We start from the raw sequence: 144,179 nt of genomic DNA on the forward strand, positions 1-144,179 counted from the left end.
GGAACCACGAATGATGGTGCCAATGATTGAAGAGGATAGTGAGGGCAAACCGCTATGGATGCATAAGTTGCAAGAGAACAAAGGAAAGGGCACCAAGTGGCAAGAGGATTAGAACCTTATTCATAAGCATAGTAAATCATTCTATTGGCTAGGATGATCTGTAGTGGATACAAAAATAAACCCTTAAAAATTAAAAAAAATAAATCTCTAGGATTTCAATAAAGCAAAAAATGGGATTAGGAGTAACTTGGATCTAAAGAGAGTATTAATGGCACTCCGATACTATGTTGAGAACATGGAGGGGGGGGGGGGGGGGGGGGGGGGGAGAGAGAGAGAGAGAGAGAGAGAGAGAGAGAGAGAACTATGGAACAAGATTCAATGACTAGAACTCAATAATTGGAACACAAAGAGTGTACAATTGAGGGGTTATCAAGCCACTATGCAATGGAGAATACATCATTAACTATGCCACGTGTTGGGGATCTCATTGATTAGGTTCAGGCTTAGGATGTTGGTTTCCATATGTCTAACAATGTGGTACATTCTGAAGGGGGAGGGGGGGGGACATGTCTTAAGGAATTCAATACATATTTTATGAGTCTTGGGATGAAACACCAACCATATACCTCATCAACATAGCATTGTTGAAGAAAAAACAAGTCACTTACAACAAAAGCTACACGATGTATGGTCCAAAGGCAAGCTTTGCCTTATGCATTTTGAATTGAGGCCATCATGTGTTTTGTGTATATATTAAACGGGTGTCCCACTAAATTATTGCAATCTATCACTCTATATATGTTAGAAATACAAGTCCAATGTGTTTTGAACATTGCCTAGATCATTCTATGGTCATAGAATATGAACCTTAGGGAAAATCTATGAGATAAATACTCATTATAGCCAAATCTATAAGGTCTGAAAGTAGCCTAAAAGGTCATGAAGCTGGCTAGAATTGTGGGGATGAGACAAGACTCAAATAGAAGGTATCTTGTCCTTACCTCATTGCTGATGTCATTCAAAGGCTCTCCCTCTTGCCTATATAATCACCGACTGTACTCACTTCTTTGAGTTCTAAGAATGTAACTCTCTTTTTGGATCATATATTGCATTTGACGTCTCTTTTCCTCTCTTAATCTCCACAATTAAAGCTACTAATCATGAATGGTAGCTTAGTGAGTACCATAGCCTAATTCTAATCTTGGTTTTACTAACCCTAATCTCCTAACATGGTATCTCAACCTATGGTTCATAGTTAGAGCCGTACTAATTAGCACATTTTAGGTTAGGGTTTTACCTCTATTTTTGTTGAGGTTTTTGGTGCTAATCTAGCTTTAGACTTTATTAAGACTATATTGCTACCTTAGAAGGAATGGAGAAGCAAAGTCTTGTTTCCATATGGATGCTCGATTAGTGGTTTGTTCTTGAATGGGATTCCTAATGGCTTCATATTTTTTTTTCACTATCTTCATAGTGTAAGGGCACTCTAAAGAAAATAAAGCATTGAAGGAAAATAAAAGAGAAGAGAAACACAACTGTACCAATGTGCACTCGATCACCTCTTCATGTGAACACAAAAAATCTTGACTTTCCACCTTCGTGTGTCTTAGCATTTCCTAAACTTACCCTTCACTTATGCACTCAAAATGTTTTGAAAGGATATTTATTTTCCCAAGATTAGGAGGCCCTAATTTCAACAGAACCAAGTTTGGAATGATTATTGGATGCATATTCTAGCGTTTGTGTCCAAAGCTTTGATAAAGGAATAACTATGGTGGAATTTTAAATTGCAAGTCGGTTGCAAAATCCATTCATCGTGTTAGACATGAATGCTAGTTAAGGTAGTGTTGTGAACATAATACACAGTGGGCATTGATGCTCCATCGGCAATATCAGACCCTTTTTGGCATTTTTTATTGCACAAACAAAATACACCGTGTGTGATGGCGATGTCTTGTACAGGTGCATGCACTCAACGCTCTAGACTCCTAGAGGGATCGCCATGCACCATCTCAGCCAATTCTGTGACAACGTGGCAGTTCAAAAATGGTGTACAGTTTAGAAAAACAAAGATTAGGTTGTATCATCCACTAACTAAATGCATCATGTTTGGTCGAGATATTTTGGTAGAAGATGCAATTCAACCCATGTTAGCATGAACCAAGCAGATAGGCACCAACTCACAAAATATATATGATATAATGGTGGAGTGGGAATGTAAGTCCTAATGAAGCACATGTGCAGCCTATGCAAGTTTTAAATGACGTTATAGATCAGCCATATTTATGCAGATTTACAAGGTGTGATTGATGAGGAAAGGGCTAAAAAGGAGTGGGCTCAAGCTACATTACTGAAAAATGTACATATCTTCGATGCGAACACTTCCTTATGGAGGCTGGCTCATTGTTCCTCCTCCATCAGGTCTTTTCTCCGCAAATGGTTAAGGACATATTTTATTACACCATAATTAAAGCCCCGATATTGCAGCCAACAGACCATTCTTCGGGCTTTGGTGTCCACAGTCACAGTCTTCCCCCGGTTCCATTGCTTACTAGCCTGCTCCAACAAGTGATCCATTGCAACTTTGGACATATTAGTGACATTGGATCTTGAGTCATCATCCTCTTCTGTCCCATCTTGCTCCATGTCCCCTTCCTCCTCACAGAAGACTTTGTCAATTGCTGCTTTGATGATTTCATCCTTAATGCCTCTCTGCTTAAGCCCCTGTTACATTGTAGAAGTGCGATCAGATGAAGCTTCCTTCTCTTCACAAATACAGAACAAAAACAAGCTTTGGTTTTACCATTGACCCAGACTAGCGTACAGAGCTGAAAGAAACGAGAAACTGTAATAATGCCAGATGAACAGAGAAGAGCCCCAAGTTTATCTATAAAGAGGAGTCCAAGTCCTAAATATCATAGACTCCTCATCTTATGTAATGATCCAAAAGACCACATAAGCATCAGCTTCATCATGCAATAATATAGTGACTAGATCCTTGTACAACCCCACTACAGTCATTTGTACCAACACATGCTCCCACACGGTTAATAATCTGTTTTATCAAGAATTAACGGTGAAAGGAGACAAAACCATAGGTTCATGGTGATCACACTTCCATACATTTACAGAGATCCAACCTTAGAATTTTATCACTTAACCATTTTTAGAAAAATGAGAAAAAACAAAACCTGCCATAATTCAGTGTGAAAGGTTTCTACATTTTTGGAACAAGGAGTTTTTACTACTAGCCGTAATTACCACATTGGTGGTACAAAAGTGGGATCTGCAACTCCACATGAGCTCCCTTTTTCTCTGACTGTATTTCTTGATGTATTTGAATAGTAAGCACTTGGCTACTAGATATAATGCGTTCATGCTTTTGTAGGGTTATGAGCCGAAAGTTGAAACCACCAATTGCTACTGGAATCAACGGGGTTAAGATGAAATATGTGGCTGATTTCTTGCATGACATGCAAAAAATGCTTGTGATCGCTCAGGAAGGAATAAAGACCGTCCAAGATTGGGCCACCTTTTATGCTAACCATTATCGACAACCTCGTACTCTCTAGGAGGGTGTACCTTAAGGTACTGTAGGATTCTGAAATAATCTGTATTGGTTAGTGCTCGAAACTATTTTTGCGATATTTTGGGCCATTCCAAATTATCAAGAAGATTAGTGACGTCTCCTACAGATTGGATCTACCCTCCAACATTGTTGTCCACTCTGTGTTACACATTAGCCGCTTGAAGGAGAGGTTGGGACAGGATGAACAAGTTGCCCCTCTGGAGGTAGTCCCGAGTTTGGAGGATACTACTCATTGCTGTCCACCCCGTGTTACATGTTAGCTGCTTGAAGGAGCGGTTGGGACAGAATGAACAAGTTGTGCCTCTAGAGCCAGTCCCGAGTTTGGAGGACACCACTCGTTACATTCCACTGGAACCCGAGTTGGTTCTTGATAAGGGTCAAAAGATCCCGAAAGGCTTCTTACCTCGAGTATTGACTTGAGTCGACTGCTACTTGGGAATCAGTAAGATCGTTGAAGAGTCATTTCCCCGGTTTTATAACCGGGGATATTACTGAGGATAGTAATTAAAAAATAAGGGGGGAAGTGTTACGTCCCAAGACATCAGGGTGGGCGCATGAGCCATGTCTGGCCAAGTGTGAACATGGCCCTATGGATAGGGCGGCTAAGGAATCCTATAAATAGGATCCTGGGCTCATTTGTGAGTCATCTGCTGTCCTCACCACACTTGGACTCTAGGCCCTTGTCAGCTCTACCCACACACCCGTATTGGTGTGGCTTGGTGGTATGGGACATCGGCCCTTGTGGTAGAGGCTAGCCCGCTGGCTGCAGGCTTCGAGGCTTAGGGGTGAGCCCGTATTGGCTCTATTGCTTGCAGGTGAGTTTGATGTCCGCTCTCTACACTCATTTATTCGTGAGTATGGCTTTGTGCCATGTTGTGTGTGCAAGATAGATCGGGCGAGGGACTAACAACTGTCATGCTTCATATGTCCTTCCTCTCCATAGTAGAAACATCTTCCTTCTTTCTTGAAGGTCAAAAGCTGTGTGGGTGAGAGATGCTTGATTCTCTTGTTGGGTGCGCTTTGACTTCCTTTGAAGGGTATCATGAGGATACACCTTCATGCTCTTCCGAAGTTGCGGTTGAAGGCTTGCTTCGACTTTCTCATCTTTTCCTCGTCGGAAATCTTCATGAAGGGTGTAACCTTTAAGAGAACCGACCAAAACTTGTCAACATAATTGGTAACCTTCTCATGTTCCTTTTGCTGGCCGTGAGAGATGCGAGAGAGGAGAAGAAAGAGAGAGAGAATGGTATATATATAGACAAATAACTGCTAATCGCATAATATAGTGATAATTTAATACCGATTAGAGAGATATAGAGATCACGAGAAGCCAACAACCAATTCCAATTGACGTTTTTCCCAAACCCAAGCAATACAAAATGGCCATAAACTCAATTTGTCGGTCATCACCCAAAGTGGAATGGATACTTCGCATACAGGTGATGAGCATGAGAGAGGCGACGGAGAATTTTTCCCACCAAGAGGTTTTTTCAACCCTCCCCCTTCTCCATCTATGCCACGAGTTGTATCAAATCCTCTGGAGGCGATGGTCAAGTCGATGTTGGACATGATGGCACGACAACAAGAAGCGAATCGCGTTGCGCTAGCACAACAAGAAGCGACTCGCATTGCTTTGGAACGCGAGCACGATGCACGAAAAGAAAGCAAAGCACAAAGAAAGGAGGAAGCCGAAGCAAGACGAGCGGCCTTGGAGGCCGATCGGGAGGTCCAAAGAGACCTCCGTACTCAAGAATTGGTTCGACAAGTTCTTGCCTCGAAGTCCGAACCAACAAAATGTCGGCATAAGTGGTACGAAGAAGGCAAAGAATAAAAAAGCCTTTGGCAAAGAGTCGGATTATGCTCTCACAACATATGCGGTCGATATACGGAGTGACAAAGTAAATTTTGCTTTTCTACAAAATTAAGCGGTGCACCACGTATTAGGGACCATTATTTGGGTAGCATTAAAAAGAATTGTAAGAAATATGACTTATCGTCAAGCACCTGTAATTGCAAAGCGTTTGAGAGAAGAGCTCGCCAAAAAGGGTGGCAAAAGACAGCGGATATATAGCTCTGTTATGGATACAAGTCAAGAGCAATCAAAGCCAAATATTAACTTTGTTGATCTTGTGGTAACACCAAGTAACCTTCCATAACAACCTACACAGGGAGAGGAAATATCAAGCAATGTTCCTTTTAAGCATCACAATGAAGGCGAACTTGGGCAAATCCGTCAAAATCCATTGCATCAAAGTTTTCGAATGCAGTCTCTAGAAGAAGCACAAACCGCACTCGCCATAGCGATTTTCTTCACTGGAAGTGCTCTAGTTCTGGTAGACAACAATCATTGGAAGTCCGCCTGGAAGAAAATAGGTGAGTTTGGCCCAAGATTTTCAGCTCCTTCATATCACAATGTTCTCTTGGATAAATGTTACATCGAGATCAAAGAGCATGTTTGGAAATATTTCCCTTTCAAGATGCACGATTGTGAGTGATGGTTGGTCTAATGTTCAAAGAAGACCACTGATCAATGTCTTGCTGATTTGTCCAAGGGAAGAAATGTTCATAAAGGCGATTGACAATTTCGGTGCAATTAAAAGTGACAAATACATTTATGAGGTCTTGATTAATGTAATTACAAAAATCAGAGATGAACATGCCATTCAAGTAGTCATGGACAATGCAAAGAACTATATAAACGCTAGCAAATTAATAAAGAAGTGTTTTCCACACATTTTCACCAATGGTTGTAATACGCACATCTTACACTTGGTGCTGAAGGATTGGTACACTAGTAAAGAAACCACATGGGTTGTGATGCCACCAATACGCTCGCTCGCTGCTGCTGCTCCCTCGCGCGCCTCGCCTGCTTCGCCCGTCACCGTAGCCCAAGCCCCAGCCCTCTCCCCCCTCACAGCGCTCACCCTGCTGCCCCACACTACCCTCCTCATTTAGCTTCGTCTCGCTGCATCCTCCCCCGCCGTGCTGCCCCCTCCCACTATCTCCCGCTACCCCTCCCACCTATCCCTCGCTGCCCTCTCTCGCCCTGTTCACGCTACCCCTCTCCCTCCCAATCCCGCTGCCCCTGCCCGTCATCTCGCTCCCTTGCCCCGCTCCTCTTGCTTATGCCATCCCCCGACTCGAGTCTCTCTCGCTATCAGAACCGGTTTCATAGCGGCTTCAACTTCCCTTCGTTCGCCCCTGCACCAACAGACACAACTGGAGGATTCTGCTCTGCCACAGAAGGACTCCATTGCAGCCCCCTCGCCCGATGTTGCTAAATTGGCTTTATCTGACAGGAAAATAATTCTAAATGGATTATTGGATTTATAAGTAAAGAGGGTTTTCTCGATTGGAACACCAAGAAAAATAATTCTAAATGAATTATTGGAATTGTAAGTTAGAGGGTTTTTCTCACTGGAGACATCCGAGTACAAACTATTCTTAGTGCGTCATTCAAAGTAATGACGGGAGCACTGAGAACAGAAATATCTGTAAGGCCACCAGGAACAAGTACTTTTGATGCGTCACATCGAATGGGTGACAGGGAGCATCGAGAAGAAGTATCCGACCATCCGGAATGGATATCTCTGATGCGTCATAGGATGGGTGACATAGAGCATCGTGAAGGAGATTGTACCGTAAGTTCGGTAGGAAAGGACTAAGTGATGGGTGCATCAGAAAGGGGATATCCATAGTCAAGAGGAAATTCCGAACTGTGTTAGAACTGTGCACAAGGAAAAGCAAGGACTTGAATGAAGATGGGTTCACAGGAAACTTAAGAAAAAACAGATGCTTTCTAAGAAGCGGATACTTTCCCGCAAGGAAGTCTATGTCTGCATTGCAATTGTGCGTGTGATTGCATCCAGGGACGCCTGGGAAGTGCTGTGAAAGCATTGTTTTTAACTTATAAGGTTTTATTGAGTTTTTGGGCAGATTTAGACCATGTTTAAAGGTGACCGGCCGCCCACTTAAGAAGTGGGCAACCTATGATTAAATAAAGCAGTAAAAACCAGCCAACGATTTTTCTCTCTTTTTCTAGCAGAACAACGCCCAAAAAAAAAAAAGGCCGCGATCTCTATGGGAGCAACCTGCTATTCGTGCCGTGGCCAGGAGCTATAAAAGCATCACATGCTCTCACTCAGAGGAGGAGATCAGTTCTTGCAAGAAGAAGATGCTGCTGCAGATTTCATCCGCAAAGAAGATGTTGCCGGTGATGCCCATGGCTGCCCCAAGTGTATCAGATGTTGCCAAGACCTAGTGCACGAGTTCCCTCGCAAAGAAGTGCCTACGGAACGTGTTTCCATCGACACAAGCTGTTGTTTTCCTCTGTTTTCAACCCATAAAAGTTGTAGACGGGGCTGATTTACGAGAAGGAACCCAAGAACACACCTCTTTTATGTGTAGGATTGGAAGAGAGGAATTTCTATGTAGAAATCTCTTCTGGGGAATTGCTTTTTGAGAACCGAGTGGCGTTTCGAGCGTGGAGACTTTGAAGGTAACGATTTGCATGTTATGAACTACGAGTATTTGTTTGCAGGTGTACTTCCTCTTAGCGAGGGAGTAGGAGCAGAGGAAGGCATGAGCCTCTACAGGAGAAAAGCGCTCTGAGGAACTAGAGCCAGATCAGCCAAGGGTTTCGTACCCGAGCTTGGGAAGTAGATCCACGGATCGAAGAGAGGCAGTCTCTCAAGTTGTGATCCGGAAGTTGGGATTCCCAAGGAAAGGACTTCACGTCCAAGAAAGCACAGTTGTTCTGCAAGAAGAGGACTCTGGAAAGAGAGTAGGAAAAGAGTTGCAAGGATGCCATGCCCTGAGTTTGGTGAGATCCAGAGACGAGAACCTTGATTCTCGAGGATTTGGAATAAGGAACAGAAGTTCCTTGGAATAGGGTTTTGCCCTAGGAATTGGAAGCTTGAGGCTTCCAGGAACCATCAAGTCTTATTCTAGAACGAACGTGGTAATACGTTCGGTTCAAGTGCTTGTATAGACTTCTCCTCAGTAAAAAGATACTATTACGAGGGGGGACCATCCCATCTTTTGGTCCCCAGTACTGTGTCGATCTTCTCACTCTATTTCTCTCTATATACTATGGCTTCAGTATCAAGTGATAAATTCTATTTATCCGAGTACATTTTATATTGTTATGCACTCCCGTTTGTGACAGTGGTATCAGAGCATGGTCTCCTCTCTTCCTTTGTAAAGGAGGACAACTCAAGGAAGATATAGGAAGAAGCCATGACAAGCGAAGAGAGAAGTAAGCATGCGGAAACCTAGGTCCTGCAGGAAAAGCTCGCAGAGTTGGAATTTTTCTTTTCTCTCTGCAAGAAGTCGACACAAGACTTGGGATTTTCTAAGAAGGCGCCAAGAGCATGATGCTCAAGAACCCAGAGAATCCAAGAAGCGGAATGCTCAAGATCCTTCAGAATCCAGAACCATAGCCAAGAAATCCCGTCATTCCGAGAAGGATATGAAGGTCTTTAGACCTCAGAACACTCTGGTCAAGTTTCATACTTTTGAGGGAACGGAAGACGTTCCGAAAGCTACCGCTTTCATTGGACATTTTGAAGTTGCCTTTGCAAACGGCAATTTCTGAGAAGCGTCGAAGGTGAGGCATGTGACCAAACACCTCAAGGGGATTGCAAATACTTGGTGGTATACCAAAGCTCTGCAAGGAACTTACAACAAGACTTGGATTCAATTCAAAGGCTGAATTTTCCGTCAAATTTTTTTTCCTCTACGCTTTGAGGAAGACATCCAAGAAGATTGGGATCGGTTTGCCCAATAGGAACACGATCGAGTCAAAGCAAGTAGTGGTTCACTCTTGCCAAGGTAGCTCCACTCTTGATCCTCTTTGAGGAAAGAAAGATGAAGAAATTCAATGAAGGACTTTTACCCGAATTTTGTAGACGCATCTGCAAAATACTTTGCAGCAGATGGTGGAGTCGGCAATAAAAGCTGAAAGTGTACACCTTAGTGTACATAGAATCTAATCCCTGCAGTGGGACGAGAACCATTGAACACAGAAGCAACAAATTTTTGTTATTTCTCCTCGAAGGATACGTTGCTATCCGGAGAAAGTTCAGAGTAAGGGAATTCAATCTAACTCCTCAGTTTTTCAATAGAAGACCCTCAATCTTCAAGTGACAGGGCAGGTCTGATCAAAGTTAAGTCTTTGAGGAACTCATAAACTACGTATTGCTTTTATGCACGAGATATGCATGTGTCTAACCAGGACAATCACTCTCGAGTATTTATGAGAGTAGGATCAAGTTGAAACATTGTTCTATTAGATGAACTGGTTTGCTAACCATCCAGAAGGTCAATACTTGATCTAGTATCCGGTAGTTCTCCAACAAATTATTTGCTATTGGGGTAGGACATTATGAAGGAACCATCCGAGTTTTCAAGAAAATAAAAGCTTTTATCAAGCTGGAGTACCCTATGAGCTTACACCCCTTACCCGGTAAGGGAAGATATGGTAGTGCTTTTCGCGCAAGTGAATGAACACTCTCTTTACGAGGGAAGGAACAAGCGATTGCTACGGCTTGTGCTCGAGGAATCCAATGATTGAAATCCTAGTTTATTTGATGAGCGGATTTTGCTCTAAGATCGAGCCAAGGGATCGTCAAGTTGAGCGTCTTCGCTCTAAGGATCTTACGAAGGGAAGGTAATTTCCCAAGTTCACCAAAACTCTAGCACAGCTTAAGAATTATGTACACCTTTGGGTACATGGATAACACACGAAGATGCAGACCTATGCCAAGGTGGGTTATCTATCAATCGAATTTTTTTTCTGCTGACCGGAATGAGATGAACCAACTTCCTTTTCAAGAACTGGATGGGAGTTTGTTATACTCTCTTGAGCGCCTTTTTGCACGCAAGAATATTCCGACACGAGAATCTCTATTTGAGATGCGTTCAGTAGAATGCGCGCAAGAATATTCCGACACGAGAATCTCTATTTGAGATGCGTTCGGTAGAAGAAATTTGAGTTTCTCTACGAAGAAGAGGTTTTTTGATGGTCGTTGATCATTGACTACGCTATGTGCTTTTACCATTACAATAGCAACTTTTGGTTGCGGTATATATTTCTCCATGAGCAGGTCAAGTAGCATTTACACGCTGCTGGAATAAATTCGAACTATTATGTTTGTAAGAGTAAAATCTGCCAACCATTTTAAAATGGTAAGAATTACCTTAACCACATATGGAAGAACATCATTGAGATCTACGGCGGTTTTGCCCTTAAGTGGGCCGAGTTTGAACTTATGTTCACAGAATGGTATGGCTAGATTTTTTATCTGCCTAAGATTTTGCGAGCACGCCCTAGATGCTTGCTAATTGAAAATTTCTTGATGATTTCCGCAAGAAATAGACGGCAGCAGGCGTAAAGAAAACACTGTAGGTGATAACAACCCAATGGAGGAAAAACGCGGAAAGATGTGCGGCAATGCACAAGGGATCTTCGGATCAGAACAATTGGCCTACCCAAAGCAAAGGCCCAGAATAAGAACTTACTTTGGTAAGATGGCACACTTTGTCTACCACAGGAAGATTCACATGAGCTTAATGCTCTCAACATGCCCTATGTGGGAGGATACAAGAGGTTTAATATCCTCAGGACTAATAGCGCAAGGTTATGCGCAAGCACAGACACCTAGCTTGACTTCTAGGAGGATAACTCTTCTCGGGAATAAGAAGGCAGAATTGACTTAACATATTTTCAGAGAAGGAAAATTCCGATTTGTTGGAAAGACGCGAATGACGAGTTCTTACATGGCTTGTAAATTTGATGATTGGTGAAGGATATCCTCGAGGTACTAGAGGAAGGACATGAACCGGTAAGGTAAGTATTGAATTATTGAATTTTTAAGTAATTTAATTTTTGAGTTCTTTTGTGAGAAAGGACTAGCTCAACTCACCATTAAGCAAAATTTGAAATCTTTCCAGTTTCTCCCCGGCAATTCAGTTGGATCTCTACAATTGAGGACAACTGTTTATAAGTGAGAGGGATGCTGCTAAATTGGCTTAATCTGACAGGAAAATAATACTAAATGAATTATTGGATTTATAAGTGAGAGGGTTTTCTCGCTTGGAACACCAAGAAAAATAATTCTAAATGAATTACTGGAATTTTAAGTGAGAGGGTTTTTCTCACTAGAGACATCCAAGTACAGAGTATTCTTAGTGCGTCACTCAAAGTAATGACGAGAGCATTGAGAACGGGAATATCTGTAAGGCCACCAGGAACAGGTACTTCTGATGCGTCACATTGGATGGGTGATAGGGAGCATCGGGAAGAAATATCCGACCATCCGGGAACGGACATCTCTGATGCGTCATAGGATGGGTGACATAAAGCATCGTGAAGGCGCCGTAAGTTCGGTAGGAAAGGACTAAGTGATGGGTATTCCTGATGCGTCACAAGGTGGGTGACGGGTGCATCGGAAAGGGGATATCCATAGTTGAGAGGAAATTTTGAGCACTTGAATGAAGATGGGTTCACAGGAAACTTTAAGGAAAAACAGATGCTTTCTAAGAAAGCGGGATTGCTTTTCGGGAAAGCAAATGCTTTCCCGCGAGGAAGTCTATGTCTGCATTGCAATTGTGCGTGTGATTGCATCCAGGGATGCTTGGGAAGTGCTGTGAAAGCATTGTTTTTAACTTATAAGGTTTTATTGAGTTTGACCGGCCGCCCACTGAAGAAGTGGGCAGCCTATGATTAAATAAAGCAGTAAAAACCAGCCAACGATTTTTCTCTCTTTTTTTGGCAGAACAACGCCCCAAAAAAAAAAAAACGGCCACGACCTCTACGTGAGCAGCTTGCTATTCGTGCCGAGGCCAAGAGCTATAAAAGCATCACACGCCCTCAGTCAGAGGAGGAGATCAGTTCTTGCAAGAGGATGCTGCTGCAGATTTCCTCCGCAAAGAAGACGTTGCCGGTGATGCCCATGGCTGCCCCAAGTGTATCGAATGTCGCCAAGACCCAGTGCGCAAGTTCCCTCGCGAAGAAGTGCCTACGGAGCGTGTTTCCATCGAGACAAGCTGTTGTTTTTCTCTGTTTTCAGTCCATAAACGTCGTAGACGGGGCTGATTTACGAGAAGGAACCCGAGAACACACCTCTTTTGTGTGTAGGATTGGAAGAGAGGATTTTCTATGTAGAAATCTCGTCCGGGGAATTGCGTTTTGAGAACCGAGTTGAGTTTCGAGTGTGGAGACTTTGAAGGTAACGATTTTCATGTTATGAACTCTGAGTGTTTGTTTGCAGGTGTACTTCGTCTCAGCGAGGGAGTAGGAGAACAGGAAGGCATGAGCCTCCGCAGGAGAAAAGCGCTCTGAGGAACTAGAGCCAGATCAGCCCAAGGGTTTCGTACACGAGTTTGGGAAGTAGATCCAAAGATAAGAGAGAGGTAGTCTCTCAAGTTGTGATCCGGAACTTGGGATTCCAAGGGAAAGGACTTCACGTCCAAGAAAGCACAGCTGTTCTGCAAGAAGAGGACTCTGGAAACAGAGTCGGAAAAGAGTTGCAAGGATGCCATGCCCTAAGTCTGGAAGGGGAGATCCAAAGGTGAGAACCTTGTTTCTCGAGGATTTGGAATAAGGAACGGAAGTTCCTTGGAATAGGGTTTTGCCCTAGGAATCGCAAGCTTGAGGCTTCTAGGAACCATCAAGTCTTATTCTAGAACGAACGTGGTTATACGTTCGGTTCAAGTGCTTGTATAGACTTCTCCTCAGTAATAAAGATACTATTACGGAGGGGGACCAGTCGATCTTCTGGTCCCCAGTACTGTGTCGATCTTCTCACTCTCTATCTCTCTCTCTCTATCTATTTCTCTCTATATACTCTGGCTTCAGTATTAAGTGATAAATTCTATTTATCCGAGTACATTTTATATTGTTATGCGCTCTCGTTTGTGACACCCGACCCCGTAGAACCCACCATCCGACTTGCTCTCGCTGACAAAGCAAGCGAGCTTAGAGGCAGAGGTGGCGCGCCTTCAGGCCACCTCTATTATTTGCAAGATTCTCGCACCAGACCCGGAAGAGGGGAAGTGCGCGATCTCCTTCAGGCACGCCTTCTCACAGAGGTGGGCAAGATTTTCAATGTATAAATTCTCAGATGTGGTTACTACCATATAGAGTTTGAGACTCCCGAGATGGCGTCCACGGTTTCGATAGTGGCGCCACAGTTTCGACCCAGCTACCGACGTTCTTCTCGAGGAGGCAGACCTGTCCATCTTAGTCTGCTTCCCTGGCCTCTGGAGGGAGTAAATTCCACTCCTTTCCAGGATAGGCTCAGCAATTGGGACTGTCCTGGAGACACCTCGCACAACAGCCTTTGTAGCTACCAAGGCGGCTGGCATCCTCACAATACGTGTTCTGGTTCGGGACACCCACACTCTCTCGAAGGTCATCCTACTACCTCGGGTGAGCAATGGTTGGTTCCAACAAAGCATGGAGTATTCGAGCCTCCCGAATCAGTGTTTCATTTGTCGACAGATGGGCCATCTTGCGAAGGCCTGTCCACGAAGGAGATCCAGACCTACACCACAGGCTCAACCCTAGCCTTCAAGGGCTGGCCAGCAGCAGCAGACAGAGTCATAGGGTATGTAGGCAGAGCCACCCTCCGAGCCTGGGGCTCAAGCGGAGGGGGGTTGGTAGCAGGTTCGTGGTCAACATGGGCCACATCGCCAACCTGGCACCCAGAGTGGTCCCCGAGCTCCTGTCCAATAGCAGTAGGTTCCCACAAGGAACCGTTTCGACCCTCTTTAGCAGGACATGTCCTTGCTCCAGCCTCCACCTCAGCCTCACCCTTGACAACCCCTCCTCCCCTTGAGTTCCCCCCTTCCACCCCTGCCCCTCCACCTCCTCCCTCTGCCGCTCCCCCGCAGCCGTCCCAGGGGGCAGGACCTTCCTTGGCTGCTAGGAGATCTCTAGGCAACGCTTTTGCAAAGAGTCGCTTGGCGAGAGAGGGAGATCCTTTCTTGCGACCCCCTCTTCTGGTGCAGACGTCCCCCTTTGCAGCAGTTCCTTGTGGTCTAATGAGCTTCGACATTCGTCGTCGTTGGGATTTCTTTGCCTACGACTTTACACAGTTTCTCGGCGACCCCTCACCAGACCTTGAGGCAGCTTGCTTCAGAGTTCATGTACTAATCCTTGCAGCTAGGGGGATAGAGGCCTTGGACTCAACGGCTGGCTTCTCTTTTCCCCTATGCGGTAGGGACAAGTCTGAGTGGACTCTAGACTCAGTGTTCAAGTGGTTGCGGGCACAAGCCCTAGAGTTCTCTCATCACATGGGAGACCTGGGGGTTATGAGACTCTGTGGCCATTGGCTTAAAGATCTGTGCCAGGAAGACCCTAGCCATATGATCTGCTTTGATCGTTTTCTTGACTGGTATAAAGTGTGCTTGCTTGCTAAACCTGTCCACAATGGTCCAGATCGCGTCATTTCCAGTCTGAGTTCTAGGGAGGTCCATGATGAAGTCCATGGCAATACTTTCCCAAGGTTCATTAGGCACAGGCAAAGGTTGTAGCAACCCAGGCGTCTTATGCCGATCATACTTCACTTTTTGGCAAACCAAACATTCCCTGACATACTTATCAATGTCTGCTTTAAGGCTAGGCCAAAAGAAATACTTTCCATTGCTAAGGTTGTAGGGAGAATACCCCGATGACCTGCATAAGGCGAAGCGTGTGCTTCATCCATGATCTTCTTTCTTAATGGTTCCGCCACACATATGGCCTGATGGTGGTAGAGATAACCGTCCCGAATGGAATAGGGAAACTCATTCTCTCCACGATGTAGCTTTCCCCAGATGGTGGCGAAGTCTAGATCATTCGGATATAAATCCGGCAGTGCTTCTAATTCTTGGTGATACACCGAAGTGATAGCGTTCACCCTTGGCCGCCTAGACAGTGCGTCTGCGACTACATTCTTACTCCCAGCCGTGTGAAGGATCTGGAAGTGAAACATAGACAAAAAGTTTGCCCACCTCATCTGCTTCTCAGATAGTTTCCTTTGCGTAAGAAAATACCGCAAACTCTGGTGATCAGTCTTGATCACAAAATCCGCTCCGAGAAGATAGTGCTTCCAATTGGATAAGGCGTGAATCACAGCCGTGAGTTCCTTTTCGTAGATTGATGCATGCAACTCTACATCCTTAAGCCGTCTGCTTTCATAAGCCACTGCATGGCCTTCTTGGTTTAACACTGCTCCGATGCAATCACTTGAAGCATCGCAGTGAACCTCAAATGGTTTCCTTAAGTCAGGCACTATCAAAATAGGTCCATGGCTTAGCAAGTACTTGAGCCGATCAAAAGCTCCTTGTTGTCTTGATCCCCATCTGAAAGGAATCTTCTTCTTTGTCAAATCGTGAAGTGGTCCTGCTACATGAGCAAATCCTCGGACAAACCTTCGATAATATGAACATAATCCCAGGAAGCTACGTACATCATGTACCGTAGTGGGAATAGGCCAATCTTCTACCACTCGGATCTTGGCAGGATCCATACTCACTTTATTGTGGGAGACTATATGGCCGAGATAGTGTATCTCAGAGAGAAAGAACTTGCTCTTCTTTGCATTCACATGCAACTCATGCTTCCGCAATTCTTGAAACAGTAAGTCCAAGTGCTTCCGATGTTCCTCTTCTGACTTAGAGAAGATGAGTATGTCGTCAAAGAATACTCCCGTAAAAGCTCGATACGGGCTGAAAATGCAGTCCATCATGCGATTGAACGTCGCAGGAGCATTGGTCAAGCCGAAAGGCATTACCAAGAATTCATATAGTCCAAAGGTTGTGCGGAAAGCAGTCTTATGGACATCCTCAAGGGCAATCCATATCTGATGATACCCACTCTTTAAGTCTATGCGACTAAAGACACTTGCACCCTGCAACTTATCAAGTATATCATCAATCCGAGGGATCGGAAAGCGATTCTTGATTGTGATCTTGTTTAAAGACCGATAGTCTATGCACATTCGAAATGTGCCATCTTTTTTCTGCACCAGTAGAACTGGAGAGCAGTAGGGTGAAGCACTTGGCCGTACTAACCCTTTCTCTAGAAGCTCGTTGACTTGCTTCAAAATTTCCTCTTGCTGAGCAAGACTTACCCAATAAGGGGGTTGATTGGGAGGCGAGCTACCCGGTATGAGATCTATGCGGTGATCTTCCGGGCGTACCGCACGGAGTTCATCAAGAAGTGTTTCCGTGAAACAATCCTTGTACTTTTCAATAAATTGAAGACGCTTAATTTCCAGACTAGAGAGAGAGTCCCTACTAGTTTTATCCTTTGCAAAAATCAAGTAAGCAGAAACACACTTCTTCATTTCTTTCTTAATGGAGATATGGCTTACAATTGGGAACTGCCAATCTCCTGCATCAACTTGAATCTTTATTTTCCTACCCCCATGATCAAAAGTGAGGGTCTTTTCCACATAATCGGGAATAGGTGTCATGTGGAAGTGCCATGGCATACCCAAGATGATATCACATCCCTCGATGGGTGCCATCAAAAATGATTCGCGGTCCTTGTACTCACCAATCCGAAGATTGAGCTGTCCTTGCACGGGAGTTGCATTGGTTGTCAACCCCTCGAATGCCGATCCGGATGTAACCGGTGTGCCAAGCTCAGCCGGTGTAAGGCACAAACGTTCTGCAGTATCAAGGGAGATGAAGTTATCCGTGGATCCTGGATCATAAAGAATCAGTACTCGCTGGTTGTTCAAAGACCCCTAGCCCTTCAGAAGTTGACGCTTCCCTTTCTCTGTTTCTGTGTTTCCTTGAACATCTGGAATTGAGTTCGAGCTTGGTGGTGCGGGTTCCTTCCTTGCTTTCTCTTGCCTCGTAGAGGCTTGTTCTTGCCGTTGCTGCTTTAGCGGGCAGTCCGGTTTCATATGTCCTTTCTCGCCACAGTAGAAGCATCTTCCTTCCTCTCTGAAAGTTTGAAGTTGAGTAGGAGAAAGATACTTAGTTCGCTTGCCAGTGCCCTCTTGCTTCTTAGAATGATCATCGTCCCTCGATGGAGGACGTTTTCTTCCTTGGCCCCCTTGGTCATCGTAGACCCCTCTTTGTCTTGCACAGTAAGTGCTATGCTCCGTCTTTCTGGGCGTCCCAGTTGAGTGCAAATCCTCAGCAATGATTGCTGACTCCATCATCCTTTGAAGAGTATCATGCGGATACACCTTCATACTCTTTCGAAGCTGTGGTTGGAGACCCGCTTCGAACTTTCTTTTCTTTCCTCGTCGGCAATCTTCATGAAGGGAGTGACCTTCAGAAGAACCGACCAATACTTGTCCACATAAGTCGTTACTCTTTCATGTTCCTTCTGGGCAAGCCAGTCCCATTCCTTCCGTATGTCCTGCTCGAGGTCAGGCGGAAGAAATTGTTCATAAAATTCAGATTTGAAGCTCTCCCAAGTTCTGGCCTGAGAACCTTCCAGAATCTTGGCTAACCACCAATTACTTGCCGTTTCCTTGAGGTGCATCCCCACATGGCGTAATTTGGATTTTTCTGTGAAGTGCCCATTGGTAAAGGCGACTTCAAACTGTCTAATGAAGGACAGTGCTTTGGAGATGTCTCTCCGTCCGTTGTAGGTTTCGAACTTGATGTCCTTGTCGCCTGATTTGAAGACTCTCATGCGATGTTGAGACTTGCGACCTTGCTTCTTGAATCGAGGCTTATCTTTAGGTTGATGTATGGTAGTGGCGGTAGTAGCTGCTTCCTTCTTCTGACGAGATGATCGAGAAGTAGAAGTATAATCAGGAGAGTAAGATGGAGATGAGACAGAGATGTCCTTGCTCTCGTCTAGCAGAGAGAGCGTTTTTTCCTGGCCTTTCCTTGAAGTAGGCCGTTCATTTCGATCCGAAGATCCTTTGTGCACCTCGGCACGTGCTTCTCTTGCCTCCTGTGGTCTCACGCCAACAGTGTTGTCTGGATGCTTTGCTCCATCAGTTCCATTCGTTTTCTTCATTCCGCCCAAAAGCTTTTGGACGTCCGGCAACAGTAAAATTTGTTGCAACTCCGCAAGCTGAGCTTGCACTTGTTGAAGTTCCTCTTCAACGCTTCTCCCTTGGCTCGACATGGTTCTTCTCGTTCTTCCCGGAATCGTCCTTCTTTGCAGAGAAAGAGAGGAGTCCGAGCTCTGATACCACTGTCACAAAACGGGAGCGTACACGAGCACTTAGAAAATCTGAAAATTATAATTCTTTGAAAACATGAGAGAAGGGAGAAGATCGACACATTATTGGGGACCAGAAGATGGGCTGGTCCCCCCCCCCCCGTTAAGAGTATTCTTTTATTCAAGGAGAATTCTTATACAAGCACGAGAACCCGAGGAAACCCCTCTGTTCTGTAGTCTTAGACCCGAAGGTCGTGCTTTCCCGTAAAGGGCTTGGGCACAAGGCCGTTCCTTCCCGTGAGGGACTTAGGCGCGAAGCCGTACTTTCCCGTAAGGGACGTAGGCGTGAAGCCGTACTTCCCGTGAAGGGCCTTCCCGTGAGACGGGAAATTTCTGCAAAACAAACCACACAAAGCAGGAATTCTCAATGCGTATCAACACCTTATACCTGTCGCTCCTTGCTCGGAAAATCAACCTCCGTACTCAGTCGTCACGCGACACATTCCAGGCGTCCCCGGATGCAAGACACGACACACATGCAATGCAGACACAGACTCCTCGCAGGAAAACATCTGTCCTCCGGCGACTGTTCCTGCTTTTCGTAAAAAGCTTCATTGAACCCATCTTTATTCTTGTGCTTGCGTTCTTACGCGTATTTTCTTATTCAGTTCGGATTTCCTCCTTAGCCTACGGGATGCTCCCTTACTGATGCTCCCGTCACCCATCATGTGACGCATCAGAGGCACTCGTAACCCGGCCCTTTCCACCGAACTTACAAAAACTCCTTCGCGATGTTTACCGTCACCCATCAAATGACACATCAGAGTTGTCCGTTCCTGATGGCAGTTCCTGTAGCTACAATCTTTTTAACAGTTCTTAGTGCACATAATAAAATATCCTAAAAAAGAGATTTAATCATTAAAAATAAGAAAATAGTCCAATTAGCAACATAGTGTACAACTTTGTTTCTCTATCATTGTGTCAATTTTGTCTCTTAATCATGAATGAAAGTGCAATTAAGCCTCTATAGGCTCTATCAAACACTTGCAAACCTTACTTTTTATGAACACTATTTTTGACAAATGGTGAACTTCATTCCCTGGCAATGGTGAAATGACTATTCACGAAGAAAAGCTCCGTATTTGCCGCTTCTTAACTCCTATGCCTTTTTCAAGGCTTGAGCAGCATCCACTTCTCTTCCTCTACCTACCTCGGCCTCATTCACCATTCCATTTCCAACCTCAAATAAGCTTTTCTATTTCCAAACATTGTAAGCTTATGCATTTTTGTAAATTATACTACTTCAAACAAAACCCTTAAGCTCAATGAATGGAAAAAGAAAAGGGCAGTAAACCCTGAAAGCAAAACAAAAAGAAAAACAGGAATTCAAGATAACATCTACCAGCTTGATTCGTTGTGGCCCCCAACCTTTATAGTTGAACCTTGCAAATGAAAAAGTCTCTGCATATGCCAGATCGCTCTGCAAACCACTATCACAATCATTTAAAAGACAGTTAATTCCATGGCACCAAATATCAATCCCACCCAACAAATCAAGTCAAGATGTTCCTAACATCAGACTTAGTGCATATAAGCATGCAATATTGCTACTACAAAGTGAACAGGTTAGGTTAGCATTCAGAGAGAGGGTTAGCATTGAGAGAGAGACAGCTTTAACATCCATGACCAATCAAACCATGGATTTGTTCAAGCTCACTCACACCTGACCAAGTGGTACTGACTATTACAAATTCATTAGCTATATGAACACTTACGAGAACAGATACTCAAAATAGTATGAGAACAGATCGATATTCAGGCAAGAATCAATTTCTGAGCAAGTTGGGACAGATTTGTGTACTTTTAATATTTAATGCTCTGGATTGAAGAGATGGAACGTCGACAACTGGTTGACGAGGCAACAAAGCAGATAATTAAAATTGCGAAGATCCGAAATTTGTAAAATTTTTGTCTCAGCAATCCATCGCCGAAGTACACACCCAGTGGCAGAAGGCCACAAAACCACCCAGCAAACCGGCAATCAAGAAACCTCCTTCTCCGAGGATGTTTACAGAGCAAGAATTACAAGAGGTGGTTTTGACACAGATCAGCCGGCTTTTGGTCACAAACACCAAATCCAAAAAGCATGAGAGACATAAGAAAGGGACTGACTTTTCGGGTCATTTGGGTAGTCAATGTTCTTTTGCATCAGCAAGCAAGCAGAACAAGCGTATACGATTTGAAAGACTACCGAGTTCTTCTTCTTCTTCTGACAATTCTTCTAGCTCTTCTGACTCGAGCGAAGAAGACAGAAAAGGCAAAAAGTGAAGCAAAAAGCAAAGCTTCGGAAAGCGTAAGAAAAAGGCAAAGAAGCCTAGATTTCTCCCAGTTTCTGACAATACTACAAAGGAGTCATCCTCAGACAGTTCGGACTCCGACAATCACATGTTTTATGCAAAGAAGAAGCATTTTTACAAAGCCAACCAATATGACTTCCTCGAAGATAAAAGCAAGAAAGTAAAAGAATTCAAAGAAGGTGGACAGTCGATTAAGTTTGACTCTTTTTCTGGATTACGAGATGCTCCGAGGGCTTTGGCCTTCATTCAACAGTTTAACATAGCTTTCTCTGGAGGGCATTACTTAGAGCACTCCTAGATTCAAAGGGCTACATCTTTCTTCAAGGGAAATGCTCGAACATGGTGGTCCACTCTTCTTCTGAGGCAGGAAGCTCCAGTTAAATGGTTGAAATTCAAAAGGCTCTTTATTTCTTCTTGACTGACTCGAGAGTACAAACGAGATATGCGAACCACTTGGAATCATCTTTCGATGACCAAGGGAGCTACTCTGGACGCTTATTGCGAGAGATTTTGGAACTCTTTTCTGCCAACCTCTTCATTTAAGAGGTCTCGTTTAAGGCAAAAATTGAGCAATTGCTGCAGACTTCCTACAGAGATCCTAGACTACTGCTTGGAACAAAAGTCTAATTCTTTTCAAGAATTGATGGGTCATGCGAAACGGGGATTTGCTATACATTCGCGAAATTTGACTTACCCCACTGATGAGATCTCGACTCAAAAAACCCAGCAGACTTCTAATAATGAAAGTAGAAAGAGAAAGAGTTCCCAAGAAAAGAAAGACAAGGATACACCAACCCGGCTCACTCGTCGAGAGAGAGCCAGTAACATCAAAGAAGGGAAGTGTTTTGGATACGGGGAACATGGGCACGTCTCCGCGAAGTGCCGAGAAAAGGCACAGCAAGACAAAATGAATACAGGTTAGAGAGTTCAAGAGCCGCACAGGAACGTGGCAGAAAAGGCAAGATGAAAGCGGGACTAGTTCCAGATTGCATGGGTACTGACCCAAGCATGATTGATGAAATTACAGAACTTTACCGAGCTTGGGGCAAAGTGAAAGATCAAGAAGCCCTGATTTTCTTTGGAGGAGGAGCCAAGGCTAACATCAAAGAAGGGAAGTGTTTTGGATGCGGGGAACATGGGCACGTCTCCGCGAAGTGCCGAGAAAAGGCACAGCAAGAACAAAATGAATATAGGCCAGAGAGTTTGAGAGCCGCAGAGGAACGTGGCAGAAAAGGCAAGATGAAAGCGGGACTAGTTCCAGATTGCATGGGTACTGACCCAAGCATGATTGATGAAATTACAGAACTTTACCGAGCTTGGGGCAAAGTGAAAGATCAAGAAGCCCTGATTTTCTTTGGAGGAGCAGCCAAGGCCAACTTCATTTCACCTGAATTGGCAGCACAGCTCGAGATTACACCGATCAAATGGGACCACCAGCAGAGGCAGTTCTAGCGGCACCCGAGCGGGACATAGCCATTACACCTGTCATTGGCAAACTTCGGTTGCATTGTCAGGGATACTTGGGGTACGAGGACTTTTACATAATGCCCTTGGAAGGTTGTGACATCCTCCTTGGAGTCCTTGGTACCATAAGAACAACGCCGTGGTCCATTATCAAGCAAAGAAAGCGACATTGACAACTGAAAAGGGCCGAAAAATTGTACTTGATGTGAAACTGAAGGGCGAGTCTGTCTCTATTGTATCGGCTTCGGCAGGGATCCTCTTGTTTCAGTAGGATCAATTTGAAACGTGGATATCATCAGATCCGAATCGCGTCACAAGATGTCTACAAGACAGCTTTTCGGATGAGCTTCGGTTTATATGAATTTTTGGTGATGCCTTTTGGCCTAACCAATGCTCCAGCGACTTTCAACCGAATGCTGGATAGAATTTTGAGAGAGTACAGATCTTTTGTTGGCACTTTCTTTGATGACATTTTAGTCTTTTTTTTTTTTCCGAGAAAAAGATCCTTCTATTACTTAATGAAAATTGCCCATAGGGCTACAACCACCTCTGCAGGAGAGGGCTACAACAAACATGATGGGGAGACTCTCCCAATGAAAAAACAACATATATACAATGAGGCTAAATCAAGAGATGGGAGGAGGGAAGAGCCACATAGGTGGACGGTAGTGCCATCTGAGCACACCCTGGACAATGGTGTAGAAAGGCCCAGGGCGCCAGAGTCGAAGGAAAGCCTCGCGGCGCTCCCGCATGCAGTCAGAGCTGCCCTATATTCCCTCAAGTTGTCCTCTGAGAGTATGGATCAGCTCTAGCCAAAAGTCACGGACAGTCTCTGCTGGTGGCACAGGGCGAGACTCAAAGATGCGGAAACAGCGGGCCCGCAAGATGAACCAAAGTGTCAGGCCACTGATGAGCTCCCAACACTCCTCTCTCTCACTGCACCACTCCTGTGGAGTAAGCTCTGTAGCAGGCTGGAGTGTAGGTCGCCCCCCCCTGCATCACTATCGTCCTGCTGGTGGAAGATAGCTCAAACTGAAGTGCCGGGCCCGTGAGAGTGGACCAAGCCGCTGCCCCCCAAGTGTATTGTCGAGCCGTGGAGAGAGTAGGCATCAGCCGAAGAACTCGTAGCCACATCTGATGGGCCGAGGGACAGTCCCAAAGACAATGACGTTGACTCTCCACCAAATGGTCACAGGTTGCACATGCGGCCGAGAGACCAATATGCACTAGCCAGCTCCCTACTGCTGTAGCTCTGTGTGCGACCAGCCACCACTCAAACAAGGTGACGCGCCTCGGCTGTCTGGAGTCCCACAACCTCTCCCAAAAGGCTGCCAAGAACTCGATTGTGAGACCCTCCTCCTGCCAATGACGTGCTGCAACTGGGCGGGCCTCTCTCTATGTTGCTAGTATATGACGTCCCAACCGAACAGTGTACTGAAAGAAAGGGACTCCTAGGTGGTCTGCATAAGAGAAGGGGTCCCTCCATAGCCACTCACCAGGATCCCACTGTACTCGTGCTAGTGGACAACACTCCCAAGCCCATAGCCTCCAGTGTGCAGTCTCAAGAGCTGCTGGGTCAGGGTCTATGACGCAAGTCCTCCCACAGATGCCCACTACTCGGATCCTCTGAAAACAGCACTCTGCTACCTACCGGGCCTCTACTGCAACTCGCTGTAGTCGTCCTCCACCCTGAAGCTCGAAGAATAGGGCTGGGATAGTCTCTGAGCAGGCCCTGACTGAGATGAGAACCTCCAGTCGTGTGAAGGCTCCCATCCACTAGGGTGCTACTGGCTCGAGAGGCGTGAACCACTCAATTGGAACTGACTCTGAGATGTCCTAACACATGCTCTGCACCCCTCTCATGCCCTGTAACTGGAACCCCTACACCCTCTGACAAACCTGTGAACTCTAGCCAGTCACCTAGAGAGCGCGTTGGACCTGCTGCCATGGGACCCCAGGAAACATGAGGCCGACTACCAACCAAGTGGCCTCTCTGAGTGCTAACCATGGGGTTCCAGACGAGGGGTTGCCATAGGCGCTCCTCCGTGCACGTCGGCTCTATGCTCCAGGCCACGCCGTAAGAGCTCCCAAGATCGAAGCAAACTCACAACGAAGCGGTCCTCCGGTCTCCTGCTCAAACCAACTCTGCGCATCTCTGTAAAGATCCATCTGGTCGAAGGTTGCCAAGGGCCTCCTGACTGAGGCACCCTGGCACGAAGCCTCTGCAGCAAGAACTCCTTCCAGGGCTCCTCACCTGGAAGAAGTCCTCTAACTATGAACTTCCCAAGAAGGGCTCTGCTCTGCTGTGCTGGATCAATGATCCCAAGCCCTCCTTGAGAACAAGGAAGCGTGATGACCTGCCAAGCCACCTTGGCTCGGGCTATCTGAGTGTCACATCCTGACCAAAGGAAGTTCCTGATCAGCCTCTCTACCTCGCTGATACAAGAACTCGAGAAGATCCAGCAGGAAGTGATGTACCACATAGTCGCCAACAACACCTGGTTGGCAACTACTACTCTGCTAGCCAGAGAAAGTCGTGCTGAGCTCCAATGTAACAACTTTCTCCTGATAGACAGGAGAAGGGGAGCAATCTGCTGCTCGGGAGACAAGTCCAAACCAACCTGACTACCCAAGTACCGAACTGCAGTCCCTGGGAGAATCCACTTGAAACCCTCTCCTGGCATCCAATCTGGCACAGGAGCACTACCAACCGAGAAAGCCACTGTCTTTCTCTGGTTGATCAGTGCGCCTGATGCACAACAGAAGGTCTCCAAAGCCTGCTCACATCTGTGAAGATTGGCCTCCTGGCCATCTAAGTACAAGGCTGAGTCATCGGCAAACTCAGCGTCCAGTAGCTCACTCATGCTGTCAGGCATCACTCCTGTGTGCAAAATGTACTGAAAAGCACTACAGAGATCTGGGCCAAGCAAGTCCCAGTACTCCAAGAAAAAGCTGGGAGTCAATCCATCCTCACCTGGACAGCTACCACGCGGGAGGACCCTAAGAGCCGTGCGCAGCTCCTCAAGCTGAAGTGGTATCTCTAGCCTCTGATGCATCTCCTCGGTCACAAGACATGGCATCTGTGCCCAAACCTACTCCCTGCATGCATCCTGCCGCTCTGACTGGGGCTCGGCAGAGACAATAACTCACGGTAGAAGTCAATAGCAATTGCACGCATATCCTCGGGCTCACAAGCAACTGACCCATCGGGCCTCCTCAACTGACTGACCTTGGTATGCGAGTGTCGAGGTCCCACTGTCTCAAAGAAAGCAGAGCGAGCCGTGCGTAAAGCAACCTTCTCTGTCCAGAAGTTCTCATGAATGTATACATAGCATGGCAAAACACTCCGTATCAGCAAAGAAGTACACCACAATGTGCCTACATCCTGCTGAGTCCGAGGGTGTCACCGCAAACTTGGCCAATGGACACAAAGTCTACAGCATGTCTATAACTCCAAATTCTCCCATGTGGTGAGAGAACTCTAGGACCTATGTATGCAACCATCCCAACACTGAGTCGAGGGTCCACTCTGTCTCGGCCCTGCCGCAGAGGGGGAAGGAGAAACCAACTGCCGAGTCCAAGGCCTCTGTCCCCCTAGCGGCAAGGAACAGAGCATGGACCCTGAAGCAGGCTGCCTCATGGTCTGCAGAGGGATCGCCGAGAAAACGAGTGAAGCCGTAGTCGAAGAAGTCCCAGCGACGCCGGATGTCAATGCTCATCAGACCACGAGGAATAGCTGCAAGGGAAGATGTCTGTATTTGCAAAGGGGGCCTTAAGAAAGGCTGATCCTCTCTCGCTAGGCGACTCGTGGCAAAGGCGCTGCCAAGAGATCTCCTAGCCGCCGGAGAAGGCCCTGCCCCCTGGGTCGACTGTGGAACTGGAGGGGGAGGGGGGGGAGAAGGAGCTGCGGGAAGCGGTGGAGAAGAGGGGCGGGAGGGGGCGACAGAGGTAGAGGGGCGAGGTGGAGAGGCGATGGGAGCAGAAGGCGGCGGGGAGGATGAGGAAGAGGGGGGGAACTCTGGGGTGGGAGAGGCTGTCGAGGTGAAGCTGGGGTGGGGGTTGGAGAAGGGACCTCCTCCTGCTCAAGAGGACCAAAGCGGTTCCCTGTGGGAACCCACTGCTGCTGAGTAGGCGCATGAGGACCACTCTGAGTGCCAGGCTGACCCTGTGGCCCCTCTTGTCGTCTACCACGAGCCTGCTGCCACCCCTCCTCCGCTGGAGCCCCAACCTCAGAGGGTGGCTCTGCATGTGTGCGATGCGGTGCTGTCTGTGGCTGCGGGCCAGCCTTGGTAGGCTGGGGCTGAGGCTGTGGTGCAGGTCGAGGCCTCCTCCGTGGACAGGCCTTCGCTAGATGGCCCATCTTTCGACAAATGAAGCACTGGTTCGGGAGGCCCGAGTACTCCACACTCTGTCTAAACCAACCCCCACTCCCCCGAGGCAAAAGGATAACCTTCGGGAGCGCGTGGTTGTCTCTGACCAAAACGTGAACTGAGGGAATGTCAGCCGCCTTGGCAGCTACTGATGCTACCGTACGAGATGTCTCCAGGACAGTCCCAATGGCTGAGCCGATCCTGGATAGAAGAGGTAAGTACTCCCTCCGTAAACCCGGAAAGCAGACCGAGATGGGGATGTCTGCCTCCTCTACTAGAACATCAGAAGCCGTATCAAAACCATGTCTGCACTGTCGAAAGTGGGCACGTGCTGCTCGGATGGTCAGTGGACTCATGGCTATGACCTTGGACGCCATTTCGAAGGTCTCAAACTCGATCTGATAGTAACTGTCACGATTGTGACTTGTTACACTCTTCTTGATTCATTACAGATGCAGATACGAAGTGTGACTAACCCAGGAGGACTCCTGTTCTCGAATGGTCACACCCCTTCGCCCAAAAGACATACCTCTTCGCCAAAAGCCACACTCCTTCGACAACTGGTCACACCCCTTCACCATACGGATGCGACTCTTCACCCAATGGTTGCAGCTCTTCGCCGAAAGGATGTGTCTTTTCGCCTAAAGTCATGTCTCTTCACAAAGAGACATGCCTCTTCACTGATGACTATTCAATTCCTGTAAAAGGAACCCTTGTATCACACTTTCACTCAATCAAACACAGAGTCTTCTAAGTCTTGTTCTAAGTTCAATTTCAGTTTCTTAAGTCTTACTCATGAGTTTAAGTACGTAATTAAGGATTAGCGACTAGAATCCTTTACAGTGGTATCAGAGCAAATTTTTCCCGGGACCCGAAGGTTGTGAGCCTCTCACCCTCACCGCTACTCTCCCCCTTCCCGGAGTTGTATGGAAGCAACAGAAAGATGGTCAGGACCCATGTTAGCATGAGGTAATTTTTTTTCTCAAACACATACACAAAGATAAGCAGAAGATGGCAGAAAGCGTGGGTGTTGCAGCATACCAGTTGCACTCCTGGAGTAAGTTTCTCCAGCAGTAGGTGCCTCTTCGCGTGGACCTTCCTTGCGCATCAGCCGCGAGCCCATGCATCCAGGCCACCCCTTCACCCGGCACTTCACTCACGGCAGCCCTGGCAGAGCTGGCTGTTTTTCGAAGAGGCAGCAGCATGCGAATTAAAAAGCCAGCAACGCAACGTTTCACTTAAAAAGAACCAGCGCTGGAGTTTTTTTTAACCAAGGCCACTCTTTTACATTAAAAGATTTTGGCCGGCCGCCCAACTTACTTTTAAGTGGGCACCCTTGGGCACCCCTTTGTGGAAAAATTAAACAAAAAAAAATACCAAGAGGCCAGCGGCAGCCAGCGCAATGGCAAAACAGCGCCATTATGAGCAAAATTCAGCGCACCCTCTTCTGCTAACTTCCAGCGTGTAACTAAGTCAGACTTTGTAAATAATTAATTTATTTACGAGAAAAGAATTATCTAATTAGTTGTGTGCACATCAGAATAGATTTAGCAGTTCTGGGGCCTCAGGTGCGCCCAAGTTTGGGCCAGTGCACCTCAGGGAGACCCTAGCAGAAAATACCCTGAAGCCCTAGCGATTGGGAAATCGGGTCTTCAATGAAGGGGTAGATAGTAGCCTCAGATTTCAGGCTCAGAAAATTATGCGCGCTAGTGCAAGCACAGGAATGAGATGGGGTCCTTAGAATAACAACCCTAAGGCCTGAATCATTTTACGGCCTTAGGATAAGTCAGTTAAGGTATTTTTAAATTGTCTATGCCGGACCAAATGACCGGACAAGTGCGAACAGGTAATGCCAGAGCAGTGTCGGTACGGCATTGCGCTGGGGAGCAGCTAACAATTTCATTAGTAGCATCTGTGTGCAGTTGTGAGTTAATTTGCACATTTCATTAATAGCCTACGGATTTTTAAAAGTGAAAGTTATTAAAGTAAGTGTGCCAAGTGGCACACTTACCAATGCAAACTAACTCTCTCTCACTCACTCTCACCCTCTCTCTTCCTAGCGCCCCCTCTCCCTGATGGCTATTTAGGAGGCCCTACTCCCCCATTTTCAGTGTTGGCAGTGCTCCTACCCCCCCTATTGTGAGTATGCCCTACGCATTGGAGCCCTCCATGGAAGCTTGAGAGCAGCCCCTTGTGACATATGTGGTGGCCTCGTGCTCCCATTGTCTAGAACAAGGGCTCTCATAGCCATAGCCAGCTTTTGGTGAGGTTTCATCGCGAGAAGTTGCAGCAGGCACTCTCTTCGTAGAGTGTGGTGGCTGTAAATTCTCTGTTTTCAGCCCTTAATCACCTCCTTTAGGTTGAATTTCAGTAAAATACATATAGAATCTAGTTCTTCTCTACCTACACTACGCGTACACCAAGGGGGGACCATCCCATCTTCTGGTCCCCTATGAAGTGTCAAGCTTTTCCTCTCTCTCTCCAATTCTCTTGAGTATTTGAAGTACAATTAAAAGTCAGTTTATGCTTCCGTATTTTTGTGACACAGCGCCACCAATTCTGGCCATCAACAGACGCGCACGCGGGCTTGTTCAGAGTCATGGACGACGATGCCTTCGACGTTCCTGTCAATTTTCTCTCGTACATAGAGGAGGTACCCGAAGAAATATTGCCAGAAAATCCTCCTCCGGCTCCCGAAGTGATAATTATACCAGATACCCCCGAAGCAAAACCCGTACCCGAACCGGAACCCGCATTCGAACCGGAAGTCATTCTCATTTCGGATTCCCCGTCTCCAGTTCCAGTTCCAGAGGAAAGACAGGTTCCCGACTTCATTCCGGCACCCGAGCCTGCTCCAATACCTGCATTACAGCCAACAGTGTTGCCCCAAAATTACCTGGTTTATGTCACTCATCGGCATGCCTCGCGCTCACAGGGCTGGGTGGTGTGGCATATCATCGTTACATGCGAGCCTCTTCATTTGCCACACTACGAGCACATACTGAGCCGGTACCCCCACTTGGCCTATTCTCTGACGGAGTGTCGCGTGGATTCAGTAAACGACATCATTTCCCAGCAGCCTTTAGTTCGGGTTCACAGCGAGTTACAGCTTCCAGACTACACGCCTTTGACGCTAGACGACACACCTCTTATCGACGAGGTGGAAGATATCGAGGATTCGGATCTTGGACCAGATTTCTTAGAGGAGTGGGACGCAGCATCAGCAGCAGCCTCACCCTTTAACGGCAACCACACCTCTCCAACTTCGCTGAGATATTCGCTCTGAGCCGCCAAAATGTCAGAGACAGGCAGTGCTGCACCAGACGATCCGATAGCCATCCTCAGAGAACAGATGTCCGTCCTCTAGGAGGCCCTCTCCACCGGTCTTGCATCGATGACCGCACGTTTGGATGTTCTGCAGGCCTTTTCTTCTTCGAGAACGCAGCCAGCTACCCATTCAGTTTCTTCGGTAGCAGAGTCCGTTCCTGAGCAAGTCGACGCTCCGGAACCAGAGGTAGACAATCCTGAATTGAAATATCTTTTTAAGATAATAAACACAACACAAAAAAAGAAGATAGATGCAAAGTTGCCCGAGCCATACAACAGTCGCCGCGATAAGCCCGTGCTGGACCATTGGCTTTTCAAAATGGAGGTTTACTTTTCAAATACTGATCTCATTGAAAGCAAGAAAGTTGCTTTGGCTAGCTCTCTACTAAAGGATATTGCATTCCTTTGTGGCGTCGCCGCATCAAAGATGGAAAAATCACCGCTACTTGGGACAAATTCCGGCGCGTTCTTTGCAAGGCTTTTGAGCCTGCAAATGCCGATTTCCACGCCCGGTCTTCTCTCCGCCGCCTGAGCCAAACTGGCTCCTTGGCCGCGTACATCTCAGAGTTTCAGAAATTAACTCTTGAGATAGAGACACTCAGTCCTTCCGACAAACTCCACAGTTTTGTTGACGGACTTGAGCCTTCCCTGCGAGATGATGTCCATAAATTTAACCCTGCCACATTGGATGCTGCAATCGCTTATGTTGAGCGTCTTGGTGACAATCGGCGCCCACTCAGAAGTTTCCTTCCTAGTGATCGAGTTTCAGATTCTGCAAGCTCTTCACAACGTAATTACCAAGGACAAGGTGGTCAGAATCAGTGTTCTTTCTCAGGAGCTCACTGTAACCGGCCTGTTCAATCCAAAAAGGGCGGTAGACTTTACTTTAAACCTTGATCTAGCTTTCACCCATTATTAGTCGTCTATTTTACCTGTACTTTCAAGACACAACAAAGGGGAGAGGGATACAGGCTGCTAGATTGCACCTGTATGAGTAGACGGACACCAGATTGGCCCCTAACTTAGGCGCCCCTTTCGGTATTTCTTTATTGTTCAAAAGAGGGAATAAACGCTGTGGTTCCCTACAAGCTGCCCTGCACAAACTCGGCTGAATTTCCACTGTTCCAACCCGATTTCGGCAACATAACTATACTAGAACCCTTCACGGTCAGTATTCCCACGCATTAAATGACTTTCCCGACGCATACGGGCACTTTGCAAAACCTGGCGAGAATCTGCAGCACGCTGAATTCTCTGTTTTCAGCCCTGAAAATGCGCCAGATCACCTGTACAGCGGTCCCCTTGCGTCCCCGAACCTCCTGGGGGTATTAGGGTCCGTTTAGGGCCAAAACCCTAAACCTGCAAAAATACACAGCAGGCTGTAATTTACTGTTTCGGGCTCCGTTTCACGTGCCGGTCGCATCCGTAGCAAGTCCTCGAGCTCCCGCACCTGTAGGGCTACTTGCCCTTCGAATCGGACGAGATTTCTGGCGTGAAACCTCTCCGAATTCACCTATACCTACAGGGGATTAGCCGCTAGCTAATCCAGTACCTGTGCAAGAGGCTCTTGCCTCGGCAATCGCGCATGAACCCACACAACTGTACATTGGTCAAATGAAGAGCCCACTAGAGGGGCATAACATACTGCCAAAGGGGAGAGAGAGGGCAGTGCGTAGCGTGCAGGGCATCACTCCTGGCACCGCACTGTGCATAAGAGGGAAAGCAAGCACTCCATAGCTCTTAACCTGTGACAAAAACTTGCAAAATGAGCCTCCCAGCTATAAATCACGTTTTTGCCTTCTCTATAAGTAGTAAACTGGCCTCAGAGTGCCAAGTGTCACTCATTTGTGCATTTTCCCGCTTTAGACCCTCGGGTCTAAAAATATCTCACCTGCAGCCTCTATTGACTTGGCCACACAGTAACAAAATGATCCCCATGTCAAACTGCACGTAATGACGCGAAGACATTTTCAGGTCCCAAAATAGCAGTTCCCTAAATTTTAGGAGATGCTGCCATTGTATCTTTCTAGGTCATCCGACCCTCTTTGTACACTGCAGCCACATCCAGAACTAAAATGTAGCCTCTGTAGCAAAGGATTCCACTTTGGCTAGTCAATGACCCCACTTGGCTAACCATAGTCCTTGTCCAACCTTAGTGCTCTCTTGCCCTCAGACCTGGACTCCCTCTGGACAGTTCCACACTAGCTATGCAATGCAGGGCAGTTAGATTTCCCGAGGGGTGTTTCCAAAAAGTGAAAGTAAATAGATAATAAGAAAGAAATCAACAAAAAGGATAGATAGTAGTCACACGCTGGTGACATACCCCCCTCTTGAAATCTCAAACGTCCTCGTTTGCATCTATGTCGTACATGCTTACTGTCAACACTGATGTATTCAACACCTGTCGACACATATACGACACATACATGCTCATTGTCAACCCTGGTGTATTCAACACCTCGTCGACACATGTATTGCCTGCGTGTGAACCCTGTCCCAATGACATAGTGGTAGCTGCGCACTTTGCCATTGCTTTGAGTCACTAACTTTCCAATGACAAAATGGTAGCTGCACATTTTGCCACTGTCTTATAGTACACGTTGGATCCCGTAACACTTTCAAGCATACCCAAACCGACAGTTTAAGAATGCAGTTACACATGTACTGTTCAATAGAAGCAATCACTGTATCCTTGACAAACTGACAAGAAATACTCACTTCTATAGCACTAACCAAACTTTTGGACATTCCATAAGAGCAATTGCCAAACTGACAATCTGTACAGCTCTAACATTCATGTAACAGGTATTTGATTTGAGCTCACTTTAAATACCATGTACATCATTTGTTTCAGAAGCCATTGTCACAATGACAATCCATGTAGCTTTGAAACTCAAGGGGTCAAGGTAGGTTGCAAATCGAAGGCTTCCAGGTAAAGTGATAACACAATTGGTGACTCTGCAAGTTCACCTTCTTCCATCCACTTAGCATCCATTGGTGGATAGTTTTTGAACTTTACCAAGTAACGCCTAGCAACCTTGCCTTTCACTTTCCTTTCTTTGTGTGCCAAAATCTGTTCAGGGACCAAGATCTCGTCAAGTTCCTCGACTTCCGGCTGATCTTCAGCTGGCATATCTTCTGGCACATCACCCACATAGGGTCTGAGAAGACTCACATGAAACGCATTGTGAATCTTCCAACTGTCAGGCAATTTCAGCCTATATGCAACATCACTGATTATGTCGCATACTTGAAAAGGCCCATAGTAACGCATGCTGAGCTTTGGAAACAGTCTTTCCTTGCCCTTCATCTTCTTTAACCTTGCCTTTTCAAAGCGTAAAAGCACCCAATCACCAAGTGAATATACCACTTCACGACGGTGACGATCAGCTGCTTTCTTTTGCTTTGCCTGAGTCTTTTCTAAGGCCACTTTGACCTTCTTGTACATTTCATCCATGTCCTGAACATACTTATCTGCTTCAAATATCTTGTCCTTTGTATGCAGTATGGGAGGAACTTTCTTGCCACCTTCAACTATCTCAAAGGGTGCCTTGCCAATTGATGAATGCACTGTATTATTGTATGCATACTCCACCAATGGCAAATACTGCTCCCACTTTCCTTTATGCTCTGACACATAGCACTTCAGCAGATCTAGGACAGTAGAATTTGCCTCTTCTGACTGCCCATCTGTTTGAGGATGAAATGACGAAGAGAATTTGAGCGTGGTGCCCATATTCTCAAACAAGCCTCTCCAGAACAAACTTGTCATGCGTGGATCACGGTCGCTAACAATCGACTGTGGCATGCCATGATACTTGAAAATATTGCTCATAAACAAGCGTGCCATCTGATTTGGCTTTATCTTCTTCCTGACAGGAATAAAATGAGCCTGTTTGCTGAATCTGCAAATAATGGTCCAAATACCATCGTTTCCTGTCTGCGTTCTCGGAAGATCAAAGATAAAATCCATAGCAATACTTTCCCATGGTTTATCTGGAATAGGTAGTGCTTGCAATAACCCTGGTGCCTTTTGCCTGTCAAACTTGACCTTTTGGCATATTAGGCATTCTCGCACAAAGGCATCCACATCCCTTCTCAATGTAGGCCAATAGAAGAATGTCTCAACCGCTTTAACTGTAGCATCAATACCACGATGCCCTGCATACGGTGGGACATGACTCTCTTCCATAACTTTGCGTCACAATGGCTTTGTGACACACAATCTGCCATGCATCATCATGAACCCGTCTTTAAGAAGATAGTGTTCATGACGACGTCCATCCATTAGTTGCTCGAAGACCCTTGCAAAATCTTCATCATTTGCATACTGTTCTCTCATATCATCAAGTTCATGATGATAAGGAATCGACACAGCTGAAATTTGTGGCTTCTTTGACAAGGCATCAGCCACAACGTTCTTCTTGCCTTCCACATGCACAATCTGAAAATGGAACATGGACAAGATATTTGCCCATCACATATGCTTCTCAGATAACTTTGTCTGTGTCAAGAAGTATCGCAAGGTCTGATGGTCCGTTTGGACAACAAAGTCTGCACCTAGGAGGTAGTGTTTCCAACTTAAGAGCGCATGAATCACAGCCAGTAACTCTTTCTCATAGACCTGCATGGTCATCTCTGGCCCTTGCAAAATTCTGCTCTCATAGGCTACTACCCTGCCATCTTGCATTAGCACTGCACCAATGCTACTACCGCAGGCATCACACTGGACCACAAATGACTTCCTAAGATCTGGCAACACAATGACTGGATCCGAAGTCATCTTTTCCAAAATTGATCTAAAATCAGGGTATCACCAAATTCGAATTCCCATTGGTGATGAGTACAAGACAGCTTTTCGCACAAAGTATGGTCACTATGAATTTCTGGTATTACCATTCGGGTTAACCAATGCCCCGGCCTCTTTCATGACGCTGATGAACGAAATATTCGGGCCATACTTGGACAAGTTCGTGATCATGTATTTGGATGACATTTTAGTTTTCAGTCGAATGATGGCTGATCACAAGGAACATTTGAAGCTTGTCTTCCAAGTTTTGCGAACCAATGTGCTATACATCAATAAGAAGAAAAGTGATTTCTTCAAGAATCATGCGGAATACCTTGGTCACATTATTTCTGCCAGTGGCGTTGCAGTCGATCCCAAGAAAATACAGGTCATAGTGGATTGGCCTTTACCGCTCACCATCTCAGATGTGCGCTCCTTTTTGGGACTTGCAAACTTTTATCATACCAAGGTCCACAAATTCTCCGACATTGCAGCTCCGTTGACTGAGCTTACCAAGCAGGATAAACTTCAATGGACTGAAGAAGCAGAACAATCGTTCAAAGCCCTTAAACATGCCTTGACGACAACTCCAGTTTTGGCTATTGCAGATCCTACTCAACCTTTTCAAGTCATGACCGATGCGTCAGATCGTGCTTCTGGAGGTGTTCTTATGCAGAATGAGCGTGTCATTGCTTTTGACAGCCGCAAATTTTCAGCCATACAAATGAGATGCCCAATTTATGACAAGGAATTTTTAGCCATTGTTCATGCTTACCGCACTTGGAAACATTATCTTCTTGGCGTAGATTCCGTGGTGCAGACAGATCATCAACATTGACATACATTTTTACTCAAACAGTGATGAATCCTTGTTAAGGACGATGGGTTGAGTTCTTGGCAAATTTTCATATGATTATTCAATACGTGCCAGGCCTTGCAAATGCAGTTGCAGATGCCTTAAGCCATCTTCCTCGAGCCATCAACTTTGCCATTTCCGGTGTGCAGATGGAAATACCTGCTTGTTTCAAGCATGAGTATTTGACAGATCGAGATTTTGGGGATGCATTTCAAGCCCTTAAATCATCTACTCCGACTCTTGCAGAAATGAATATGTTCGCAGCTTACACCATTGTCAATGACTTGCTGTATTACATTGATCGCATTTGTGTTCCATACAATACACCATTGCGGAAAATTTTGATCCAAGAACATCATGAAGTCCCTTTTGCTGCTCATCCAGACATCAACAAGACATACAGATTGTTATCTGCAACATATTTTTGGCCACAAATGCAGCAAGATGTTATCAAGTTTGTCAAAGCTTGTCATTCATGTCAAACAATGAAGGCCTCTCGACAACTTCCTCAAGGGTTACTTCATCCTTTGCCTGTACCTCAAGAAAGATGGGAAAGTGTCAGCATGGATTTTATCACTACATTGCCTCGTTCTCAAAAAGGCAATGCACAGATTCTCGTAGTGGTGGATCGGTTTTCAAAGATGGCACAGTTTATTCCTTGCAAGAAAGCTGCCTCGGCACCAGACATTGCGCAATTGTTTGTGCAACACATTTTCAGATTACATGGATTACCAAAGTCTATTGTTTCAGACAGAGATCCAAAATTCACAGGGCATTTTTGGACATCCCTTTTCAAATCCCTTAGTACAAATTTGTTATTCAGCTCAGCATACCATCCTCAAACTGATGGGCAGACAGAAAGAGTGAATCAAATTTTGGAAGAAATGCTTCGACATTACATACAAATTCGATTGGGATCATGGGAAGAGTATTTGCCACTTGTAGAGTTCGCATACAATAACTCTATCCATTCAGTAACTGGCATGACTCCATTCCAAGCAGCTTATGGGCATACTCTTATACCGACAAACTTTGTTCTTCAACACAAAGTAGCTCTAGCAGATCAGTTGGTTCAAGAAATGCAAGATCAAGTACGTGACAAGTTGGTTCATGTCCAACAAAAGTACCAGAAACAAGCCAATAAGCATAGACGACATGCAGATTTCCAAGAGGGAGATTTGGTTTTATTATATGTAGCACCTCATCGCTACAAAACTGTGAAATCGGTCTTTCCAAAGTTGCGCCCTCGCTTCTATGGACCTTTCAAAATAATCAAGAAGTACTAAGTTGTCAGTTACAAGTTGGAACTTCCACTCTCATGGGGAAAACTTCATCCAACTTTCCACATTTCTTGGCTCAAACAATACATACAAGGAGATTCGCCAATTCCAGACTTATCTTCTTATGTGTCAGAAATTGAAGATGAACACATAATTCTTGTTCCAGAAAAGATTCTTGATGTAAGACAAAAAGAAACAAGACAAAAGATCACAACATAATTTCTTGTCAAGTGGATGGATCTTGATGAGTCAGACTCAACTTGGCAGACGGATGAAGATATGCAGTAGTACCCAAACCTCCTTCAAGAATTCTTTGAAAAGCGGAAGACTTTCATCTAAACACGGGGTTTTAATGTAAATGGGAGGGAATGTCACGATTGTGACTTGTTACACTCTTCTTGATTCATTACAGATGCAAATGCGAAGTGTGACTAACCCAGGAGGACTCCTGTTCTCGAATGGTCACACCCCTTCGCCCAAAAGACATACCTCTTCGCCAAAAGCCACTCCTTCGACGACTGGTCACACCCCTTCACCATACGGATGCGACTCTTCACCCAATGGTTGCAGCTCTTCGCCGAAAGGATGTGTCTTTTCGCCTAAAGTCATGTCTCTTCACAAAGAGACATGCCTCTTCACTGATGACTATTCAATTCCTATAAAAGGAACCCTTGTATCACACTTTCAATCAATCAAACACAGAGTCTTCTAAGTCTTGTTCTAAGTTCAGTTTCACTTTCTTAAGTCTTAATCATGAGTTTAAGTACTTAATTAAGGATTAGCAACTAGAATCCTTTACAGTAACCCCGTCCAAGAATCTGTACATCCAAGATCTTGCCCACCTCTGCGAGAAGGCGGGCCTTGAGAAGGTCACGCAGCTCTCCTCTGCTTGGTTGGGTGCCGAGAATCTTGTAGATGACCGAAGTCGCCTGCAATCGCTCTACCTCTGTGGCAAGGCTTGCTTGCTCTGTCGGCGAAAGAACAGGTCGAATGGTGGGCTCAGCGGGGTCCGGCGAGGGGGCTTCGAGCGAGTCCCTCTGTGGCGAAGCTATAGCCTCCATCTGTGTCTACTGCTGCGGCGTAAGAAGAGGGCGGCGGGAGGACTCTGCAAATAGGCGCGTAGAGCACTGCCCCAGAGGAGACTCAGTGCTGAAGGAGCCGACTTGCAAGGAACTATCGAGATGAAAGAAATCTGGCGGGCGGGGGGGGGGGGGGCAACAGGCGGGGGCGGCTAAGGCGGGAGCGTTGGCAGCAGCGGGTGGGGACGGTTGGGGCGGCAGTGGTGGGCGCGGGCGGCAGCAACGGGCGGGGGCAGCGAGGGCAAGCAGGCAGGCAGGGCAACGGGGGTAGGCAGCGCGGGCAGGCAGGGCAACGGGGGGGGGGGGAGCGATGGCGCAGCGAGGGGGGAACAGCAGCAGCGAGCGCAAGATTTGTAAGCATCTCTGATGACATTATAGTCTTCTCCAAGGATGAGGCTAAACATAGACACCCTCTGCTACAGGTCTTTCAGGCATTGCGAGATCACAAGTTAGTAATCAATGCCAAGAAGAGTGAATTTTTCTTACCGGAGATACGGGTTTTGGGACACATCGTCTCAGCAGCAGGAGTACAGATGGACCCGACCAAGATTGAGACTATGCGTGATTGGCCCAATTTGAAGAATGTTCATGAAGTAAGAAGCTTTTTCGGCTTATGTTCTTACTATTGACGGTTCATTTAAAACTTTGCAGAGATTCCTTCCCCTTTGCATATCTTGACACATAAAGGAGTCCCTTTCTCGTGGGGACCCACACAAGAGACTGCCTTTCAAACTTTGAAAGAGAAATTGACTACGGGACCAATTTTGACTTTGCCGCATTTGCAAAAGTCATTCGAAGTATATTGTGATGCTTGTGGTCGTAGTCTGGGTGCGGTCTTAATGCAAGAAGGCCATGTCATTGCCTATGAGAGCCGATTGTTTTCAAGGCCGGAATTGACATCATAGATATATGAGAAAGAGCTTTTGGTGGTTATTCATGCTCTTACTCAGTGGCGACATTACCTACTAGGAGCCTATTTCACGGTCTTCACTGATCATGAGAGTTTACGCTACTTCTTGTCATAGAAGCAGCTTTTAGAAAAGCAGATGCGGTGGGCTAACTTGTCACAGTTTCACTTCCACATTGTCCATGTACAGGGACAGAAGAACTTGGTGGCCGATGCATTGTCTCGAAAGCCGTTAGTCTTGGCTAATTCCGCGATTCATCATAGAAGCTTCGAAAACATGGACGATCAATACACCACAGATCCATATTTTTCGGATGTATTCACACGAATACAGAATGGAGAGGTAGTAGCGGGATATTCCATACGGGATGGCTACTTGATGTTACACAGCCGTTGAGGAAAAAGGTTCTAACTGAATGCCATTGTCAACCGTTTACGCGTCACCGCGGCATTGACACCACCTTGAAAGGTGTGGAGCGTTACTTCTCTTGGCCGAGACTCAAGAAGGATGTGGACGACTTTGTATGCAGTTGCTTGGTATGCCAAAAGGTCATAAAGCATAGGGATTGTTACAGCCTTTACCCATTCCAATTTGCCCCTGGGAAAGTATTGCTATGGATTTCATTTTTGATGTCCCGAAGACACAGAGTAGGCGTGATGGCATTTGGACTGTCATCGACACATTTAGCAAGCAAGCTCACTTCGTTCCAGTGAAGAAGACAGTCAAGCCGGATCATTTAGCAAGACTGTTCATTTCACAAATACTCAGATTACATGGCATGCCCGAGAAAATAGTCTCTCACAGAGATCCCTGATTCACGAGTTTGTCTTGGAAGGCTATTTGGGAGAACATTGGCACACGGTTGCAGTTCTTGTCATCTTTCCACCTGCAGACAGATCGGCAATTTGAGATTGCAAATTCAATCGTATTGGATTTATTGAAGTCTTACGTTTCTGATTAGAAGATTCAATGGGAGATTTTTTTGCCCTTGGTGGAATTTGCCTACAATAACACGATCCACTCTTCGACGCGGAAGGCACCATTTGAGATTATTGAAGGTGCTACGAAGGTTCCACTTTTCCTTAGCACAAAAGATAAGATTTTTGAAGCCGACCAATACACGAGGAACTTGGACACTGCTTTTGCCAAGGTCTGGGAGGCTTTAACAAAATCTCAGGAAAGACATAAGAAGACAGCAGATCGACACCGTCGCGATTTGAAATTGAAGGAAGACGATTGGGTGCTCTTATGTTTTGAGAAGGCAGGCCTAAGAAAGAAAAAGGGAAAGGAGCGGCTTTTGCGAAAGCTTAAGCATGAGATACTATGGACCTTTCCAGATAAAAGAAAAGATATAATGATGTCTCCTTTAGACTGAAGCTGCCCGATACTTGGAGAATTCACAATACTTTTCATGTGAGTCTCTTGAAGCCTTTTAAAGACGCGAAAACGGGGAACCAGATCAGCAACCCAAAGTGGAGGAAAGCGAGGAGATACTCGTTCCAGAACAGATATTGGCACATAAAGATAGAAAGATTAAAGGTAAAGTGATTAGTCAGTTCTTGGTTAAATTAAAGAACTATCCGACATTGGATGCGAAGTGGATGGAGGAGGAAATCAGGCATCTATGAGGTGCCTGGACATCCCTTTTGGTCCACATGACACTTGCCCCCACCCTCTCCCTTGGTCAAAGGGTCACCGATGCCTCATTTTCCACCCAAAAAAGGCAAAAAATGATCCAATTAAAAGGTGCCTACAAATGAAGCGAGAAGAGAGAAGAGAAGCTTTGTTGGTTGAGAAGAGAGAGAAGATTTTTTGGGGGAATAAAAGATAAGAGAGCCCCATTTTAATAGCTGCAACACTTGCACAACTTCCAGAGAGCTCATTTTTGAGCAAGAGAGACGACACCTCCATGTTCGAGTGGCCATAACTTCTTCATTTCTCATTTGTTTTTTGCCTATGGATACTCTACGTACATCTCTACGAGACGAGCTTCGTCATGATGTTCTCGGTTTCTCCTAATTTTGAGTGTGTTCCATGCTTGAAGGGTTTTTCATAAATCTTTACAAATGTTATCACAAGTGTTTTCGGTTGTGCAATAGTTCTTCCTTCCGACGGTGTGACTGGTGCAAGGCTAGAGGCACTCGTTTTTCTTGTCGTTTGCACGCTAACATCGTTTTGGTGCCTCCACAGAGGAGCAAGTGCTCCTATGATCCAATTCCTTTCAAATATGTCTATTCTGTAGGCAGAGAATGTAAAAGGGATGTGGGTCCTTATGGACAACCGCCTATGTATGTGCAAATTGTGGACAACACTTGAGGTGGTCGTATAATTGGATTGCAGTCTTTGGAGGGTCGTGAGGTTTTGTGAAGCCAAGTATTGGGGGCCGGGTTACCGAGTGTGAGGTGGATTAGGTACTGGAGCGATCCATCGACATCCCTTGAGCTTTCGACGTCACATGTAAGTGTTTTTGTGGCAATTAAACATGGCGGACGAGTTTCCACAGTTTCATGTGTCACAAACTGCTGACGTGTCAAAGTCCTGAAGAAGGGAGCCAACCTGCAAATGCCGGCCGAGAGGCCTAAACCCTAAGAAGAACAGTTAACAGAAGGCCCCAAGTGACATACAAGATTAAAACAAAGCAAGACCCACACACAAGAAAAAGCTGGTAGCTTTCGAAAATTGCGTTGACATGGTGACGTTGCAGGCTATACGGATTTTCGCGTTTTGCATTGTCTGATGACGTGGCAGGTTGTTCGGATTTCCGTAAATTGCGCAGCAGCTTTTTGGCATTGCTTTTGGACCATAAGCTTTTGAGTTTGAAAGCTTTTCACTGTAACTGCTTTTTAGGCCAAAGGCCTTTAAATATGAGGTTAGGGCTCATTCTCTGGCATGCTTCTTGGCGAAGGTGCAGAGTCCGGAGTACCGGCTTGTACTGTGTTGATGCAATATAAAGAAATACCAAAAGGGGCACCAAGGTTTGGGGCCAATACTCTTTGGGGTGGAATTCCGCCACTCCGTGTCGCGTGTCGTCTTTCTCTTTCAGTTCAGTTGTTATTGAAGTGCTAAATGTCTATTTAGTCTGTTCTTTTCTATTGGCACGTGGTGCCCGTCTTGTGACAGTGGTATCAGAGCATCAGGCGTGTGCTTTTCTTAAAGCATATCGGTCCTACAAAAGAGCAGACAAAGCTATTGGATTTTTATTCGAGGTATCTTCGCCCTCCAACGCGGACTTATTAGCCACTCCCACCCTTACTTTATCGCGCATCGGGCGCGCTCCCGTCTTCATCGCTCATGTCTTACAGGGCATAAGCCATTAAGATCACTTGCAAGAGAAGGATCCAAGATTTATTTCGAGCTGCTGTTTTTCTCAGAGACAGTACCATGCAGATGCCTATAGCTACCAAGCCGCACACTTCCAAGTACTTGGCAAGCTTTCAAGAAAATTTTTGCCCGAAGTTGTATGGTTTCTGACATCTTCCTTCGGAGTGCAACTTCTGGTAGAGTGGGGTATCCTGGAATGCTTGCCAAGGAAACCTTAGCAGATTATAACTTGAAATTTCTCGACATCTCTCAGTAGATGTCTCTTCACGAGTAGATGACCTTGGAGATCCAGTGCGATTGCTATCTTGGGACTACCATCGCCGCCAACAAAAACACTGTTTGTCCAAGAGCTGATAGACCATGCTGTGCTCGGCTACGACCTTATGGAATGAACCTAACCCTAATTTTTGGTGTAGGTTTCAGGATGGAAAGTCAGTCGACTTTTCGAGCTCGATCGATTGTCGAGATTGCTTTTTAAGTTTGAAATCTGTTTGAGAACTTGTTTGGTGATCCTGTTTGAAATGTAATTGAAATGGATGGTATCTGTTTTGAACCTGTTTTGGTGCCGATTTGAATTGTTTTACTCTGGTCTTAATACTGGTTTCTATGATTGGTGATTTTACTCCCGGGGTGGAGTAGTGAGAAATGATGTTTGAGAATGCTTGTTCATACTCATGGCCCGGACCCTTGTGGTTATTTGGGGGGGGGGGAGTATTGAATGATTGAAAAGTGTTGTTTTTACTCTTGGCCCGGACCCTTATGGTTATTTTACGGGGGGAGTATTGTTGTTGTGACTTGCGGCCTGGACCTGGATGGTTATGCGGAAGGAGTATTGAGAAGTCTGAGTAGTGGTCTTCTCAGCACCTCCAAACGACACAGGCTGCGGTCTGGGGGGGTTTGGTTGTAAAAGGCCTCTATATCTCATGGCCCGGACCTTTTTAGGTTATTTGCGGGAGGAGTGATGAGGGAGTCGTTGAACAGCTCATGGCCCGGACCTGGATGGTTATTTGCGAGGAGAGTGTTCATCGACGGCTTTATGTTTCTATGTCTTGTAACATGCATATGTGAGCATTTGTGTTGCATTGTGATGTGCCAACCACTGAATATTCCTAATTGGATGAGATTGCCTGGGTATGTAATTTTAGTGCATCAAGACACCCGTGGAAGATCAATACGGTCTGGGTGTGATGGCTAATTTTACTACGCCGGAATATCGAGAGTTTCGATTAGGACGAAAGGAGAAGCTAACTCCTTGATCAAAAGAGCAGAAAGGAGAAGCTAACTCTTTAATAAAAAGAGCAAACTGATTGTCCGTCGGAATGATCCTCGGAAATTTTTGAGCTAACTTGAGTTGTTTTGCAGATATGCTGTAATCGCGGATGATTACTCTCTTTCAAGAAGGGGAGATGTCACAAAACTGCTAACGTGTCAAAGCCCTGAAGAAGGGAGCCAACCTGTAGATGCCGACCGAGGGGTTTAAACCCTAAGAAGAACAAGTAACAGAAGAAGAAGTCCTACCAACTTATGGGGACCCCATCCGATGGGACCCCAAGTGACATAAAGGATTAAAATAAAGCAAGACCCACATATAGGAAAAAGCTGGCAGTTTCCGAAAAATGCGCTGACATGGTGACGTGGCAGGCTATACGGATTTCCGTAAATTGTGATGGCAGCTTTTTGGCATTGCTTTTGGACTAGAAGCTTTTGAGTTTTAAAGGCTTTTCACTGTAATTGCTTTTCAAGCCAAGGGCTTTAAATATGAGGTTAGGGCTCATTCTCTTGCATGCTTCTTGGTGAAGGTGCAGAGTCTGGAGTACCGGCTTGGACTGTGTTGATGCAATATAAAGAAATACCGAAAGTGTGCCAAGGTTTGGGGCCAATACTCTTTGGGGTGGAATTCCGCCACTCCGTGTAACGTGTCGTCTCTCTCTTTCAGTTCAGTTGTTATTGAAGTGCTAAAAGTTTGTCCAGTCTGTTCTTTTCTATTGGCACGTGGTGCCCGTCTTGTGACATCATGGATTGTCTAATGAGAATGCACAGACTTTTATTGAAAAGTTGGAAGTCAATTGCTTACTGCGAAATATACTAGACCAAGCTATATTGTTGCGGCTGCTGCAATATTGATTACAGGATGATGCAAAAATTTGGTTACACAATCATGAAGAGTTGGTGCAGGCACAAACTCGAGGGGTGGTTTTGGACTACAATTGTGTGAAGCAAGCTTTCTGGCACAGTACAGATCCATTGAAGTACTTGATGAAGTTTGGCATGAAATTTTGGGGTACACTCAAAAGAGTAATGAGAGTGTTGATGATTTTGACATGCAGTTCACCCGTTTATGGGATAAATGGGCCCGAGCTTTGGGAAATGAAATCCCTCCATCCATGTTAAAGAAGGACTGTTTTGTGGCAGACTTAAAAGAAAGCATGAAGTTCAAAGTTGAGCTGAAAAGGCCCGCCACTTTCGATATCGCCAGGGAGAAAGAATGGAAGGCTCAAAGACTTGATGAGTATGGGAAAGCAGTCCTTGTGTAAAGTAATGGTGGTCAAAGGGAGGAAAATCAGGCAGAGGCTGGAGCCCAACTTGTTCAAAGGGTTGCTAATATTGAACGGTTACAGCGAAATATGCAAGACATGATGACCATGATGCAGGAATTGCAACTTAATGTTCTTGGAGGTGGAGGCGGTCGTGGTCGTGTACGTGGTAGAGGAATGGCCTAGGCATGTGAAGCTCAGCCTAATGCTAATGCGGATCGTGGACAAGGCGTTTTTGAGCCACAGAGGAGGTTCATTCCTACTGTTATAATTGTGGTGAACTTGGTCACATCAGCATTTTTCAAAGCCAACAAGGATGGGAGGTGATATGTATCCACTCCCCCAGTAGATTCCTAACAGGACTAATGATTATGCATTGGATATACGGGGAGATCAAGGTACTGAATAGGAAAATCAAGCCTCAATCTCCGGTGGTCATGTGGGTATTGTGCGGGTTGAAAAGAAAGAAGCAGATATGTTGTCCGTAGGCAAAAGTGAGAGGGAAGGCTATGCTGCTCTAGGTCCTAGCAAAAAGAAAGGGAAAGAGAAAGAGGGTGAAGATGCAAAAGCCAAGTGGAAGAGAAGACCTCGTAGACGGTTTGAAGTGGCAGATTTACCTTTGGGAGTGCAATCTCGTCTATCGATATCTTTCAAACCGAAATGTTGCAATCTTTTCCTCTATCAGTTCCTGCACTTAAACAAGTCAAGAACAAATCAGTATCATATTATCGGGAATTCTAGTTCATAAAGTCATACAACAGAATACTGTCAACCCACAGTATCCCCGAAACTCAAAGAGACATCGATGACTTTAATATCAAAAACCGAGGCAATCTTGACAAAGGAGTGGAGCAACTCCCCTCTTGTGCATACCCGTTGCACCAGATTCCGCCCAAGCTGAGTTCGGGGTTCCATTTAGAATAGACTATGCTAATCCAAATGCTTCAAGGTAAAGATTCACAATCTGAGGAGTATCTGCTAGGTCCTCCTCCTCCATCCACTTCGCATCCAATGCAAGATAGTTCTTGAATTTAACCAAGAACCGCCTTATCACTTACCCTTAATCTTTCTGTCTTTATGTGCCAATATCTGTTCTCGAACAAGGATCTCCTCGTTTTCTTCCACTTCGAGTTGCTCATCAAGCTCCCCATCTTCAGGCACATCACCTTTAAAAGGCTTCAAGAGAATCGCATGAAAAGCATTGTGAATTCTCCAAGTATCGGGCAGCTTCAATCTAAAGGAGACATCATTTATCTTTTGGAAATCTGGAAAGGTCCATAGTATCGCATACTAAGCTTTGGAAAAAGCATCTTCTTTCCCTTTTTCTTTCTTAGGCGTGCACCCAATCGTTCTCCTTCAATTTCAAATCGCGACGATGGCGATTTGCTGCCTTTTTCTGTCTTTCTTGAGATTTTTGCAAAGCCTCGCGGACCTTGGCAAAAGTCGTGTCCAAGTCACCCGTGTACTCGTAGGCTTCAAAAATCTTATCTTTCGTGCTTAGGAAGGGTGGAACCTTCGTAGCACCTTCAATAATCTCAAATGGCGCCTTCCCCGTCGAAGAGTATATCGTGTAATTGTAGGAAAATTCCACCAAAGGTAAATACTTTTCCCATTGAGTCTTCTAATCCGAGATGTAAGACTTCAATAAATCTAGTACCACTGAATTAGCAATCTCTGATTGCCCGCCAGTTTGTGGGTGGAACGATGATGAGAGCTGCAACCGCGTGCCAATGTTCTCCCAAATAGCCTTCCAAAACAAATTTGTGAATCTGGGGTCTCTGTCGGAGACAATCGTCTCACGCATGCCATGTAATCTGAAGATCTGGGCCACAAACAGTCTCAGTAAGTGATCCGGCTTGACTGTTTTCTTCACTGAAATGAAATGAGCTTGCTTGCTAAATCTAAATCTGACAATAAAAGTCCAGATACCATCGTGACCACTCTGTGTTCTCGGGAGATCAAAAATGAAATCCATTGCAATACTTTTCCAGGGACGGGTGGGTATGGGTAAAGGCTGTAACAATCCTTGCACTTTATGCCTATCAAACTTGACCTTCTGGCATACCAAGCAACTACATACAAAATCGCCCACGTCCTTCTTGAGTCCCGGCCAAAAGAAGTATCTCTCCACACCTTTCAAGGTGGTAGCTATGCCGCGGTGACTCGTAAAAGGTGGACAATGGCATTCAGTTAAAACCTTTTCCCTCAATGGCTGTGTAACTCACAACATCGTTTTCTCATCAAGTAGCCATCCCGAATGGAATATCCCGCTACTATCTTCCCATTCCGTATCTGAGTGAAAATATCTGCAAAATCTATATCTGTGACATACTGATCGACCATATCCTCGAAGCTCCTATGATGTATCGCCAAAATAGCCAGAACCAACGGCTTCCGAGACACAGCATCTGCCACCAAGTTCTTCTGTCCCTGCACATGGACAATCTGGAAGTGAAACTGTGACAAGATGTTCATCCACCTCATCTGCTTTTCCGATAGCTACTTCTATGACAAGAAGTAGCGTAAACTCTGATGATCTGTGAAGACCGTAAAATCCGCTCCGAGTAGGTAATGTCGCCACTGAGTAAGAGCATGGATGACTGCCAAAAGCTCTTTCTCATAAATCTGTGCTGTCAATTCCGGTCTTGAAAACAATCGGCTTTCGTAGGCAATGACATGGCCTTCTTGCATTAAGACCGCACCCAGACTACGACCGCAAGCATCACAATATACTTTGAATGACTTCTGCAAATCCGGCAAAGTCAAAATTGGTCCTGTAGTCAATTTCTCTTTCAATGTTTGAAAGGCAGTCACCTCCATGGGTCCCCACGAGAAAGGGACTCCTTTCTGCTTCAACATATGCAAAGGGGAAGCAGCCTCTGCAAACTTTATAATTAACCGCCTGTAGTACGAACACAAGCCTAAGAAGCTTCTAACTTCATGGACATTCTTCCAATCGGGCCAATCACGGATAGTCTCTATCTTGGCCGGGTCCATCTGCACTCCTGCTGCTGTCCCAAAAAGTGTATCTTGGGTAGGAAAAATTTACTTTTCTTCACATTAATTACCAACTTGTGATCTCGTAATATCTGAAAGACCTGTAGCAGATGTTCTCTATGTTCTGCCTCATCCTTGGAGAAAACAATGATGTCGTCAAAGAAAGTGCCAACAATAGTCTGTACTCTCGAAAAATCATGTCCATCATCCGGTTAAATGTCGAAGGAGCATTGGTTAGGCCAAAAGGCATCACCAAAAAGTCAAATAATCCAAACATCGTCCGAAAAGCTGTCTTGTAGACATCTCCCGGCCTGATTCGGATCAACCGATTCGGATCTGATGATATCCGCTCTTCAAGTCGATCCTGCTAAAACACGAGGATTCCTGTAGTCGGTCAAGAATATCATCGATCCTAGGAATCAGAAATCTGTTCTTGTTGAGAGCTCTATAATCCATAGTTACCCGAAACGGGAAATCGGAACGGGGAACGGGGAACGGCAACATGCATGAAATGCCATTCCCTGTTTCGGAGACTCACGTTTGAAACACAGAACGGGGACTCGGAACGGGAAATCGGGATGGGAACGGGGAACGGGGACCTGAAAATGGCCATTCCCTGTTACTATGCTATAATCGATGCACGTTCTCCAAGATCCGTCTTTCTTCAAAACCAACAACACTGGAGAGCAATACGGTGAAGTACTAGGCTGGACAAGACCCTCTTCCAAGAGGTCTTTCACTTGATTCATGATCTCTTCATTCTGGGCTCGGCTCACACGGTAAGGTGGCCGGTTCGATGATGTGCTTTCAGGTATCAGATCAATGGTATGATCCTCAGGACGAGCTGGTGGTAACTCGTCAGGCAGGCCCTCTGAAAAGCAATCGGCATGATTGTTTAATCTATTCTCATCATTCAACACTTTCAAAAAGATCAAGTAAACAAACAGACTAAATTTCATTAATTTGGAAACGGCCAAAGCCGATACAATAGGGATAGACTCGCCCTTAAGTTTCACATCAAGTACAATAGTTCGCCCTTCTCTGTAGTCAAAGTCGCTTTTCTCGCCCGATAGTCAACCATGGCGTTGTTCTTGTGGTACCAGGGAATTCCCAGGAGGACATCACAACCTTCCAAGGGCATTATGTAGAAGTCCTCGTGCCCCAAATACCCCTGACAATGCAACCGAAGTTTGCCAATGACAGGTGAATGGTTACGTCCCTGCCGGGTGCCGCTAGAACTGCCTCTGCTAGTGGTCCCATCCGATCGAGTGTGATCTCGAGCCGCGCCACCAATTCAGGTGAAATGAAGTTGGCCTTGGCTCCTCTGTCAAAGAAGATCAGGGCTTCTTGGTCTTTCACTTTGCCCCAAGCTTGGCAAAGTTCTGTACTCTTGTCAATCGCGCTTGGGTCAATGCCCATGCAATCTGGAACCAGTCTTGCTTTCATCTTGCCTTTTCGTCCACGTTTCTCAGCTGCTTTCGAACCCTCGGCCTGTCTTCATCCTTGTCGTTCTGTTCTTTCGGTGCCTTTTTAGGACACTTTGCGAAGATGTGCCCAGTTTCCCCGCATCCAACGCACTTCCCCTCTTTGATGTAGTTTGCCCTCTCTCGAAGAGTGAGCTTGGGTCGTGCATCCTTTTCTTTCTTTTCTGGGTTGCTCTTCTTCTTTCTACTTTCATTGTTCGAAGTCTGTTCGGTCCTTTGCGTCATGATTTCATATGTGGGGTAGGTCAAACTGCTTGAATGAATGGAAAAACCCCGTTTCGCATGACTCATCAGTTCCTGAATGGAATCTGACTTTTGCTCTAAGCAGTGATCTCGAATCTCTGTAGGAAGTCCCAAGGTAAACCGCTCAATCTGTTCTTTGAACGAGATCTTCTTAAATGAAGAGGCTAGTAGAAAAGAGCTCCAAAATCTCTAGCAATATGCATCCAATGAATCTTTCTTGGTCATCCGAAGATGGTTCCAAGCAGTTCGTATATCACGTTCGTACTCCCGAGTCAACCAAGAAGAAATAAAAAAGCCTTTTAAATTTCAGCCATTTAACTGGCGCTTTCTTGTTCAACAGAAGAGTGGACCACCAAGTTCGAGCATTTCCCTTGAAGTAAGAGGTAGCCCTCCGAATCTTGGAGTGCTCTGAGTAATGTCCTCCAGAGAAAGCTATGTCAAACTGCTGTATGAAGGCCAAAGCCTTCGAAGCATCACGAAATCTAGAAAACGTATCAAGTTTAATTGACTACCCACCTTCTTTAAACTCTCGGACTTTCTTGCTTTTATCCTCTAGAAAGTCAGACTGGTTGGCTTTATAGAAATTCGTCTTCTTTGCATAGACTCTGTGATCACCGGAGTCCGAACTGTCTGAAAACGAGTCCTCTGTAGAACTGTCAAAAACTGGGCGAAATCTAGGCTTCTTTGCCTTTTTCCTGCCCTTTCCAAAGCTTTGCTTTTTGCTTCGCTTTTTCCCTTTTCTGTCTTCTTCGCTGGAGTCAGAAGAGCTAGAAGAACTGTCAGAAGAAGAAGAAGAAGAAGAATTGGATACTCTTTCAAATCTGACATGCTTTTTCTACTTTCTTGCCAAGGCAAAAGCAGATTGACGACCCAAATAACCCGGGAAGTCAGTTCCTTTCTTCTGATTTTTGTCGTGCTTTTCAGCTTTGTTTTGCGAGTCAAAAAGCTGAGAAATCCGTGTATCAACCACCTCTTTTAATTCTTGCTCTGTAAACATCTTTGGAGTAGGAGGTTTCTTGAGTGCCGGTTTGAGGGGTGGTTCTGTGGTTTGCCGCCACTGTGAGTGCACCTCGTCGAAGGAGGTCTGGCACAAATTTTGCAAATTTCAGGTCCTTCGCAAAATTTATCATCATCTTTGTTGCATCGTCAATCAATCGTCGACGCTCCATTACTACTAGTCTATGTGGACGACGATGATGTCGACGACAACGACGATGGTGACTGTGACGATGACGACCATGGTGTCTTCGTCAAGTCCGGGATTGCGATGACGATGACGATGACGAAGGTGTCATCGTCAAGATAGGGATCTGCGATGACGATGGCGATGGTGTCGTCGTCAAGATAGGGACTTCGACGACGATGACGATGGCGACAACAACGATGGTGTCGACGACGACAGCCTCAAGGCTGAAAACTGAAAACGCTGGGCTATCTGCTGAAATCTGAAAACGCCAGGCTAATCTGGGTCTTCTTCTTCTTGAGAAAACGCTAGGGCTCCTGCTGAGGTGCTGCCTGCCTATTGGGTGCCTGCCTCCTTGTGTCCCTGCTTCTTTTGCTTCTACTAAGTGCCCAATGGGTTTCTTTTATAGATCTTTAGCAATTTGTCCTACCTACTTTTCCAGCAAACTTACAAAAAGAATTCCAAAAGTCACTTTCAATAAAATGACTTATAAGAGGTGGTTCACACGGTAAAATGCCTGCATGATGAAATGAATGTTCTTGTGCAAGAGAGGGTATGCAAGTGTGGCTGGCCTGGACATGCACGTCCTGCTAGAGGCTCACAAAGGTGTCAGGCTCAGTCCTAAGCTAAAACTCATGCTAGACTATGGCAGAAGCATGTCCACATGGCGCAAGTGAAGTGCACACGCGACAGCTGCTCTCGAACTCGCTGGCATGTCTTCATTTTGTTCTTGCTGTGCCTTTTTAGGGCACTTCGCGGAGACGTGCCCTTGTTCCCCGCATCCAAAACACTTCCCCTCTTTGATGTAGTTGGCCCTCTCTCAAAGAGTGAGCTGGGGTCGTGAATCCTTGTCTTCACATGGCGCAAGTGAAGTGCACACGCGACAGCTGCTTTCGAACTCGCTGGCATGTCTTCATTTTGTTCTTGCTGTGCCTTTTTAGGGCACTTCGCGGAGACGTGCCCTTGTTCCCCGCATCCAAAACACTTCCCCTCTTTGATGTAGTTGGCCCTCTCTCAAAGAGTGAGCTGGGGTCGTGAATCCTTGTCTTTCTTTTCTTGGGAACTCTTTCTCTTTCTACTTTCATTATTAGAAGTATGTTGGGTTCTCTGAGTCAAGATCGCATCTATGGGGTAAGTCAGATTGCTCGAGTGAGTGTATGGAAAAACCCCGTTTCACATGACCCATCTCTTGAATAGAATTTGACTTTTGTTCCAAGCAGTAGTCTCGGATCTCTATAGGAAGTCCGCAGCAAAACGGCTCAATCTGTTCTTTAAACGAGACCTTCTTAAATGAAGAAGCTGGTAGAAAAGAGCTCCAAAATCTCTCGCAATACTCGTCCAGAGAATCTCCCTTGGTCATCTGAAGATGATTCCAAGCAGTTCGTATATCTCGTTCGTACTCCCAAGTCAGCCAAGAAGAAATAAAAACCCTTTTGAATTTCAACCATTTAACTGAAGCTTCCTTTCTCAGTAGAAGGGTGGACCACCATGTTCGAGCATTTCCCTTGAAGAAAGATGTAGCCCTCCGAATCTTGGAGTGCTCTGAGTAATGCCCTCCAGAGAAAGCTATGTCAAGCTGCTGTGAGTCCTCTGTAGAACTGTCACAAACTGGACAAAATTTATGCTTCTTTGCCTTTTTCTTGCCCTTTCCGAAGCTTTGCTTTTTGCTTCGCTTTCTCCCTTTCTTGTCTTCTTCGCTCGAGGCAAAAGAGCTAGAAGAACTGTCACAAGAAGAAGAAGAAGAAGAACTTGGTAGTCCTTCAAATCGTACACGCTTCTTCTGCTTTCTTGCCGATGCAAAAGTAGATTGACAACCCAAATAACCCGGGATGTCAGTTTCTTTCTTATGCTTTTTATCGTGCTTTTTGGCTTTATCGTTTGCGTCCAAGAGCCGACTGAACCACCTCTTGTAATTTTTGCTCTGTAAACATCCTCGGAGAAGGAGGTTTCTTGAGTGTCGGTTTGATGGGTGGCTCTGTGGCCTTCTGCTACTGGGTGTGCACTTCTGTGAGGGATTCCTGAGTCAAAAATTTTGCAAGTTTTGGAATGTTAATCATCATCTTTGTTGCTTCGTCAACCAATTGTCAACGTTCCATCTCTTCAATCTCAGCCTGAGTTTGCCAAGGTGGGCCGTACTCTTCTGACTGCTCATGCGAATCTTCTCCGCGATCTACTCCCGCATTCGCGAAAGCAAAAGAAGTCGACTGATTTCTGTTGGAATCAATAAGTGTCGCGAGAAAATTATCGGATTTCCCGATAGAAGAGAAATCGGCTGCGCTCTGATACCACTGTAACTAACTTGGACACCCCAAGTCAAGATTCTACCGCGACACAGCAGAGATTCACTTCAAAACAGTTCACAATTCACACTTGAGTCGACACGGCCTGGCGTAGTTCCATGCCTAGAGATATTGGCCCCAAAGACTGGCGCCCCTTTCGGTATTTCTTTTTGTATTAATCTGTGTTCAAAGTACAAGAGAGTGAGTAGGTATTCACTCTCAGACTCTGCGTCCAGATGCTCTGAGAAGTGAGGCCCTGCCCACTTATTTATTGATACAAGGGATGCCCAAAAGCAGAGCCCCAAAAGCATAGCCCCAAAAGCAATAAGTGAAAAGCTTTTAATATTCAAAAGCAACTGGCCCAAAAGCTGTCAGTGTAATTTTCGGCAGGCTGTACGGATAGTCAGCGCGACTTGCAGAGATCCGTACAGTCAATGTGAATTGCGGAAATCCGTACGCCAGCCACGTCAGCAGAATTCAGCGCTTGCTTTCTTTTTATTCTTGTGTCCCCCAAGGTCCCCTCGTCACTTAGCCCATAAGTTAGGACAACTTAGGGAGTTGCCGCGTCACCAGTTTGTGACATTTGCAGTCCAGATGCTCAGATTGATCGCAGGAAGATAGGTTCGGTGCTATGGTGGGAGGACTATGGCTATGATGGCCCTGAGCTTCAAAGATTGGCAATCCGTATTCTCAGCCAGTCAGTTAGTACCTCATGCTTGGAGCAATTTTTGGGAGTACCTTTAGCCACATTGCTTCCAAGAAGAGAAATTGGCTTGGAGTGGAGAAGGCAAATGATCTTGTCTTCGTCAACGCAAATTTGAAAATGCTTTGTAAGAGTGCAAGTAAACAGACAGATCCTTTTACACAGAGGAAGATGGAGCAAGAGACTCCTCAGGCAGATGGAGATACAAAAACACCAACACCAGGTACTATACTCATGGCTGAGGTCGAGCAGGGCCTAGAGCTCGATGATGAGGAATGGGAGGATGTGCCTGACGTACAGCCGGCTACTACTAATTGGGAGGCTTCTCAGGCTAGTGGCTCGAGTCTTGAGTCTTGAGACTCGAGAGTTGAGACTTTAGGACTTCCATTATCCATACCTTTTTGTATTGTGGCTTTGCCCTCTTTGTAGCATCTTTATGGTATTTGTCACCTTGGATCTTTCGGTATTGTTGTTTGCCCCCCTTGTAGTCTCATTATGGTATATGTCACCTTTAATTTTTTGTAGCACCTTGGCGGGCCTTGTTAGCCAAAATTAAGCAAAAAGTATATTTTGCTCAATGTTATGGCTCAACTTTCAAGTCTTATCTCTAACTTCTACTCTTGCAATTATTTGAGAGCTAATTGCATGTGTTAGTGTATGGGTATTATGTCTATTGTGTATGTACTATGACCGTGGCGCCGCACATCACAATCAAGTCATAATAAGGTTGAATCGTGTTTTTTGTGGATATCAGAGTCAAAGGACTCTAGTACTACTTGTATTCAAACACATAATGCTAAAAATTACATTATTTGGGTGTTTTTTACATAGTTGCAGGGGACGGGGGGACGGGCCCTAGGGCCGGGGGACGCCCGAAACTAGGCCAGGGACGGACGGAAATTTGTCCGATCGACGGGGTCGCACGCAGCCGGACCGAGGACATTAGGGGACAGACCGGGAACGGACAAAATCAGGCAGCCCAAAATTTCAAATTTTTAAAAAAATGACCGTTGAAAACAATCATTTGCAGCCAACGACCTTATCTTTTGGGGGGGTTTGGCCCTTGGGAGGCTATAAAAACCGCCTTGGGCCTCATCTTCCCTCAAGCTTTTCTCTCTACTCGGAGTCTACGTCGCTCTACGACTACGCAGTACGGTCTACCTTCTAGAGGCTTCTAAGCCTTCTACACTCTACACTCTACCCTTGAGTCTCCACTCTCTCCCTCTTCTACCCTCTCAACTTTGAAGCTCTCCTCTACTCTCTCTCCACACAAGCTCTCCTCTAACTTTTAAGCTATTAGCTCTACTCTCTCCACCATCATGTCATCTCAAGCCAACTCCACTTCTCAAGCCGGCTCTTCTCGAAGGAGGCCCGCCGTGCAAACATGTTCGTAGTGGGATGAAGTTGACTCTAGCACACGTGGCAAAGGTGGCAATGCAAGACCATGGACATGCAAGCTATGCCCGTACAAGAGAACGGGTGGTGCAAACAAAGTGCGAGCCCATCTTCTTCATGAATCCGGTCACGAGGTGAAGTTTTACCCTCGAGTAACTCCCGAGAAGAGGTTGGATCGTCTTGAGAAGCTCACGGTGTATGAGGTCTCGGAAGCGGCCAAGAGGGTCCGTTTTGTTGTCGTTGATCCCTCCGCCACGGCGACAACGTGAGAGCAAAGGGAAGCCAACCTTGACGACATCTCTCAAGCGTTCAAGACAAACGCATCTACACCGTCCTCTTCCGTTGCGCATCGCCAAAGCACCCTCAATGAAAATTGGAATCCTAAATTGAAGGAAGAGGTGGATAGGTCGGTTGCCCGATTCTTCTTCCACGACCACATTGCCTTCCATGCTTCGCGGTGAGTTTCCCTTTGCATATGCACATTGCAATCTCCCATTTTGTATTCATTATGGGGTCTCGACTCTCGACTCTCCATACTAACACAACATGCTCTATTTTGTGTGGAAAGGTCTCCATACTTTCGAACCATGGTTACGAAAATAGGGGAATATGGCTCCTCTTATGTGCCACCTTCATTGGAGAGGCTTCGCACCACCCTCCTTGACAAAGAGAAGCTTGCCGTGGAGCAAGCGGCCCAAGCAACAAAGGATTTGTGGGAGACCAATGGCGTCTCTCTCCTTGTAGATGGATGGAGCGACACCCGCAAGTGGTCCATCCACGGAGTGGTGGCCTACTCTCGGGGGGAGATGTACTTTGTGGAGTCACATGATGCATCCGATAGTGACAAGGCCGTGGAGATGCTTGCTGCGGAGTGGACAAGCACCATAGAGATCACCGGCCCAGAGAAAGTCCTTTGTATGGTTGCAAATGCAGAGGCGTCAAATAGGGCAGCCGGGGCTATCATTGAGGGCATGTATCCCAACATCCATGTCACATTTTGCATGGCGCATTGCCTCAATAACCTCCTCAAGGACATAGGGAACTTGTCATGGATTTCACCCACCATTAGTGACGCCTCTCGAATTGTCTCCTTTGTGCTCAACCATCAAAAAGTGCGCCACGAATTCTCAAAGAGGAGCCACTTGTCCTTGCTCAAATATTTAGAGACAAGATTTGCATTCAATTGGCTTATGCTAAGCCGCTTGTCTACATGTGGCCGAGCCTTAAGGGGCCTCTTTCTCAGTGATGAGTACCAAGCCATGTCGAAGTCTACATCAACAACAGGATTGAAATGCCGAGAATGGGCCGACGACGCCGCTTGGTGGGAGGAGGTGAAGACTCTTGACGCCATGGTCAAGCCTATTCTACACCTACTTCGAGTTGTGGATGGCTTGCAGCCATGCATTGGCAAAGTCTACGAAGCCATGGATCGAATGATAGAGGCACTTGAGAAGCTTGTGCCTGACCCTGTTCAATATGCGGAGATTCATGGCTTGTGTGAGTCGAGGTGGAATGGATACTATGCTTGACCCCGAGTTTCAGGGAAGGCGTCAAGAGACCGACAATAAGGTGAGCAAAGGATGGCGGCTTGCATTGGAGCGCCTTGAGCCTAGCAATGACACTGGGCGCAAGATTAGAGACGAGCTACTCAACTACTACAGGCAAAAGAAGGGCTCCTATGGATGTGTAGATGCACAGGTTGATTGCAACAAGATTGGCTCGGTTTTGTGGTGGGAGGACTATGGAGGAGATGGCCCACATTTGCAGCGCTTGGCTGTTCGTGTCCTTAGCCAAGCATGTACCACTAGTTGCTTGGAGCAACTATGGAGGTGTACAGCCACATTGCCTCTAGGAAGAGGAATCGCCTTGGGGTCGAGAGGGCCAATGATTTGGTGTTTGTGAGCGCTAACTAGCGCATGCTGGCCAAGAGCATCACACACAAGGCAAATCCCTTCACTGAGTGGGAGATGGCACAAGAGAATCCATCTATGGCCGATACACTTTTGAAGGAGCTAGAGGAGGACTTCGAGCCTCAATGCGAGCCTCCCGAGACCTCATACGCCGCTGACGACCTCGACTACGACGACGATATGGAGATTCAGCAAGCGAGCACTTCTTGAGTTTGATGATCATTGATCACTCTCGAGTCTAGACTCTTGAGTCTACGACTCTACCTACTACATAGCCCTTTGTACTTTTTGTTATCCTTGAGGCTTGTCCTAAGTCCTTTAGGCTTTTTGACTCTTGAGCCCTTGTGGCATGCACTTTTCATTTGTATCCATCGACGTTTTATTAGCACATTTCCGCCTGTATGACTCGTGTTCTTTGGTCTATTTAGTGTAAATTTGTGGTCAAAGTGATGCTCTATGTGTGTGGCATGTGTGTAGGTCAAAAAATGCCAAAAAAACTCTTCTTTTTTTTTGCCGTTCCGACCGCCGTCCCTGTTTCTTGACTTTTGCCGTCCCGTCCCCGTCCCCGTTCCCGACCCAGACCTGCCGTCCATAGTTACAGGGGAACGCCCCCTAGCCCCCGTTCCGACGTTCCGGGGGGCAATTCCCTTCCCGAACGTTCCGAAACGTCCCGGAATGTCTGACTTTCCGGGTGGCCAATGCAAACCGGAACGGCCGTTCCGGAACGTTCCAAAACGCCCCCGGACCGTTCCGGAATGCCCCTGGAACGGCCAACGGCTACAAACAAATTTGGCAAAATTTGAAAAAATTGAAGTAAATGTTTGGGCTTCTTTTGAAAGTGTGCGAGGCCTCAAGGACTCATAAAATGCACCCCCCTCCCCCTTTCTCTTCACAAGCTAATCCTCAAGGCTCAAGCTCTCTCCCTCTCACTCTCAAGATCTCTCCCTCTCAAGACTCACTCTCTCAAGGCTCAAGGCTTCAAGCCTTCAAGCTCTCTTCCTCTCCCTCCCACTCTCTTAAATCTCTCCCTCTCTCTCTCTCTCTCTCTCTCTCTCTCTCATCATCTAGTCATTAGAGTCAAAGCACTCTAATACTCCTTGTATTTAAACACAAGAAGCTAAAAATTGCACTATTTGGGTGTTTTTTATACCTCCCGTTCCGCAACGTTCCTGTTCCGGACCCCTAGCCGTTCCCCCATTCCGCGGGGATCCCGTTGCCGTTCCCGTTCCGCGTTCCGGGTAACTATGCTGCCGTCCCATGTAACTATGGTTTTTTAAGCCTCCCATTTCGTGTCGTACCCCTCCGGACCCGGACCCGGACCCATTCCGCAAGGAGGCCCATCGTCAGTCACAAATTGATGACGTGGCAATACTATCTAGACACACACAGCGGCAGACTGATGATGTGGCAAACTATACGGACTGCCCGAAAATTGCACTGCTTGGCTGATAACATGGTAGCTGTACGGATGCCCGCAATTCGCGTGACATGCTGATGTGGCAATTGTACGGAATTCCGTTATTTGCGCTGGCTGCTTTTTGCAAGTTTTTGAGGACTAGTTGCTTTTGGAACTTATTTGCTCTTAAGTTTGAAGCTTTTGAAACTTTTGCTTTTGAGTTTAACTGATTTTGGGGCTCTGCTTTAGGCATCCCTTGTAAGAATAAAAGAGCCCTAAGGGCCTCACTCTTCAGAGCATCTAGAAGCAGAGTCTGAGAGCAGAGGTTCTTGTAGGAGTTGTACTTTGCTCAAAGATAAATATAAAAGAAATAACGAAAGGCGCGCCAATCTTTGGGGCCAATCTCTCTTGGCATGGAACTACGTCGGGCCGTGTCAACCAAATTGAACTGTGATTTTAAAGTTGTGAAGTATTTTAAGTGATTCTCTCTCATGTCGCGGTAGAATCTTGACTTGGAGTGTCTAAGTCTGTTACAGCCGTTCCCGTTCCGCGTTCCAAGTAACTATGATCAATAGCAACACGAATAGAAACTTAAAAATCACTTAGCTTTAATAGAGAGAGAGAAATAGAGAGAGAGAGAGAGAGTCGACATGGCACGGCGGAGTTCCGGCCCAGAAGCATTGGCCCCAAAGACCGGCACCCCTTTCAGCATTTCTATATTATTGATCACTGCAAAGTAGAACTCCCAAGGGACTCTGCTCTTAGACTCTGCGTCGCTCTGCAGAGTGAGGCCCCAGGGGCTCTTATAAACTTACAAGGGATGCCCAAAAGCAATCAGTTTAAAAGCACTTCTTCTGCTCTCAAAGGCTAACAGTAGGGTCTCCTGAAAGCAGCCAACGTAATTTGCAGGAATCTGTACAGCCTGCCACGTGGCATTAGCAACACAAAACGCGGATATCTGTAACAAGACGGGCACCACGTGCCAATAGAAAAGAACAGACTGAACAGACTTTTAGCACTTCAATAACAACTGAACTGAAAGAGAGAGACGACACGTGACACGGAGTGGTGGAATTCCACCCCAGAGAGTATTGGCCCCAAACCTTGGCGCCCCTTTCGGTATTTCTTTATATTGCATCAACACAGTACAAGCCGGTACTCCAAACTCTACACCTTCTCCAGGAAGCATGCCAGAGAATGAGCCCTAACCTCATATTTAAAAGGCCCTTGGCCTAAAAAGCAATTACAGTGAAAAGCCTTCAAAGTGAAAAGCCTTCAAACTCAAAAGCATCTGGTCCAAAAGCAAAGCCAAAAAGCTGCCAGCGTAAATCACGGAAATCCGTACAGCTGCCATGTCATCAGCTAGCGCAAAACGAGGAAATCCGTACAGTCTGCCACGTCATCATGTCAGTGCAATTTTTAGAAATCTGCCACGTCATCAATTTTTGCATGTGTGCGGATCCTGCTTTATTTTAATCCTTTATGTCACTTGGGGCCCCATCGGACGGGGTCCCCATAGGTTGGTAGGACTTCTTCTTCTCGTACTTGTTCTTCTTACGGTTTAGGCCCCTCGGCCAGCATTTGCAAGTTGGCTCCATTCTTTAGGCTTTGACACGTCAGCAGTTTGTGACAATATCCGTATGGCCTGCCATGTCACCATGTCAGCTCGAATTGCACAGGTTCCGTACAGCACTGCCACGTCAACAATTCGACTCCTCTTTTAGCTTCTAGTGTCCCATGGGCCCCATCCGACAGGACCCCATAAGTTGGAACAACTTATAATATTGAATCTCTCAGTTTCACTAGGGTTTGTCCGGTCGAACATGCCACGTCATCACTTTGCGACACTTTGTGTGTGCTAGTGTGAGTTTGTGTTGGTGTACTAGGGGTGTGTGTGTGTGAGAGACTTCAGATGGATTTGTAAGGGTGTGAAAAGAATGACTGTTGTAAATGTACCTGGTGATTTGTCAACCTTTGTGTTTAATTCCTTGTTTTGCAAGACTGATGTCCAATAACACCAGCTGGGGCCTGGCAGACTCTTGGAGCCGCTGTCAAGGGTCTATTATCCACCTGTGGTGGTCACACAAAATAGCTCAAGGATGACTATTAACAAGATTTCTTAACCACCCTAACATGCACTCACTATGATGTCTACAGACATAAGAATAACCCTTGTTGCATAAATGGTCACATGAGACATAGCTAGATGTTGTTAAACTTAAGTGGCCATCTTGCAGCCGTAGCATGTAGCCTATGATTAATGGTGCATCGGATGATAAACGTGACAAATCAGATATCCTACTTCGCAAAATGAAATTCTTTGAGGAAAAGCTAGGGTGGGCAGCCTTCAGCTAACATGGCCCTGTGAGTCTGCCCTAGCGGAAAACCTTAACCCTAATACACAATGTAGATGAGAATTTGAACTCTATCTCATATTATCACACATCTCATGCCAGAATTATCTGAGTGGCATGAGATTGAAGGCATGGGTTTACAATGTAGATGAGAATTTGAGCTCTATCTAACATTATCACATGTCATGCCACAAGTATCTGTGTGGTGCAAGATTGAAGGCACGGCTCCTGGTCACCTAGGAAGCTTGATACAAAATTAACCACCATTATTGTTTAGTACACCTCTCTCTACTGTGCTTCTTCCTGTGTTTTTTTTCTCTTTTCTCTTTCTATTGCCTCTAATATTAGGTCTTCATTTTTTGTTCATAAAGTCTCATTGACATCAACATGGTCACAAAGAAATGGCTTGAGGCCATCTTTAAAGTTTGAAAAGGGCTGCAGAAAAAGGGCACATACCAATTTTGAACAGTGGCAACTGCATGGTCAGCTAAGCCTGGCTCAATGTTTCGACCAATAAGTTTTTTCCTCAATTGTGCAGCTGTGTATGGCCTACAAAAGTCCCAAAATCATGTGGTTTCTTCCAATGCCAATAAATTCATGCAGAAAATCTACAGTTTACCAGGGATTGACGCCAACACACCTCATGGAAAGATATCGGACAGCAAGATTCTTGGCATGCTCATGTGCAGCTAAGCTGTGTGATTCTAGATGTTTGGGAGCTCCATAAACATTACTATTACTTTGTTCAAAAGTATCTTGCTCAAGTAGCATAAACCCATCATCATCACTTAAGCCTTTGTCAGCATTGTCATTAACATCAACATCGCTACCTTCTGTAACTGCAGTATGCCGCATCCTGAAAGACTCCGAATTCCTCTGTTTCGCTCTCTGAACCTTCAGAAGAAAACTCTCAGCATCTTGCCAAGGTGGCAGCTTCCTTCCTTGTATGTTAGCTTCCTTCTTTTCGAGGTGCTTACCTTGGAGAGTGGGATGTGGGCTGTCTTTAGCCACTTGTTGGAAAGCCTTCCTTTCTTCCTTCACGGAAAAGTTGTCTTCAAGACCAGCATCCCTTTCTCCAGTTTGCACTGCACTTGTAGGTAATGCAGGTGTCGTCAAGTAAGCTGGGCTACTTGAAGATAGTCTTATGGTTTTGGCTTTAGGGTTTTGACCATCCTGTATTCTCAAATAAGCTGGCTGTACAGTTCTCTCCTCTTTTGAAAAGAACTCACTTCTCTCCGCGTTGTTGTTCAGATGGTAAGAAGAGTCCAACAGGTGTGATGAATATGCTGGCACATGTTTTGAGCTCATTTGTACACCCACAACTTCAGAATTGCAGGCTTCCCTAAACTTATGTCTGGATGCAGTATACATGTCATTTTCCTCAATGAGACAAGACCCACTAATTGTATGGGCCTCGGCCTTATGTCTGCCCCATTCAACAAGTCTGGGTCCGGTGATCGCTTTCTGTGCTTCAGACTGGAGCTTGCGAACCTGCGCACTTGTTCCCACATCATCAATCGAATGACTGATGCAGGAGTTTGCATGTTCATCTTGCCCCTGAGGAGAAGACTGTTTACGAGCCTTTGGAATATAGCGCACTGGACCACTCGAATTTGAAAACGTGCAAGCAGCCGACCTGTATACATAGCTAATCCTGCAGCAGAACAGTTTAACCAGCTCAGAGAAATGTAATGAACGTGAGCTCTGTGTGTGTGTGTGTGTGTGTGTGTGTGTGTGTGTGTGTGTGTGTGTGTGACCGGGGAGAGAGAGAGAGAGAGTAGGACAGTACCATCGCTGCTTGTGCGAAAGATACAGAGAAGGCCGATAATACTGCATCATGCTGACAGAATCCATGCAGAAAAGATACAAACAGAGTTCGGGAAAATTGTGTCTCAGCTTAATATCATGCGGTCTTCAATTTCAAAAATGCCTGTTGAGGGCACGGGAAAAAGGAGAAATGCTGCCCCAGAATAGACAAAAAATAGTGTAAAAATCTTTAAAAATAGCCTAATTTTTTCAAATTTCCTCTTGAAATAAACAAGGAAAGGATTTTGGTATGTTTGAAAAAATGATTTTTCCCGAACACTGGATACAAACGCATGTGAGTGTGTAAGACAAGATTTGAACTCGGGACCTTCCGGCGTAACACCTTCCAGCCCTCAGCACTAAAGACCACGGGGTCTTGAATGAAGGTCAAGCCGTTAAGATCGATGACACACAACACGGGGCACAAATTTCATGGCGACAGGCGTCCATTGGATGGCGATCGAGTTTACTTTTTTAAGTCCGAGTTTACTTTCGCCTGCACATGTTCCCTTTATCATGCTACGAAGTGGATGGTTGGACAACCAGACCCACGCAGAGGCGTGGTTAGCACATTCGCCTACCAACGAGGAGGTCGCCGATTCAAGCTCCAACCAAGAGATGAGAAATTCAACACTGCCCACTTTTTGTGGACCGTCCACACCCCTCAAGATCTATGAGAATCTCTACCCGATGTCGATCCCATGGCTTGGACTTCAGTAAATACCCGGTGCCACTTAGTGTTGTGGCCTTCCAGCCCGCTTCTCAGAATTTTGGCCCAAGGCTGAAGATTGCCATCCACCAATCCAGAGGCCTAAAGTCTTGACTCAAAAAATATTTTGTCCAAGGCCTAGTGGCCATGCCCTATTGCTGAAAAATATAAAGCAAATCGGAGAGCGAAACTTTAACAAGAAGCATGTATATGTTATCAGTTCTTTGCAATGAGTGAAAACGTAGCATGCACCACGTCACAAGACTCAAAAAAATATTTTGTCCAAGGCCCAGTGGCCATGCCCTATTGCTGAAAAATATGAAGCAAGTCGGAGAGCGAAACTTTAACAAGAAGCATGTATATGTTATGAGTTCTTTGCAATGAGTGAAAACATAGCATGCACCATGTCGCAAGAAGCTTGCACCTCTCGATGGTGTTGTAGGCACCTTATTACCAAGGTCAGAAGCAGCATTGGCGTGAGGTCGTGGGCCTTGGCACTTGCATTGGGATTGTGCGATGTGTGTCAACCCTATCCAAGGCGAGATTGTAAACAGCAATAGATAACAAGGGTTTGTCTTTTTTCAAGTATTCAACACAAGAGAGGGTTCTAAACTCAAGTAAGCTTGACTCCAAAGTTGAGCATCAAGTAAAGATGTGTGTGTATAGGATATTGGTCTCAACCTTACATAATTCTATTGTAGTTTATAGGTAGCAAATACAAGAGGGACGATCGATTTTGGTGGTCAAGTCAAAAATGAAGAAAGGATTCAGAATGGATGTTTTCCATGTGATGATGGTTCTTTTTGGTTTATCGCATAATTAACAGCAAGGGAAAAGAGGGGCAATGTAAGTGGTGTACTTTCACTTATAAGCCTGGCAGGGTCATAAGAATTGTAATAAGCATCGCGAGGCAAAAGCTATGTGGAAGGAACATGAGAAGAGAAGCATGGTTTTAGTACTTAAAGACATAGAAAAAATGCATGATGCCGAAAAGAAAAGGATTGAGAAACGCATGCAGATCTCTTGGTATATAATGAAAGGGTATCTATATCTATATTCTATATTAAAAAGAGAGATGTGAACCTACACGTGGATGCATTTCCATGTAATCATTGTTTGAAGCCTCCACCTACTAGCGTGCCTCCAATTGCCAACTATGTATCTTGCTTGCCACTTTGCAAGATCTGGCCTGCCATGTTTGCAAGAGCTAGCGTTCAATTGCAAGGCTACCTTCCCATTGGCCTTGAGTTGAGTGCGCATTGAGGAGCCACCTTCGCATAAGAGCCAAGCGGCGTGCCTTGAGATCTTGAGATAGCCCCGCAACTCAAGGTGCCACGTACCCCAACGTCTCTATTCTCTCGAAACTGAAAGGGAGAACCTCTCTAGATATAAGCAAACTAACGCTTCAATTGTTTCTTTCCTCAGCCAATCCTACAGACTATAAGCTGCCTTTGCCTTCTCCTACAGGGATGATATGATGCAGTTCCCCCCCCCCCCCCAACACACACATACACACACACACACACAAACTAATGTATTACGTTGTTTTGTGGTGTGTGCAGGGCTTGGTGGGGGTCATGGGTGGCTCTCTCTCTCTCTCTCTCTATGTGGAAGAATGTCTAGCCTACATTTTCAAGGTAGTCGAGGTTTTAGTAGTGAAGCTACTGAAGGTAGAGCCACAATAGATATGTTTAGAGCATGCGAAAGGCTCAAGCGAGTTCTATCAAATCAAACAAATGCAAGTTTGTATTAGTGTGAGGAAGGTGCATCTGCCTTTCCATCTTTGATATTTGCGAGCCCTCATATATTATTGTTGGCTATGGCTTGTTGCATGGTAACGTGATTATAGATGACAGGATCGATATTATAAGCCAGGGTTGCGACTTACAGGAGAGGTTCATGCCGGGCCATTTGAATGGTAATTCATAGCTGTTCCTACGACATCAATTGGTAATAAATTTTTAGACAAAGCCATGCCATTGCTAAGTATCTACGGCATAAAGGATAGTCTCCATTTTCTAAAGCAGTTAGAGCATGCGTTATAGGTTGGTTGTGCAAGATGCTCTTTAACCTGTTTGCATGCTCACTAGCCCAATACCCTTCGTTCATAAGGTATATGTCAGAATACCGGCAAGGCCGGACTAGACAAGGGCAAGGCCGGGCTAGGCAGTGTGGAAAGGGAGTCCAACTAGGGCAAAGGGCCAGGGGCTATGCTATATAGTGGGTGGTTGGGTGGTGGACTCCTAGGTTCTAGTTCCCCTTGTCTAACATAGGTATCAAGAGCTTGGTTCTTTTTTGGGAAAGGCATAGCCGTGGAGGAGGGGAGCCACACAAACTTGCATGAGCAAGCTGCATGTCGGGGTCAAAAAACCGTGGAGCACCTCTCCTGTGAGGAGGACGATAAGCAGGAAATCCATGGGCAACCCCCCTTGCAAGGAGGAGCCGCCGAGGCAGGACTTGCACCAAACCCAACCCTTGCGGGCTCTATGGCATGGCACCGCGGGCGGGGGAGTGTTTCTCGACCCAGGGCCGAAGCCCCTTGCGCAACACAGTGGCTGCCATAGCCTCGTTTCCTTGCTCGTATGCTACTGTAAGCGGCCATAGCCGCTGAGCTTTAGTTTTTTCACATTGCAAGGGCGCCCAACCCCTTGGGGGTTAGTGGCCAAACCTTTTTTTCAAGTACAACGGGCGGTACCCACAGTGGGGTACCCCCCCCCCCCCCCCTCGTGTGCGGATTCGGCAAGGCACGGCATCTCGACACGGCTGGCACAAACTTCAAGTACCCAATTCTCTGCGTATTATCGGCAGAAACTTGGAAATTTAAGCAAAGCATTCCGATGGGAGTTCAAAGTACCATTATCTTTCAAAATCAATTAACGGTTGCAAGCATAATTGATTTGGCTACCAAGGAATTGAGGAATTCCCTATACGGCGAACAATTCGGATCGATTTCCACCGGGATACTATCGATTTTGACGGAATTAGCAAGGCTAATTACACTTTGCAAGTGCTCTCAATCTCATGTATTTTTCTGACTATTCCTTGCACCGCACTGTGTCGCCATGGATTCAGATATCAATATGATATTTGATTTTGAGCAAAGTACGCTTGATCCTGCCCATGATGGCCCGTGGTCGGATCCTCTCAAGGAGAGTACCCGCAACGCTACGACAGGTGATGACACTTACGGATTGCTCGATATTCAATAATTTTGTGCACTTCAGACACGCATGTCAGTCATGGATAAAAATTTTAAAGCTTTAAATGCAAATGTTACTAAACTATCCACATTAGTGATTCAATTAATGCAACAGCAGTCCAAGGGTCCTGCTAACACGCACATACATGAGCACGTTGCTACATAAGGGCAAGGCCCTTCTAATCTAGGGCAGGCCCAAATGCTGATACATTGCACACTCTCACTGCAAAAGAGGTGGATGAATTGTTGAAAAACACCAAACCACCGATTTTTAAGGGAGAAGACCGAGACCGGACCGAGATCGCAATAAGGATGCAGTGAATATCTTTCTCAGCAAGTGGGATGGAATTCATGCCTTACGGCGTACTCCGGACGCAGTCAGAGCTCTGCAAACGAGCTTAACTCTGGAAGGCAAGGCCTACAAATGGTGGATGTCTCTCAAGGAGAAGAATATCATACCACAGAGTTGGGCATCTTTTGAAGCTATGTTTAGCAAATAATTTTTGCCTACAAATGAGGCAGATCGGAATTGGACGGCTTGGGACACATGTTCCATGCGCCAATACCCATCATTGTTTGAATATATCTCTCACTATCGGGATGTTATCCTCGAGTTGGAAGGTTTAGATAACTTTCAACAAGTATGGGGGTTTATACGAGGTCTGACACCAGAGCTTAAGAAGTACGTCAAGACCCAAGACCCTAAAACACTTGAGGAAGCCATAGTGAAAGCACATATTCATGATGATCCAGATGAAAAGAAAGCACATAATATTCACATGCATGCTAATACACATGGTAATACACACACTCAGTATGGGCACAATAAAAGGAAATTTATAGTTGCCAATTCAGATGCATCTAGAAAACCCAAGGGGTCCAGGGGTCCTCTCTCCCTTGAGGACTTTGATAAAGCTAAGAAAGAAAAATTATGTTTTCAATGTTTAGGAAGCGGTCATGGCAAAAAGGATTGTCCCAAGGGGAAATCTGCTGCTCATGGCAAGGAGAAAGCAGTGCACACGGTGCAACTGCTACCTCTTGAGTCTTCCTCACGCTTCTCTACAGCGGAAGTAACACACACAGAAGTGGTACATGAATGCTGTCTCACAGCTTACATGTGGCAACAAACCTTTGGACCACATGAGTTAGTACGTATGCACGGATCTCTGCAAGGCCACAAGGTGCTTATCTTGGTAGATGATGGTGCTACTCACAATTTCATCAATTATGGATTGGTGAAAAAACTCAAATTGCCTTAAACTCCAAGTACCCACCGCTACAAGGTAGCAATGATGAATGGACATGATACCAAAATATGGGATACTCAATGCCGAGCTATTTCGTTGGAAGTACAAGGTTACTCCACATGCTTGGATTTTTAGGTTATGAACATGGAAAGGGCAGACGTGGTTCTTGGTAGGGAGTGGTTGCATAGCCTAGGGCCATCACTGAAGCGTAGCTATGAGCACAACAGCTTGATGTTTGAATCCCATGCCGCATATGTGTTGTTGTTAGGAGAGAAGGATGTACCTTCATCACCATTGATTTGTACCGCTGAGCTTATGCAGCTTGTTTCTGATAATGAAATAGATCAAGTTTTCTTGTGTTACTCACTGTCTCATTTTCTTTCTAACATTGAATATGTTGAACATTCCTCAACGCCGCATGCTTCTCTCTCATCTCCTCCACCAATGGCTAATTCTAAACAAGCAAACGTTGCTAGGGAGTTACATAAATTATTAAAGGAATTTCAAGATGTTTTTCCTAATGATTTGCCACCAGGATTATCGCCGACACGATCGGTGCAACATAGCATCGAGGTGGCTGCAGACTGTAAACCTGTCAGTAAACCGCCCTACCGTATGAGTTATTCTGAATCTGTTGAGATGGAACGTCAGCTTGCTGACTACCTTAGCAGAGGGTATATACAACCCAGTTCTTCACCATGGGTCTCTCCTATCCTATTAGTGAAGAAAAAAGGCGGCAGTATGTGCATGTGTGTAGACTACCGTGGCCCCGAGTAGATGAGTTGTTCGACAAACTCACTCATGCTCGCATTTTTATGAAAATAGACTTGCGGTCAGGATATCACGAAGTCCATATTCGACTTGCTGATATACCCAAAACTACATTCCGAACATGGTTTGGACACCATGAGTTCTTGGTGATGCCCTTTGGGTTAACCAATGTGCCCGCAACATTCATGACACTTATGGATAGTGTCTTGAAGCCGTACTTGGGCAAATTTGTCATTGTTTCCTCGATGACAGTCTAGTCTACAGTGCTTCTGAAGAAGAACACTTACAACATCTCAGGCAAGTGTTCGAGTTGTTACGAACGAACAAATTATATGCCAAGGAATCTTTGTGTGATTTTCTGAAAAAAGAAATTCATTATTTAGGGTATGTTATTTCAGCTAATGGGTTATATATGGATCAATCCAAAGTGGATACCATTCGAAAATGGCCTTCTCCTAAAAATCTGGAAGAGTTACAGATTTTTTTTGGGATTTGCAGGTTTTTACCGAAGGTTCGTTAAAAACTATGCTAATATTGTTGTTCCCATGACGGATCAACTAAAAGGCAAAGGCAAAGCTTTTCAGTGGGGATCCGCTCAACATCACAGTTTCGATACACTCAAGGATGCATTAGCTACAGCTCCTATATTAGCTATTGTAGATCCTTTGAAACCATTTGTTTTGGAAACGGATGCCAGTGATCGTGCTATTGGAGCAGTCCTGTTACAAGACGGACGGCCAATTGCATTCGAAAGCAAGAAGCTTGATGCAGCTCAGCAGAACTACTCTGCTTATGAGTGCGAACTCTATGCAATAGTGTCTGCCTTAAAAACATGGTGGCATTATCTGTATGGTGCTCATTTTGAAATTGTGTTTGACCATGAAAGCATCAAATGGTCTACACAACTAACTGATTTGAAGGGTCAAAAAACCAAGTGGACCGAGATTCTTCAAGAATATGACGCCAAGCTCAGGTATCGTAAAGGTCGATACAATGTGGTGGCTGACGCTCTAAGCCGTATGCCGGAGATCAATTCTCTCTTGTTCACGGAACTTAGTAGTGAATTTTTGGATTCTCTCAAAGGCAAATATGAGCATGATGAAGCATATTCCAAAGTGTGGAGCCATGTTCAAATGAGGGATCCTTCTCACTCCAATGATGGTAGTGTAATGTTAACCTCCACACCTGGTTCTCCTCTATCGAGTAATGAACTACAACAATGGAAGCATTTCACCATCGACAATGGGTACCTACTCCATAAGGGGAGAGTTTGTGTACCGATGGACACAGACATTTGGCGCCAAATTCTTTATGAATGTCATGATAGTCCAAGTGCAGGGCACCCGAGTATTAAAAAAACTTATGCTCTCGTACGACGACAGTTTTACTGGCCAGGTATACATGGCTTTGTTCAAGCTTATGTCTTGCATTGCCAAAAATGTCAAGTTAACAAAGCAGAGCGCCTGAAAGCAGGAGGACTCCTACATCCTTTGGAGATTCCCAATGGAAAATGGGAAAGCATCTCTATGGACTTTATTGTGGGCTTATCAACCACTGTATGAGGTCATGACTCGGTATAGGTGGTCGTAGACCGGCTGACTAAACTATGTAAGTTTATTCCAACCAAATCAATGGTTAAGACACCAAAACTAGCCAAGTTATTTATGGACAATCTATACAAATTGTATGGTTTGCCAAGTAACATTGTCAGTGACCGTGATCCCAAGTTTAATAGTCACTTTTGGAGGGCTGTGTTTAAACGATTGGGTACACAACTGAACCTCAGTACAACCGATCATCCAGAAATAGATGGTCAGACTGAACGAGTTAACCAGGTGCTAGAGGATATGCTAAGAGCATACGTCAGCAAAAAACAGTCAGACTAGGAAGAATACTTACCTATTCTTGAGTTTTCCTACAACAGTGCTAAGCATGTCACAACTGGATTTAGTCCTTTCATGCTCGTGTATGGGTTTCAACCTAAGTCAACTGTGACGGTGGGGTTGGCAATCAAAAATCTCCAACAGGTTAAGGATTTTCTCCAAGACCACATGGATATGCTGAAACTCGCTCGTCAGAATGTCTGACAAGCACAGGATCGGTATAAGAAGTATGCTGATGAGAAACGTCGGCAAGTTACCTTGGAGGAAGGGAAGGAAGTATTTTTACGTGTGCCAAAACATTCAAAAAGTTTGAAAACTGGGCCAACACCTAAATTATCTCCCCAAACTGCTTAACTCAAGATACAACTTTGTATGGTAAATTGACAAATTACAAGGTTCAATTTTTGTTGCACTTCTTTGTTGATGCCCAAAATGACCTAAATGTATTGAATTGTAATTTTCAAGTGGAAAATCCAAATATTGCAAGCATTGGAGATCACATTAATTCACGAGCATTAACTCAATAACGGAGACTCTTCATCTTACATTATTTCGAGCTAATTTTATTGTTGATTCATGATACACACGTGATTTTATGGAAAAAGATACGTGCTCTAATGGAGGATAATGCTAATGTGGTTCATGGTCGTTACTTGCATCTAATGTCTACGTATGAAGATGATGTGGCAGATCTGTTAGAGTTTTGGCATCTCAAGTGAATTGCCCAATGTGATCCCATTATTTAGTTTGGCTTTCAGATATTTATTTTAATTATTGGTCAAAGTCTAGGTAGGGCAATTCCAGAGGTTTTTGGCATCTCAAGTGAATTGCCCAATGTGATCCCATTATTTAGTTTGGCTTTTAGATATTTATTTTAATTATTGGTCAAAGTCTAGGTAGGGCAATTTCCAGAGTTTGCTAAATAAGCAACCCTCAACCCCCATTGTATTATCATCAATTCATTGGCAAGGTTGGTTGGTTCAACTCTCTCTCTCTCTCTCTCTCTCTCTCTCTTTCTCTCTCTCTCTCTCTCTCTCTCTCTCTCTCTCTCTCTCTCTCTCTCTCTCTCTCTCTCTCTCTCTCTCTTGCGTTCTTTCTTCCCTTGGTCTCTACGCTTCTGAATTGTCGAATTTGACATGGTATCATAGCTTAGTGCTCTGTGACCTTGCATGAGCAAGGTGTCCCATGGAGAAGAGGAGAAACCTTGGGGAGTAGTTGGTGGTGGTACCATTTTCCCTCTATAGCGGTGTTGTGAAACGCTGCCAAGTTGGAGCCTCCTTCAACAATTCCCACTATGCAAAGGCGTCAATCTTCCCACCCTCCAAGCGTTTTGAAACGGAGTGCGTTTTGAGACGGCGTCCAAGACCTTGGCGGACGGCAAGCTTCCTACCTGCGTTTTAAAACGCAGCAGCAAGTACCATCTAGGTAATCCCTTGATGGCGACGACAAGAGGAAACAAAGCCCCTCGGTGTTTTAAAATGTAGCACTCCAGAAGCTCTTGACGACAGCTCTTCCCTACCCCTACTGCTTGCATTTTGACACGATGATGACAACAATTCCTTGCTAGCAATAGCACTCTCTCCCCTTGGCATATAGGCAGCATTTTAAAATGCTACTGCGTTATTCCCTCCACTGTCGAGAGTCCCCCACCCCGCCCCTATGTTCCTGCCTTGACACAACTACAAAGAGGCACCCAAAAATTTGCTTCCACAGAAAAGTTAAGAGAGGGAATTGGAGGCCCCTTGGGTTTTCCCTTGTGATTGGCTTTAGGACAAGTACTTGGGGTTTGTAAAGGGAAATTTCTTGTGGAGTGGCTTGGAAGAGGATGCGATTCGAGCTCAAGAGAGGGACATCAAAGTGCTTTTTGCAGAGTGGCTTGGGAGAACCACGTTGTGCGTAGCCCTATATTTGGAGACATTATGGAGCGGCTTGGGAATTGTACGGCCCTTGGAGTGCGAGAAGGAGCACAAGTATCCAAATCTCGTAACTTCAACATGGCCCCCTTTGCTCAAATGCAAGCAACAACGACCAAAACCAACAAGTGGCTATGGATAGCAGATCAACCATCCAATTAGCGGCCTATGCATTGACATAATTCTCAAGGAAACTGGAAAATTGTTTGGCTCGATATTGTGAAGCCAAAAGCAAATGGATGAGTTTGCTAGAGGATAACGGCAAAGGCAAGCTTGACAAGGATGACATTACCAATACTTAGTTTGCTACCTAAGTACCCACAAGGTCTGACCATAGTTGTTCTAATTGTGACATGACGCTTTGTTTGGTTTGAAAGGTTGAAGCCAAAGGCAAGCTGGACAGAGATTACGCTAATAAAGATTTGACAGAGGAGATCAGCATGGCATGCGTGGTGATGGCCAAAGTGGCTTTGACATCAGATTTCTAGTCAAAGGGAGAGTGTCGCCACTAGCTTCAGTCAGAGAGAGGCTTGTGAGTGGTAGAGAGGGGAAAACAATGCTTCATATAATTAATTTGGACCCTTGTGTTGGAGTTCAAGTTATCGGTGTTTGAACCCGTGGGTTGGAGTTTCAGGCACATGCATCTGGCAGGGAACCAATCATATGTATCTAAAACACTATGGATGAGTGCACCAATCCATTGTTATTGGTCGGATTATGGACATGATGTGTTTCAAAGTTCATTGTCTGGGATGCTCAAGATGGCATTATTATTAGGTATAAAATTAAGGGTAGAAAAACCAAGGTGTATCTAGTGGAAAGAATCGTCTACTGGGGTATCCATGGTAGCTTCTTCATCGACTTGGTCTCACTATTTATGTCCATTGTAATAGAAGTGGCCTATGAACTTTGAGAGTAGCGGAAATTAAAGATAGCACTTTTGTGGGATTACTTTGTGAGCATAGAGGGTGAACTTAATTGATGGTAGCAACATAAACATAGCATTTAGTTAACTTGGCATGAACATTACTTTTGCAAGAGATAGAGTTTAGAGAACATGACAACAATTGGGGACCGGATTTATGTGGAGGCGGTCCCCCCTCTAATAGGCATTTGTATTATAGTTTCTCCCATCAAGAGAGACTTGGTACAATACAATCTTTGTGTTCCTTGTGACCTAGATGATGCTATGAAGATGGAAACCTTCATGCATCACGAGCATAACATGAACTTTGTAAAAAGCATTAACTATCCCAAGCCTCAGTCCCAAGGCCTCAAACACCTTCGAAGGTGGAGAGAGCTAGCAGGGAATGAGGGTAGGGCAGAGGAAGAAGAAACATTTCATAGGAGAAAGAATTAGTTCCTCACTTATCATCACTCTTCTTGCTAGCATACATAATAGCATAGTAATGAAGATGAAGAAGATGGCAAGCTTAAGCATTGAAGCATGGCTCTTGGTTGGATCTGCATTCTATAGACAAGAGTGTTGGTGTAGGCCCTCAACTTCTCTACTAGCTTTGAGAAGGAGATGGAGCTCTTGCACTTTGCACTTCACACAATGAGAATGTGTGTGGGAGAGTATCCCCTCAAGCAATCCCCTAGCTTGCTTTGGTCAACCCCCCCTTGTAGCTCATGCTTGAATATCATTGGACCTCTCCAGGCCTAGCCAATCACATGCAAGGGCATATCAAGCAACAAGGGTAGCCTTGGGACAAGTGTCCCTCTTTCCCCTTTGAGAGAGAGGACTTAATAAATGCTAAAATTATTACTTAAATCTACTTAATTATCATTGGACCCCTTGAAAGGCCAACCAATAGGCTTTGGACACTCCTTGAGGGTAACCTAGCTAGGGGCTTGACATGTGTCCCACTTTCCTCTTGACCAAAGGGTGCCCTTTGGGGAGAGAGTGGTCAAGCAACCACCCCCCCTACTTGCATGGATCTCCCCCTCTTTGTAGGGATATGATTTGACTTTTGAGGCTCTCCCCCTCAAACTTGGGCCCAGTTCTCACCACAAGCTCGGCCCTTAAGCCCCTCAAACTTGGGCTAGGTTCCCACCTCAAGTACAACCCTAGCATCCCAAGCATGACAAGCACCTCAAGCATCTGAATCATCAAGCACTTCAAGAATCTCAAGCATCTCAATCATTAGGCACAACAAGCACCTCAACCTTGGTCTGGGTTCTCACCTCAAGCACGGCCCTAGCTTACCTAAGGTCAAAGGACTTTTAACACTAACTATTGGAGGTCTTCAATGAAGCTAACCCTGAGGTCTTTAAGCTCCATTGGTTAGCCTTGCTCTTTGACATACCATCTCTCATTTGGACCCCTTTACCATTGGCCCTGTGTTGAGATAGATATGTAAGCACATGCTTGTGTCCTAACCCTTGTTCCCGTTTATTCTCCCACATTAAATGATCAATTTAATATGAGAAAATCATTTGGATTGGTTAGATATTAGATTTTATGACATTACCTCTCTCTCTTGAAATCATAGTCATCCTTGACTATGAGGTAGAAGAGATAAAGCCTTAGTCATTAGTCATTTTTTCTTAGCGGGTAGAGGATCCCTTTTTACCCTACAACATCTTTCCAAGATGGATGACTAATCCATTTGGTGCCTGGGAGACATAGCTATCGTAAGCATGTCTGCTCGTTAGTCCATTTCATTCTCCCAAGTAGAGTGACAAATTCTACTTGGTGTTTGAGAGAGGTCGTCGTCACAAACATGATTCTAAGCACGCATACTATTTAAATTTGTGCACAATAAAAAGAGAAATAGTCTTATAAGACAAAAACATCGGTCATGTAAAAGAAATTTGTACATTTGCTTACTCTAATGTGTCATTGTAAGCATTGACAAGATTCATACTATCCTTAAGATGTATTCCTTGTATCCATCTAGCATCTTTAAAAGGATAATTTTTGAACTTAATAAGATACCGTCGGATAATCTTACCATGTCGTAGTACCTTGTCTTCATGCCAAAGGATAGCTTCGGTTGTAGCACCTCTTCTTGGTCTTCGATTTTGGGAGGGTTTTCCATAATTGGTTCCCTTGGTGGCTCTCCTTTGTAGGGCTTAAGTAGGCTCACATGAAAAGCATTGTGTATGAGCCAATGGTTGGGCAACTTGAGTTGATAATCCATCTCCTTGATTGGCTTCAAGATTTGGAAAGGACCATAGTATCTTTTTGCTAGCTTAGCATAATACTTTTAATGGCCCGCAGGATTTTTGCCCGTCGTTTGCCTCAGTCGAGCCTTAGAAAACTTATGTAAGACCCAATCATTTTCTTTGAACATTAAGGCCCTTCTGTGCTTGTCAACAACAGCTTTTTGCCGTTGTTGAGAGATGGATATAGCCTCCTTAATCTTTTGAAAAGATTCTTGTAGGTCACGGCTATACTCATCGGCAACGAAGATCTTCCCATGTACTTTAAGTAGCAAGGGACTTTAAGGTCTTTCCTCCATTATTTCAAAAGGTACTTTTCCTGTTGAAGTATGTACAATATTATTGTATGCATACTCTACAAGAGGTAAGTAATTTTTTCATTGTGAACGTTGATCAACTTTTGTAACATAAGTCTTTAACAGATCGAGTATCGTAAGATTGGCTATCTCACTTTGCCATCCGTTTGTGGGTGATAGGCCGAAGATAAATTCAATCTTGTTCCTAGATTTTCAAAGAGACCTTTTCAAAAATTTGGTCATTCTAGGATCTCTATCTGACATGACGGATGTTGGCAATCCATGGTGTTTGAAAATCTGTGCTATGAAGAGAGTTGCCATTTGGTGTGCTTTAATAGTCTTTTTGACAGGAATAAAGTGTGCTTGCTTGCTAAACATGTCAACTATTGTCCATATTTCCGTATTCCCATGGATAGACGTGGGCAATCCAAGGATGAAATCCATGGATATACTCTCCCATGGTGAATTTGGGATAGGCATGGCTGGAGTAATCCAGGTTGCTTCCCTCTATCATACTTGGTCTTTTGGCATACTACACATTTTGAAAGATACTCTTGTATGTCCACTTTCATTGTAGGCCAATATAAGTACGTTTCTACTCCTCAGAGAGTAGGTTGAATGCCTCTATGCCTCGCATAGGGAGGAGCATGGGATTCATACATTGACTTTGTCACGAAGGGAGTGGGTAACACATAGCCTATTGTTGTGGAGAAGATAACAATCCTGCAAGGTGAATGGTTCCTCTTTCTTTCCCAAAGCAAGGGCTGACATTATGTCTCTAAAGTTAGGATCAATAGCATACTCATCTATCATAGAAGATAGATCATTGTGAGTTGCTATAGACACCACATTAACTTTTGGTCGTCTTGTAAAAGTGCATCGTCCACTTGATTGTGCTTACCAGCAATGTAAGCAATATGAAAATTAAATTGTGAAAGAAAATGTGCCCACCTCATTTGTTTGTTGGAAAGCTTTGTTTGTGTCATGAAGTACTTGAGTCTTTGGTGGTCGGTTCGTAGAATAGATGGAGTCCCCAATAAATAGTGCTTCCATGTGTCTACGGCAAGTAGAACAACTAATAGCTCTTTCTCATAAATGCCTAAGACCCGTTCATCCGTATTGAGCTTTTGGCTCTCATATGCTATGGCATGCCCTTCTTGAAGCAAGATTGCTCCAAGGCAATCACCACAAGCATCACATTGGACCTCAAATGGCTTTGAGAGATCCGGAAGCATGAGGATTGGTTGGGAAGTAAGATTCTCTTTGAGCTTGTCAAAAGCATTTTTCTCCTTAGCTGTCCATAAATACTTAATGTTCTTCTTAGTTACGTCATGTAATGGTCCTGCTATTTGAGAAAATTTTTCTATGAAGTTTTTGTAGTATGCACACATACCAATAAAGCTTCTTAGCTCATGTAGATTCCTTGGATTAGGCCATGCTTTTATTACCTCTAACTTTGATGGATCCATATGGATACCATCTTGAGAGATAATATGACCTAAGTATTGAATCTCTCGAAGGAAAAAATTCATATTCTTTTGGTTGAGAAAAAGCTTGCTCTCTCTCAATGCTTGAAAAATCACTTGGAGATGTTGCTTATGTTCCTCCAAAGACTTGGAGTAGATGATGATATCATCGAAGAACACTCCAGTGAATTTGGGGGTAGGGTCTAAAGATTTTCTCCATTAGACGATTGAACGTGGTTGGTGCATTAGTCAAGCCAAAAGGCATGCCTAGATATTTATAAAGGCCAAACATTGTACAAAACGCGGTCTTTAGGATATCTTCATCTACTATCATTATTTGATGATAGCCACTTTTAAGGTTCAATCCCACTGAAGTAGGTAGAGCCTTGTAGCTTATCAAACAAATCTTCTACGCAAGGCACGGGAAATCTATTTTTGATAGTGATATGGTTTAGTGCTCGATAGTCCACACACATACGATATGTACCATCTTTATTTTGCACTAAAAGGACTGGAGAACAAAAGGGAGAGGAGCTAGGCATCACCATCCCTTTGTCTACCAATTCTTGTACTTGCCTCATGATCTCCTCTTGTTGAGCTGTGAGAAACTTGATAAGGAGGCTTGTTGGGTGGTGACCTTCCTGGTAGGAGCTTAATTCGATGGTCATCGTCCCCTCGTTTTGGAGGTAAGTCCATAGGGATATCATCGATGAACACATCTTGGAATCCTTTTAGAAAATTAGACAAGTCTAACTCTTCTTGATTCCTACCATTTACAGTTGATGAAACATTAGGACCTTTTAGGGACTCTTTGACAAAAATCATGTACGCAAAAATTGAGCTCTTCATTGATTTATCAAAAGCAAGTGAATTTACAAGTGGTATAGTACGACCAAACTCCCTAGCATCTATATACATGTTCTTTCCCTTGTAGGTGAAGTAGATTCTCCTTTCAGGAAACTTCATGTTGGCAGCCATGCGGTTGAACCATGGTGACCCTAGGATAGCATCCTCATGTTGAAGAGGAGAGATGAAAAGTCTTCTTTGTCGACATAGCTTTGGACATGGAGCCTCAACTTTCCAATCAAGGGAGTAACGGAGTCTCATTGTCCCTTGAAAGCAATGTTGGCCGTTATAGCGTCTCCCATCTCAAAAGTTTGAATGCCCAACTTGGTGGTCAACTCCATTGATATGAAGTTGTGAGTAGAGCCAGGGTCAAACAAGATTAAGGCATCATGCTCCCTTACCTTTCCCCAAACATAGGAGAAAGGTGCACCTTTACAATGAGGGTCCTCTTTTGGAGCTTCGATGGTGGAAGCTCTAGGAGTCTCATTGCGAGCATTTTTCTTGGGGCAAGAAAGATAGCCATGTCCTTTCTCCCCACACTTAAAACACTTATGGTCCTTGCGAAAAGCTTCAAGCTCTTCAAGAGAGAGTTTGTTTTGACCTTTGTAAATTCCCTTCTCCTTGGACTAATAGTTGTTGTTGTTGTTGTTGGAATTGCCTTGGGAAGAATTTTGGGCATTGGTTTTTCCCTTGGCATCACTTTTGTCTTTATTTTCCATGGTCTTGACATTCCGTCTAGCCCCTTGTTGAAAATTGATGCGCGAAGCAACCACGGTGTGGTGGATTACTTTGGTGATAGAACCAAGCCATTGAGAGTGTATTCGGCCATAGGTAATCTTGCACAAAACTGTTGTTTTTGCTCAGCAAAGTCTATCTTTTGGAAGATAGTATCCTTGAGATGTAAGTCCCAAAACTTGTATACGTATTTGTGGATAGTATCATGGGAGAGAAGCTTCAAACTGTGCCATTTGGTAAGCACTTTTTCATTTGCATCGCTTGTAAGGAATTGCTTCATGATGGAAACTCGTAGAGTTTTCCATGTCTTTGGGGATTCACCATTGCCACTAAGGCTAGCCCACCATTGACGAGCCAATTTTTGGAAGTGCATAGCTACATGGTGTAGCTTGGAGGACTCTGTGAAGCCCTCATCTCCAAAGGCCGCATCAAATTGCTGGATGAAGGCCAATACTGTTATGGAATTCATATTTTACTATTTATTACAGCTGAAAGGTGGAAAGGCTTGACCGAGCTAGGCTATTGCAAAAAGGATATTATATTTTATGTATTCAAGTTCTCTTTAGGAGCTTTGGCTATGGCTAGCTGGCCAGTTTGTACTCATTTTTTACCATTCAAGAAATCTATAAATGAAATACGTGCAAGAGGGAAATGGTCACTCTTGCACGAGGGGAGATTGCACCTAGTGTTTGTGTTGCTCTTCTCTTCTCACCTCTCCTCTCTTCTCTCTCGTTGTGCCGGCGTAGCACTCCATTCTAGGAGGTGCATCTGCACGCGCCCTATTACTCTCTCTTGCACTTTGTCTTTCTTTGTTCGTGTATCTCACGATTATGCGTCTATGTGGTTGCCAGGTATGTCAATTAGTCTGTTTTATGGTTTGTAGTATGCTATTTCGGGTATTTTGTAGGGAACTCCACGCCTCTGGCTATAGCAGTGGTATTAGAGCTAGGTGAAAAGATGCTCCTGATGAAATTCATGACGAACATATCTCAAAGCTAAGTTTGGTTCTCTCTCAAATTCCATTGATTTTATGTTGTTAGGAAAGTTGAATGTATTTTATACATTAATTGATCATTATGTGATTTATTTAAACAAAATTATCATGGTTAAAGACTGTGAAAAACACCTTATCTAGGACCTAGATCATGATGACTTAGAGAGTAGCGATTAATCAAAGGAGTCATATATGACCGTTCTCGAGCATGAGAAGAAGAAGATAGAAATTGATTAGTAATCATAACATCATCTTGGTTTCAATACTTCAAACCATTACATTAGAATAGCATGCATGCTTAGGGGATATATAAGGTGAACTAGATTTTGTAATAGAGATATCGAATTATGGAAATCCAAAAAAGAAAAAGAGAAAAGAGAGAAAATTCCATGATGTAAGAATGTTTCGAGTCTGTAAGAATAATAATAATAATGATTTTTAAAGTCGGACAAAAGAAGTCCTAAGACTTCTCTATCGAGAATGAGGCGAATCCGGGTAAGACAAGCAAGCTTTGAGTAGTGGGAACGGTTGGACAATGAGAGGCATAGACAAAGATTTTTTCACTCTCGTCATAGGAATCCCAATGCTAATTACAATCTACGTAGGGAAAATCCAAGGTGCGTTGCATCCAGATTTTGTTGAAACCTTGAACATAACTGTAATCCCAGCCGCCCAAAATCTCGACATACCAAACCTTAACAGGGTAGAAGAGTGCATTTTGACGGACAAGAAAACCATCCAGTAAGAAGACGCAGTAGCAACATCGGGTACGACACTCAACGACTGCCGGTTACAAGAATGAAGGATGTATTTTGCAACAAGGAAAGAGGTTGCGGGTCAAGCAAGCAGAGGAATCTGGTGGTGATCTATTGTGGAACCCATTGTTATAGGGTAGCCGAGGCACTCCCTGATACTGTAACAGTCCTCCACTAACTTGCCACGAACAACAAACAACTGACGGCATGCATTGTTAGCGTGCTACTCTCTTGCGTATTTCTATGGCTATCGTGCACGTGCGACTAGGTAGCCGCCACTGCCATCCCGAGGCTCATAACGGGTGCCGCAAAGACCATGCACACTCTCAAAGCAGAGGCCCTTGGCATTTTGCGAGTTTGTCTCGAATTTGTTGGATTCCACGTGCAGCAGCAAGTGCCTCACTTTGCATTTTGACCACCCACCTGCCCCTTTCACATGCAAAGGCGCCCAGAATTGCTAACCCAAATTCACTCTTGACCGGCATCAAATATTCTCTCTTCTCTCTCTCCTCAACTGAAGACCGCCCACTACCCATCTCCACGAGCACTCGACTCGTGCGAGTGCATACAAGCACCTAGCTCTTGGCCCACATGCACAGTAGCATCAATGAGTCCGGCAACATCTTCTTTTTCAGACTGCACAAATTGCTACCTCAAGTTTTGTGGGCGCAGGTGCATGCAAGATAGTGGCAAATTTTTTTATTTTTATTTTTTTCTTCTGCCAATCTCGCTGGCGCAGCTGACCAACCTCAACTCTCACTCTCTCTCTGTCTCTCAGTTGCCTGCATGGCATCACCCACCCAGCAACCAGTGGCGTCGCACTTAACCAGAGCCGCCAACCTCTTACTCAGAACGGTGGGCTACTCACCACCTCTCCACGTGTTAAGTATGCAGCCTGATTTACCCCTTGTAATTTTCTGTGGTAAAAATGCACATTTGTAAGGCCCTCATTATGAGGAGAAGCCATCGTGCGTGAAGGAAAATCACTCGCTGGAAACCAAAATATTAACGGCCAAAATTCAGGGAAACTTTTTTTTCCTTCGCCGAAATATTCCTTTTCGTCGGAATATTATAGCCGGACGGTGACCGAAAAGTGGTCGAAAAACGACCAGTTGGTTGGCCGGTGGCCGGTGGTTGGAAATCAATGGCCGGTGGTCGAATACAAAAACGGACTTGTCTTCTCAAGGGCGGCCACACATGGGCGGATTGGAGGGTCCGATTTGGGCTTATCTACACAAGGGTGGCTACACATGGTTGCCTCTCATGAGAGAGGGCAGCCCTTTTGGCCTATAAAAGGAGGCCATTTCTACACACATTTCATAGTGTGAAGTTGATGCAACAAGGTGAGTGTCAGGTGGTGAGAGTGAAGCAAGGCGGGAGCTCCATTAAGGGTATAATCCCTTTGTAAACTACTTCTTGTTTTGAAGTACTAAAGCCATTGAGTGGTTGCTTTCCCGTGGACATAGCCCACATTGGGTGAACCACGTATATCGTGTGTACTCTCTCTCTCTCTCTCTCTACTCTATAATCTCTTGTGTGTGAAATCTATCTCTCTCCATTAAGTAATCTACTCAAATATCTATTTAGCTACGTCATATTTCCTAACAACTGGTATCAAAGCAAGGTTTGCTCGTAGCTAAGTTATCTCAAGGAAAGGATTCCTTGAATTGAGTGGGAGTTATGACGGAGGAAGGGAAGCTCAAGATTGAGAAGTTCAACAACAAAAACTACCAACATTGGAAGATGCAGATTGAAGACTATCTCTACCAGAAGGACCTCTATTTGCCACTAGGCGGTCTTGCTAAGAAGCCCGCAACAATGGGAGATGAAGCATGGATTGTTCTTGATCGAAAGGCACTGGGAACAATCCAGTTAAGCTTGGCGTCAACCGTGGCTTCAATGTTTCGAAGATGAAGACCACGGAGGACTTGATGAAGTCACTTGACGACTTCTACGAGAAACCATGGGCATCCAATAAGGTATTTCTTATGAAGCGCTTGTTCAATCTAAAGATGGCAAAGAATGGTTCAGTTGCAGAACACCTAAATGACTTTAACACAAACATAAGTCAACTTCGACCGGTGAAAATCAATTTCGATGACGAAGTGCGGGCTCTCCTTATACTATCATCTCTACCGGATAGTTGGGACAGCCTTGTCATGGCTGTAAGTAATTCTATTTCTGGCACAAATACTCTTAAGTTTGATGATGTTGTGGATGTTCTCCTAAGCGAGGAAATACGAAGGAGAAGCACAAGAGAATCATCAAGTGCTGCATTGTCAGTGGAAACAAGAGGAAGGCCTAAGGAGAGGTTCAAAAACCAAAAGGGTCGTGATCGCTCAAGACGGAGCAAGTCACGCACAAAGTCAGTTCTTGAATGTTGGAATTGCGGCAAGAAGGGCCACGTCAAGAAGGATTGCTGGTCCAAGAAGAAGAAGAAGACTGAGTCTCAAGACAACAAGCCAACATCAGAGGCCAATGTGGCAGGTAAAGTAGAGCAAGATGCTCTAATTCTCTCATTAGACAATGTGTCTAATTCCTAGATAGTAGATTTCGGGGCTTCATTCCATGCGACACCACATAAGAAACATTTCCAAGATTACACCAAAGGTAATTTTGGGTATGTATACTTGAAAGATGATGAAGCGTGTGAGATTGTTGGCAAAGGTACAATTTCTGTCAAAACTGCTATATAACGGAAATGAATGGAAGCTTAAAGATGTTAGGCATGTTCCTTCTCTTTGGAAAAAATTGATCTCTACAGGACAATTGGACGATGAAGGTCACAACATTGCATTCGGAAACAAACGGTGGAAGATCTGAAAGGGATCTTTGGTGGTTGCCAAGGGAGAAAAGGTCGGTACACTTTACTTGTGTACTATGAGCATGCAACCTTTAGCTTGTGTAGCAACTACATAAGTTGATAGTGTGGTGTGGCACTATCGGCTTGGGCATATGAGTGCCAAAGGAATGCAAATCCTTCAAACAAAGAAGCTTCTGCCAGGTTTGAAAGAAGTGGACTTAGAGTTATGTGAAGATTGTGTGTATGGTCAACAAAAGAGGGTAAAATTTCAAAAATCAGGAAATGAAAGAAAAAATAAAAAACTTGAGTTGGTTCATTCTGATCTTTGGGGTCCTGCAAGTACACCATCACTTGGTGGCTCATTGTACTATGTAACATTCATAGACGATGCAACTAGAAAAACATGGGTTTATGTCATGAAGAATAAGTCCGATGTATTTTCCATATTTCAAAGGTGGAAATCCTTTGTGGAGAATGAAACAGGTGCCAAGGTTAAATGCCTCAGATCCGGCAATGGAGGCGAATATTGCAGCCAAGCTTTTGAAAGCTTTTGTGCTAGCAATGGCATTCAAAGGCAAAGGACAACCCCAAGGACACCTCAACAAAATGGGATTTCGGAAAGGATGAACAGGACAATCATGGAGCGAGCACGTAGCATGCGGCTACATGCAGGCCTACCGCTTGAGCTTTGGGCAGAAGATGTAAGTACGTCTATGTACTTAATCAATCGGTCACCTGCAACGGCATTGGATGAGGGAGTTCCAGAAGAGGCATGGACAGGTAAACCGGTGAACTATGCATTTCTCAAAGTGTTTGGGTGTGAGGCTTTCATGCACATAGATAGAAGCCTAAGATCAAAGCTAGATGCAAAGTTCCAAAAGTGTTTCTTCATTGGCTATCGAGAAAGCGACTTCGGGTATCGCCTATGGAATCCTAAAGATGGTAAAATCTTAAGGAGTAGGGATGTAATTTTTAACGAACAAAATATGAACAAAGATTACTTGAAAGAAAACAAACAAAAGAAACGGTGATGAGTACATGGAGCTTGAGGACGGTGAAGACTCAAGGATTGCAAACAGTGACAATGTGCAACAACGTCAACCAATCGAGGAGCGTCAACCTATTCCCCAAAGATCTACAAGAGCAAGTAGACCTCCAGAAAGGTTTGTTACTTCCTTCAACCATCTCTTCATCTCAGATTCTGGAGACCTGGAATCATACGAAGAAGCTATGCAACATGAATCCAAAGAAGAATGCACGAAGAGCATGCAAGTGGAGATGGACTCACTACATCGCAACCAAACATGGGAGTTGGTTGAGTTGCCTAAAGGTAAGCGGGCACTTCAAAACAAATGGGTGTACAAGGTGAAGGAAGAAGAAAGTGGGAAGAAAAGGTACAAGTCTAGGCTTGTGGTAAAAGGGTTTTCTAAAAAGAAAGGTATTGACTTCAATGAAATATTTTCTTTTGTTGTAAAAATGAACTCAATTAGGCTTGTCTTAAGCCTTGTGGCTGCTCATGATCTAAATCTTGAGCAAATGGATGAAATACGGCATTCCCTCACGGTGACTTAGAGGAGGAAATCTACATGCTTGAACCAAAGGGGTATGAAGTAAAAGGTAAGGAGAAAATGGTTTGCAGATTAAAGAAGCGCTTGTATGGTTTAAAACAAGCATCAAGACGATGGTACTTGAAGTTTGATCGATGGATGTTGGATCATGGATTCACAAGATGCAATTCGGATCACTTCGTCTACACGAAGAATTTGGGAGATGGGAAATTCATCATCCTAATGTTGTATGTTGATGACATGTTGATTGCAAGTGCTAACATGCAAGACATCAAAGACCTAAAAGAGGAGCTGTCTAAATATTTTTCAATGAAAGATTTAGGCGCTGCAAAGAGGATACTTGGTATGAAAATATCAAGGGACAAGATGAAGAAGACAATAAAGCTATCTCAAGAGGATTACATCAAGAAGGTACTAGAAGGGTTTGCAATGCAAAATGCAAAACCAGTTTCTACACCTTTGGCTGGTCACTTTAAACTAACGAAGGATATGTGTCCAAAGACACAAGAGGAGATAGCCTATATATCTAAAGTTCCATATGCTGCAGCGGTAGGTTCTCTAATGTATGCTATGGTCTGGACAAGACTAGACAGTGCACATGCATTGGGAGTTGTGAGGAGGTTCATGGACAACCTAGGTAAAGAGCATTGGCAAGCTGTGAAGTGGATACTTAGGTATCTAAAAGGAACAACAACAAATGCTTTATATTTTGGAGGAACTAATATTTTTTTAGAAGGGTATGCTGATGCAGATATGGCAGGTGACAAAGATACGCGAAGAAGCACTACTGGCTATGTGTTCACAGTTGGAGGCATAGCAGTAAGCTGGGCTTCAAAGATGCAGAAAGTGGTCTACCACGGAAGCAGAGTATGTAGCAATGACGGAGGCAAGCATAGAAATTCTGTGGCTTCACAGATTCTTAGAAGAGCTTGGATTCAAACAAGACAATTGTGTCTTGTACAGTGATAGCCAAAGTGCTATCCATCTTGCGAAGAACTCAGCATTTCATTCAAGGACAAAGCATATTGAGGTGAGATATCACTTCATACGCGCTCTTTTGGAAGGGGGACATCTAAAGCTAGGAAAGGTGTATACAAGTGAAAATCCTGCAGACATGTTTACAAAGGTGGTCAACAAGGAGAAGTTGAGCTTTTGCTCATCTTCAATCAGCATTCAAGGATAAGAAGACATGATAGAAATCAATCACAAGTTTGGTTTGGAGATCAGTCTCCAAGTGGGAGATTGTTAAGTATGGAGCCTGATTTACCCCTTGTAATTTTTTGTGGTAAAAACGCACATTTGTAAGGCCCCCATTATGAGGAGAAGCCATCGTGCGTGAAGGAAAATCACTCGCTGAAAAGAAAAGAAAAATCACTCGCTGGAAACCAAAATTTTCACGGCCAAAATCACTCACCGGAATATTCCTTTTCACCGGAATATCATGGTCGGATGGCGATCAGAAAGTGGTCGAAAAATGACCGGTCAGTTGGCCGGTGGCCAGTAGTCAATGGTCGGTGGCTGGTGGTCGAAAATCAATGGCCGGTGGCCGAATTCAAAAGCGGACTTGTCTTCTGTAGGGCGGCCACACATGGGCGACTTGGAGGGTTCGATTTGGACTTATGTACACAAGGGTGGCTACACATGGCTGCCTCTCATGAGAGAGGACAGCCCTTTTGGCCTATAAAAGGAGGCCATTTCTACACACATTTCATAGTGTGAAGTTGATGCAACAAGGTGAGTGTGAGGTGGTGAGAGTGAAACAAGGCGGGAGCTCCATTAAGGGTATAATCCCTTTGTAAACTACTTCTTGTTTTGAAGTACTAAAGCCATTGAGTGGCTGCTTTCCCGTGGACGTAGCCCACATTGGGTGAACCACGTATATCGTGTGTTCTCTCTCTCTCTCTCTCTACTCTATAATCTCGTGTGTGAAATCTATCTCTCTCCATTAAGTAATCTACTCAAATATCTATTTAGCTACGTCATATTTCCTAACAGCATGCACAATATCTTGCACCCAACCAACGGCCATCCAGTTGATCACCCATCAAACTCTCTTTCGTCTGCTATTGGCACGCTCATCCTCATCCTGAGTTTCCAATAGGACGATGACCTCCAAGATGACCGGCTCTTGCCAAATGGATACAGGGAAACCCTTGTGCGTGCCTCGGACATGCTCCAACACCTTAAGGTAGGCGGCGGCTTCCGCTCATTCTACGGAGTGAGGCAGTTGATCCTGGCATGCATGTGGTGGCGATAAGAGATTGCTATAGATGGTGGTGCTGTCAAGAGGTGAATGAAAAGCCAACAGACACCTCCAACCAGTAGCACCCCTTGCAGAATCTCTCTCTCTCTCTCTCTCTCTCTCTCTCTCTCTCTCTCTCTCTCTCTCTCTCTCCCCCCCAGTCCGATGACTTATCGAGGTGAACCACACCGTCAAAGCTTTGCACGAAGTACAGCAAACAACTCTCCCCCCCCCCCAACCTCGTTGTATCTCCTTCTCTTCCAGTACTCCAAGGATCTCTCTCTCTCTCTCTCTCTCTCTCTCTCTCTCTCTCTCTCTCTCTCTCTCTCTCTCTCTCTCTCTCTCTCTCTCTCTCTCTCTCTCTGATCCGTCGTCGACATCTGAGGACGTCTCCATGATGAGCCAACTCTTTGTCGCGAACAGCCTCAGTAGACGCATCAAAATCTCGCTCTATCTCCCTCTCCCCGACTCCTTGAGTACGATGGCGTACAGAAGCGGACATTGACCAAGCTCTGCAGAGCCGTTGCTTCAACAAACACCCGACACCGACGATGCTGGAGCCTGATTTACCCTTATAATTTTTGTGGTAAAAGCCCACATTTGTAAGGCCCCCATTATGAGGAGAAGCCATCGTGCGTGAAGGAAAATAGCTCGTCGAAAACAAAAATTTTCAAGGCCAAAAATCAGGGGCAACTTTAGGGGCCTCGGGGACGGAAGCCCCTGAGACTTTTTTTCCCTCGCCGGAATATTATGGCCGGACGGCGGCCGGAAAGTGGTCGGAAAACAACCGTCGGTTGGCCGGTGGTTGGAAGTCAATGGCCGGTGGCCGGTGTCCGAATTCAATGGCCGGTGGCCGAATTCAAAAGCGGACTTGTCTTCTCAAGGGCGGCCACACATGGGCGGATTGAAGGGTCCGATTTGGACTTATCTACACAAGGGTGGCTACACATGGCTGCCTCTCATGAGAGAGGGCAGCCCTTTTGGCCTATAAAAGGAGGCCATTTCTACACACATTTCATATAGTGTAAAGTTGATGCAACAAGGTGAGTGTGAGGTGGTGAGAGTGAAGCAAGGTGGGAGCTCCATTAAGGGTATAATCCCTTTGTAAACTACTTCTTGTTTTGAAGTACTAAAGCCATTCAGTGGCTGCTTTCCCGTGAACGTAGCCCACATTGGGTGAACCACATATATCGTGTGTACTCTCTCTCTCTCTCTCTCTCTCTACTCTATAATCTCGTGTATGTAAATATATCTCTCTCCATTAAGTAATCTACTCAATTATCTATTTAGCTACGTCTTATTTCCTAACAACTGGTATCAGAGCAAGGTTTGCTCGTAGCTAAATTATCTCAAGGAAAGGATTCCTTGAATTGAGTGGGAGTTATGGCGGAGGAAGGGAAGCTCAAGATTGAGAAGTTCAACGGCAAAAACTACCAACATTGGAAGATGCAGATTGAAGACTATCTCTACCAGAAGGACCTCTATTTGCCACTAGGCGATCTTGCAAAGAAGCCCGCAACGATGGCAGATGAAGCATGGATTGTCCTTGATCGAAAGGCCCTGTGAACAATCCGGTTAAGCTTGGCGTCAACTGTGGCCTTCGATGTTTCGGAGATGAAGACCACGGAGGACTTGATGAAGTCACTTGACGACTTCTACGAGAAACCATCGGCATCCAATAAGGTATTTCTTATGAAGCGCTTGTTCAATCTAAAGATGACAGAGAATGGTTCAGTTGCAGAACACCTAAATGACTTTAACACAAACATAAGTCAACTTCGATCGGTGAAAATCAATTTCGATGACGAAGTGCGAGCTCTCCTTATACTATCATCTCTACCGGATAGTTGGGACAGCCTTGTGATGGCTGTAAGTAATTCTATTTCTAGCACAAATACTCTTAAGTTTGATGATGTTGTGGGTGTTCTCCTAAGCGAGGAAATACGAAGGAGAAGCACAGGAGAATCATCAAGTGCTGCACTGTCAGTGAAAACAAGAGGAAGGCCTAAGGAGAGGTTCAAAAATCAGAAGGGTTGTGTTCGCACAAGGCGGAGCAAGTCACGCACAAAGTCAGTTCTTGAATGTTGGAAATGTGGTGGCAAGAAGGGCCACGTCAAGAAGGATTGCTGGTCCAAGAAGAAGAAGGAGACTGAGTCTCAAGACAACAAGCCAACATCGGAGGCCAATGTGGCAGGTAAAGTAGAGCAAGATGCTCTAATTCTCTCATTAGACAATGTGTCTAATTCCTGGATAGTAGATTCCGGGGCTTCATTCCATGCGACACCACACAAGCAACATTTCCAAGACTACACCACAGGTAATTTTGGGTATGTATACTTGGGAGATGATGAATCTTGTGAGATTGTCGGCAAAGGTACAGTTTCTGTCAAACCTGCTAACAGAAATGAATGGAAGCTTAAAGATATTAGGCATGTTCCTTCTCTTCGCAAAAATTTGATCTCTACAGGACAATTGGATGATGAAGGTCACAACATTGCATACGGAAACAAACGGTGGAAGATCTCAAAGGGATCTTTGGTGGTTGCCAAGGGAGAAAAAGTTGGTACACTTTACTTGTGTACTATTAGCATGCAACGTTCAGCTTATGCAACAACTACAGAAGTTGACAGTGCGCTGTAGCACTACCGGCTTGGGCATATGAGTGCCAAAGGAATGCAAATCCTTCAAACAAAGAAGCTTCTACCAGGTTTGAAAGTAGTGGACTTAGAGTTCTGTGAAGATTGTGTTTATGGTAAACAAAACAGGGTAAAATTTCAAAAATCAGGAAATGAAAGAAAAAATAAAAAACTTGAGTTGGTTCATTCTGATGTTTGGGGTCATGCAAGTACACCATCACTTGGTGGCTCATTGTACTATGTAACATTCATAGACAATGCAACTAGAAAAACATGGGTTTATGTCATGAAGAATAAATTCGATGTATTTTCCATATTTAAAAGGAGGAAAGCCTTTGTGGAGAATGAAACAGGTACCAAGGTTAAATGCCTTAGATCCGACAATGGAGGCGAATATTGCAGCCAAGCTTTTGAAAGATTTTGTGCTAGCAATGGCATTCGGAGGCAAAGGACAACCCCAAGGACACCTCAACAAAATGGGATTTCGGAAAGGATGAACAAAACAATCATGGAGCGAGCACGAAGCATGCGGCTACATGCAGGCTTACCGCTTGAGCTTTGGGCGGAAGATGTAAGTACGACTGTGTACTTCATCAATCGGTCACCCTCAACGGCATTGGATGGGGGAGCTCCAGAAGAGGCATGGACAGGTAAACCGGTGAACTATGCATTTCTCAAAGTGTTTGGGTGTGAGGCTTTCATGCACGTAGATAGAAGCCTAAGATCAAAGCTAGATGCAAAGTCCAAAAAGTGTTTCTTCATTGGCTATGGAGAAAGTGACTTTGGGTATCGCCTATGGAATCCTGAAGATGGTAAAATCTTAAGGAGGAGGGATGTAATTTTTAACGAACAAAATATGTACAAAGATTGCTTGGAAAGAAAACAAGCAAAAGAAACAGGTGATGAGTACATGGAGCTTGAGGACGGTGAAGACTCAAGGACTGCAAACGGTGACAATGTGCAACAACGTCAACCAAATGAGGAGCCTCAACCTATTTACAAGAGCAAGTAGACTTCCAGAAAGGTTTGTGCCTTCCTTCAATCATCCTTGATCTCAGATTCTGGAGAGTCAGAATCATACGAAGAAGCTATGCAACATGAATCCAAAGAAGAATGGACGAAGAGCATGCAACTAGAGATGGACTCACTACATCGCAACCAAGCATGGGATTTGGTTGAGTTGCCTCAAGGTAAGCGGGCACTTCAAAACAAATGGGTATACAAGGTGAAGGAAGAAGAAGGTGGGAAGAAAAGGTACAAGTCTAGGCTTGTGGTAAAAGGTTTTTCTCAAAAGAAAGGTATTGACTTCAATGAAATATTTTCTCCTGGTGTAAAAATGAACTCAATTAAGCTTGTCTTAAGCCTTGTGGATGCTCATGATTTAAATTTCGAGAAAATGGATGTAAATACGGCATTCCCTCACGGTGACTTAGAGGAGGAAATCTACATGCTTCAACCAAAGGGGTATGAAGTAAAAGGTAAGGAGAAAATGGTTTGCAGATTAAAGAAGAGCTTGTATGGTTTAAAGCAAGTATCAAGAAAATGGTACTTGAAGTTTGATCGATGGATGTTGGATCATGGATTCACAAGATGCAACTCGGATCACTGCGTCTACACGAAGAATTTGGGAGATGGGAAATTCATCATCCTAATGTTGTATGTTGATGACATGTTGATTGCAAGTGCTAACATGCAGGACATCAAAGGCCTAAAAGAGGAGCTGTCTAAATCTTTTTCAATGAAAGATTTAGTTGTTGCAAAGAGGATACTTGGTATGAAAATATCAAGGGACAAGACGAAGAAGACAATAAAGCTATCTCAAGAAGATTACATCAAGAAGGTACTAGAAAGGTTTGCAATGCAAAATGCAAAACCAGTTTCTACACCTTTGGCTGGTCACTTTAAACTAACGAAGGATATGTGTCCAAAGACACAAGAGGAGATAGCCTATATGTCTAAAGTTCCATATGCTGCAGCGGTAGGTTCTCTAATGTATGCTATGGTCTGGACAAGGCTAGACATTGCACATGCAGTGGGAGTTGTGAGTAGGTTCATGGACAACCCAGGTAAAGAGCATTGGCAAGCTGTGAAGTGGATACTTAGGTATCTAAAAGGGACAACAACAAATGCTTTGTATTTTGGAGGAACTAATATTTTTCTAGAAGGGTATGTTGATGCAGATATGGCAGGTGACAAAGATACTCAAAGGAGCACTACTGGCTATGTGTTCACGGTTGGAGGCATAGCAGTAAGCGGGTCTTCAAAGTTGCAGAAAGTGGTCTACCACGGAAGCAGAGTATGTAACAATGACGGAGGCAAGCAAAGAAATTCTGTGGCTTCACAGATTCTTAGAAGAGCTTGGATTCAAACAAGACAATTGTGTCTTGTACAGTGATAGCCAAAGCTCTATCCATCTTGCGAAGAACTCAACCTTTCATTCAAGGACAAAGCACATTGAGGTGAGATATCACTTCATACGCACTCTTTTGGAAGAGGAACAACTAAAGCTAGGAAAGGTGCATACAAGTGAAAATCCTGTAGACATGTTTACAAAGGTGGTCAACTAGGAGAAGTTGAGCTTTTGCTCATCTTTAATCGGCATTCAAGGATAAGAAGCTAGGATGGAAAGCAGTCATAGGTTTGGTTTGGAGATCAGTCTCCAAGTGGGAGATTGTTAAGTATGGAGCCTGATTTACCCTTGTAATTTTTTGTGGTAAAAGCGTACATTTGTAAGGCCCCCATTATGAGGAGAAGCCATCGTGCATGAAGGAAAATCACTCGCCGGAAAGCAAAATTTTTACGGCAAAAAATCAGGGGCAACTTTAGGAGCTTTTTTTCCCCTCACCGGAATATCCCTTTTCGTCAGAATATTATGGCCGGACGGTGGCCTGAAAGTGTTCGAAAAACAACCGTCGATTGGCTGGTGGCCGGTAGCCAATGGTCGGTGGCCGGTGGTTGGAAGTCAATGGCCGGTGTGACCGGTGGCCGAATTCAAAAGCGGACTTGTCTTCTCAAGGGCGGCCACACATGGGCGGATTGAAGGGTCCGATTTGGACTTATACAAGGGCGGCTACACATGGCTGCTTGTCATGTGAGAGGGCAGCCCTTTTGGCCTATAAAAGGAGGCCATTTTTACACACATTTCATATAGTGTAAAGTTGATGCAACAAGGTGAGTGTGAGGTGGTGAGAGTGAAGCAAGGTGGGAGCTTCATTAAGGGTATAATCCCTTTGTAAACTACTTCTTGTTTTGAAGTACTAAAGCCATTGAGTGGCTGCTTTCCCGTGGATGTAGCCCACATTGGGTGAACCATGTATATCGTGTGTACTCTCTCTCTCTCTCTCTCTCTCTACTCTATAATCTCGTGTATCTAAATATATCTCTCCATTAAGTAATCTACTCAATTATCTATTTAGCTACGTCTTATTTCCTAACACGATGAACAATTTTTTAATTTTAATTTTTATTCTCACTTCACTTCATTTTTTTTGTACCTAGGCATTGGATCAAATTCACACGGATGGTATCCGTTTGCCTCATGTGTAATTTTGGCCTTTTCAAAATTATTAATATAAGTTCATTCCTCTCTCTCTCTCTCTCTCTCTCTCTCTCTCTCTCTCTCTCTCTCTTTTTGCTGTAACAAACTCCTGGACACTCTCCCTTTCTCTCTTCCCTCTTCCCAAGTATGACTGCTTACAAAATCCGACAATAACAAAGCTCTGCAGCACCCACTACAATTTTTTTCTCAAAGAACGCCCGATGCAGCGGCCAGGATACACTTTTATGTTACTCCATTTTAATTTTGTATCGAGACATTGTATTAGATCCATAAATATTGTATTAGTTTGGTCCCCTTGGCCATTGGACGAAGTCTAATCTAACAATTCATTCTCCCTCTCTCTTCACCTCCCCATTGCGTTTTGGTAATTACAATTAATAGTGTTACATTTTTTACAATTATAAACTATATTAGTATCATAATCAAACAGTTGAATTTATTATTTTATATAAAAAAAACCATTAAAATACAGTATCTAGAGAAAGAGAATGATTGTGTACAGTTTTATATATGTGATGTTATTGGTTAGAACTTGGATAAGTATTATGTTTATATAGTTTATTAGTCATTATGTAGTTGTTTATCATATATCTAGTAAAATATGCTTATTAATCCCCACTATGCTATTTTGAGCAAGCTGACAGTGCAGCGACCCATCTATCTTGATTTCATTTTTGGCACACTATCTATGGCCATTATTTGTGACCACACAAACACACCTATTGTATGAGTGTCTCGTTAGTGTGCAGACTGACATACCTACTTGTGCGATTCTTATTCTTCTATTCCAACTAACTACACATTTACTTCCCTTCGTTTTGACTAACGAGGCTCTACCTCGTGTGGTTTGCATTATCTGAATTTCAAGGCATTATTTAGCCTAGTTTACGTAATTTGTACACGATGCAGACTCTCATACTACATACCTAGTACACGTTTAAAAGAGAAGCTTAAGTTTTTGGTCTTGCCAAGCATTTTCTTGATGCATATTCTTTTACATACTTTGACGTCTAACTGAAAATGTCTGATAGAGCAGCTAAGGTCAAATTAATTTCGCGTTGTTTTCTTTATTTGTTGGACCAATTTAATGTTTATAGTATGGCCTTTACATGATGTATGCTCGTGATATCATGACTAAACACTAGTATGCTCATGATATCATGACTAAACACTATCCAATGCCCTTTAAACAATTATAAATAATAATTTTTCCAATATAAAGCACTTTAGAGACAACAATTTGCGATATCAAGGGGACTACTCCATTTATTCAAACAAAAACAATCGACTATATATTAATTCCATCTCACTTTCCGGTTCATCCAAGGCTCATCATCGTAAATGACTTTTGCTAATTACAGTTCTTTCCTACTTGTATCTCTCTCCCCACGCACCAACTGGTATAAATTTTAGATGCAGTATATCATCCAGAGTCTAATGATTTACAGCGAGCAAACATGTAAGTTCTCTTTGAATTTTTTCATTTTTGATTTTGAAAAAAAAACTTCTCGAAAACACAAGTAATCATACACTGATAGCACTCTTTCAAATTTTATATATGATACCCATAGTCCTACACATATCTACTAATTACATTCCACAGCGAACAACACGGTTACATAAATTGAACACATCTGGCTTACTCATCGGCTTGATTCTAATCTATTTTTTAAAGAAGACATGGCTCTTTTACTTACCTGCATTCTCTAACATGGTGCCAATACTTGTATTACATGAAATTGTTATTGCGACCATTTCACATTGAGCTATGCAGCTATTTACATGAGCCAAGGTGCCTTCATTTAATGAATAACAATTTGTCAGTGCTTTGTTACTCAACCTTACTCCAGTGTGGTATGAACCAGGTAGTACATTTTTTTATGTTGTGTTTTTATGTCATGTCTAGTCCATTGGTCACATGCACCTAGATTCGTCGATTTAGGCAATGTGTCAATGCTCATCCTAGTGCAGATTCACCGATTTAGGCAGCGCACCAACAAACTGCAGACTCACAATTTTTTTCTACCAAATGCAGATTCGCCGGTTTAGGTAGCATTAGTACAGATTTGCCAATTTAGGCAGCACGCCTTATTGGTGTAGACTCGCCAGTTGAGGCAACACCAATCACAAAATCATGCTGCAGTGGCTGGCCACCACTGTAACTGGTATGATTTTGTTACCCAGGTATAGAAAATGAAAGATATTTTGGATTTGGATTTGGAATTGTATTTGGAATTGGTATATAATGATTTTTTGTCGCTAGAGTATTTATGAAAATGAACTTGAGATTGATGAGAATTGATTTATAAAATGATGAGTGTGACCAATGATATCATGATTCATCAGGGTATGACATATACTGCTTATTCTAGTGGTATGGGACACTAGAATAGGTAGTATGTGGATGACGGCAGGCATACCCAATGTGTCTAATTTTATGGATTTTTCTTTTATTATTTTATACAGTTTTCTAATCATTGTTTTTGACAAGTATTGTTTGCAGATTTTTATCTTCGCAACTGAGGACAGTTGCTTTCCAACAGAGAGATATGTTATGGAATTCATATTTTACTATTTATTGCAGCTGATAGGTGGAAAAGGCTTGACCGAGCTAGGCTATTGCAAAAAGGATATTATATTTTATGTATTCAAGTGCTCTTTAGGAGCTTTGGCCATTTATGTCTGGCCGGCCAGTTTGTACTCATTATTTACCATTCAAGAAATCTATAAATGAAATATGTGCAAGAGGGAAATGGTCACTCTTGCACGGGGGGAGATTGCACCCAGTGTTTGTGTTGCTACTCTCTTCTCACCTCTCCTCTCTTCTCTCTCACCGTGCCGACGTAGCACTCCATTCTAGGAGGTGCATCTGCACGCGCCCTATTACCCTCTCTTGCACTCTGTCTTTCTTTGTTTGTGTATCTCACAATTATGCATCTATGTGGTTGCCAGGTATGTCGATTAGTCTGTTTTATGGTTTGTAGTATGCTATTTCGAGTATTTTGCATGGAATTCCACGCCTCTGGCTATAGCAAATACTTTATCGGTGGCACCAAGGTGCCATGATAGGTGAGAAAAGAGATACTCTTTCCTCCCTCTTTGAACTTTTTGAGCTTTTGTGACCTTCGACCTCCTGCAGGGTATGATTTGCAATGTCCACCCCTCTTGTATTCTCTAGGAGAATAGCCATAGCTTTTGTCGAAGAGGAGGAAGGTGAAGAAGAAGGAGAGGGTGACCTCTTTCTTGTCCTTTTCTTCCTTTGTTTCCTCTCTTCCCTTTCGGAGTGATGAGGAGAAGGACTGTGTTGATCTTTTCCTCTCAGGAGGAGTTGGCAATCGACTAGACCACCGTCTTTGTGGAGCCACATCTTCAGAAGAACTTAAAGTTTCATTACTTTCTTGCTCTTTGGATTCCTCCTCTCGTATGGGTGAGAGTCTTCTTTTGGGGGTCTCTTCAAGAGGCCTCCTAAGCTCTCTCTCCTCTTGGAGAGAAAGGGAAATCCCGTAATCGCGAAGTTGTTGAGTAACTTTGAATTGCAAAGCAGGGTTGCCCATAGCTTGCTGCAACATAGTAACAAGATAATTGACAAATATGGGGGCATCATCATTAGCACCTTCATGTACAAAATCAAAGTTATCAATGTTCATTAGACTCTCTTGGTTATTGTCAATCATATTAACAAAATTTTTTGTACTTAGTGTATGCTTTAGAAATTCAAAACATTAGTTGCTACTCCTCTTAGCCTTTGAAAATCGGCACTTAAGTATCTACACCCATGGCTCAAAGTGGTTAATTATAGAGAGTAGTGGAGTGGGTCTAATATTGCAGAATTGCCGAGGGCTAGCTCCTTTCGGACTTCTTATGGCTCAATAATGGTAAAGCCGTAGGAAAGTCTAAAAAGACCCCATTATTAAGTCTAAAGCTCCCGAGGTGTACACCATATCCCTGTGGGTTCAACAAAACCAATAATAGATCCCAGTCCCACTTACCCTAATATAATTAGCAAAATCAACCATTTATAGGCTACTTAAGGACCTCTCTTCTTAAGCAAGAAAAGAGAAACCAAATGCATTGATACCAATGTAATGGAAATGGCCTATGAACTTTGCGAGTAGTGGAAATTAAAGATAGCACTTTTGTGGAATGACTTTGTGAGCATAGAGGGTGAACTTAATTGATGGTACCAACATAAACATAGCATTTAATTAACTTGGCATGAACAATACTTTTGCAAGAGAGAGAGTTTAGAGAACATGAAAATAGTTGAGGACTGGATTTATGTGGAGGCGGTCCCCCCCTCCAATAGGCATTCGTATTATAGTTTCTCCCATCAAAAGAGACTTGGTACAATACAATATTTGTGTTCCTTGTGACCTAGGTGATGCTATGAAGATGGGAAGCTTCATGCATCACGAGCATAACATGAACTTTGTAAAAAGCATTAACTATCCCAAGCCTCAGCCCCAAGGCCTCAAACACCTTCGAAGGTGGAGAGAGCTAGCAGGGTAGGGAAGAGGAAGAAGAAACATTTCATAGGAGAAAGAATAAGTTCCTCACTTATCATCACTGTTCTTGCTAGCATACATAATAGCATAGTAATGAAGATGGAGAAGATGGCAAGCTTAAGCATTGAAGCATGGATCTTGGTTGGATTTGCATTCCATAGCCAAGAGTGTTGGTGTAGGCCCTCAACTTCTCTACTAGCTTTGAGAAGGAGATGGAGCTCTTGCACTTTGCACTTCACACAATGAGAGTGTGTGTGAGTGTGTGTGGGAGAGTATATCCCTCAAGAAACCCCCTAGCTTGCTTTGGTTAACCCCCCCTTGTAGCTCATGCTTGAATATCATTGGACCCCTTGGAAGGCCAACCGATAGGCTTTGGACACTCCTTGAGGGTAACCTAGCTAGGGACGTGACATATGTCTCACTTGCCTCTTGACCAAGGGGTGCTCTTTGGGAGAGAGAGTGGTCAAGCAACCACCCCCCTACTTGCATGGCTCTCCCCCTCTTGTAGGGATATGATTTGACTTTTGTGACACCTCAAGCCCCTCAACCTTGGGCCCAATTCTCACCACAAGCTCGGCCCTTAAGCCCCTCAAGCTTGGGCTGGGTTCCCACCTCAAGTACAATCCTAGCATCTCAAGCATAACAAGCACCTCAAGCATCTGAATCATCAAGCACTTCAAGAATCTCAAGCATCTCAGTCATCAGGCACGACAAGCACCTCAAGCTAGGGCCGGGTTCCCACCTCAAGCACAACCCTAACTACCTAAGGTCAAAGGACTTTTAACACTAACGATTGGAGGTCTTCAATGAAGCTAACCCTAAGGTCTTTAAGCTCCATTGGTTAGCCTTGCTCTTTGACATACCGTCTGTCATTTGGGCCCCTTTACCATTGGCCCCGTGTTGAGATAGATATGTAAGCACATGTCTATATACTAACCCTTGTTCCCGTTTATACTCCCATATTAAATGATCAGTTTAATATGAGAAAATCATTTGGATTGGTTAGATATTAGATTTTATGACATCCACTATGAGCTGTAGAGAGGGTGTTAGAGTTTTGGCATCTCAAGTGAGCTGCCCAATGTGATCCCATTATTTAGTTTGGCTTTTAAGTATTTATTTTACTTATTTGTCAAAGTCTGTGTAGGGAAACAAGGTTTGGACACTACAAATTTTATGTTATGCCCTTTGGGTTGACCAATGCACTAGCTACTTTCATGATGCTTATGGACAACGTCTTGAAACCATATTTGGGAAACTTTGTTATCGTTTTTTTGATGACATCCTAGTGTATAGTGCCTTTGAGGAAGAGCACTTACAACATCGAGAAGAGGTCTTTTTATGTGTGCCAGAAGATTCAAAAAGTCTTAAAATTAGGCCAACACCTAAATTATCTCTGAGAAAAACTCAAGCGAGTTGGAGATATGGCTTACAAACTATTTATACCAACACACTCTCGTATTCATCCGGTTTTTCATGTAATTCATTTACGTAAACACTTGCATAGGGACGACAATGTCATTGACCAATAGATTTTGGTTAATTTCATTGAACCTCCAACCCAGCCGCATGAACGCGAGAGCATTTTAGACTATCATGATTTATGTGCTCATCGTCATGTGTGTTGTCAAGTGGAAAGACCGACCTGAAGAAGGTGCCACTTGGGAAAACATTAGTGTTCTTAAGAAGAAATTTTCCACTTTATTTTTTAGGACAAAAACACTTCTCCATGGGGAGAGTAACATAAGGGCATGAGCGAGTCATTTGGCATCATTGTCGGGGACAAGGTGACCTAAACTAGAGAAACCTCAGCGCTTGGATATTATTTTCCAACACATCCTCTAGGTTTACCCATATTAAAACACCATTGCTTAGAAATCACATAGTTGAGGAGTGTCGTCTTCAACTATGTGAGGGTGTCTTGGGAGTAGTTGTACTTGCCAAGGACCTTTTAGGCTTATATTAGGTTGTCTCTGAGTGATTGACGAGTTAGCCTATGTCAGAGTCTGAAAGTTGACACTCATTTCATAAGAAAAACAAGAAAAACACCAATGTTTGTGGATACTTTCCACTACTTTCTTGCCGATTTAACTAAGAGTAGGTTAAGTAGATACCAAGGTGGATTTCCTATCTATCTCACTCGCTGAATTGTCATCAGTGAGTTGCTTCACAAAGTTTCAGAGTTGTGAGGTTTTGGACTCCTAATTTAAGCTTGAGAGACCACAAAAAAACATTTTTGGTCAAGGACAAGTCTTGGAAAAGCTATGGAAACTCATCGGTATGTCAAAATTAGCTTTTGAGAGAAAATTCAAAGTTTGGGAAAAAAAATTGTTATCTCTTTTGTGACAAATACAAGCAAATTTGACTTTTTTTGCCCAAAGTAATTGGCATGTAATATATTGTATAAGACCCGAATGGCCTTTAGAATTCCAAAAAAGTGTAGTTCTAGGACTATAGATAATAATTGCTTCTTTTTCCAGGCTTGAAATTGGGCTTTAGCACAAGTACAAGAAAGTGTAAGCACTTTTGTAGAGGCTCTAAAAGTTTTGGTTTCATTCGTGTGCAAAATTTGAGCCGGATCTGCTTCCACCTTTGACCAAGAAGTAATCGAAGGTAACCCAAAACTATTCAGAATTGGATGAAACCTCTTGACATGTTTTAAAATACCTTGTACTAACTGTGTAAGTTGAAAAAAGTTAAAAAAAATCACAAACTTGACCTGAAAATGCAAAAAATTCATCATTTGGCAATACCACAAGCAGCTAGAACATAGTGTATTGAGACATTGATTCAAGTTTGAAGTCATTTAGAGTTCTAAAGTGTTAGTTAGGCCTAGATTTTAGTGAAGTTCAATAGCATATACAAAATTGAACTTAATAACTTGAAAACTAAACCAAATTTAGTAAACCTTAACAGATGACTTGTTTATAGTGTGAATATCCCCACCAATGCAAGTCAGAAAAAAAGGGAAAAACCCTTCATTTTAGCATGAGAGATAATAAGCGCCTTTATTATCTCATGCCTTTAAAATTCAACGTTTTGAAAATTTCTTAAAGGGAATTTGACCTACGGTAGTAACAGAGTGCTCGTGTCAAACTTCAAATTATTTGGAAAGGTTTGACTTGGATAGCCGCTCAAATTGCATCAGAACTACCAAACACTAAAACTACTGAGAAATTGAGCTACACTTGCCCAAAAATTGTAAAACATAATTCATAGCTTATTGAATATACCCTTAACCAGTGGGAATCAGTAAAAGTAAAAAATGATGCTTTTTTGAGCAGTAGATAATAAGCACACTTATTATCTCTGGATAGCCAGAGAGCACATTTTTGAAATTTTTTTATTGCCAAGGTTAGAAGACCTATCATGTAGATACCTTGAAAAATCTGGAGTCATTTGGATATTGTTTGCTTCTAGAAGATGAGTTTTTAGGAATTAAAGCTTGCAAATTAGTCCTTTGGCTACTTTTGTAGCTTTAACACTGCAAATTTTTGACGAGGAGTCATTGTACATTCTTGCAGCAAATAGACTGACTTATTGTGGATTTTATAGGATTGATTGAGATCAAGCTTAAGCGTAGAGCCAATTTGAAACTGTGACAACTTGAACGGGTTGGCATTGGTTTTAAAAGCTAAGTATTCTATTTCATTGACTATTATTGGTCTTTATGTACCTGAGATTAGGCCGCATACTAGCAAAACAGGGACTTAATAGATAAATTGAGAGCAAAGTGTTAACCAAGGGGGTCTGTTAGAGACCATAGTTGAAGAAGTGCTAGACACTTACTCCGACTCTAGTTCAAAAATGTCTTCCTTTTTCACTCATTTAGGTATTGGAAGCTTGCTCAAGTTCGAGCACATATTGACCTTCTACAAGATCAACAAGCATGAGGCTTAGATTAATCTAGATCCTAATGAAGAGTATGTGGTTAGAGTCGATGACCACATTGTTTAATTCAAAGAGGAGGTTAGAGCCAACAAAGAAGAAGCCTTCTACATGGACCATAATGGAGTGCAATACTCAAAGATTGTAAATTTTGACATTGTGAACAAATGGGGAATGGAAGTTGATACATTCATTTTAGACATGACTACCAGCATTAGATCTAGAAGGGTATGATCAAGTAGATGTCAAACCTCTAAAGCATATGCTGAATGATAACCCAAGACTAAGAGTCTATTGTTGGGAGGGCAATAAAGTTGACAAACAACTTTTGGCATGTGTATAGTAGTGTATATATATGCATGGATATATGTACATACAAATTTATATACATGCATTTGAAAGCTTTTCCAATGTGCAACACTACAGTCTCTTAAAGGCGGATGGAAAGTGCTTTCACATCACTTTAGAGTATGTTGCTTAGAGTTTAATTTTTTCCACTAATAGTGTACAAAAAATGAGAGGTGGCCTAGATAATACCAACAATAGGAGATGAGTCTTTGCATATCATCACTCAAGGACGTATTAGTACAAACTCACTATCTCAATAAATTATAATTTAAAGCATCCTTTTTGTACAGTATTATCAAGTGTCATATTCAAGTGTTAACTTAGCTTAGGATAGTTTGTTTATTATTATGAATGCGAGTAATATTTATCCACCGTAATTAGCAAGCCTTACAAGTGGTATCAGAGCAATTTGTAGGACTTGTTTAGATATTATTAGATGCATATTAATTAATAAAGCATACAATTTGCTTTGCAAATATCTTTTCCCCTTATAGGTGTCTCGCTACACTCACGATAAGTGGCTTAGGAAATTAAAAGAAAATCCAAGCCAAGTGTTAAACTCTTTGTCTTCACTCATTTTATGAGTAAGCCTTAAAGTTGAAAGCGTGAGGAAACTCATCACCATTTTCTCAGATTAAGAGATAGCACTTTGTGTTTCCTTTGAAATCTCACTGCATCATCGATTACTACTCTCTTGCCTTAGCTTAGCCCACAACCCGATGAACTTCCACTTATTCTATTACATCTTAAGCCTATGCTTTTGCATACGATCTGCACTCAAATTTCAACCACATAGTGCTCACCAGGTTTGCCTCAATTTTTTCCCTCGATCACTTGCACATTCGTGGCCAACTTGTCGAGATTGCGCTTCTTGATATTCAAAGCAAGCTGAGCAAGAGCTAATTCAAACTGAAGCCTTACAAGATTTCTTGAATTAGCTCCTACTGCACTTAGTTGGTCTCCAACTCTTGTAAGCACCTCCATCTGCAATAACATCCAGCCCTGCCACACTGCCTCGCATCTCCATACCTAAGCTACGACGCCAACCAACTACCTCGTGCCTGCACTCAGCACTCGATGACTATGGCGCCCCTCGCCTGTTCGCGTTCACCTCTTGGTGGCATCCACCCGTCACCTTGTAGGAGACCAGTCGCTGCGAGCCTCTACTTTATTTTCTTTTTTCTTTTAAATGCAATCGATCCTTCTCACAGCATCACAACAATAGCTTGGCCTTATTTTCTATGGATACTCATTAGCCTTGGCCCCATGCATATTGGGTTATGGGCCAACATTTGAATCTAAGCAGGATGTCACCTTTGGCTCCTTTGTTCTTCAAGCTAGCTTCACGATCGGATGTGAACAAGAATGCATGGAAAGTGGTGATTGTGCTTCAATGAATCAACCTAACACTTTGAAGATACACAAAACAAGGCTTTCAAGGCGGCAATATCAAGATTTTTGGCAAATAAAAGAGAGCCCTCGATGATCCACTACAAATTTACCATCAATCGAAGTTGTGGAAAACGACATCAACGAAGCGCATCGACTTTATGCTCAAAAGCTGGTAAATAAAGTCATAAACTTTTAAATCCTTGTAATTAAGAAGATTAGACACTGCTTGAGAGAGTCTCTCAAGTAAGACCGCTCCGCACAATGAGCACCAAGAATTTGGACAAATTTAATGGCCAAGGGGAGAGCATTATGACAAGAGGTGCACATGCCCAATTTGTGTCAAAAGACAAGGAGGCGCACATGCCCAATTTGTGTCAAAAGACGAGCAAGCCCTAGGCATTATAATCACTACATTTGATGATAATTACGTTCATTATATCGATGAATGTAGCACTTCACTCCAAGCACGGGAAACTTTGGCACAAATGTTTGGTGCAAAGCCTAAACACTCCAAAATTAGCCCAAAAATGTAGCTTTACGGACTCATGATGGATGCTAATGAAGATTTAGCTAGCCTCATCAATATGCTTCAATCCATTTGCACTCAGTTAGCGTCTTTAGATGCTAAAGTGGATGATGAGGACAAAATTGCAGTCTTGCTCAAAGCACTTCCACTTGAATATAATCACATAGTCACAATAATTAAAGAAAAGGAACCTGTACCTAGGTTTGAAGATGTGGTCAATTCACGTCAGCATGAAGAGAAGAAGCACTCTAACGACAACTCTACGTCAAACAGAGCTTATGTTATGCAGAAAGCTAAGTGCAAGCATTATTGCAAGTGCAATCACAAATCAAGTGATTGCTTCAAGATCAAAGCATGCACCCTATGTGGAAAGCTTGGACATACACCTTCAAGATGTTTCAAGAAGACCCAAAACAGGGAGAAAGGCAACGTCAACCTCACCAATGATAGTTAAGAAGAAGAGGTGGAGGAGCCACCACAAGCCTTCTTCATCATTGATGTATTGTAAAGGTTTACTACCTACCCTCTAGCCTAGCATGGATGTATCCAAATGTGAACCCAAGCATGATGCATCTTCTAGAACCATGTTTGATGAATCCAAATGTGTACTCATATACTTTCCTAAGTATGTCAGTTGAACCATGAGCTAATGCATCCATTGAGAACTAGCCATGATGTATCATGCCATAACTAGGATGAATCTAGGTTTAAGGGGGCGCTTGTTAGGTTCAACCCTATCTTCATCCTATGTACTAGCTTCTCTCTCTCAAACTCACATCATTGTGGGAAACATGACTACACCTAGCACTTCATTTACATGCCACATGGAGCATACACTTGTCCTAAGTATCCTCATGCACCCAACACCTAGCCATATATGTCATTGCACTAGCATCTGCCACCTCTACCACTCGCATGTATCACTCCATCTATAAATGGAGTTCCACTGTACAAAATCACTATCTTGATAAATTATAATTCAAAGCATCCTTTTTGTATAGTATTATCAAGTGTCATCTTCAAGTGTTAACTTAGCTTAGGATAGTTTGTTTATTATTATGAATGCGAGTAATATTTATCCATCGTAATTAGCAAGCCTTGCACTATCTATTTTCCTGCACATATCTCTCTCTTTAAACCTTGCTTTCTTTTTCCTACTCTTTTTCTCTCTCTCTCTCTCTCTCTCTATCCATCTTTATCTCTCTTCCTCTTATGTATGTCTCTCTAGTTGTATGCAACTATACACATATCACACTATCTTTCTAACTCTATGCATGTGCATAAACATCTCTATCTCGCTCTCTCTATCTCTACAAGATTATACTAGCTTCATAAAAACTTTATTCTTTAGTGAAATTCTCTCTCTCTCTCTCACGTGCGCACATGTGCACACACATCTCATGAAGTTGAGTTTATACATCTCTATCTGACTCCCCCCCCCCTTCCCCTCTCTCTCTCTCTCTCTCACACACACACACACACACACACACACACTCTCTCTCTCTCTCTCTCTCTCTCTCTCTCTCTCTCTCTTGTAAACACTACAAGAGGCTATTCATATTAGCGACGCTCACACAGCGACGCTCAAAGAAAAAATTCCCGGCGTCGCTATGAGCGTCGCAAATTTACAAAGAAATTTGCGACGCTCATAGCGACGCCGGCTGGGCTAAAAAAATAACCGAGCACGCCCAAAAACTCAGATCTCAGATCTGAGTTTTTCGGCGCCCTCAAGCAAGGAGCAGGTAACGCTCTCCCTCACTCTCTCTCTCTCTCTATCTCTCTCTTTTTCTTCTCCACACACACACACACACACACAAGGAGAGGAAGGAGAGCCAGGTATGCTCCTTCCCTCTCCTCATTCTCATGTTCCCTTTCCCTCTTTCTCTCTCCCTCTCTCTCTCTCTCTCACACACACACATACACACACACACATAGTGTTTTTGAGAGAGAGAGAGAGAGAGAGAGAGAGAGAGAGAGTACAAACAAAAACAAAAACTCACACACACATACATAAACAAAGAATGCACACACACATTGAGAGAGAAAAAGAGAGAGAGAGCATGCATAAACAAAAAACGCACGCATTGAGAGAGGAAAAGAGAGAGAGAATATGCATAAACAAAAAACGCACACATTGAGAGAGGAAAAGAGAGAGAAAACATGCATACGATCCAAAAAAACGCACACACATTGAGAGAGAAAGAGAGAAACTAATTTAACGTCGTAGGAAACTAATTAAAATTAAAAGACCTAAAGATCTAGCCGACGAGGAGTTGAACTCAAGACCTATTATTCAAGAGGGAAATGGCATAATCAATCTATCATACTTGGCATGGGTGATAGAAAGGTTATACCATTTATCTCTTTTTATTGGCACACACATCCACACACGCGCACACACACAAGAAGAAGAGAGTTATAACGTCGTAGGAAACTATCTTAAAAGACGTTAAAAATTAGGTTATATGTAGACTTACATTAAATTAGATTTAGGTTTATTTTTAACTAGATTTACGTTTATTTACGCTAGATTTAGATTTACGTTATATTAGATTAGATTTAGGTCTCCATAGACTGCGATGCCTGCATGAAGCGGGTGAAGAAAGCCCTCAATGGAATATAGGGTATTGCTGCCTTCACTCATGGTGGGCTCCGTCGATCCAAAAGTACTGGTGAAATGTCTTCAGAAGATAGGGAAGAAGGTGGATCTTCAGGGTGGCAAGAGTCACTACATCCCCGACACAATGACCATCTAGACAACCTCTAGTCATTCAACAACAACTTCAAAGTTAGTAACAAGAGCAAGAACGGTCTAAAGGGCCAATTGCTGTCGTCAGATGTGGATGGAGATGAGGCAGCGTCACCGCCGGAAGTTAACTCTCACATCTTTAGTGATGAGAATGCCAACTCTTGCCGAGTTATGTGAAAAATTATGTGTTAAATCAGTTTTAAGGTTCTTATAATCCCTGTTAGTTTAGTTCTTTGTTTTTAATATAACATAATTTACGTTATATTTAGATTTATGTTATATTAGATTAGACTTAGGTTTATTTAGGTTTACCCACACACACACACACACACACACAAGAAGAAGAGAGTTTTAACGTCGTAGGAAACTATCCCAAAAGACGTTAAAGATTAGGTTAGATGTAGACTTACGTTAAATTAGATTTAGGTTTATTTTTAGTTAGATTTAGATTTACGCTTATTTACGTTAGATCGAGTCCACGCAAGAATTACTTACGGTTTAGGGTTTAGAGTTAGACGAACAATGAAAAGATCTACTGTGAAAAGATGTTAAGATGCTGTGAAGTGCTACAGCTAGAGAAGAGGCAAAGGTGTTTTGTCCACTACATGCAGTATCATGTAGACGTGGGTGTGTAGATTTCTTGTACCCACAAATATAGGTATTGACCAATAAAGACGAGATTATAACCCGGTGGTTCTGATCTCCGTGCACCTCTAGACCGAGGTGTGCGGGGATTGGACATGACTAGAGAATGTGAGGTAAAGAGAGAGAGAGAGAGAGAGAGAGAGAGAGAGAGAGAGAGAGAGAGAGAGAGAGAGATAAGACGAAGAATGCCAATAGAATATTAAATTTGTTGTCCAGGTTATAAGTTTTTTATCGTCATTATGAGTAGCGACGAGGATGTGGGACCGTCCAACCGAAACACCTATCTCTCAACGAGGGTCTTATGTCCTTGTAATCAATGCAAGCATGCTGTGCGACGGACAAGACGTGTTTCTTTGTAGCACGTTCGCGAATTTGGCGAGTTCGATCCATCTATTATAGATCGAGTTGTTGCCAATTATAACTCGTCGGACTCTGACGCTGGCCAACAAGCAGCAATCTTGCAACCCAATAGACGTGTTCGCAGGCGCTTTGGTCAAGCAGCATATGTGAGGCCACAAGATGTAGCCTCTGACAGCTCGGGGGATGATCATGCAGAGCACATTCCCAACGAGGCAATGTTTGAGCCCGAGATTGATGAAATGATCGAGACGATCATGGATTCAGAAAGGCTTATCTATGATGATATGAAAAGTGAAGCCGATACGCCATTGTATAATGGAGCACGTATGTCTAGATTGAAAGCACTCCTGGTTCTTCTCAACATGCAGACAAAGTTTGGATGGAGTGACACTAGCGTCACAGCGCTTTTCAGGTGATCTATTACAATTAGTTTACTTTAATAAAACTCTAAATGTATAATGATCTGATAGATTAATTTTACATGTCTGTATCATATTTTTATGTTGTGTAGATTGCTGAAAGAGCACATACTACCAGCTGACAATGTGATGCCAGATTCCCGAGATGAAGCAAGAAAGATTTTGCGAAACTTGGGGATGGATTACAATTCTATCCACGCTTGTCCTAATGACTGCATTCTTTTCAGAGGGGAATACATAGACATGGAGAAGTGTCCGAAATGTGATTCCGAAAGATATCGAGTAGATCTCCACGGGGCAGAAATTCCACAAAAGGTTTTGCGACATTTCCCTCTGCTTCCTCGCATCAAACATTTCTTCGAATGTAAGTCCATGGCCGCCCTAGCATCATGGCATGAGGAGAATAAATCTTCGGATGGTGTGCTACGAATTCCTGTAGATTGCGTAGCGTGGAAACATATAGATGGAACATGGTCGGATTTTGCCAGGGAAGCTCAAAATTTGCGCTTAGGCCTGGCTATGGATGGCGTAAATCCATTTGGTCAAAGATCAACATCTTACAGTGTATGGCCCGTTGTCATCGTCAACTACAACATTCCCCCGTGGTTGACTACGAAGAAGGGGCACCTATGGCTAAGCTTGATTGTGCCAGGGCGATATAAAGTGGGGAATATGGATGTGTATCTTTGTCCACTATTGGAAGAGCTACAACAATTGTGGATTGGCATAGAGGTGGTGGATATGAGCCGACACACAGGACGACCGAATGCTTTGATCAGAGGCATTCTAATGTGGACCATGCATGACTATCCCGGGCTAACAGAATGCTCAGGTGATCTATTGACACTCCTCACTCAGACACTGTAAATCTTGTTTTTTCCCTTAGTTGATCTATTATCATGTGTATACATGCAGGGCTTGAAACAAGCGGATACAGAGCATGTGTCACATGTGGACCTAGACTGAATGCACGTAGGGCACCCTCACTGAAGAAGCAAATCTACGAAGGTCATCAAGCGTATCTTCCAGAGAATCATGTGTTACGCGACGGATTTTTGGGAAGAGAGCCACCAAGGATGTCTGCACAAGCATGGTTAGAGCAGAAGGAGATGTGCGATGACGGATTGCCTCCAGGGATGAAGAGACTATCTCTATGGTATGAGTTACCATACTGGCCCCGACTCATGATCAATCACTTGCTCGATCCAATGCACATATTCAAGAATGTGGGTAATCTACTATGGGACCATCTGACCGGCAAGAAAGATACTTTGGGAGCCAGAGTTGACCTTAGAAATGTGGATTGTATGGAGCAATATTGGCCGCAAACAGCGTCTGATGGATCGATAAAACTCCCTAAAGCACCATGGATTTTCACAGGAGCCCAAGAACGCAAAGTAAAAGAGACCATTCGATCTTTGCGGACCCCCACCAGTTGTCATTGAGGGATGTTTGTCTCTCGACATCCGTAACACAATCTACAAACTTGCAAAGCTGGTGCAATGGATCTCACAAAAGGAGATCAACGTAGACTCCATACCATTCGCCAAACTAAATGCTGCGGAGCTTGTGTGCATGTTTGAGAAACATTTTCCTACTACAATGCTAACCATTCAGGTGCATCTTCTTGTTCACATAGTTGATGAGGTGGAAATAGCTGGCACAGTTCATTCCAGATGGATGTTCTTCTTAGAGCGTTTCATGAAAACGCTTAAGGGATATGTGCATCAAAAGGCACGTCCGGAGGGTAGCATGGCAGAAGGTTGGTTGGTATCAGAGTCCCTAGTGTACATTGGAGAGTGGCTAGACGGATTTGATAAATCCCGGGACACGCTATGGCGAACCATAGATGATGAGCGCATATCTGGGATTGTCATGTGCAATCTCGGTGTTGAGAAGAAGATGACGGAAGATCTAGAGGCTAAAATCAACCGATTTTGCATGCTTCACAATCCAGTGATGCAAAAGTGGATTTCACAATATGAGGATGCAAAGCAAGAGAGCAAAGGGCACGAATCGAGTGGAGACGGGGAAGACGACCACTGATGCACTATCCAGCGGTTCTGGAGAGCCTACCAACCTTCATGAGCTTAAGATGGTTGCACAACCAATTGAAAAGCGCACAACAATGCGGTGACGAAGTTATTGAAGAAGAGTGGGAGTACTCTCGGGGTTGCGCGACCAAGGTAAGTTTGCAATGTACGACTAGCAAGTGACTTTATTTATAAACGTTTGAACGGCCACTCATAATCTTTGTTCGTTGTAGTATAAGTCATACACAGCAGCATGGTGTAAAGGTCGACATTTTAGGGTGGAACGAATCGACAAAAAGCGTTTTACTCAAGATTTTGGAATCATGGCAAAATTTGAACAGTCTAGTAGACGACGTTCCTCTGATGCAGATCCTGTGGTGGCGGAACTCACTTACTTCGGCACGCTGCAAGAGATTTTGAGGATCGATTACAGAGGATTTTTTGTCGACTTGTTCGACGTGCAATGGTTCAAGATAATCATGGAGGGTCGCAACGCTACTGTGCGTAGAGGAGAGTCTGGTTTTCTTGAGGTGGATTCTACTAAGAAATGGACTGACCTAAGAGACATTTTCGTACTACCCGAGCATTGTGAACAAGTAAGTATATAAATAGTTAACATCCCCCTTTTGCAAGTTATGTGCTTGAAAGCTCTCATGTAAGTTATGTGGCTCTGGCAGGTAATATTTCATCCTACAAAGTCTACATCAAACTGGTGGTACGTCAAAGAGGTAGCCCCTCGTAGTGCAAGGACGTATGAAGGCTACCATGTGCCAATCACAACGACATCAATGGAGGAGATCAGAGAAGATGCTCAATCAGAAGCCGCTGCGGTGGTGCCAGACGAGCATCAAGATGCTACTACTCTATATGGGGTACATGCAGAGGAGCTACAAAATGAAACAGAGGATATGTGTTTAAACGAAGAGCTCTATATAGATATAGGAAGTTATGCTGAGTTATGCGAGGATGAGAGAGAGATCTCTTAAAGCCACAAATATTGTATTTGAACAATTTTGCTCCGTGTTGTAAAAGCTCTGGCTCTCTAAGTACCTTCCATGGTGTATAATGCTCTTTTCTACTCGCGCTCACATCTTTTGATTGAAAATTCCGGTGTTTCGACTTGCCTCTTCTATCACTCAATTCATTGCGTCATTGTATTTATATGCGTCATTACGTCATTGTATTTAATGGTCTTTGCGTCATTGTCTACTCTATTCATTCAATATTAAGTTTAAATATTCGTGTGTTTAATGCAGGTATGGATGATGAGGAGTTTCTTTCTTCTTTGTCACCGCAGTAGAGACAGTGGTACGTGGAGCGTCATCGCTCTGGCGCATCATCGCGCGTTTCTACTACATCCGCATCTCCCTCTCTTTCGGAGCATTCGGCGCACTCCGAAGCTTCGGCGTCGACGAGACGAGCTTCACACTCGTCTAGACACCGGCGCTCTAGTGGTGGCGGTGGCGGTTGTTGTGGGGATTCGGCCACCGATGCCTCCACACCGCCTCGTGTTCGACGAGGCTCTTTACCCTCCCCTTCTTTGCCCGCCCCCACACCAGCCACAGCATCGCCATCTACAACAGGTTTTGCACGGCTGACTGTTCCTAGAAGCTACACACCTCTACCTACTCCACCAGGAGCCACCCCACTCGACACTCCTCGCTTCGGGGCCCATACGCCGGTGGAGACACCTGACGTCCGTACCCCCATCGACACGCCGCTAGAGACCCCTGCCGGGACACCCGGGTTCACGCGTCACCGGCCAGAGGGCTTGCCTTACTCCGTCGACATCAGCGGCGGCATCATCATGGATGATGACGGCAAGAAGGTGATCTCGCACATGCGTGGTCTTTGCTCTCAGCTGTTTAGACACTACATACTAAACAAATGGAGTGAAGTACCAAGTGATTTAAAAAACAGAGTTATCAGCATACTTCATGATGAGTTTCCCGTTCCAACACGGGATCAGCGCTTCAATGAAGACCTGATGAAGATTCGAATGCGCGAATACTGCAAACACAAGCGTTTCGAAGTGCAAAAAGCAATCAAGAATGGGTGGAACAGGCCAGATTGGCTGGCCAAAGAAGATTGGAAGAATGCGAAGAAAGCAGCGCGCGAGAATCCCGACAAGTGGAAGCAACAAAAGGATGCAGCCAGAGCGCGAGTAGAGGTAGGGAGCTCGCACCACTTGGGGAGTGGTGGATGGGCATCATTTGAGGCCGATTTTGTAAGTGTTTTCACATTGCTCTTTATGTTTGATAGTTTAGGGTTTATGAGTTTTTTAATTCTAACATAATGAAATCTTTGTATGTTTTGACAGTGGTCGATGACAGAACGTGATCCCACACCGTACGAGCGCGAGTACGCAGGCAGGAAGGGCTTAAACGCCCTGATGGACATTCTCAGTTCTCGCGGCGGCATGGTTAGTATTAGGGTTTACTCTTTTTTATTTTTTGTATTGTTTTATAAATGTTGTTATATGTTTATACTTACTGAAAGTTGTCTTATTGTCTTTTTTTGCAGAATCCGACAGATACGCCGCTTGGACGCGATGAGACGTCTGACTAGACGACGTCAGTTTAGCCGTAGCTAGATAGCATTAGTTTAGGGTTTCTGATAGCTTATGTATCATGAGACGGATTTTATACGTCTTTTTGAACCATGTATATTATTACATTTGTCACCGCAGTTCCTTTTGCCAATCAATTCTTTATGCTTATGATGTTGTACAATTGTCATTATTACATTTGCCAATCAATTTATTTTGCCTATGATGTGTACAATTGTCAATTTTGCAAACAATGCGTCTTGTGGGTGACTATTTTGGGTCTATTATCTACCCTTGCACTTTTTTAAAAAAGTGAATCAAGTACAATATGGTTGATGGGTGGCAGGGCATTCAATGCCCTGCCACCAAAAAAAAAATTCTTTCGGACGTCGCTATAAGCGTCGCTATTTATGGCTCTGTAGCGTCGCTATAGTCTTCTGTGTAAACGTCGCTATAATCGTCGCTATGAGCATCGCTATATAGCGACGCATATAGCGACGCTCTCGTAGCGACGGTTTTAGCGACGCCGGGGGTTATAAAAACCCAGTGTATTTCCGTCGCTAACAGCGTCACAAGAGCACACAACCTCTTGTAGTGAAACAATTCATCTAAAGACGATAAATCCAAACAATTGTAAGCTCTTAGACTCTTGCAAGAATATTTCCATTCAATTACAACAAAGATGCAATTGCGCACATCGACTTACAAAGAGTTCATCGGTTCAATCTGGGTGGGCTTAATTAGACATTCCTACTCTACGCATGGGTTGGAAATTCTAACTCCACGATACTTGGCTTCGGTCCTGCCAATGATTCTTCCCATATTGCATAATCCAACTCAATCACGTGCCTCTTTCCACGCTCGTGCATCTCTTTGAAACGAATAGCTTGCTGATCCAAGATGGGATGAAGCTCGTGAGCATACTCTTCATTATCTTCAAAAATTGTAACCATTCAACCCATTTGTCTCCCTAGCAATGATACTGCCCGAAAGTCTCCTCCGTACTACATCACAACGTTGGAAAGGGGGATCAAACCCAACACACGCCAAACTACCTCTCTATAGCCTAGGAAATATCCGGCACCCCTAACCACACAGAAACTCATATGCACACACACTTTTGTGTAAAAATCTACTACCAGGCTCTCCTTTGAGCATCATCTACCACATACACTCACACATAAACACCTCAGCACCACAAGCTCATCAAAAACACCATCATATCCCAACATCAATCGATGCATACAACTCCCCAATTGCTAAATGCGCTCACACAGGGAGGCGAGCACGCCTCGACCACACATACAAGTTGCCCGCACAATATCTCTACCTCCCTCTCTGCTCACATACACACAATCCCGGAGCCACCGCTACCACGGACATACAGCAAAAAACACGAAGCAGATAATATTGACGGCAAACTCGACAAAAAACCACAACCCAACTATGTATCACATAAACCCAATCAAATACAATGACGGCGAATTCGATAGTTGCCGACTTCATAGCGTAATGCTTCATGCAGTTTGATCCTCTCCGCACCGGCGATCTCTTTCCAAGCTTTCTCAAAGCAGTTCTACTGGCGGTACTTCTCTTCTACTCACGACCAAACTCTCCCGCTCGTCACGCTTCCCCCAACTTGTAGCTGCACAGATCTCGACCTTTCTCTTCACCTTGGCCTTCTTTTCCGGCTACTGCATATGACGCCCCGCCATGCTCGCCTCCTTCGTGCTGTTCCAAAGCTCCTCCTCTCTAAGTGGCTTCTCGGCCTTATCCTCCTGCTCACGCCAAGGTGGCTACCCCTTAAAGCTTCTAGCAGCGTGCCCTTGGTTGCTTGCTGGCGAGCCCTGGCTTAGAGAACCCTTTCTCTACCTCCTCGAGTGTGCCTCGCTACTGGCCAGCCTTTGGCGCTCCTCTGTGACGTCCACCAGCCTGCCATCTCTGGCGGCTCTTTCTCTGCATGGCCCGTGAGTCCCTCAGTGGACGGCCCGTCCTTTCTCTGCTCTAGGCCCGCCCCCTCTTCACCTCCTGTGGCGCTGCCCTCTTGAGCTCTTCTGCAATACGCACTCCTCACAGCAGGCACCCCCCTCGGCCATGGCTTCAGTCCTCTGAGCCTTCATCTCTTACTATCTGCAGCTCGTTAACAGCCTATCACTTGGCATGCAGACAACGTCTGCTATCCTCCCAACTGGCGAGCTCTCCCATTTGGCAATCTTGGCTTCTCCTAGCCACCTACCCTTCCTTCACACTCTCATGCATTTGTCGACCACGCTGCCCTTGCCATGCATCCATACAGATGGCGCTCCACCCCTCTCTCTGCCATGCCATGCCCCATTTTATCAACTTGTGCCACCTCCCATGCAACTGACAGTCTTTCCAAGCAACTATAGTGCGCTCCCAGTTCTCTGTCGACCACCCATCCTCTCATGCTTGTAGCCCACACCAGCAGCACCTCTATATTGCAGCATTGGTCACTCATCTTCATTTTTAATTTTCAGTGGTTAGCTGATCTAAGCCACCTTCGTTTAAAAGACTTGTGTTTGGTCTTCATTCCCACCTCCACCACCACTTTCGGTTGGCCAGTGAGAAAAACTTCTTTATGGCATGCCTTGTAAAGTACTCTAGTAGGAAAATAAACTTTGGTGTGGATGACCCCGTGGGACTGCCATGCTTTGACAATAATGTTTCTCGGATGATGAAATATCCATCGACAGATATGGCGACCGCTATGACTATATTCAAAACTCTTGTGCTGCCACAACGTTCCGAGCAAGGAGCTGTTGAGTATCAATCTTCAAGCACATAAAATGCTTTAAACTTGACAAACTAGAGCAACCAGTCTATACATATTGCATGATATCATTGTATGCGATGAAGTCCACCAATCTCTAGCACTTCTAGACATCCCGACCAGTTGAGCTTGAAAAACACCTTTGGTCTGCTAAAATCCATATTTGACATACATACCCTGGCAAGTAGAGTCTCCTACAGACATTTCGCTCCAGATCCCATATCATAACTCTATGGCGTTTGCATCTAGCATCCCTTGTCCTATTTCCAACCTTGTGATATAAGCATTTGATCCTGTCACCTGTGATAGAAGAAACACTTGCACTTTCGACTAGAGAGTGCTCCATCTGGGTATACCTATCACCTGACTGCATCAAATACCTGTTCAATGCCCCCATCATTTGCCTGCAAACTGCCATGCCTCGGCTTCTTGCACTTTCATAGGTCGACCATCCTTAGCTATACCATCATTGCCCAACCCCTCATTGAGCATTCATGCTCAACCATAGCATTATTTATATAATATATCAGTGAATAAAAAGAAAATTGATAGATACTATGCACAAGAGATAGATAAATAGCAGTAGATAGATATAGAGAGATTCACTAGGTGTAGCATCCACCCAGATCAAATGGAAAGCCTTGAGCTTTCTCAAGCATAGTGTAAGCCCCTCCTGGGTCAAACTGATGGTTTTGAGCATTACCACCCATCTGTAAAACATATACAAACCATCCTTGCTTTGTACCAGAAAACCTGTAAGCCGACCACTCTTGCTTGGCATAGCCTGGTCTTGCTTCAACTTGTATCCATAAACTTTTTTTTTTCCGAGAAAAAGATCCTTCTATTAGTTAATGAAAACTGCCAATAGGGCTACATCCACCTCTGCGAGAGAGGGCTACAACAAGCATGATGGGGAGACTCTCCCAATGAAAAAACAGCATATATCCAATGAGGCTAAATCAAGAGATGGGAGGAGGGAAGAGCCACACAGGTGGACAGTAGTGCCATCTGAGCACCCCCTAGAGAATAGTGTAGAAAGGCACTAGGCGCCAGAGTCGAAGGAAAGCCTCGCGGCGCTCCCGCATGTGGTCGGAGCTGCCCTGTAGTCCCTCAAGCTGTTCTCTGAGAGTATGGATCAACTCTAGCCAAAAGTCGCGAACAGTCTCTGCTGGTGGCACAGGGCGAGCCTCAAAGATGCGGAAACAGCGGGCCCGCCAGATGAACCAGAGAGCTAGGCCGCTGATGAGCTCCCAACACTCCTCTCTCTCACTGCACCACTCCTGTGGAGTAAGCTCTGTAGCAGGCTGGAGTGTAGGTCACCCCCTCTACATCACTATCATCCTGCTGGTGGAACATAGCTCAAACTGAAGTGCCGGGCCCGTGAGGGTGGACCAAGCCGCTGCCCCCCAAGTGTACTATCGAGCCGTGGAGAGGGCAGGCATCAGCGGAAGAACTCGTAGCCACACCTGCTGGGCCGAGGGACAGCCCCAAAGATAGTGACGCTGACTCTCCACCAACTGGTCACAGGCTGCACATGCGGCTGAGAGACCACTATGCACAAGCCAGCTCCCTACTGCTGTGGCTCTGTGTGCAACCAGCCACTGGAACAAAGTGACGCGTCTCGGCTATCTGGAGTCCCACAGCCTCTACCAAAAAGCTGCCAAGAACTCGAATGTGAGGCCCTCCTCCTGCCAATGACGTGCTGCAGCGGGGCGGGCCTCTCTATGTGCTGCAAGTATATGACGTCCAAGCCGAATAGTGTACTGAAAGAAGGGGACTCCTGGGCAGTCTGCAGAAGAGAAGGGGTCCCTCCATAGCCACTCACCAGGATCCCACTGTACTCGTGCCAGTGGACAACACTCCCAAGCCCATAGCCTCCAATGGCCAGTCTCAAGAGCTGCTGGGTCAGGGTCTATGACGCAAGTCCTCCCACAGATGCCCACAACTCGGATCCTTTGGAAACAGCACTTTGTTACCTATGGGGCCTCTACTGCAACTCGCTGTAATCGTCCCCCACCCTGAAGCTCGAAGAACAGGGCTGGGACAGTCTCTGAGCAAGCCCTGACTGAGATGAGAACCTCCAATCGTGTGAAGGCTCCCATCCACCGGGGTGCTACTGGCTCGAGAGGCGTGAGCCACTAGCTAGAACTGACTCTGAGATGTCCTGACACATGCTCTGCACCCCTCTCATGCCCTGTAGCTGAACAACCTGCACCTCCTCTGACAAACCTGTGAACTCTAGCCAGTCACCTAGAGAGCGTGCTGGACCTGCTGCCATGGGACCCCATGAAACATGAGGCCGACTCCCAATCAAGTGGCCTATCTGAGTGCTAACTATGGGATTCCAGACGAGGGGCTGCCGTAGGCGCTCCTCCGTGCACGTTGGCTGTCTCTGCTCTAGGCCACGCCGTAAGAGCTCCCAAGATTGAAGCAAACTCACAGCGAATCGGTCCTCCAGTCTCCTGCTCAAACCAACTCGGTGCAACTCTGTAAAGATCCATCTGATCGAAGGTTGCCAAGGGCCTCATGACTGAGGCACCTTGGCACAAAGCCTCTGTAGCAAGAACTCCTTCCAGGGCTCCTCGCCTGGAAGAAGTCCTCTGACGACAAACTTCCCAAGAAGGGCTCTACTCTGCTGTGCAGGATCAATGATCCCAAGCCCTCTCTGAGAACAAGGAAGTGTGATGACCGACCAAGCCACCTTGGCTTGGGCAATCTGAGTGTCGTGACCTGACCAAAGGAAGTTCCTGATCAGCCTCTCTACCTGGTTGATACAAGAACTCGAGAAAATCCAGCAAGAAGTGATGTACACATAGTCGCCAACAACACCTGGTTGGCAACTACTACTCTACCAGCCATCGAAAGTCGTGGTGAGCTCCAATGTAACAGCTTTCTCCTGATGGACAGGAGAAGAGGAGCAATCTGCTGCTCGGGGGACAAGTCCAGACCAACCTGACAACCCAAGTACCGAACTGTAGTCCCTGGAGGAATCCACCTAAAACCCTCTCTTGGCATCCAATCTGGCACAGGAGCACTGCCAACCTGAGACTCAACAATCTGTGACCAAAACTCTGCATGAGCACTCGCCACATTGGGCGCATAGATGTTTAAGAAGCCCACAAGGCCACCTTGAACCTGCATAGTAATCCGCTGAGACCTGCCTGGCACAATAATCCCTCTGCCCACAATGGCCTGCTGCAATGAGTCCGCAATAGTCATACATACCCCTCCCTGGATGCCTCCAGGTCCAAAAGCAGCTGACCAAAAGGTATCATAACGTCCACGCAAAATCTGACCACATCGCCGAATGTGGCTGTCAGACAAATGGTGCTCCTGAAGCATAAGGAGATCAATCTCTCCTCCCACAAGGCAACGTTGAAGCTCCTGACGCAATCAGCCCCGTTGTCGCTAAAACTGGGGCCCACCTAGTCCCTGCACGTTCCACGATACGATCCTCATGGAGAGCGAGAGAGAACAGATGTTGCCGCAGCAGCAAGACAGGCTATCTTCGAGGCTGGCTTGGATGGGGAGTAATCCACATCCGAGCGTCCTCTAGATAGGCGAGACTGCAGTGAGTGCCTGGCCCAAGCCCAAGCAGAGCAAGCCGTGCGTAAAGCAACCTCCTCTGTCCAGGAGTCCTCATGAATGTATACATAGCAAGGCAAACACTGCGTATCAGCAAAAAAGTACACCACAATGTGCCTACATACTGCTGAGTCTGGGGGTGTCACCGCAAACTTGGCCAGTGGCCACAAAGTCTGCAGCAAATCTGTAACTCCAAGTTCTCCCATGATGTGAGAGAACTCGAGAATCTGTGTATGCAACCATCCCACCACTGAGTCGAGGGACCACTCTGTCTCGGTCCTACCACAGAGGGGGAAGGAGAAACCAAATGCTGAGTCCAAGGCCTCTGTCCCCCTAGCGGCGAGGAACAAAGCATGGACCCTGAAGCAGGCTGCCTCGTGGTCTGCTGTGGAATCGCCGAGAAAGTGAGTGAACCCGTAATCAAAGAAATCCTAGCGGCGTCGGAGGTCAATGCTCGTCAGACCCCGAGGGATAGCTGCAAGGGGAGATGTCTGAATCTGCAGAGGGGGCTGCAAGAAGGGCTGACCCTCTCTCACTAGGCGACTCGTGGCAAAGGCGCTGTCAAGAGATCTCCTAGCCGCCGGCGAGGGACCAGTCTACTGAGTCGACTGTGGTACTGAAGCAAGAGGAGGGGGAGAAGGAGCTGGGGGGGGGGGGGGGGGGGGGGGGGGCGGAGGAGAAGAAAAGCGGGGTGGGGCGACAGAGACAGGGGGGTGAGGTGGGGAGTGGACAGGAGTAGAGGGCGGGGGGGGGGGGGGGGGATGAGGAGGAGGAAGGGAACTCTGAAGGTGGGGCGGCTGGTGAGGGTGAAGCGGAGGTGGAGGCTGGTGTAAGGGGCTCCTCCTGCTTAAGAGGACCAAAGAGGTTACTCGTGGAAACCCACTGCTGCTGAGTAGGCACCTGAGGGCCACTCTGAGTGCCAGGTTGTCGCTGTGGCCCCTGGCGTCGACAACCACAGGCTTGCTGCCACCCCTCCTCCGCTGGAGCCCCAGGCTCAGAGGGTGGCTCTGAATTTGTGCACTGTGCCGCTGGCTGTGGCTGCGGCCAGCCTTGGCAGGCTGTGGCTGAGACTGAGGTGCAGGTCGTGGCCTTCTCCGTGGACAGGCCTTCGCTAGGTGGCCCATCTGTCTACAAATGAAGCACTGGTTCGGGAGACCCGAGTACTCCACACTCTGTCTAAACCAACCCCCACTCACCCGAGGCAGAAGGATGACCTTCAGGAGCGTGTGGGTATCTCTGACCAAAACTCGAACTCCATAAACTTGCTTTGTACACTGGACAAGAATGTACTATACCAATGTCTGTAGCAGCGACATCCTATGAAACCAACTCGCCATCGGCTAGAGAGATCGCCATAGCATGATTGTCTTCAAACAAGATAACTTGTAGCAATCGGCATAGAGGCGCTTGCATAGCAACCTTCAACAACATATCCGTCAACAACATGGCATCCACCTGCGGTAGTTGATCCTCTAAAGCAAACACCGGCATACCTTCACCTGTAGTCCCTTCAAAGAGCACTGGAAAAGGCGGAAAGCCTTGCGTACCTTGTATTCTTGCCATAGCTTTAGCAACCAAAACCTGCGCCTCGTCATCTACATCGACCACTGGATCAACGAACCCCCAGCCAGCTTCATCGAAGCACTCCTCTTGAGTCAACATAGCCTTTCCATCACAAGGCAAGAGAGAGGGTTGCCCAACCCCCTGGTCCACAAAAAATGCCTCTTCACCTGCAATCTGTTGCTCTTTGACCACTTTATCGACATGCATAACATCATATGTCTCATACCTTGAGAAAGCAGACTCCGTTTCCCATGTGCTGTCCGTATCCAAGGCACTGCTATAGCTCGAATACACCTCGGCTTTCTCCACAAAACTCACCGGCTTTGGCACTTCAGCTATCTTCTCCACTGCTTGTTTTTCGAAAGTCACTTGGTCATGCACATCAGGCGGTACTCGGTAGAATCCTCTCTGTAGCTGCTGAGGCCTCATAGGTCCACACGATATCCTCTCTACTCGATCTGTCATCATGCCTATCCGCTGCTACCACATGTGCATCAACAAAGGGTCGGATTACCTGAAGCTCTTCCCTAGCAATTGGCCTTGGCACCAATGGACTTGCCAGAACCTGCTTTGCCTGTTGCTTCGACTTTAAAACCTTCTTCGTCCTGCTCTCCGCATAGGCTACTGCCTCCTCGTATGTGCACGGTCCATCTATCTCGACTTTATCTCGTACTTTTACATGCAAGCAGTCCACAAACTTGATCATCTTCAAAAACTTTGCATTTTCTACAGCAGTTACCTTAACCAACTTGCTCCATATGGCCTCGAACTCCCACACGAAGGCTCGAAAATCACCGTCAAGGCTTTGCTTTAGGTTGTCCATCATCTGCTTCACTTCACTCCATTGCGTGTTGGCCACATATCGGCTTCAGAATGCCGTTTCCAATGTGCTCCAATCCTGTTTTTCTTCATCCTGCAATCCCTCGTACCATACCTTTGCTTTTCCACGAACCAGGAGCGGGAAAGCTTGGGCCACTCCCTCTTCTCTTGACAAGCCGCTGTCTAGCAAAAAAAGGCCGTAGTCTTGCAGCCACACTTCTCCATCTTCAACACCTGTAAAAGTCAAAAAACCCGACCATGCCATTCTTGTTAGATCCTGCTCTTCAAACCGCGACACCGTCTTTGACTTCACCGAGAAGCATTCAGTAACTCCTCAATGGGGGCACCACTGATGGAAAGGGAGAAGGGGGATCAAACCCAGCACACGCCAAACTGTCTCTCTATAGCCCATGAAATATCTGGCACCACTAACCACACAGAAACTCATATGCACACACACTTTTTTGTAAAACTCTACTACCAGGCTCTCCTTTGAGCATCATCGACCACACAAACTCACACATAAACACCTCAGCACAACAAGCCCATCAAAAACACCATCATATCCCAACATCAATCGATGCATACAACTCCCCAATCGGTAAATGCACTCACACAGGGAGGCGAGCACGCCTCAACCACACATACAAGTTGCCCACAGAATCTCTCTACCTCCCTCTTTGCTCACATACACACAATCCCGGAGCCACGGCTACCACGGGCATACAGCAAAAAACACGAGGTAGATAATATTGACGGCAAACTCGACAAAAAACCACAACCCAACTATGTATCACATAAACCCAATCAAATACAATGATGGCGAATTCGATAGTTGCCGACTTCATAGCGTAATGCTTCATGGAGTTTGATCCTCTCCGCACTGGCGATCTCTTTCCAAACTTTCTCAAAGCAGGTATACTGGCGGTACTTCTCTTCTACTCACGGCCGAACTCTCCCACTCGTCATGCTTACCCCAACTTGTAGCTGCACAGATCTCGGCCTTTCTCTTCACCTTGGCCTTCTTTTTCAGCTACTGCATATGACGCCCCGCCATGCTCGCCTCCTTCATGCTGTTCCAAAGCTCCTCCTCTCTAAGTGGCTTCTCGGCCTTATCCTCCTGCTCACGCCAAGGTGGCTGCCCCTTAAAGCTTCTGCAGCGTGCCCTTGCTTGTTTGCTGGCGAGCCCTGGCTTAGAGAACCCTTTCTCTACCTCCTTGAGTGTGCCTCACTATTGGTCAGCCTTTGGCGCTCCTCTGTGACGTCCACTAGCCCGCCATCTCTAGCGGCTCTTTCTTTGCATTGCCCATGAGTCCCTCAGTGGACGGCCCGTCCTTTATCTGCTCTGGACGCGCCCCCTCTTCACCTCTTGTGGCACTGCCCTCTTGAGCTCTTTTGCAATATGCACTCCTCACAGCAGGCACCCCCCTCGGCCATGGCTTCAGCCATTTGAGCCTTCATCTCTTTCTATCTGCAGTTCGTTAATAGCCTGTCACTTGGCATGCAGATAGCGTCTGCTATCCTCCCAACAGGCGAGCTCTCCCATTTGGCAATCCCGACTTCTCCTAGCCACCTGCCCTTCCTTCACGCTCTCATGCATTCGTCAGCCACCCTGCCCTTGCCATGCATCCATACAGATGGCGCTCCACCCCTCTCTCTGCCATGCCATGCCCCATTTTATCAACTTGTGCCACCTCCCATGCAACTGACAGTCTTTCCAAGCAACTATAGTGCGCTCCCAGTTCTCTGTCGACCACCCATCCTCTCATGCTTGTAGCCCACACCAGCAGCACCTCTATATTGCAGCATTGGTCACTCATCTTCATTTTTAATTTTCAGTGGTTAGCTGATCTAAGCCACCTTCGTTTAAAAGACTTGTGTTTGGTCTTCATTCCCACCTCCACCACCACTTTCGGTTGGCCAGTGAGAAAAACTTCTTTATGGCATGCCTTGTAAAGTACTCTAGTAGGAAAATAAGCTTTGGTGTGGATGACCCCGTGGGACTGCCATGCTTTGACAATAATGTTTCTCCGATGATGAAATATCCATTGACAGATATGACGACCGCTATGACTATCAAAACTCTTGTGCTGCCACAACGTTCCGAGCAAGGAGCTGTTGAGTATCAATCTTCAAGCACATAAAATGCTTTAAACTTGACAAACTAGAGCAACCAGTCTATACATATTGCATGATATCATTGTATGTGATGAAGTCCACCAATCTCTAGCACTTCTAGACATCCCGACCAATTGAGCTTGAAAAACACCTTTGGTCTGCTACTCTCTCTCTCTCTCTCTCTCTCTCTCTCTCTCTCTCTCTCTCTCTCTCTCTTTGCACACTCATCAGGGGTGCGCACATGCCATCACACACCCGGCATCACATGCAACAGAACAGAGCAGGAGAAGGGGGGGAAAGAAAATAGCACGACAAGAAACGCCCGTTTTCAATGGGGGAACTCACTCCCGGCTCAAAAAAAACACTATAGCCACACTCGGCTTCACAAAATACATAGGGGGAGCGCCCTCTCGGCCCTCTACAGACAAAAAACCACTCTTGGCTCTTTTCCCTGTGGCTCCCAAGCCTCACGAGGCGACAAAAAGCTCTCAAAATGATAAAAAAGACTCCTTTATAGAGGGGGAGTACCCATTTTTAGCATGTTTGGCCTCTTTCCGACACGTGGCGAGCTCTTTTATCTCACTCTCTCACTCTCACTCGCTTTGCTCTGCTCTGTTGCTGTGGGACTTTCCCTTCACATGAGGGGGGAAGACAATAGCGATGTCGCTATTGCCCTCCTCCCCCTCCTCAAATTTTGGCCGCGGGACCATCTCCCCACTGGGGCGCCACATCATCATGTCCAACTATCGGACTCCGTCGCCGCTCCGGGCGCACGCCACCGCATTGCCACCACACTCACCAAAACAGCCCGAATTTTCGCCTGCGGAGCGCCATAGGCGCTCACGCCGTAGCCCACGCTCCAAGCTCTCTTGCTACACACCAAATGGGCCTCACGGCCCTACTCATATATACTTCACTTCCGGCCTGCCTTAGCGCATGTGGGGTTTGACAGCCCGAGAGGCCACAGCCTTAAAATCTTGAAGATAAGCAAAACCACCCTTTTATTTTTTTTAACCCCCACTTTCTTTTGGTCCTGCCTTTACCAAGCTCCCATATTTTGCTCCCATATCCTATTGCCAAACTGTAAAGCTTGTGTGAGACTCCACTTTCCCGGCTACAACCACACCTTCTGTATTTGCACTTCAACTTCTCGGCATCCTCGAACCAAAGCCTCCAAAACGGAAAAAAACCATCTGCAATTGTTCACCACCCTAATGCTCCCAACTTCATTTCGTTGTATCTGACCGACCGAGAATCCGATTGGCGTGCAGTTGATTCCGACTAACTCCACATGGTGAACGCTCGCACCGAGAACCTTGGCGAGGCTCAAAAAACTGCCAAATGGCACACCCTCCAATGCGGCCAAGTGGGCTCAGACCCGCCGGCCACTGGAAAATTTTCAACTGACCATAACTTGCTAACCAGAGCTTCGATTCGCAATCTGAAAAGACAGGCATGCTCCATAACTCGAGCCCTACACATGTATACACTGACATCAACCCGGGCCACCTGTCCCCAGCTGCCCTGTCCGTCGGGGATCTGCTACACACTTTAGCTTTAAACTGCAATATCTTGAGCACCGGGGCTCCGTTTGACAAGCCTTCTGGACCGCTTGGGAAGCACACTGATCACTACATTCTAGGACATAAAACCCACATCTCGGGCACAGTAGGCCACCAACCTTCTTGGCTCTTTGCAGCACACCTTTGGCCTGAAAAACCACTTCGAGCATACACCTCCGCTATCCTTGGGCTGCCTAGGGCTTTGGTACCTGCCCTAGCCTTTTGCACTGCACTCACATGCTGCCTCTGTCGGGCACTGACCATCTCCTAGCTTGGACCAACTTTAGCTGCACCAACGTCATGTGTACAAAAATGGTTACCTGACTAGGGTGCCAATGCACTGATTGAATCTCATATTGCTCCTTGAAGGCGTAATTCTCAGGAAAATCAACAACTGAGACAACAATATCATCTAGATACCAAAGTAGACAATTCTTGAATTGTTATCCTTGCCATCAAGCTACATAGTTTTGAGTGATGAAGAGCTTCAACTTGGTCTTCAAGAGTCGCAGAAACTCCCAGCACTACATTTCTTGATGCAAAAGATCTTTTCTTTTTTTATTTTTCCATGCTTGTATTTTGCTTCTACATATGCAAATACTTTCATAGTAACACTCTTACCTAGCTTTGCTTTCTCCAAGCAACATAATTCTAACCTCTGGATTCCACATATCATACAATCTCCCATCATGCATTCTCTGCTGGGAAAATTGCATCTGTTGGCTTTTATGGATTCACATCACACATTCAAAGGTGTCACACAAATGTGGGGGTCAATTCTCTGTTCAAAGCCGCTAATGTTCTCGCATGTGGCACAAATACTGCATGGAAAGTCGCAACCCGTATCATGCAGCCCAAAGGCACGAGAGCGCATGTGGTTCAATGAGTTCTTTTAAAAAAGACATTTGCACATGTTATTTGCAACATCATGTGTATCTATCCTTCAGCCGGCTACAAAAGAATGGCTTCAGCATCTCAAACATTCTCATGTCAATCTTGCAATTTGGATGTTTTCTTTGAATCTATGAAAGAGCTTAGCCTACAATATCCATATTTGATCAATATGTTTACTTAGCATAAATGAATCCAAACAAGAATATACAGATTGCTACCTAGGACATGCGGCATGTTCATGAAAACAAATCAAAGTGTGAAATAACACATTCAACATACTAACATGCATGTAACAGGGTGTGTTGACTACCATATATAGTGTTTTCATTGGCATAATACTAGTATGCTAACTAGCGTACTTAGTGTGTCAACAAGCACATGTAAATAGAATAGCATGTGTGCTAACGAGCATACATGGTGTGCTAACTAGCATACAAGGTATGCTAACAAGCATAGCATGTATGCTAACTAGCATGGATAATTTTTTGATCAGCATATCCAGTATGCTAACTAGCATACTAGCTATACTAATAAGCATAATCAGTGTGTTGTTTTGCATATGAGGTATGCTAAACTACATAGAATGTGTGCTAGCATAATATAATGTGTGCTCATATGCAAAACAACACAATGATTATGCTTTTTAGTATAGCTAGTATGCTATACTAACAAGCACACATTCTATGTAGTTTAGCATACCTCATATGCAAAACAACATAGAATGTGTGTATGCTAAACTACATAGAATGTGTGCTAAGTATGATAACTAGCATGGACTAGGTTTTGACCAACATACCCTGAATGCTAACAAGAATAATATGTGTATTGATTAGCATACTAATTATGTAGATGATCATACTTAGCATTGTAATTAGCATACTAGGTATGATAACAAGCATAGAATGTGCTAACCAGCATACCCATTATGCCTATCATACTAGCTAGCATACTAGGAAAGGTAGCTAGCATACTCATTATGCCAAACAACATACTCAGTATGCTAGTTTGCATAATAGGAACGATAACTGTGGGTGGGGTTTTCTAACCTCACTCTTATCTTATTGCAGATATAGCAAGAACCACGAACACAATTGTCAATCCATGGGATGAAGCTGACTCGCTAGTGCATGGAGGCTACAAGAGGGTGTCAATCTCTAGAAAAACAACAGACAACTCGCATCTAACTCAAGCTACACTCAAATGACCTAAGTCATCAAAAGCTAGTCGCTAACCGCAAGCAAACAATGATCGTTACAGCGTCAACAAATGACATTCGAATGCTATAAAACTTCTAGGACAAGTAAGACCGAAGTATATATGCTTATGGTCTCAAATATCACTTTCAAAGAGTGGCAAAAAATGAAATTATTAACTAGTCGTTTTTTACCTCGAATGCATCTAAATGCTTAGCAATGATGACCCAATAGACCCAACCTATACTTACTTTGTGGTTTCCTAAAATAAATTCCTATGATGTCAAATGCTACAATTTATCATGATATGCTTATGTCAATGCGTAGAGCTCTTACCTGTGGTTGCAAAGCAACAGACGGCACTGCAATGTGACAACCGACAAGGGAGATAAAAGTAGGAGAAGGAGAGAGGAGAGCGTTGTAAGCTCACGCTGTGTATTTCATTATCCAAAACTTAATAAAAACTTTACAAATTTAGCTTTTATACCTTAGCCAAGGTTTCTTAGGTCAAAAACTAGTAACTGATACAATCTAGAAGCTTATAGCTCCGGCTCATAGATTACAATATCCACTCATCAAATAGGAGTTACAATATTCCCGATTTATCGATAGAATAAGTGTTTTTACAATGAAGCTCCAAAAAAATGTTACATGGGTTAGCTTGTTGCTAACATTCCCCCCCTCCTTGACTGTGTCCTCCCTTGACACAGTTTCATGGACTGAAGTAGTCTTCGGGTTGACTGGTTGGCAAGGCGGTCTTTAAGTGCTTGAAGAGATTTTTGATATCGGATGCACCGTTATTTCTCAGGGACTTGCAAAAATTGAATGGTAACTCTATTCTTTAGTTCTATTGTTGAATATCCGATGAACCTTGTAATTAAATTGCTGATCACCAAGCCAAAAAAAATTGTACGCCATGTGAAGAACCCATTTTAAAAGGCTTCTTTGAATGCCAACATAATGCCCGCTTAAGGTTGCCCACTTGTTCTGAAGACTGCCCATTTAAATCATAGCATAAGCCCTGGTTACCTTCTAAAAAGGACATCCACGGGGCTCCTGCTTGTTCAGGCTCGTGAAAAACTTGGATACATGTGAGCAGCATTTTGTAGATTTTAAAAGGCATTGCACACAAAAAGTCGGGGAGGCTCTTGAAGAAGTTCATGGCACCCGTTAGGGTTTTCACCATGTATTCTTCAGTAACCTGTCCTTGCTGTGGTATTGGCAGTTTTGCGTAGTTAAGCCAAGTTGGCCTTTTCTTTTTTAGTGCTTCATGTGCCTGCCATGTCCTTACCCTTGGTATAGGACAGAATGTTGGGTCCTTTTGAATTGATGTTGGTGCCCTTGTAAACAATATGAGATACCTTGAGTTTTTGTTGAGCCAAATTCCCCTCCATGTGGAGTGGATAGCACCTGGCCCCTGTTTTTGCATATCCTTGTAGAGTCTTTCTTTTACTTGCAATAGCTCCACCTTTATCAAAGGATATGAAAGCGATTGCTGATGCTACTGAGAAGTGATTTGATTGGGAGTGAGATGAGTTACATTGACAGAGTGAAGTACTCTCAACTCCCAATTGATAGTCGCTTACCATTCAGCATCCACTTCTTGAACAATCTTCTCTTTAAGTGCATCTTCTTCATCTTTAGAGAGTTGGACCATTGGCACTTGTTCCTCATCAGTAATTGGTACCTCAAATTGAAAAGTTTCTGCCTGCTCTTTAGGTGGTTGTGTTTCTATGTCAGCAAAGGAGATTGATGGTATCTCTAGAGCCGGCTATTCAGATGTACCTGCCTCCTCGAGAGTTTCCACATTCCCTTCTCTTAGCAATTGATTGGCCTTCTTAAATTCTTCTATGTCCTTAAGAAACTGCTCTTCCCTTTGCATGCGCATTAGGGTGAGGTCCGTTCTTTGTTCTTGTTCTAGCTTCAACTCAAGCTCCAATTCTTTGTTTTTTCTTTCTAAAGTTTTGTAAACTTCATCAGTCCCCTTGAGTGAAGCAACTGATGGGTTTTCCCATTTTTGCTTTAGAAATATTGCTTGGTCATTGATTCTCTACTTTGAGTATTGCAAGAATCATTCGCTACATTCAACTGTATCTAGAGCTTTTGTACTCACTGAGTTCATTTGTCACTTTAGTTAGCTACTGCTCTTTGCTTTACAGGCATCCAATAACTTTGTGAGGAGTTCCCCTAACTCTTCCATCTCCTTTTCTTGCTTTTCCTTGACGTGTTGATGTCACTTTGCTTTGTTCTTAAGCTCTTTGATTTGGCTTTGAATATTTTCAATGATATTCATTTTGTCTTCAAGCTCGCCTTGGAGCGCATCAATTACCTGTTCAAGTTCTCAAGCTTTAACATTGTGGCTAAGAGTTGTTGTTTGCATTTTCTCAGTCATCAGCGGCATCTGCTTTGCATATTCATTGACTTGAGTGATAACTTCATCAATCATGCCCCACTCTTTGGATTTTGCTTGAGGCTCTTTGAAAGGTCCAGCCTCATCTTTGGTTGTTTCTGGGATCTACTGTTGAATGGCTTCCTTCTCTTTCTTTAACCCATCTCCTTTTATCTCCATGATTTCATCTGATTGGTTAGCTAATGAAGACCTTGGACTAGGAAGAGGTTGATCCCCCTATTCAATATTGGGTGAGGGTAGTCTTGGAGACATTTCCTCCCTTTCATGCCGTGTTTCAGTTGGTTTCTCAACTTTTGCTTGTTGTGGTTGTTGAGCAGTTGATTCTTCTCTAGCTTTTCTTTGAGCTTCTGCCAATGCATCTTGTATTTTCAGGGCTTCAGCTTCCACATACATCCTCTCTAGCATTTCTATAGGATCTTCTTGGAGCTTCTTCTCAGAGATTTTGGTCCTAGGACCCTTGACTTCCCTTGGATTCCATAGATAAAGTCTATCCTACAGCTTGTCGACTTCATTCATAAGCTTCCTTTTCCCTTTTGAACATCACCTTCTTTTGTGGAGGTTCTTCCTGATGAGTGGCCACTGCCTTTCTCATCATCTCTTCCCGCCTTGACCTTTTTTCTTCAATATCAAAACTTTCTTCATTGTTATGGGCTTCAGGTGAGCTTTCAGCTGACCCTTCATCTGGCTTATAATTCCCTTTCTTTTTTGATCTTGTGGCTCGTGGAGAAGGCTAAGCTTTCTTTGTGATTATCCATGTGTTCTGATTTGGGTCTGGTGGCAAGTAATTGGCCATCCCAATGGCATGGTATGCAATTCAGATTAAGACTTTTGGACCTCCTATGTATGTGACTTTCTCTTCCTTCTTTGCACTCTTGAGTGTTGTAAGCACATACTAAGCATGATCTATGGTCTGTCTACCTGATGATTTCAATGCTTGCGTGAATGTGGTTGCCACAGTATGATTTGGGGTAGTGTGCCTTGATGGTTTCTTGGCGAGGAAGTGGAAGTGTTGGTGGTATAGGTGGGTGGGATCCTCTTCTAGCTTTAGCGTAAGATCAGAAAGGGTGGCGGCAACTGTACTCTTTGTGAATGTTCCATCTGTTTTCCTATCTCTTGCTCTCATCGTCATATCTTCTGTTGGTAGCTTTAGTCCTTCAGCCACTATATCTTTGTTGATGACTACCTCAACTTTCTGTCCTTCGTGATATGTGATCTGGGCAGATCCATCCTCTTTAATGGTCGATAATTCGTAAGCCGGTTTAGGAGTCCCAACCTCCTGTTTTCTTCTTTTGTAGCTGGCTCAACTGCTACGTCATAGACTTCCTTTGGTAGCATTTGTAACTCCACCTAACTTCCATCTTCACTTTTGAACTCGTCGGTGAAGACTCTGGTGTTGTGTTCCTCAAGCTGTTCTTTCGACGGGTAGGTTACTTTGGCCGTTTTCACAGAACTGGGCTCCAACTGATATGGTGGCACCTCCTGCAACTTTTCTTTTTGTGTCTTTCTCCTCTTGGCTGTCTCAGTAGCTTGCATTGCGCCTATGAGGAAAAATAAAGTTTCAAAGTTAGGAAATTCTAGAGTTTTCCGCTCTGACATGCTCTTTTTCTGAATTGCTGGCAAACAATGTCCGTTTTGCTTCATACCAATTTTGGAGCATGCATAGATGCATTAAAAAAAATATAAAAATCAAAATCATACACTCCGGGTAAAAATTGCAAGCTAAGTAAATTATCGTGATTATTTACAACAGGGGATTTTTTCCATATTTTTGCAGTTTTGACTTCATAGGCTTGAAGAACATGTGATTTAGATATTCTCAATGAAGTGTGAGCTCATTTGAGTGTACATGGTGGAAATGGTGCCAGATTTGGTCTTCAAACTGTGAAATAGTAGATATGAAGGGATTTGGATTTTTGAAATCCAAATGTGATCAAACTTGATTGTGGTAGACTTGTCACATCATCTGCTTTGGTCCCATGATGTCAAAAATGAGCATTGGACTTATTTTGGAAAAAATGTAAATAATCGCAATTATTTACATTTTCATCAGCTTGAACTTTTTTCCTTTCAAATTGGTTATGGACATGCTATAGAACCTCTAGGTGAGATATGGGAGGTTTGGATCAAAAAATGTGACAAATAACTCAAAATTTGGACTGAAAAACTTTTAGTGCATTTTTTGACAAGATCTGAAAATTACTGGACATTTTGGGCTCATATTTGACATGTGACATGAAATAAATGTGTACAAGAGATAAGTGAAGCATGATGATGATTTTCAAGTCAAATTTGCAAAAATAGTAAATAATCACAATTATTTACATGAGCTGAAATTTATGCTTGAAGTGACATTTTTATGATCTACACATCTTTATTACACCTAAAACATGTCCTAAAAGGAGCTGGTAAGATTTGGTCATGTTGGCATCACTTTGTGCTCTTGTCGACTCTAAAAATGCTGGTTTTTGTTACCACCCGGTGTGTAGAGATTTTTGGTCACTGTTGAAGCCATGGACTTGTCCGTTACGTAGTCCTAATGTTGCTCATCCATTTTGGGCTCATTCGGAGTCAGTTTGACTCCATATGTCAAAATTGACAGTTTGTAGTCTGCGAGAGTTGTTTCTTGCTGTTAGAGTGCTTTCCTTGGATGTTTTCTTGAAACCATTTAGGTACATTGTTTATAGACCTTGTCTATATGCTACCCATGAAGTCAGAATTCAATTCTGACATCTGACAAAAACCTAGATTATCTACTTGGGGACTCCCTTGACCCTTCCAAATGGTCATCTAATGATATACAAGCGTTCTACTATCTAGGGGCATGCTACAGTTCAAACCTTGTCCAATTCGGTTGAGCTGATAGGCCACTATGATTGTTTTTGTGTCTTGAGAGACTGTACACAGCTAGGATTCTAGGTTTTTTCTTGGTACGTATACCTGCTACCCGACTGCATACAAATGTTATTTGATGAGTTTAGAACTTATCCCTCATGTCTCGTGTGAAACAACACTAAAATGGGTGACTGTGGACTGCAAAAATCGTGCACGAAGTAGGCCAAGAGCTCTCTTCTCCAAGAGTGACTAGTAGAAATGAGGTGATTTTGGGCTACCTAAGATATCTATACTCGGACTTCCCAAACTACTTTTCCCCTGATTCCCCTATTAGTACTAATAGGCCGTGAAATCTATGTTACACTCAAAAAATTCTCAATCGGATTCTGTAAGCTCATTTGCGAGAATTTTGCAAAAACAGGCCCTGGCGATCTAATTTAGGCCTCCCGCTTCCGTTCGTCGGTTTGATCAAAAAATTTCATGCATGTGCATCTTGTCCTTTTGATCATCAGCGTATTTTCAGTTTCTCCATCTGAGCTCATTTGTTATTTATTATTAATTTTTGACATGCTTATTGAAATATCAAAGAAAATAATAAAATGTACTGAAAAAAGAAAATTGAAGGATCAACAATTAAGAAAATCCACTGAAAAATACTTTGGTTGGTAATAGCACTCATTGGTCTCATGGTTTGTCCATTTATCCTCAATAGCACACCATTTTTGCAGCCTAATTTGTTGTCCCTGTTAAGGTATCCCTTTCCCAGGTCCTCTCATAGGAGCATTCTGCATGTTATTCATCATTTTGTTCATCCTTTTGAGCATGTGGCTGTAAGTGGTGTTGTAGCAGCGATTCCCACTATTGTTGGTTTTGTGGATGCTATTTCTCACTCTAAGTATCCTTAGGGACGTCTCCTTCATTGAAAATATCACAATTGTCTCCCAAGTCAATAGCATCTAATACACACTCTTCTAGGGTCGTATGCTTCTTGATATACAGTATAGAATGAAGCTCTTTATTGAGCAATCCTTCTAGAAACAATGACACTAATCTTTCTTCTGCTTGTATTTCTAATTCTGGGCATCTTGCAATGTATTGCTTCATCATAGTTGCACAATCCCTAACTGACTCACCTTGTTTCTGTTTGAAGTTATAGATTTGAGCTACCGTGTTATGTTTGATTCCAGTTTTGGAACATGCAACTACAAATCCCTTAGTAGCTAATGTATTTAAATCCATGATTGCCCTTGGTGGAATGTTTTGGAGCCAGGTCAAAGCTTTTCCTTCTAAAGTCATTCCAAATCCCTCAAATTGAATGTGGAAATCAAATATGAGTTCTGCTCTTAGCACTTGCTTGAAGCTAGCTAAGAAATCATATAGATCCCCACATCCATTGTATTTTTTGATCCATTTTTAAAAAAAATCAGCTGGTCCGACACGGTTGTTTGGCTCAGCTCCAACTCTTCTGGCATTTGGTCATGTTTCGAGTCCTTCAAAACAATCTATTGGAAATAGTGACTCGTATAGCCCTGCACTGGCTCTCATGTCACTCGATTTTTTTCGTGATGAGATAGGTTTGGGTTTTTTAACATTTCTCCCAAAAGATTTCTTGCGGAGTTCCTCTCTTGGAATAGGATCAGGTCCCTGTCCCAATATCTAATCCCTTATAGAGTATCCTTGGTATTTGGTTTGTTCTACCTCCTCAGGACTCATCATAACAAAGTTATTGTTTAAAAAATTCCTAAATAGGTAAGATGGTAGATTTGTTCGACCCTTGTCCTTGATCTTGAAGATATAGATGATCTTCATGGGTGTTAATTGCCCTGGTTTGGCATGAGAGGTCCATAAAAGATCCTTGACATTCCTACCCTCCCACAATAGACTCCAATCCTACGATTATCAATGCTAAGTCATTTCAAAGGTTTTAGATCAACTTGATTGTATCCCTCAAATTCTAAAGTCGGTGGACCTTCTTTTGTTGCCATATTCGAAATTATTGTATTCACTTCTAACCCCCATTTGTTTATCACATCAAGATTTTCAACTTTGACATACTGAGTCCCATTTTTATTCATATACATTTTTTCTTGTTTGTTTGCCCTTATTTCCTCTTTAAACTCTATGTCATGGTCATCAATGTGAATGGCATACTCTTCATTAGGATTCAGGAAAACCTGAGCTCCATAGGCATTAGTCTTATAAAAGGTGAGTATGTGCTCATACTACACCGTTGTTCCGGTTTTTTACTGATTCTAATAGGAAGACATTACAGATGTTGAGTTGGAATAAGTGTCTGGGGCTTCTTCAAAGATAGTGCCCAATTGATCACCTTGATTCACACTCTCTTCGATGGATACCCTACTAGCGGTCTCTCCAAGTATGCCTTGATTTGCTAGTGTACGACCAGATCTAAGGTTCATATACACTTGTTAATCCCTGGATAGAGTACTTACCGGCGGATTGGATTGTTATCCGGTTTTCCACTTGACTTGAATTTAGCTCCTGTCAAGCTCCCAATTCTTTGCCTGCAGCATAGTTCATGTGACAGTTTTAACCAGGTTAGTTGTTTTCTCTCAAAGACTGTACAATTTTTGCTAACTATTGTGATTGGTATGTGTATATCACTTCAATCTGAGCTAAGTGAGTCAACAAATGAGATTTCCAGATTCTACCCTTGCAAAGAGCTAAAGGACTAATCTACAACCTAGAAACTGAGTTATCATGTATTAATTTTGATCCGATGGGACCCAAATCTTACCAGTGACTTTTTAGACTTGTTTTGCCATATAGACACCTTGTTGTAGTCTCTGGACAAGTTTCACTGAGTTTGAACAAGATTTGTCCAAGTTACCAACTATTGAGTGTTCGTAGACTTAGTTTTCAAGAATCTGACTTAGGTCTCACCTTTGTGATCCAAATTTCAGCAAACTTGATATGAGTAGTCTACTTGATGTGCTTAACCCTCTGGTATACTCAGTTGTGCAAAAAATCTCAAATCTAGTGCAAATGTAAATAATCGTGATTATTTACTTTTGGGACTTTTTAGCATTTTTTGCCAAGATGATGATACAAACAGGTAAAGAAACTCAACTTAAGCTCCCTAGCACAGTTTCACAAAGTTTTGATAAACCCTACACAATTTGTCAACAATTCTGTGTCTGCAAACTATCTTTATTATATTGGCCACAATTTTCACTTTAAAGATCCAAATTTGATGTGAGTGTTCAATACAACATGATAAAAGCTGTGATGTGCTTGGTTGGCCAAAAATACTTCAAAATTGGACAAAAGTAAATAATCATGATTATTTATAATTGTCAAATGTTATCATATTTTTTATCATTTGAGTATACACACATATTAAACACTTTAAACTAAGCCTCTGAGTCAAGTTTCATAGAATTTGAACAAGATTCATTAAGTCAACCTCAATTTCTTGATAAACAGTACAGACTTCTATTTTTATCAAGTTTTTGGTCTGTTTTGTGGTCTAAACTCTATGAGCTTTCACAAAAGATGTTTGTAATCATGCTTAGAGTCTCTGGTATCAATCTTGATCAATTTGAGCCAAATGTAAATAATCACAATTATTTACTTTTGGCCTAAAATGAACAATTTTTACAATTTTTCAATAGTCAGTCTTTTTGTGACATGTTTTAAGCCTTTAAGTCAAGTCAAAACTTAGTTTGGCCTTAGTTTTCAAGAAAATGTAAATAATCTGAGTTTTTACCAACCCTTAAAAACTTACCTCAAATGCATGCTTATGCTTACCCACTGGTTCATATAACTTATATGAGCATAATCTCCAGCCGAATTCAGTGGTTGACAGTCTTTTGATGTTGTTTCAAGCTGTAGAGTTGAAATTGTGTAACTTCATATAAACAACTCACAGATGATTCTTTTGGAGTGAGCAATGATTTGAGATCCCACCTTGAATTTTACTTACCCTACTCTTAGGTTCTGCTGCAATTGGGTTGTGGAAGGTCCACAATACTTGTTTTCTTGTTTTATGGTTTCCTGAGCATTGATCTTAAGACTTTTCTTGTCCATCAATCATTCTCAAAATCTCAAACTAATCCTACAATCCTACAAGGTACTTAGCAAGTACAATTTTCTCCCAAGCTAACTCTACACAACAAAAGACGACACTCTTAAGCTATGCAATTTTAAAGAGAAAGTTTAACTCTAGGTGATCCTAGAGGAAGTTAAAGGACCACTACCAGGGATTTCACTGACATAATCACCATCGTGTGATTACATTAATACCTCTAGTAATTACACAAGAAAAAGACGTGATCACGTTAATTGTTAACGTGATTTTGATGATGACCTGCAAAAACCCATAGAGCCGGTTAGCCCGTCAGGTAAAAACATATTCCCTCAAGGCCCGTCGGTACTTTTTATTTTCCTGACGGGTCCTCTGAGAAAAAGACATAGCCTCGACGGGCCCCGTCGGGAAAATAAAAAATCTCGACATACGTAATTATATAAAGTAAACCTCGTGCTTACCGTGGTGCTTTGACTAGGCAAATCCCTGGGGAGTGTATTTGAGTGCAGGTACATTCATCTCCTTGTGAATTGACCTAAGGTTACAGAGTCACAGTCCCTTTTTTTGGGTCCAACGTAATTCTCAATTCGGTAACCACTTCTAAAAATATTTAAATCCTTCACCGAACATAAAGGTACAAAACCAAAACAATTGAGAATTTGTAGAGTCATGCTCATTGTGACAAAACCATTGGTCAATATGAGGGCTGCAATTGGTTTTAGAAGATGAGCATATGCAAATAACGAGTCGATAATCAAGGGTCGGATGTCCTGGACTAGTGTACTAGGCATATAAAGATCCTTGAAGTTTTACATTTTTCACCATCATTGATTTGAGTTTATATATATTGTCACTGCACAATATAAGAGCTATAATCCTTAATTGAGTGAAAATAGCTTTTATATATTGAATTGGATGCATAAGGGGGCTACAATCCTTAACTAGATACAAGTAGTCCTCGATTATGTGATTGTATTAAAGATTTCTTTGCGTTATTCCATACATTGGTTTATATAGAGAGTGCATTATGTATTATGAAATATTGTTAGTGCAAGACATAACCACTCATACATATTATTGCTTTCGTGTGTTTTTGCAAATCATTGACATCGTTTCAGTGTTGAAGTTGATTATTCTTTGTAGCATTTGAAATTAGATGTGTCGTATTGTTTGCAAATCAAAGAGGATGTATAAAATATAATCATCATAATAATAATTGCATTAAGAAATTCATAGCGTTGTTGTATTTATAATTTCGTGCAGAGAGTGCATTGCAATGTGTATGTTTGCTCACAACATAGGTGATCGATATGTGGATTGACTAGAGTGCATTGCAAATCTCATATTGTGCAGAATTGATTACTTTCTTATTGATTGGTTTTTTATTATATATTGAAAAGAAGAAAATGTTTTAAAAACTGAACATTTAGTTCTTATGTCTTCAATTTTAAATTAAAAGCAATGGAGCAAATGTCAGCACAAGTGGTACGAAGAAGCCAAAGAATTAAAAAGCTTCTAGCAAAGAGTAGGATTATGCTCACAACATATGCGATCGATATATGGAGTGGCAATGTAAATTTTTCTTCACAAAAAAATCAGGTGGTGCACCACGTATTAGGGATCATTTTTAAAGTAGCATTAAAAAGAGTTGTAAGAAATGTGAACATCCTCAAGCACCTGCAATTGCAAAGCATTTGAGAGAAGAGCTTGCCAAAAAGGGTGGCAAGAGACAACAAATATATAGCTTTCTTATGGATGCAAGTCAAGAGCAGCTAGAGCCAAATATTAACTCTGTTGATCCTGTGGTGACACCAACTAACCTTGGAGAACAGCCTGTGCAGGCTGAGGAAATGTCAAGCATCGTTTCTTTAAGCGTCATAATGAAGGTGAACTTGGTCAAATGCGTCAAAAATCATTGCATCCGAAGCTTTGTTATGGATGCAAGTCAAGAGCAACTAGAGCCAAATATTAACTCTGTTGATCCTATGGTGACACGAACTAACCTTGGAGAACAGCCTGCGGAGGGAGAGGAAATGTCAAGCAGCATTCCTTGTAAGCGTCATAATGAAGGTGGACTTGGCCAAATGCGTCAAAAATCATCGGATCAAAGTTTTCGGATGCAATCTCTAGAAGAAGCACAAACTGCACTCGCCAAAGCAATTTTTTTACTGGAAGTGCTCTAATCATAGTAGACATCCATCATTGTAAGGCCGCTTGGAAGAAAATCAGTGAGTTGGCTCAGGATTTTCAGCTCCTTATCACACGATAAAGAAATGTTCTCTTGGACAAATGTTACATCAAAGTCAAAGAGCGTGTTGCTAAAATAATACTTGGGAATATTTTGCTTTCAAGATGCACAATTGTGAGTGATGGTTAGTCAAATATTCAAAGAAGACCATTGATCAATGTAATCTTGGTTTGTCCAAGGGGAGAAACATTCATAAAGGTGATTGACAGTTCTGGTAAAAGTGGCAAATATATTTTTAAGATCTTGATTAATGTAATTAAAGAAATCAAAGCTAAACATGTCGTTTAAGCAGTCATGGATAACGCACAAGATTGTAAAAATGCTAGCAAATTAATAAAGTAGTACTTTCCACACATTTTTTTCAACGATTGTAATACGCACAGCTTAAACTTGATACTGAAGGATTGGTACACTAGTGAAGAAACCACGTGGTTCACCAAAACAATTGACACAGCATGTCAAGTTGTGAAATTTATCTTGAAACAACAAAGAGTGCTCAATTTGTACAAAACGCGCATGTCAGTGATGTTGAAACTTCCTGCTGAAACTTGATTTTGCACACATTTTTATACATTGGATACTTCTCTGCAATAAGTGCACTGTGATTGACACTTTTAATTGCACAGCCTTTGATGAATGGCAACTTGAGCATAAAATAAAAGTGAAAGAGAAGATTACATGTCTACGTGGCTCTATAAACAAGGCTGCTTGGTGGAGGAGTGTAATGGATGCATACCATGGAATGATGTCCATGTTCGCAATTTGCAACCTTGATCAGAAGGCACCAAATATGGGTAAAGTGTGGATGACATGGTGGTCAATCCAACAGAGTCTTAAAAATTCCAAGGAGTTAAAAGAGTCTATAGTAGAGAAGGAGTGGCGACTACCACTCTCTGGAAATCAACGAAGAATTTTGGCCAAGTATTTTCATGCAAGATGAAAGAGTGCTCATAGTCCACTCCAAAGTGTGGCTTACATGCTCGATCGAGAGTATTGAAAGTTAGATCTAATATCCAATACAGAGGTGGTCAGTGATTTCTATCATGTGGTCAACACATTCTACTCCAACGTTCAAGACCAAATTGATTGTATCAAAGATATGAGTGCATTTAGATTAAAAGGTCTTGTTGCAAATGATTTTGTACAACCAACGGCAAAAGAGCAACCTGCATGGAAGTGGTGGATGATGAATGGTGGAGAGAATTACTCGACCTTATATCCCCTTGCAATGAAAATATTGGCACAATATGCAACAAACTCAAGTTCAGAGAGAAACTGGAGTATGTACAAGTATGTTCATAGTATTATTCGCAACAGATTATTAGCAGACATAGCTGAAAAATTAGTGTATATGTTTTGCAACAAAACGATATTGCATCACATCAAACCCGGTGCTATCACCTCGCTTTTCCGCTCCCATATTCAGTTTTGGCTACGAGGAGAAAATGCCAACCGTGGTTGTATGATTGTCAAAACAAAGACAAAGAAGAATTCAATGTCGGTGTATCTCAATGCACTATAGACAAAATAGAAGAGAATCTGATAATAGATGTGGAAGTTGAATTAGAAGAAGACCCATAATACTCAGACTTGGAGCCAAATAACAACTTCACAGATTCAGTAAAAGCCATTTTGAAAGAGCTTGTATTCAATGTGTTTTGATCATATACAATGATTCATAGTAGCGATTATACATAGTTTGTTATGCTCAGAACCAGCATCTTGGTCACCAAACAGATTTCTAATCGTGCTAGGGGTATCTTGGTTGGCTTGCTTGAATTTATACTCATTTTCCATGCCAAACATATAATATATTCCTTGTGGAATATCTTGTGAACATATTGCACATCGGCTATTATTTTGCATTAGACAAATTAAATAGACGAAGTGATAATAATCACCACATGTCAATGTATAGTATCCACTCCATCCATCAAAATTTTTGTAGCAAACTAGACATTGGGAAGATGAAGATGCATCCAAAGTAGATGAGGGGACCAAGTCTAGATGTAGTACAAGGTGACTAATGTGTGTCCCTTGTACAGGTGGAGGATTCACTCACTGTGTCAGATTCTGAATATCTTGGCTTAAGTGGTGAATACTTTTCTCCATCCGAAACTGTGATGGTTGGGGTGTTTGGGTGGCTATAGAAAGCCGTGTTATTTTTGCATCTTTTTCTATCAGTTGTGTCGTGTAAATATATTTTTCTCTCTTTAACTGTAGGTTAGTGCCTTTGTTGGACGGGAGACTCACACACCCATGAAGTGCATGCAAACACTACCTAGATCAACATAATGTCAATCGAGGACACAGATGACACGATAGGCACACGGAGGAAATCTCTTTAGCTTGTCAGGCTGAGACCATCCTACACATACAACACTCTGGAAGGCCAACTATACCACAATCAAGAACCTCACTGCTCTTAACTACACCACCTAGCCACATACACACATGCGGAAGGTAACTCACCTAATAATGCCAGATTCATACAAAACTTAAGGAACGCCATCCCCTCACTAGGATACACCTGTCCCTAAGCTTCTACACTCAAACCATCACTCAAAACCCATCTGCGAAAAACGCGTAGGATGATAGAGCTGAATTTTTAAAGTACCTAAAACTGAAATTTATGAGTACCTATGCGTAGCTTATGTTGCCACGGTTCTATAGACTACTAGCACGCAGAAAACAGACATCGTTTGATACACTTACGGCCACAAATAGCTCCTACATGCGTCGGCGTGTGCGCTTCGTCTCGCGTGGAATGCTTGGCGTTGTCGCGTAGCTCTCCTCGAGCCTACAACAATGGTGCAGTTGGATCTCCAATGTGTTGAGCGAGCCGGGCGTAGCGAGAGGATGAAGCTCACGCTCACTCTCTTTCTCTCTCACACACAGTAGACGGCAACGCTCTGTTTTGATTATGATAAAAGTCTTTTTTTACAAAATGACCTAGGTACCTTATATACTAAGGCTACCTTAGGTTTAACCAAAAATGGGGTTGAAAGGGTCAAATGGCTTTGTATTTACAATTTGGAAGTGCCATTGCACCCCGGCTTCTGAAACTAGAATAACTACTCATTACAAATGACATTTATAGCCATAATCTGTAGCATTTCATAACTCGCAAAAGATAAGACTTTGGTACGAAACTTGAGTTATGTTGTGTTGTTGACCCAGTGGTCAACATTCCCCCCTTCCGCGTTCATGTCGTCCCCAACATGACCTGATTGTCAATGGCGATGTGGTCTTTGCTGTCGTTTTGTTGTTGGAAAGAAAGTATAGACTATAGCCTTTGTAGTAGCTTGTCTTGTTCGTCCAATCCAATGTACATAGTCTTTGCATGATTCAAGAAAATCATAATTCATGACGAACTTTATGTCTTTCACATCCACGCTCCAAGCTGCAGCATCTATTTCTGTCATTATAGGTCTACTACGAGATCTAAATGCAAAAAGAACCCAATGTCGTTTAACTTGACTCTTATCATCATGGATAGAGAAAGCTCCATCCATCACTTGCTCCAACAAATCTGTCAATTCGGAGTATTTGTGATTCTCAGAAACAACTTCTACAATCTATAGAATTGAGTGATTGACTTTCTGATCTTGTGAGCCAATGACAACTTTGTAAGGATTTTGTAGAAATTGTATGGCTAAACCCTTAACTTCTTTAGTCCAAGTTGCACTCCAATGCAAAGTCTGTCTGTCAAGCCGAATCCAGGACTTAATTATGCTAATTTGAGGTTCAAAACCCTACCGAGCATTCGATGCGCATTATCAAGGACAAGCTTTTGAGATCCTCTGATTACTTTTATGTCTACGCTTCTTCATTGGGGACTTCTTTGTTCCTGTGCAATCATGTTGTTAGTGTTGTCTGCAGCTTTGTCATTGTAGGCCATTCTTCGACTCGCCATTGAGGAGAAGTATGCTATGATCTGAAATTGGTGCTCCAATTCATTTGTCAATTGATTTGAGTAGCGTTTCCTTATTGTTGATGTAGAAGGAATATGTACAAGAGGATGGTGATAGGTGTCTTTAGATTAGGGTCTAAAACCTGGATGACCAAAGGGAAAAAACCCGGTGGGAAAAAAATGCCTTTGGTATACGCTCTTATTGGAGTTGAGCAGTTGAACGTGAAGTACATGTTCATGAAAGGTGAGTGCTTGGGTGAAACACGAAAAGAGTGCCTGATGCAAGTGCCAATTATGGGACACTCTATATGCATATGAGAAATTTGTCAACAAAAGCATGCAATACTCATATTGTGGCGTAGCTACTCGACTCTGACTTGTATGACTTGTTGGTTGCATGTTGACACTGCTTTGTGGCAAGTTCTTTGGCTGTTGTAGTGGCTGTTGAGACATACTTCGTGAAGTTTCATTGTTTCCCTGTACCTTCTTCTCTTTGTAGTGCTCAGGCCTCTCGTCAGTCTTTTCTTCATGTGGATTATGGATTTTTTATATTTTTTTCTTAATAATAAACAAAGAAAATCTTAAAACAACTTAACAAAAGAAAAATCATTCAAATAGAAATCTAAATGCTATGTCCACTATACACATGTCCCTAGGGGCTCATATATGGATTTTGTCCCCATACTCCTCTGTAACACTATTATGAGGGCATATACTCTAAATTTCGTCAAAAAAATTATCACAATAAAACACAAAAATTCAATGCATCTCACAAAACATTGCCCTCTAATAGTCATAATGTTAGGTCCGCATTCAGAATGCCTCCCCCCTTCCTATTTGGAGTCATCCTTTACGACACGGTATCGCAAAGGGTGTGTGTTGTGCTTGGGCAATTAAAAGTTGTGCCTATGCAGGCCTTGTAATGTAGCCCTATTATGCATACACAGTCAATGCATGGAAAAGATTTATGTTGTGCAAGATGTGGGTATAAGCAATTTGCTTATTGGCATTTGTTGGCAAGGCTTCCTATTCTAAGCAATGGAATGGTCTTTGAAGCTCCGGTATCGTTGCTTGATTGAAGGTACTTGCTCTCTTCTAATTGTATTGTAATCGTAGGAAGAATTGTAAGAATTCAAGCGGCGATGCACTGACAGCAGTTTTGTTGTTCTTCTTTGGGACCCATTTATTTGCGATTATTGGTTGTTTTGTTGCTGACCCTCGTTTGGAAACCCATACTTGCCTGTGCTTTGTT

At 44.0% G+C, this 144,179-nt stretch overlaps 2 protein-coding genes and 1 pseudogene across 3 annotated transcripts; 1 reads left to right on the forward strand and 2 right to left on the reverse strand.

The window, feature by feature from the left end:
- Positions 1 to 2,171: 2,171 nt before the first annotated feature.
- LOC147443273 (regulatory protein RecX family protein) lies at positions 2,172 to 62,889 on the reverse strand. 2 transcript variants are annotated; one of them, XM_086529180.1, is made up of 5 exons: positions 62,732 to 62,888; positions 61,583 to 62,596; positions 61,399 to 61,491; positions 20,116 to 20,203; positions 2,172 to 2,724 (listed from the first exon to the last, which is right to left on the reverse strand). In XM_086529180.1, the coding sequence occupies exons 1-5, from the start codon at positions 62,794 to 62,796 to the stop codon at positions 2,401 to 2,403; spliced, it is 1,584 nt and encodes a 527-aa protein (XP_086385306.1). In that variant the 5' UTR covers positions 62,797 to 62,888; the 3' UTR covers positions 2,172 to 2,400. The 2 variants fall into 2 exon arrangements, with proteins under 2 accessions (XP_086385306.1, XP_086385307.1); XM_086529181.1 differs by lacking the exon at positions 20,116 to 20,203 and having other exon boundaries at positions 62,732 to 62,889.
- On the forward strand, positions 55,207 to 57,402 carry LOC147443274 (uncharacterized; annotated as a pseudogene).
- A 57,755-nt stretch (positions 62,890 to 120,644) lies between the features above and the next one.
- LOC147443275 (uncharacterized) lies at positions 120,645 to 121,366 on the reverse strand. Its single transcript, XM_086529824.1, has one exon. It carries the CDS (start codon positions 121,356 to 121,358, stop codon positions 120,645 to 120,647), a length of 714 nt encoding a protein of 237 aa, XP_086385950.1. The 5' UTR covers positions 121,359 to 121,366.
- Between the last annotated feature and the right edge of the window lie 22,813 nt (positions 121,367 to 144,179).

The sequence above is a fragment of the Adiantum capillus-veneris genome, chromosome 14 (genome assembly GCF_014529385.1).
Source record: "Adiantum capillus-veneris isolate H3 chromosome 14, ASM1452938v2, whole genome shotgun sequence".
In the NCBI taxonomy this organism is placed as follows: Eukaryota; Viridiplantae; Streptophyta; class Polypodiopsida; order Polypodiales; family Pteridaceae; genus Adiantum; species Adiantum capillus-veneris.

Coding starts and splice junctions, on each gene's coding strand:
- LOC147443273 (XM_086529180.1), bottom strand. CDS start 62,796: ATGGATTCTGTCAGCATGATGCAGTATTATCGGCCTTCTCTGTATCTT. Junction 62,597..62,731: donor CTTTCGCACAAGCAGCGATG/GTACTGTCCTAC, acceptor GTTCTGCTGCAG/GATTAGCTATGTATACAGGT. Junction 2,725..20,115: donor GGCCACAACGAATCAAGCTG/GTAGATGTTATC, acceptor ACAATGTAACAG/GGGCTTAAGCAGAGAGGCAT.
- LOC147443275 (XM_086529824.1), bottom strand. CDS start 121,358: ATGATGACAGATCGAGTAGAGAGGATATCGTGTGGACCTATGAGGCCT.